This window comes from Perognathus longimembris, chromosome 12, assembly GCF_023159225.1.
Source record: "Perognathus longimembris pacificus isolate PPM17 chromosome 12, ASM2315922v1, whole genome shotgun sequence".
Classification (NCBI taxonomy): Eukaryota; Metazoa; Chordata; class Mammalia; order Rodentia; family Heteromyidae; genus Perognathus; species Perognathus longimembris.
The window spans coordinates 45742254-45886432 of record NC_063172.1 but is presented as its reverse complement, the minus strand read 5'-3'; the positions used below and the strand labels follow the sequence as shown (position 1 = coordinate 45886432).

The window sequence follows — 144179 nt, the reverse complement described above, 5'->3', positions numbered from 1 at the left end:
TATATATGTGCATGCACATACATATGTACAAACACATAAAGACACACATATGTATCAATATAAACTTATTTTATGTATGTAATATATATATATTAGTAATTGGGCTATACATAGTAAAGTCTTAGATAACTGATGATCTTGTATCTACTGTCTGAAAAGACAGAAGAGACTGTAATATCGTTCAGTTTGAGATTATAAATTTAAGAACCAAGAATCCCAAAGAGGATATCCAGAAGGTATCTGTCTATCTCGTCCTAAGAACCAATGATGCCAGTGTTCAAAAGCAGAAAGAGATAGATAAGCCAGTTCAAAAAGAGAGAACAAAATTTCCTTTCCTCCCTACATTTGTTTTGCTTGAGCCCTTGATGGATTGGCAGAGTGATATTTATCCATCCTGCCATTTCAAATGTTAGGCTCAGAAGCATTCTCAATAGCCAGGTGTGGTGGTACAAGAAATCAGGAAACTGAGACAGCAGGTTAGGTGCTCTGACTAATCTTTTGATTCACAGTAAGATTTTTTTTATCTCAAACAAGAAAAACAAGACACACAAAGCAGAGACATCCTCATAGTCACACCTAGAAGAAAATGGTCAGGTATATGGAAATCCCTGCTAATTTATGTTCACACATAAATTAACGGTTATGGAGAAGCAAGGAAGATGCCAGAGGAGCAACAGTGCCTTAGCTGAGCTCCCTCCAACAGCGCAGTTTTCCCAACCCAGAGAAACTTTTACAGCTAGATAGACAGCTCAAGTAAGTTCTAACAGTACAGGGATTTCAGCCAGGAAGAAAAAAATCAACATAGCTGGTCTGAAACACAGATTCGAGCTCTGGGTGGAGTCCCAACGCCACAGCAGTGCAGGCGCCAGCACCACGCCACGCACCCCACACAGCTCAATGGAGACCAGGGACAAATTCTCCAGATGGCAGCGAACATACAGATCGCAGGCTGAGCACGGACGGGCTGAAATTGCAGAGACAGTGTGAGTACTCCCATGAAAGACATTCTCACTGGTGCCCACAAGCAGCTCCTTCCGCAACCGCCAGAGCAAAGCACCATCTTTGACACTGGCAAAGGGTCAGACCAGACAGGAGCTAAAGCCCACCTGGGGAAAGCAAGGACAAAGCGGCCATCTTTGAGAAGGGCAAGAGGGACCAATTAGCGAAAGCCAGCTTCGCCCAGGATAACGCCCCCCCTGCCCAGGTAGGAGGCATGTCCTGGGCCTCCGCCCAGCTAGTGGTGCCCGCCCTGCCCACCGGAATTCCTAAATTAAAAAGCGAAAGCAGCGAGCAGCTATTGGTGGCACGGAACTGCCGAACGGGAGAACAAACCTCCCAAGACAGATGATCGGTCCCATTTAGAAGCCCATTTCCCAGCCTGAAACAGAGCTGAATTCCATACCCAGCTCTGGCCAGAAGGCCGCCCAAACCCAAGAGAGTGGAACTGCCCCAAGGCAAGTGACTCAGACCGGTAAGACAGGCCAGAATTGTCCTGCCCTACTGAGTCTACAACCTATTCAAAGCCAGGCGTTAAAGACAGCGGCCCCACAGCAGATGGGAGGTGCCACAGTTCCCAAGACCGCTAGGGTCCCCACCTACAGAGGATGCGAAAGACCTACCTGCAAGCTGTGGGAACCACAGGGAAGGAGAGTCAGAACAGACCCACCCCTGCAAACTGAAGGCACGTCAAACCAGCCAAGTGGCAGAATAGAATGCAGATCATCACAAGGAAACCAGAGACCGTAGAAAGCCCATCCAAACAAGGAACACTTTTTTTTTTAATTTTGTTTTGTCTCTAAAGTTTTTTAAGCTTTCATTTTTATTTTTATTTTTTTCTCATATTTTCATTTCTGAAAACATAATTGGTTTGTTTTTGTTTCCCATTTTCATCTGTTGGTGTTTTTTGTTTTTTTGTTTTTGTTTTTGTTTTTTTGTAGTCGTTGTAGTTGACCATTTTTTTTCTTTTTCCTTTCTCTGTTCTTTTTGTATTTCCTTTTTATTACTCTTTTTTAAATAACTCTTCTCGGTTATGTGCATCTGTGTTCCAGTATTCTCTCTTTAGTTGTCTCTATGTATTCTCTTTCTTTAAAAATTACTTCCTATGAATAACATCTCCACTCTTTACGGCTAACTCTCCACTGTCTATCATTTTTACCTTGTTGTTTCTACCGATTCTACTCTCCTCCACATTTCCAAATCACTGAAACTAAACCAAAATCATCACCCCCCCATACATTTTACTCTAGTTTATTACCTCTAACTTACCCTCCTGACTTACTATTAGGTCCTCCAGATCCCATTGACCCCTGTTTATTAGATAGAGGGTTTCCCCGCTTAATTCGAGTGAAACAAAGGGGTTCATAGAGAAAGCCAGTCCAAAAGGAACTTAATATAAGAACAAGAATTGCTCATAGAGTTGTGACAGTAAATAAGTAACTACTGAATACAGGGCTCAGGATTGGTTGTTATATTGAAATTGTATTCTTTAGGAACACCAAATCTAATTTTGTAGACAGGTATACAAGGTATCGGTATATAATTGTGTATTTAATTGTGAACTTCTAAGATTTACACAACAGTACTTGATAAGGGCTGCTTTGGGTCTTAAACGGTGCTCACAGGTGCTGGTAGACAGGCATCCCCAACCCAAATGGGCAGAAGGAACACAAGAAAGATGGCAAACAATGAAGTCTTATCCCCCACTCAAAACAAGCAGGAAGCAGAGCAGGCAATCAAAGACATAGAAGAGAACCCTCAAAATGCTCTACAAAGTCTACTGATAAATATGATAAATGAAAAGTTTGAGTCTCTTCGGTCAATTATTCTAGAGCGTGAGGAGGCAAAGCAAAAATTAATGGAGAATTTCATGGCATCCACAAATAGAAATATAAATGAACTTCAAGAGTCAAATGAAAAGATAGCTAACCAGCTTAAAGATTTGAGAGACAACACTCAAAACAAAATTAATGAAGTTAATGAAGTAAAGAAGTCCATACAGGACCTAAGAAATGACATGGAAATTATCAGGAAAGACCAGTCAGAAGGAAAAGAGATTTGAAATCAAGTAGCTAGCCTACAGTCCCGACTAACTGAAGCAGAGGATTGAATCTCAGGAGCTGAAGATTCCTTAGATTCTATGGAGAAAGATCAAAAATCAATACAAGTCCAGTCCAATCAACAAAACAGATCACTACCGGAGATTCAAGACACAATCAGGAAGCCCAATTTAAGAATAATAGGTATGGAGGAAAACTTGAAGAAAGAAGTTAATGGGATAGGCAACTTATTTAACAGAATATTAGCTGAGAACTTCCCAAATATCCAGAAGGAAAGGCCTATACAGATACAAGAAGCATTTAGAACCCCAAACCAACCAGACCAGAATAGGACATCCCACTGACACATTGTGATCAAACAGGATCAATAGAGTCCAAGGAAAAAATACTCAAAGCTGTTAAGGAGAAGAAAACAATCACATATAAAGGAAAAGCAATCAGAATTACCCCAGACTTCTCAGCAGAGACTATGAAAGCCAGGAGAGTTTGGAATGAGGTATACCAACCCCTAAATAAAAATAACTACCAACCAAGACTTCTGTACACAGCCAAACTCTCATTCATAGCCAAAGGTCAAATAAAAGTCTTCCATAGTAAGGAAAAACTGAAACAATATATCTCCACCAAACCAGCTTTGCAAAAAATCCTTAAAGATGTACTATACAGGGAAAATAATCAAGAGCACAATACAGACAAAGAAATGAACTCTAAATAGTAAACATCAGAACAAGAAATTGGAAGAAACAGCTTTTAACAAGATAGTGACAATGAAAGGAACAAATGATCATCTCTCAATTCTAACTCTCAACATTAATGGACTTAATTCTCCAATCAAACGACATAGGCTCATAAGTTGGATCAAAAATCAAGATCCATCTTTCTGCTGCCTCCAAGAGACACATCTATGCAGCAAAAGTAAACATCTTCTAAAAGTGAAAGGCTGGAATCAAATCTATCAAGCAAATGGCCCCCATAAGCAGGCTGGAGTTGCAATCCTAGTATCAGACAAAATTGACTTCAAATTAAAAAAAGTAAGAAGAGACAAAGAAGTTTACTACATACTAGTAAAGGGATCTCTCCTACAGGAAGATATAACCATTCTAAATATCTACACACCAAATGCAGGAGCACCCAACTTCATCAAACAAACACTACTGACTCTAAAAACATTTATAGACCCAAACACATTGATAGTTGGGGACGTTAACACTCCACTATCACCTCTGGACAGATCAACAAGCCAAAACTGAACAAAGAAACCACAGAACTAAATAATTGCATAGACCAACTAGACTTAACCGACATCTACAGAATATTCCAACAACAGAACAGAACAGCAACAACAGAATACACATTCTTCTCCACAGCACATGGAACATTCTCCAAAATAGATCACATCTTAGGACACAAAGAAAATCTGTACAAATTCAGACATATCAAAACCATTGCCTGCATTCTCTCAGACCACAATGGAATAAAATTAGAGCTCAACTCAAACAGATAACACAGAAAATCCCACAAGTCATGGAGACTAAATAACACGCTGCTGAACCATCAGTGGGTCATTGAAGAAATTAAAACAGAAATTCAAATGTTTATGGAATTCAACCAAGTTGAGGACACAAAGTACCAGCTCCTTTGGGACACAGCAAAGGCAGTACTCAGAGGAAAATTTATATCTCTGAGTGCATACACCAACAAACTGGAAAAACAGCAACTCAGTAATTTAAGGAAGCACCTTAATCTCCTTGAAAGAGAACAACAAGCCAAACCCCAAGTCAATAGACGGAAGCAAATAATTACAATCAAATCAAAATTAAATCAATTAGAGAAGAAAAACTATCGAAAGAATCAACAAAACAAAAAGTTGGTTCTTTGAAAAAATCAACAAGACAGACAGACCCCTGGCAAACCTGACCAAAAAACGAAGGCAGGGGGAAAGGGAAAGGAGGTGGGGGGAGGGGGGTATGAGCGACGAGGTAACAAACAGTACAAGTAATGTATCCAATGCCTAATATATGAAACTGTAACCTCTCTGTACATCAGATTGATAATAAAAATTTGACAAAATAAATTAACAATTACATTTACTACATAAATTAACGATTAAATTTATTAAATAGAAAAACAAATTTAGGAGGCAACTGAATATGCAGCAGTCTAAAAGAAGGGTTCACTTTTTAGCAAAATGTAATGCTAAAATATGTTATGCAAGTTATGGGAGCAAACAGTGAGGAAGCCCATAGATGAAGTCACCAGAAACCTTAAATGATGAGCCACAAGAATGAGCTAGTTTAGGAAAAGAACAGATGGTGGTCATATTTAGTACAAGGTGGAAGGAACCACATCACCACCATTCCGAAAGTACCAGAGGGAAGAGAAATTATAGGTGTCCTTTTTGTGCAAGTTCCAAACACAAAAAGGACACCTGCAATTTCTCCTCCCTTATCCCTTTGCAGCTTTCAATCTCTGGCAAATTAAGCTTTCTTTGCCAACCCACAAGAGCCCCTCAATAAAAAGACAAGATATATAGTCAACAATATGCAGTCTCTCTTCAACTATATAGTCAAAACTGAGCTGTGGAGCAGGAAGAAATTGATCTATAGACCACCTATCCCAGGACTGGCATAAAATGACAGAAAGAAGGAAAGAAGTGTTCTTGGGTATTGTGTTGTACAGAGGAGTACAATCTGAAAGTTTATAAATGACTAGAATATACCTATTCTAGTGAATATATTTCGCTTATGTGTTTGGCATTGTTGCTTGAAAATAATCAATTGTTAGTTCTTTTGAATAAAAAATCCTTAATTATCACAAAATACACTTAAATATTTTTTATTTCACTGACGTGTTGCTATTAAGAGTGTACATAACTATTTCACATTAATTTTTTATTCTAAAAGATAAAGTATCCTTAGCTCCAGCTCAAAATGGAAAGATGGTAAAAATAATTTTCACCTAAATTAGTTTTCCATTTTACTCCCTGCTGCTAGTAATAAAAACACACCTTCCAGCAGTGATGAAAGCATAATTTGTAATGGTGCACAGCAAAATGAGTTCTCACTTTTGATAACCCATGTACAATGAAGGCATAATCACAATTTTAATGCTATTTTATTTCATCTCAATGTATCTTTAAACATCATTGAAGAACTTTCCCCACTAATTATTTCATGATTTAATATTTTAATTGTGTATTTGACCAACTTTTAGAATAAACAGATCAATGTTTTGTGACTTTGTCCTATAATCTATAAACTAATTTTTACAAAAAATTGTTTTATCATTTACATTTACTGTTTTCTTTTCAGGGATGAATACTTCAATGACTGAATTATATTCCAAATATTGCAAGTTGTAATTTACTGTACACTTTATTTTGGGACTTTTTATGTGATGCCTGTAAAGTTTAAACAAGTATTCTATATTTTCAATGGTAATCTATCATAATGTATACATTTAAAAAACAGAAACCTACTTCTAGACAATAAATTAAATAGAAATGATAGCATACCATATTTCCTATTGTTTATCTAACTTGCTTCTTCAACTAAGAATAATGAAGGAAGCGTGGTATTTGTTGTTCTGATGCTAATGAGGATAGTCAGCATTTATTTTACCAAACTATATAAGAAATAAGAACCAAACTATATTTTATAATCTCAATAAATAGCAACAAGGCAACTTTTCAAGTCATTATCATTTGCTTGTTCTAAGCAGTATTTCACAGAACTCTCCCATTGTAACTTCCCAACCTCTTTATTTTTTGCCACAAATTTAGTAAAAATGTAAGCTTAAGTAAACCATGGTTCCCTATGCCCTTAGAAAATAAAGTTTAGTCTCATTAAAATGGCATGCAATGTTCCTCGTGATCTGATCCTCAGTCTCATCTCCCACTGTCCATCATTTCCCATTTTTACTGCTACATAATTAAATAACACACAGTTCTCAAAATATAATGTGCTAATTATTTTGAACATGTTGTTCAAACACAAAGAAATAAATCTAAAATAGAACCTCAAGTAAGTAAACAAGGAAAAAACTCAGTGGAAACTTAACCAAATGACTAGATAAAGTGTAAAAAAGGGATATGATTGGATATGCTTACAGGTTTATTTTCAGAGAAAACAAAGAAAAATAATAAGCAATTAAGACCACAACTCTTAAGAACTCTCTAGGCATGATAAAGAATCTATTAGATAGCAGAGGAATCTGGATAGAAAATCAAGGCATGCAAATATGTGCAATAAAATTATAATAGAATAGGGCTGGGAATATGGCCTAGTGGTAGGGTGATTGACTTATATACATGAAGCCCTGAGTTTGATTCCTCAACACCACATATATAGAAAAAAGCTAGAAGGGACACTGTGGCTCAAGTGGTAGAGTGCTAGCCTTGAGTGAAAAGTAGCCAGGGACAGTGTTCAAGCCCTGAGTTCAAGCTCCAGGACTGGCAAATAAAATAAAATAATAATAGAAATTTCTCAAATCTAGAGAAAGATAGAGACCTTCCAAATATAATTGTAAACAGTCATGGTCAGTAAATATTTTTTCATGCTCCATTATAGTTTAAATGCAGAGTACAGAAAGACAACAGAAAAGAGTAGTGAATGTTGAATACAAGAGGTAACTACTCAGAAGAAAAATTCATCACAATTACATCATACCTCTCAGCAAAGGCTTTATAAGCTAGGAATATATATAATGGTATATTTTACACATTTAGAGTAAATAATTGCCAAACAAGATTGTTATATCCAGTAATGTTATCTTTTCAAACCAGTAGTAAAATAAATTTCTCCCAAGGCAAACTATAGCAATTTATGACAACTAAAATCAGCATTATAGGAGATAATTAAAGAAATCCTACATATGTGAGAAATAAAAATTGTACAAAACGTGTAGAGATTACACGTTAATGATAACTTTCATGACAGGAATAAATAAATCAGAATTAGAAACAAATCAAATGTTCAACTCAGTAAACTCACTACTAAAGTGCATAAGAAATAATACAATGAACAGCAATAAAATCAACCACAGATAAAAGCAACAAACAGAATCAATACCACATAGTCTCAATAATAACCCTACATATAAATAGTCTTAACTCACCAATTATAAAGTATGGATTATCTGATTTCATTAAAATTCAAAATCCATCAAGAAATATAACTTAATCACAAAGACAGAAAGAGAAAATAGAAAAATACAATGTACCATGCAAATGCAATCTAAAACAAGATGCAATAATTATACTCAAACTTCACAAAGTAGACTTCAATCCAAAATTTAAAGAGACAAAAAAAAGTTCACTACATAATAATAAAACATATAACATCTGTAAGTATATATGCATTTGATAGAGCAAATATCTTATCCCTCCCTTACCCGCACCCCACCCACAAAAACTACTAGAAATAGAAGCACAGATAGATCTAGATACCAAAAAAAACTGCAATATGGAACTGGGTGATTTCAATGCCAATTATAATAAACAGACTACCTAAACAAAAAATTAACTAAAGAAACCTCAGCATTACCTACACCATAATGAATAAATACAGACCTACAGAATATTCCATCTAACAATTTCAGCAGTGCATGAACCTTCTTCCAATACTTGTCTCAAATTGTGTCATAAAAGAAAATCTTAAAATGTAAAAATATTGAAATAATTTATTGTATCTTAACAGTCCACAAGATAATAAAATTAGAAATGAAACAGCAAAAAACAAACTACAGTAAATTATGCAAACAAGAGAAATTGATCAATATACATTTGAATGATCCATGTCATTGAAAAAAAAAAACAGATGAAACAAAAAAGACCTTCTAGAATCAAATGAAAATGATTACTATGAGAATGTATAGTGTAACTATATATTTTTAATTCAGAGAGCTACTAATTATGTTGAAGATGAACCTCAAGGTAGTAGAATAATAGGAGTAAGCCAAATCCAAATTAGTAGAAGAAAAGAAAGAATAAGGCTGAGTGGTGGGATTGATGAAATGCTAAGCAAAATTCCAATGCTCAACATAGAATTAGAAAACTCAGTTTAAGAATTCATATGGAGAGCTGGGGATATAGCCTAGTGGCAAGAGTGCCTGCCTCGGATACACGAGGCCCTAGGTTCGATTCCCCAGCACCACATATACAGAAAACGGCCAGAAGCGGCGCTGTGGCTCAAGTGGCAGAGTGCTAGCCTTGAGCAAAAGGAAGCCAGGGACAGTGCTCAGGCCCTGAGTCCAAGGCGCAGGACTGGCAAAAAAAAAAAAAAAAAGAATTCATATGGAAATACGGAAAGACCCAAATATTCAAAGAAATTCTAACAAAAAATGCTGGAAATGTCATAATAACAAGTTTCAAACAATACTTTAGAACAATAGTAACAAAAATATCAATTACTAACACAGTCACACTTAAATAGATTTTTCTTGTATGGTATTATAGGTAAGTAGCATAGAATAAAAGATCCAGAAATACACAAAACACATATGTTGGAACAAACACAGCCTCCTTAACAATTGGAACTGAGAAAATTGTCTATCCACATGTGAAAGACTAGAATCAGATACCTACAACAGTTTTATCAAAATGAATCAAAGATCTTAATGTAAGACCTGGAACAATAAAACTAAGATAGGAAACATAGGAAAAATCCTTGAAATATAGGTAGATGTATTCAGTTTTAAAATAATCCTCCAATAACTCAGGAAACAAATCAAAGTGTTGATAAACTGTATTGTATTAAATTCTAGACCTTGTGTACAGAAAATATAACTATTCATAAGATAGAAAAGATAGTCTGTAGAATGACAGAAAACTGTTGCCAACTATTCATCGTAAAGAGGACACTCGAATATAAAACTCCAAAAGCTTAAGTACTTAGAAATAGTTAAATCAATAAATGAGAAAATGGACAGACACTTTCTAAATGAAGACTCAGATGTGGCCAACAATCACACAAAACAATACTTAACTCCTTGGCCATCAGTAAAATACAAATCAGAACAGTTGATCCCAACTCACCCCATTCTAAACAGCTACCATCAAAAAAACAAAAACAACAACAAATTCTAGCAAAAATACGGGCATAAAGAAATGCTCATATACTGTTGGTAGCAATTTAAATTAGCCTACACACTATGGAAATCTGTATGAAAGATCCTCAAAACTGTTACAATAGAACTATTATATAATCCAGCTATATATTATTTCTCAGTGTACAGCCACCGAAATCAAGGTCAGCTTATGGTGGACAATTGCATATCCATGTTTATTTTACATTACATTGAATAACTCATGATGGCTTTACAAGAGTGAGACAACTGTATTTGTGCCCATCAATGGATAAACAAAGAAGTATGAAATATATACACATAAAAGAGTTTTAATTAATCCATAAAGAACATGAAATTTTGTCATTTTCAGAGTAATAGATGGAACTGAAGATCATCATATTAAATGAAAAATGTGCATCTTGCAAAAACAGATGTGTTTAATTTAGGACAAGAGGAGATCAGAAATGGGAATGAAGAGAAAAGAGGGTAAATGTTATCAAAATTAATTATATACATGTAATAGAATATATTAATTAATATCATTTTCTATAATAAATGTTTGCTAATAAAATATGCATATGCACATATATAATTATTTTATTTTTCTCACAATTTAACAATTTTGTTTTTATTTTGTAAACAATATGTCAGCTTTCAATTGATCAAGGAGTATCATCCCAGCTCTTTAATACATTATTTTCATCCTGTTTGCATCTTTCTATATACTCTTTTGAGAAAATTAAAATTAAATCATATTTTGCACGATAATTACCTTTGAAGATTATACTAGATATTAAAATATATAATGTTCACTACCCAAATGATCAAAATATATAAATTTTCATATTTTAATGCATTTTGTGCATTCTATATTATGGAACTTTTAGATGCAGCCAATTTTTAATTAAGTTCATAAGAGTGGATATTTGCCTATGTACAATTTTTTTACCTATTGCTACAAAATGCCATTTTAATAAAATACCTGTAAATTCTACTATTTAAAACAATGATTATGCATTATTTCACACCTCTGATTCAGTAGATACTTTGAGTTTCATGGGCAGCTCTGCTAACAGTCTTGATAACCTGATAGCTGAACAAAGGTGGGCTTAACTGGGATTTGTTTCAAATATTTCAGAGAGCTATTCTTTAAATATTCTTCTTGTGGAAATGGCAGAGTTGTAAGGGACCTAGTTTTTCTACGTGTCTACCTTAACCTGTTCATTCATTCCTCTTTTCTTGCTTTCCCTCTCCTGCTCTGTCCATCCCTGCTGCTGGCTCTCATTTCTCCTCTTCCTCCTCTCCTCTCTACTTTTGTTTCTTTTCCTCCTCTCCTTGTTTATATTTTTCAATATTTTACCTTTATTGTCTCTAAGTGGCTGTATAAAGGAGTTACCATTAACCTAAGCAGTTTATAAATACAATGCATCTTGATCACTGTTACCCCTTTCAACATTTGCATCCCTTATGTATTCACTTTTCTTGATTTTTGTAGGATACACATTGAATTCTTGACATTTGCTCCATCGTCCCATCATTTGCCCCACTCCATATGATCTCATCCAACACCATATCTACTCTGAAGTACTGTGGCAGTATCTATATGCATATGTAGTTTTGATAACCAATAGAGGTTATCAAAGGGGACTTTTCCATCCCAAGTTCTCATTTTAGGATGAAAGGAAGTCATATATATCTAAACTGTTTATTTAAACTACCATCCATTTATTTACATGTCACATGAAATTTTATACACGTTTCCTGAATCTCAGCTTTATCTAGTCTTTTACTGATGCCATGTAATTTTATTTGGTTGCTTTGCCTTTCTTAAGACAATACACACATTTTTAAGACAATACACACACAAGTACACACACCCACTATTTTTTATATTGTTCAGATAAATATTTACCTGATAATTTGGACATGATTATATGTAGAAAAATTTGTTTATATTTAAGAAAAAATTGATATTGGTATAACTGTTCCAGAAAAGTAACGCTAATAACAATGGAAAGTAAATTAGGAAGAGGAATGAAAACTTTTAATATTTTCTTAATATTTACTAAAAATTTAACTTAATCACTTTTATAAGTTAGATTCTTAAATGCTTGTAGAAGTCAAGAGATCAAATAGTCACCTCTTTTTATTCTGGAAAAACAAGAACTAGGTCATACAGTTAATAAAGTGCAAAGATAGACTTAAATGTAGCTTCTCATCCTTATCCATACTTACTCCTTCACTTAAATGTAGCCTCTCATCCTTCTCATCCAGATCACTCTAAAAGCTTGTATTATAGTTGAGTAAAAGAAAAACCTGAAGACTATGACAGTGGTAGGGCAGTGTACAAGTATTAATAGGGAATTATAAATGTATTTGATAAATTAATAGAATATTGTCAGTGTCCAAAAGTTGGACCTGATATTAAATACTATATTAACTCTAGGATTTTTAGTTCAAAATTTGGACATCAGTCATTAAGTCATTATTGATCTCAACTGTCATTAAGTTTTGTAAGGACTTAAATAAAGAGCAGGTGTAGAAAGGTAGAGACTAATAATTTGAGCTTCATGTGGTTTATTAATATTTTGTTTCTATAGAGGCATATGGATTTAATAGCTATTTACTAAGTAACTATATGCTAGACACTATTCAAAGCACTTAACATGTATCAACTAGCAAAAGTAATAAAAATACTCAGTGCATCTATAGCTTATATTTTCTAAAAAGAAAGCATATTTGAAAATGGTGTGCACTTCTTGTTATACTCATAGTTTCCATTTCCCCTCAAAGCTCTAAAACACAGTGGCCTACCATCGTGTCTTTGTCTCCCAACTGCTGGGACCTCACCTGACAGACAGCATGTGCAGAGTGGTGTGGCACACCAGCCAGGAAACTTTTACACACAGAGAGTGTGGCAGGAAAGATGCCAGGGTGTTTAGTTCAGAATCCTATTGATGTGTGTTAAAATTTAAGATGCTATAATTTATACAATATTGGTTATTCACATAGGATACACTAGGAGATTCTTTATAGCCATTAACATGACAAGTTAATAAATATGAAACTCAAAAATATATCAATAAATAATTGAATTTGACAGAAGGTAACAACATTTTCTAAAGGGTAAAACAGAAAAGTGAGTTTCAAATTATGGGGTGCACATATAGTACATGAAATAGCATCTCCAGTACAAACAAGTGGTTGCATAAATCAGGTTAGATTCTATACTAGTGCCATTCTATAAAAATAACACCGCATAAATAATTCTACATTTACTAGTAACAAAAAATTTAATCAAATTGATTTATATACGTGTTTTATTTAAATCGGTACAATAAAAGTATTATCAACTCTTTAGGAGTCTGATATAAAAGCAAGTCTTTAAAACACAGTGAATATTTTAAAATAACTTTTCAAAGATTTCTCAATCCTTACATCATAAATGTCCCAACACTCCCAGAGTCTTTTGTCCACTTCTTCAAACTTGAATTTTAAACAAGTAGCCGCATGTTAATAAATTTTTCCTATCTACTCTTGTATCTATATTATCACCAATATCAAAGACTCCTGAGATTCTTGGTTCAACATATTCCTCTGTTCTCTATTTAGGCGTCTTGGGATTTCTTTGATGTTACAATTTATATATTGAGATTATCCAAAAATAACTTTGTGTTTGAGGCCGACTCCCAAGCCAAGGCCACCTTTAAGAGTTGGTGAGAATTTCAGGAAGTGGGGCCTAGTGTAGGAATTTGGCCACTGAGGGCATGCCCTCAGAAGGAATTGTGAGATGCCAGTTTCCTTGTGTTGCATCCCAGGTGTTGTGACATAAGCAGATTCTCTATCAGGCTCTCATGACCAAGCAACTGTGGACTGAAATCTCTGAAATATGCTTCATTTGTTGTCACTTATGTGAAATGTAGACCTAGAATAAATAAATAATGAATGAATGCATGAATAGTGATGATGATGTTGATAGTGAGACATGAATGTAAACAGGAAACTTGCCTGAGCCAAATGTTGTGGCGCACACAATCATTGCTGGTTTGAACATGGAGCAAATTCCTTCAATGGTTACTGTGAGGTTATTATGAAGTGTCAGCGACTATATGAAGGCAGGCCATATGAGAGGGCATTGGTCAATGGGGGAATGCTACCGAGGAGGATTGTGGGACTCTCACCTAACCTTTCCTTTCATTTCTCCTGATTCTTGATACAAGTGTTTTTTGTTTTTGTTTTTGTTTTTTTTCTCTACCACATGTTCCCACCATGACATACCATCCTCACCAAAGACTAAGAAAAGGGAGCCATCTCATATTCATTTACAACCTCCTGGGACCACAAACAAAATAACCTTTTCTTGTTTATAAGGAGATTGCCTTATAGTAATGCAAAGCTAACTAATGTAATCAACAATTAAACTACTTTAACAAGCAATAGTGTTCAATGTTTTTTCTGAACATCTGGGAAAGTGTCGTTTTGGATCTACTCATTTCCACCAAAAAGAAAAATTCTGTGACAGTGAGAAGAAAAACAAAATTCCAATCTAGATTATCAGCTATCTGAATGGAATCAATTTCAGACTACAGTCAATTTTAATTATGTCTGGATCATTAATACAGATAGATTACTACTCAAGTTATCATTTTTTGTTTGAAATGAAAATGGGACTTTACAGTATTACAGGTAGACTGGATTTACAAAAGCATGCTACTAAAAGTTGTTTAAATAAAATATTTCACTAGTTGAGCATATGGTTTCATTTACTGCTGCCCTTTCATCCCCAACTATTGATATTCAATATTCATTTTTAAATTGATATGAAGCCATGACAAAGAGGCCTAAGAATTTGGCAGCATAGAGCCACACAATATATCAATATTTGGTGAAGCAGAAACAGAATTGATGAAGACCAGATGGTCTTTGAGTGTCAAATTTTAAATAATAGATAGTAGTTATATATGAAATAGAGTAGGAAATGGGATTATAAACAAGTCTTTAATAGACTAGGTATGATTCTTTTGTTCTAGTCCTCAGTCATCACAAGATCCTAAGTAATCTTCAATTGCCTTTATGGAAATATCCAAAAGTGCATCATAAGTATTAACTTCAAAGGCATGGATGAGATTTTCTCAACCTCCAGTTTTACATAGTACACAGTTCAGGTTCTGAAAATATAAATCATTGACATATCCAAATGAAGTCTTGTGGACTTCAAGACATTGTGCCTCCTCTTTAGGTAGAACATTGCTGGATAGTACATTATTGGTATTCACAAAGTAGTGATAATTGATTAGGTTTGAATGAAATATGTGCCACTGTGTACAAGCTTGGCATAGAAGAAAATAAGGAAGAAAAAAGACATGGAAACAAGGAAATACAAGCCTACCATTTGAGCTGGAGAGAAGACATAAATGATGACAACAGAATCTTGCCTTTTTTTATTTAAGTCCATTACACAAGTGTGCAAATACTCTGAAAACACACAAGGCTCTTAGAAACAAATCTAATAAATTACCTGCTTAGAAGTGTCAGGGCTGAGTTTATTATTTACAATCATCTAAACTTTTAACATATGAACACAGTAAAAATACTTGGTATAATACCAATAAATATTTAAATCTTACCTGAAACCAAAATGTGAGTTTTATCTAAAACGTTGAGTCAACTTTGACAATTCTGAGAAAGAAAAAACTGAGCATAATTCATCTAAAGAATGTTGATAATCTCATTCCTAAAAAATTTATAATTTGAGCTTCAACTAGCAAAACAATTTTGATTTGAAGTCTTAAGGGGAAAACACTTTAAACTTTATGCAACATGTCTTAAAATATGACTGAATACAATGAAAGGCAAAATATACATTTAAGTCAGTAGTATCAGTGCAATGCTCAAAAGCTTATTCATTCGCATATCCAAAATCTAGTGAAGATTATCTAAATTTAAGTCTGTTAAATACAATGAAAGCAAGAATAGAAAGTTATTAGGTAAATCAGGCAAGAAAGTCTAAACATAAAGATGATATAGTTCTAGTGCCACAGATTCATAAAAAATACATGCTCATTCCCTCATTAGTAAAATGATTATTAAAATGTTGACAGTAACAAACAGTACAAGTAATGTATCCAATGCCTAACGTATGAAAATGTAACCTCTCTGTACATCAGATTGATAATAAAAATTTGAGAAAAAAAATAAAAATAAAATGTTGACAGACCTCCAACAAAAATGTCCAAGAAAAGATGTTCTTATTACCTTATCTTGTTTCAACTAAAAATAAAATAGATAACTTCCTTTTTGAATGAAACTAAAAGAAAATTGAAATCCTATACCATAGCCAAGGACAGCTCCAAAACACAGTTCATTCCAAACCTGAAAAGAAAAAAAAAAAAAAGCCAAAGAAATTCATATAGAATAATAAAAGACCCCAAATAGCAAAAAAAAATCCTAAGTAGAAAGAACAGTGCTGGAGGAATTACAATACCAAACTTCAAGCTGTATTACAAAGCTATAGTAATAAAAACAGCTTGGTATTTACACAAGAACAGGCCTGAGGACCAATGGAACAGAACTGAACACCCAGAAATGATCCCACAGAACTATGCCTACTTAATCCTTGATAAAGGAGATAAAAAAATAAGATGGAAAAAAGATAGCCTCCTTAACAAATGGTGCTGACAAAACTGGTTCAACACATGCAACAAACTAAAACTAGACCTTATATATCACCCCGAACCAAAATCAATTCCAAATGGATCAAAGACCTCGAAATTAAAACAGATACCCTGAAAACCCTACAAGAAGGAGTAGGAGAAACACTTGGGCTCCTTGTCACAGGACAGAATTTCCATAACAAAGGCCCAGAAATTCAGCAAATCAAAGAAAGGTTGGACAAATGGGACTGCATCAAACTGCAGAGCTTCTGCAGGGCAAAGGACATAGCTTGCAAGATAAACAGAAAGCCCACAGATTGGGAAAAGATCTTTACTGGCCATACAACAGACAAAGGCCTCATATCTAAAGTATACGTAGAACTCAAAAAATTAAATTTCCCCAAAACAAATCCTCAAAGAACCAACAGCCGCTGCAACAAGTGGGCTAAAGACCTAAAAAGAGACTTCTCTGAGGAGAACCTGAGAATGGCTAAGAGACACATGAAGAAGAGCTCTACATCACTCCTCTGGACATTACTTGAAAGTATGATTTGTATTTACTTTTAGCAGGGAATTCTGGTGACGTGAAAAGCCATGATTCCTAAAATGTGTTTTGCATAACCAAAAGAAGAGAAAAGAGACATTGAAGGAAAGAGAAGGAAGGAAGAGAAGGGATACAAAATAGATGCGTCATCATGACAAAAATTCTAGAGTCTTCAATAACTCAAGTCATCCATACTTCATTAATGTCTGATGGATAGAAGGAAACTATAAATCATTCGATTTCCAAGCTGTAGTGAAAATAGAATAAAAGTGAATATAAAACAAAAGACAAATTTCCCTGTAAAAGAGAGAAAGATGATAAATCTGAATGGCAATTTACCATAGCCAAGTTATATAACTTCTCCAAATATTTTCTTCATCTTCTACCAAATTAACCCAAGATCTCAGAAATGGTACAACTATATTAAAAACAAAGTAAATCAACCCTCATGAATTCTTAGGAAATTGACATCAGAACTCTGAGATAAGTATTAAGAGATTAATTGGAGAGTGTGCTCTGATTTTAAGAGAATCAAGGAAGAGTTTCAACTGGTATCTTATTTTAATACATAGGTTTGGAGGTGAAATGTTATAAATCTTCCAAATTCTTTGTTTACTAATCTGTTTTTTATATTTCTATAGTGTCTGAGAATTTGATGGTCAATTTCTAGTAAAACACATCCACTGGGATTCTGATTAGGGTTTAGTTAGGTTAGCTAGTTAATTGGGTATAATATATATAAATATACTATTTTGTTTCTTCTTGTCTATTAGCATAATATACCTATCCTTTATGTATATCAGCAATATTTTGCAGTTTTTCAATTGTCATTACATTGCCCTTATTACACACCATTTGTCAGATATATGCATAATTCTTTTACATTCATCATTCTATGCCAGGTGATATCATACATTAAAATTTTAATATCTATTTAGTCATTTTCTCCATATTAGTTTTCCATTCTGAAACTGCAAAAAATCACTGTCCAACATTTTATTTTATAACTTAAAGTCCATGTCCAAGTAGAAACTCTGAAGAGTAATAATATGCAAAATAATGATTACAATGCATGCATTCGTAGCAGCTTGTTGTGTACTGACAATATACACATTGTCAGAAAAAGAGAAATTCCAAAATCTTTCATTAACAATATACAAAGGGGGAAACGGAAAAACCCTTTCCTAAGGCTGCTGGGACTATGATGGAGTGAATCATGTGAAGATTAAGTTTGATGACAGTTTCCAAACTATGATAGCTATAACAGTTTTCAAGAAACTTAACAAAATTAACTTGTACACAGACTAGATACTATTAATGTCTGATATATAGCCAAGTCAAAATAATCTCAGGAATGATTACTTTGTTAAACCTACCCTCAACATTAATTTATTTACATTATAAGTTTCTTTTGTCCATTAAAGTTTAACTGTTGCAATTTTGGAGGAAGAGAAATGAAGAAAAGGAAAGAAAAGTTAGTGGTAGACATTATCTTACCTCTATATTTATATATCCATATTTATATAGTTTACATACGTATGCATACCTATATATTTTAAATAATTCTAAAAGAAACTTAAAATCATACAGAAAAGTGTTCACCACAGACAAGCAGAGACTTAAAATACGACAAAGTTCTACACTGATTAATTTATTTGTTTGGGTTGGGGACTTGAGCAAGCTCAAAGGGTCCAGAATATTTAACCTGAAGCACAAACTGTCCCAAAATGATATGCATAGTATTTTCCTTATTGCCTACTAACTTTGATTCAAAAGATGATCATGTTTAAGAAGAGCTTAATCTATTTCCAATCATTTCTTTAGAAGAAAACACATAAACTAATATCGAATTAGGGCTTTATTAGAAGATACATGTAAATATGTAAATAGATGTAGATATACATATAAAATATATAAGTAGATATAGATCATATAGAAAAAAACAGTGAAAAGGGGGGAAGGAACAGTAGAAAAAGAACATTACCTACCACTAAATATATAATTGGTAGAAAATAGAAGATAAATGTTCAAGTTCCTTTTGATCCTCTGCTGTGACTAGCCTAAACCTGTGCTAATTATTCTCTATGAGGGAGACCGTACAGTTCATGTTTCTTTCAGTCTGGCTCACATCACTTAGCATGATGTTTCCCAAGTTCTTCCATTTCCTTATGAATGGGGCAATGTCATTCTTTCTGATAGAGGCATAAAATTCCATTGTGTATATGTACCACATTTTCCTGATCCATTCATCTACTGAGGGATATCTGGGTTTGTTCCATATTTTAGCTATGACAAACTGTGCTGCAAAGGACATTGTTGTGCTTGTGGCTTTAGTGTGTCCTTGTTTGTGGTCTTTTGGGGAGATGCCCAAAAGTGGGGCTGCAGGATCATAGGGGAGCTCTATGTGTAGCCTTTTGAGGAATCTCCGTACCAGAGTGGCTGAACCAGTTTACATGCCCACCAACAATGAAGTAGGGTTCCCTTGTGGCCACATCCCCTCCAACATTTATTATTGTTAGTTTTCTTGATAAAGGACATTCTTACTGGGAGGAGGTGGAATCTAAATGTTGTTTCGATCTGCATTTTTTTTTATGGCCAGTGATGTAGAACACTTTTTCATATGTCCCTTGGCCATTCTCATTTCCTCATCAGAGAAGTCTCTTTTTAAGTCTTTAGCCCACTTGTTGAGGAGGCTGTTGGTTCCTTGAGGTTTTGTTCTGGAGGAATTTAATTTTTTTAGTTCTCCATATATTTTAGATATGAGGCCTTTATCCGTTGTATGGCCAGTGAAGATCTTTTCCCAATCTGTGGGATTTCTGTTTATATTTCAAGTTATGTCCTTTGCCCTGCAGAAGCTCTGCAGTTTGATGCAGTCCCATTTGCCCAACCTTTCTTTGATTTTTTAGTATTTCTGGACCTTTGTTAAGGAAGTTCTGTCCTGTGCCAAGGAGCCCAAGTGTTTCTCCTACTCCTTCTTGTAGGGTTTTCAGGGTATCTGTTCTAATTTTGAGGTCTTTGATCCATTTGGAATTGATTTTGGTTCAGGGTGATATATAAGGATCTAGTTTTAGTTTGTTGCATGTGTTGAACCAGTTTTGTCAGCACCATTTGTTAAGGAGGCTATCTTTCTTCCATACTATTTTTTAGCTCCTTTATCAAAGATTAAGTAGGCATAGTTCTGTGGGTTCATTCTGGGTCTTCAATTCTGTTCCATTGGTCTTCAGGCCTGTTCTGGCGCCAATACCAAGCTGTTTTTATTACTATAGCTTTGTAATACAGCTTGTAGTTTGGTATTGTAATTCCTCCAGCACTGTTCTTTCTGCTTAGGATTGTTTTTGCTATTTGGGGTCTTTTATTGTTCCATATGAATTTCTGGATTGCTTTCTCTATTTCATTGAAAAATGGTGTTGGGATATTACTGGGTATTGCATTGAATTTGTATGTAGCCTTTGACAATATTGCCATATTGAATATATTAATCCTCCCAATCCAGGAGCATGGGAGGTTTTTCCATTTCCTTAGTTCTGCCTTAATTTCATTTTTCATGTTTTTAAAGTTCTTATCCTACAGGTCTTTCACTTCTTTGGTTAAGGTTATTCCTATGTATTTTATGTTTTTTGAGGCAATTGCAAAAGGGGTTGCTTTCCTGATTTCAGCCTCAGTGTTCTGGTCATTAGCATATAGAAATTCTGTTGATTTTTAAGGGTTTATTTTATATCCTGCTACTTTGCCAAAGTTCTGGATCAGCTCTAGTAGCTTGGGAGTAGAGTCTATGGGGTTCTTTAGGTATAGGATTATGTCATCTGCAAAGAGAGAAAGTTTAACTTCGGGGGCTGGGGATATGGCCTATTGGCAAGAGTGCTTGCCTTGTATACATGAGGCCCTGGGTTCGATTCTCCAGCACCACATATACAGAAAACGGCCCGAAGTGGCACTGTTGCTCAAGTGGCAGAGTGCTAGCCTTGAGCAAAAAGAATCCAGGGACAGTGCTCAGGCCCTGAGTTCAAGGCCCAGGACGGCAAAAAAAAAAAAAAGAAAGAAAGAAAGAAAAGAACATTTAACTTCATCTCTTCCTATTTGGATCCCCTTTCTGCTTTCTTATTACCTAATTGCTGTGGCTAGGAATTCTAGTACTATGTTGAAGAGGAGGAGAGAGAGCAGAAATCCCTGTTTTGCTCCTGATTTTAAAGGGAATGGCTTTAGCTTTTCACCGTTTAGAATTATGCTTGCTGTTGGTTTGTCATAAACTGCCTTTATTATATTCAGGAGTCTTCCCTGGATTCTCAATTTTTCCAGGGCTTTTATCATAAATGGGTGCTGGATTTTATCGAATGCCTTTTCCGCATCCAGAGATATAACCATGTGATTCTTTACTTTGCTCCTCTTGATGTGGTGGATTACATTAATTGACTTGCATATATTGAACCAACTTTGCATCCCTGGGATGAATCCAGTTTGATCATGTTGTATGATTTTTTTGAAGTTGATTGCCCAGAATTTTGTTGAGAATTTTTGCATCAATGTTCATGAGGGAAATCGGTCTATAGTTCTCTTTCCATGATGAGTCCCTGCCTGCTTTTGGGATAAGGTTTATCCTGGTTTCATAGAATTGTAACACAACTTCTTAAAAATAATTACCAAAGAAACATTAATTTTCAATCTGATACAAAATTTTACTCAATAAATGTTTGGAGCACTTATTATTAATATTTTCATATATTTGAAAGAATTTGTCCCAGCCATCCCAGGGGACCATGTGGAGATAATCACGGACAGGAGAAGAAGGTTCATAAAAAGGTTTATTAGTGGGGCCATATCTCCCACGGGAGAAAGCCAACATAGCCTCTGCACCTTATCCAGGTGGCAGCTTCTCTCTGGGGCTAAAGGGGAAGTAGGTATGTCTTAATAGTGAGTAGGAGTGGCCCATTAGGTATGGGTGGATCTGGGGGCTAATGGGAGGAGCTGAGGACCTAAGGCAGGTGAACTGCTAACATTTCCCCATTTGTTTGTTTACTAATAACTGGGGAGGGGTACCAGGCTTGGAGTATGGGTGGAGGTTGTCTCTTCTGGAGCAACTTCCTGCTCTAAGGGGGCGAAGTAGTCAGGGGTCCCTGATACATTGTTTGGCTGGGTACCAGCCCAAGAAGTTTCATTGGTAAAGGTCCTCATCATTTCCATGAGAATGGTTATCAGAGCCAATGTGTGTCATGGTCTCCTCTGGCTATCTCCTGCAGCTTGGGCACATCAAGGAATAACTGGAGCTGGAGTTTTCTGGATCCAGATCTGCGCCTAGCAGAGCAGTGTAAGTAAAGCCTCCAGTTGCCTGTAGTAATAGGATAGCCTTGAACTGCAAGTCCCCAGGTGGCATCCTGGGGGAGGGATGTTATCCTGTTAAAAGAGACTTTTGAAAAGGTCAGGCAAAAGGCTGACAACTTCACAGGACGAGTTAACATGAACGACATGGGAGAACGCACCCTGGCCATGAGCTAGAAAAGTTCCATTTGGAACATAAACCCAATTGTGGCCCATTACAAGAAAGAAGGAATAACTGGACTGTGGGCAGAAAGGGAGTATTTCGGGAGCAACTGGGTAGTGGACTGGTTGGGAGCAACCAGCCAGAGGCTAATATATATACAAACATATATACACATACATATATATATATACACATAACAAAGGCAAGAATTCAAATTCCTGTCCAGATGGAAAGTGGACAGGTATGGATATTAGATGGGCAAGCAACTATTCCTCTTGATCTCCTGGCTATGATTAATTTTGAAAGGGCAAGTTTAAAGTGACTCCTTTTAGGATGTAACTTCATCTCCTCTTACTCCTCTCCATGCTTCCTCATTGTGAGGACTGACCTTGTCCTGAGGGTCTATGTGCTCATTGCTTGGATAGCTTGTCCCAGTTGGCATTCATGGGGTCTGAACTCAAGGCCTGGGCACTGTCCCTAAGCACTTTTACTCAAGGCTAGCACTCTACCACTTGAGCCACAGTGCAGCTTCCAGCATAACTATGAGTCTCTTGAGCCATGCTTCTAGTCTGGCTCTTTGCTGATTAGTTGGGTGATGGAAGTTTTAGAGGGAACTTTTTATCTGCCTGGGCTGGCTTTGAACTGAAATCAAAGGAGTCTTAGCCATAAAAGGCCCTTTTATTTCCAATTAAGGAAACAGGAGAACAATAGGAATAGAGCTTACCTCTAACTTGTTGAGAATTGATCAACAAATACTTGCTAGAGTTCTGCAATGACAAAACTCAGTAGATGTGTTAGGAGTATTTAAACAACAACTGATTAACACTTTAGAGTTTCTTGGGCTATTTCACCACTAGCTTTGTGCCAAGAATCCAAACTTGGCACCTTTTTGCTATTTACCAAAATGCATCTAACTGCAAAATAGCATAAAAGCCAAATCACATAATTTAACATTGCCAGCAGGTGGAAGAGAACACAAATGAATAAAAATGAAGTGGGCAAAGGGTCAGGACAATGTAAAAGTCTCAGCTTCAGTGGATCTAAAGTGGCTGTGTCTTCCATCCCGAATCAGCAGGCTTTGTTAGTCATGTGTGATGGAGGCAGGCAGGAGAGATGGGTTGGATCTGTGCAAGGCTGTAGTGGCATCTCTCAGATTCCCTTGGATAGATTGTCACACCTCCTGCTGGGTTGCCTACAAATTTCTACACAGACTAGTTAAAGACATTTGAAATCTCCCAGTATTCCCTGGTTGCTTACTCTGAGTACTATGGCTTTTGCAGGCTAGTGCCCTACTGGTTTAGGCAGGGTGACAACTTTAAAAAGATTATAGAAGGCTTGGGCCTTTAACTATTTTTCTAGTCACAAAATCCACACAGACCAAAAGCCAACCAAGTCCACTCTCTGTAGCAGCCACGACAGTTTCTGAGACATGGAGGGGGAAGACACTAATGCTATCCCAATGCAAACCTGTGGCCACCAAACACAACTCTGATTCTTTTAACCTTGGAGTAAGAGTCACAGACATGTGTCTTAACTTACTGCACAGTTGAAGTCTCAGTTGCAACTCTGTCATAATAGGCCTGCTATAAACCCAACTCTAATCTTGGGGTGGGCAGATCCAGGGCAGTAGCACTCTAGGCCTGTCAAAATCTTCACAGAGACACCACCAGTGATTCCTAGATTCCCCTCGCAGTTTCCCATGCAAAAGGGACAGAATAAGGAATCACTAGTAGTGAAACCAGGCAGTTTGAGAACAGACTGTGGAGGCACCTTCCTGTAGCCAAGGGCTGCCACAGTCTATGCAGCTAGCACACATGTCAACCTGCATCCTATAAAGCAAGGTATCAATCCTAGCACAAGAAAATCAAGGTCAGCAACCACATTTTCACACTCATTCCAAAATGACTCTGGTCCCTTGATCTTAAAGAGTTTATGAGGGCACAGGGGAGAAAAATGGAGAAACAAAATCTTAGTCTATACCAGAGAATTGTCAGGATTAGATGTACACTTCACTTTTAGCATAGATTGACATAAAGAATAACACACTGGTTTTATCTCAATGTACTTCATATTTGAACCTTTTGGAGTTTTTCTTAGACACATTTGCTTGTACCCAAACATGATCAGTTTGGGTATAAAACCTGGGACTTTTTCTTTTGGCTTGGAGTCTGGTGATAAGAGTCAGGACTGCCTCCAGGCTGTTTACTGTGACTCCACCCACAGGCTGCAAAGATCAGTTTAACACAAACTTAAAGTAAGTTGAAATAGTAGTAAAAAAAAAAAACAACAACCAAAAAAACAAGTAATTTTGAAACCAGGATGCCAGTTTTTACATATTTTACACACAGACAGACAGACAGCACTTGTGCACAAGATTTGGGGCATGCTTAGCTTTTTTTTTTTATTGGCCATGTAAGTTTTCTGGAATTCAAGGGGCAAAATGACAATATTTTGTCCATATTTTAGAACCACATGCTCAGTTAGAAAGCAAAAAAAAAAAAAATTTCCAGCGAACAAAAGTTTTCACAGATTATGTGGCAAGGAAATGTAGAAGCCACATTTTGAAAAACCAGTTCAGCTCCAATGGGGAGCTGAAGTGGGATGGTATGACAATCAAAGAATGTCCAGGAGATGGGAAACAGGACACAGATAGAACACAGACACGTGGAATGGCGTAATGGTGGCGGAGCCTATCAGAGACTTAGCAGGCTCACAGCAAGACATCTTCACCTTCGAGTATTTGAGTTGCAAGGCGGCAGTTACAGAGTTCTGGGTGGGGGCAGGGTTACCAGGAGATTGAGTCTCCACAACCCAGCCCTGCCTCTAGGAATTCGGCACAGACATTACCTGGGGGTGGGGTGGGTGGGAGTAGGACTCTACCTCCAAGAGATTTTTGTTGTTTTTTTAAAAACCTTGATGAAACCCAGATGGTGCTTGTTAAAACCAATTCTATTGTCCACCATGTGGTCAGTGCTAGAGAAAACTTAGGATTTAGCCAACAACAAGCAGAATTTAACAGAATCTCCAAGATTAACAAACATCAATAACAAGAACAGAAAACCTTCCTTTGTGTCTTTAAAGCAGATGTTAAACTGAAGAGCCAGACTAAAGCCATTTTTAAGTCAGGCCCCACTTTACCACACAAACCTAAGATAAGCAGACCCTGTGAGCAAACCCAGGACAAGCTTATTAGGGAACCAGCCGGTCAAGAACTCTAACTGCCTGGGAATGCTTAACTCTGACTGCCCCAGAATGCCTCAAGCCCTGAGCCAATCAGATTTGTAGCCATGTCCTAATCTTGCTTGCTTGAACACCTGATTGCAGTAACTTTGTTTTTTGTCTTGCTTGAATACCTGATGGCTGTAACTTTGCTTTTTGCCTTTATAAGCTCTGTGCAATCGCAGCTGGGGGCTTCCTCCTAACCCCTGCTGTGTCGGTGGGTAGGACAAGGCCCAAGTTGCAGCTCGCCTGAATAAAGCCTGCTTCTGCATTTTGGAACATCTGAGACTCAGTGGCCTTCTTGGTGGTCTTTTCACGACTTGGCATAACAGTTGGGGTTTTATCTGAGATATCCCCAGAGACCCCTGAGACCCCAGACTCCAAAGGTAAGAAAACAGCACTGTTCATTTGTCCTGTCCTGTAATTTGTCTGCTTGTCTGTTTGTCTGCTTTGCTTCCTTTTTGAGGATGGCCGTTCCGACTCATATTTCTTGAAGGGGTTGTTGAAGCGGACATGCTTACTCGGCAATCCTGGGGAGACTGGAGGATGCCCCAGACTCTCCACCCTTGAAGGAGGACCCCTGGAACCCCACCTTGAACTTGGGTCCACTCCTTCTGCACCCCTGCAGGAGGTGTGGGCCAACTTGGGAGATCTCCAACTCGTAGCTTTTTTTGTTCTCAGGCCTGTGTTTTCCTCCTTTTGTATTGTTATAATTGTTTTGTTGGGTTTTTTTTGTATCTGATCAGAGCTATGGGTAACGTTCTATCTTGGGGACCTCCATCTAGCACCCTAGATTTGACCCTAGCTCACTGGAGGGAGGTCAAGGAGATAGCTCAGAACCAAGGTGTGGCCCTTAAGAGGAAAAATGGATCACCCTGTGCAAGTCAGAATGGCCCACCCTTGAGGGAGCTAATTGGCCACCTGAGGGGAGCTTTGACATAGTTAAGATCAGGACTTTACAATGCCTAATTGACGTACCTCTCGGGGCTATCCAGACCAGGTTCCTTATATAGACACCTGGAGGGAACTCGTTGACAGGGCCACTCCAGCTTGGGTATGGCCTTTCTTACCGACTCCCTCCTCCACTCCTTCCCCTACCCCAATATTCACCCAAAAGACAAGAGAGGGGTGACAAGAGAGAAACCAAGAGGGAAGAGAAGAAATTGTACCCACCTGTCCTCCAGGGAGGAAGCATGGAGGAGGAAATGTTTTCCCCTCCATACTCCCCACCCCAGTTAAATCTACAAGAGGAGGACTCTGAGGAAGATGTTTCAGTTGTGCCCTCCGCTCTGGAGGGTCCCACCCAGTCAACTCACCGGCGCCAAAGAATTACATCTCTTCATAATTCTGTTGCCCTTCCCCTTCACCCTATAGGTCCTGTGGATGCAGATGGCAGACAACAAAATTCCAATACTGGCCGTTTGCTACTAGTGATCTTTACAATTGGCATGCTCAAAATGCCCCCTTTTCTGAGAAACCCCAGGATTAAATTTGCTTGCTTGAAATTATACTTTTCACTCACCAGCCCACTTGGCATGATTGTAGACAGCTTTTACAGGTCCTTTTCACCACTGAGGAAAGAGATTGTATCCAAGAAGCAGCCCGGAGACTTATCCCCAGCCCCACTGGAGTGCCCATCATGACTCCTGCCTTAATTGATACCTATTTTCTCAAGACCCGACCAGCATGGGACTACAATACGGCTGAAGGTAGGGAGCGATTCCTTGTCTATCGCCAGGCTCTGTTGGCAGGCCTCAAGGCAGCAGCTCGCCAACCTACCAATATGGCCAAAGTTTATGATATTAGACAGGGAGAAAGTGAAAGTCCAGCAGCATACCTTGAGCAGCTCATGGAAGCCTTTAGTCAATACACCCCATATGATCTTGAGACCCAGGAATCTTCTCAGATGATTATGTTTGCCTACATAAATCAAGCCAAATAAAGCAAAAGTTGCAGGCTCTAGACAGGCTTGGTGAAAAATCTGTTAGGGATCTAGTAGCAGTGGCAGAAAAGGTTTCTAATAACAGAGAAACAGAATAACAAAGACAGGAAAGGAAGGACAAAGAACGTGGAATCGAGCAAGAAAAGAGGAACAGAGTTAAGGAAAGGAGTTTGGCTAGAATTTTGGAGCAAAAACAGACACAACACAAGAAGGACCTCAGGAAAATCCTGACTTCTGAGCAGGCAGGAAACTTTAGACAGTCCTCCTCTCCAAGTAAGGAGCAGAATCCCAAACCCCAATCAAGAGTGGGGAAGAATCAGTGTGCCTATTGCAAGGAGGAGGGGCACTGGATAAAAAACTGCCCAGAGCTAGCCAAGAAAAAGGAGCAAAAACAGAAAGTAGGATCAAGAGTGTTGCCAGCCTTAGAGTTGGCTGAGGACAGTAACTGAGGGAGTCGAGGCTCAGACCCCCTCCCTGAGCCCAGGATAATATTGAAAGTGGAGGGGAATCCAGTCATGTTCATGGTAGATACGGGAGCAGAAAATTCAGTATTACTAGCCCCGAGAGGGCCAATGTCCACTAAAACAACATGGGTCCAAGGTGCGACGGGTACTAAACCCTATAAATGGACTACCTGAAGAACGGTGGACTTGGGAGCAGGCCAGGTAACCCACTCGTTTAGTCATCCATGACTGCCCCTATCCATTGCTTGGATGTGACCTCTTAACAAAAATGAAAGCTCAGATACAGTTCACAGGCAGTGGGGCTTCTGTGACAAACTCAAGAGAAAAGCCTGTTAGTATACTGATAACTAGCAAGTTAGAAGAGGAGTATAGGCTATACCAGCATCCCAAGCCTGAGTCTCCGGAAAATGAGTGGCTACGGGCGTTTCCCCAAGCATGGGCAAAAACTGGGGGAATGGGACTGACAAAACATCATCCTCCAATCTTTGTGGAACTCAAAGCCGGGGCCGACCCAGTAAGAGCCAGTACCCTATGTTACTAGAAGCAAAGAAGGGGATCACTCCTCACATCAGAAAATTTTTAGATTTAGGAGTCCTGAAGCTCATCCAGTCAGCCTGGAATACTCCACTGTTGCCTGTAAAAAAAAAGCCTAATTCTAATGATTACAGACCAGTGCAAGACTAGAGAGGAGTTGACAAGAGAGTAATGGACATTCACCCAACAGTTCCAAACCCATATACCCTGCTGAGCTCCCTGTCACCGAGCCATGTGTGGTATACTGTGTTGGATCTAAAGGATGCCTTCTGTAGCCTGCCCTTATCTCCATAGAGCCAAAGCTACTTTGCAGTTACTTGGCCCAATCCTGAGATTGGGATAAGCTGTCAATTGACCTGGACCAGGCTGCCTCAAGGATTCAAGAATTCACCTACCATCTTTGATGAGGCATTACTTGAAGACCTGAGTGAGTACCACTCCAAAAATACTGGAATAAGTCTATTGCAATATGTAGATGGTTTGTTAATAGCCGCTCCAGACCAAAATAGCGGTCTAAAGGGAACAGTTAGGCTCTTAAAGACTCTTGGCAACTTGGGCTATAGGGCCTCCACTAAAAAGGCACAAATTTGTAAACTTGAAGTCACCTATCTGGGCTTCATATTAAAAGAGGACAAGCATTGGCTGTCAGATGCATGTAAAGAGACTGTGCTGAAAATCCCTGTGCCTAAGTCAGCCAGACAAGTCAGAGAGTTCCTGGGAACAGCAGGCTTTTGCCGGCTGTGGATACCTGAGTTCGCTGAGATGGCCAAGCCTCTATATGAAGCCACCAAAAACCTCCCAGAATTTCATTGGACTGACCAGATGCAAAAAGCCTTTGAGGCAATCAAGAAAAGCCTTCTGGAAGCCCCTGCCTTAGGCCTACCAGACGTGAATAAACCATTCACATTGTTCATGGCTGCAAGTAAAGGAATAGCAAAAGGGGTGCTCACCCAAGCAATTGGACCTTGGAGATGGCCAGTCACCTACTTGTCAAAGAAATTGGATCCTGTCGCCGTTGGGTGGCCTCTGTGCTTAAGAATAATAGCTGCAGTAGACCTCTTGGTAAAAGATGCAGATAAGTTGACTCTGGTACAGAACCTGACTGTGGCCACTCCACATGCTCTAGAGGGGGTGCTAAAACAACCACCCAACCGGTGGCTGAGCAATGCCTGCATGGTCCATTACCAGACCTTGTTACTTAACCCAACACGTACCACCTTCTGTGTACCTACAGCATTAAACCCAGCAACTCTGCTGCCAGATCCGGATCTGGAAGCGCCCCTGCATGATTGTGAGCAGATCCTGGCCCAAGCACATAGCCTCCAGCCAGACTTGCTGGATTCGCCACTATCACATGCCGAGCACGCCTGGTTCACCGATGACAGCAGCTTCATTCCAGATGGAAAAAGGTATGCGGGTGCGGCGGTTACCATGGACACTGAGATAGTGTGGGTGGAGGCACTCCCCCAGGGAACTTCTGCACAAAGAACAGAACTAGTGGCACTAACAAAAGCCTTACAGATGGGAAAAGGAAAGAGACTAAATATCTATACAGACAGCCGGTATGCTTTTGCCACCGTACACGTCCATGGAGCCATCTTCCAAAAGAGGGGGCTACTGACAGCTGAAGGAAAGGCCATTAGAAACAAACAGGAGATTTTAAGCCTCATCTGGGCCCTATGGGAACCAGCAAAGATTGCCATTATGCACTGTCCGGGTCATCAAAAGGGAGTTGATTCGGTGACTAGAGGGAATAATCTGGCCAACCAGGCAGCCAAGGAAGCAGCCCTACAGGCCAGAGCAGAAGTATTGACTCTAGTAGACCCAGGGACACAAACTTTGCCTCCTGTGCCCCAGTGCTCCCAAGAAGACTTGGAGCAGATAAAGAAAATTCCCATGGCCCACAAAACCTCGGACAGAGAAGGAAACAATGACTGGTGGAAAACTTGTGAAGGGAAACTTATCTTGCCACAAGGGCTGGGTAAGGGGATCCTTAAAAGAATCCACCGAGCTTCTCACATGGGAACCTGAAGAATGCAGGACTTGCTCCAACACTCCAAAGTGAAAATTAGACAAGGAGATCAACTTATTGAAGTTATTGTTAAAAATTGCAAGGCTTGTCAACTCACCAATGCCCCCAATCAACAAGTTACTAAAGGAGCTCGCCTCCGTGGGGATAGGCCAGGCGTGTATTGGGAAGTAGATTTCACAGAAATTAAACCTGGAAAATTTGGATACAAATATTTGCTAGTTTTTGTAGACATCTTTTCAGGATAGGTTGAAGTTTATCCAACAAAGCATGAGACCATGAATGTAGTGGCTAAGAAGATCCTGGAAGAAGTCCTACCCAGGCTTCCCATCCACCATTGGGTCAGACAACGGACTGACCTTCATCTCAAAAGTAAGTCAGGGAATAGCCACTGCACTGGGGATGGATTGGAAATTGCATTGTGCTTATAGACCCCAGAGTTCAGGACAGGTAGAGAGAATGAATCGGACTATAAAAGAGACCTTAACTAAATTGGCCTTAGACACTGGCGCAGACTGGGTGTCACTCCTTCTTTTGCTCTGTTTAGAGTAAGAAATTCTCCCTATCAGCTTGGCTTTAATCCACCCATTATCCCTAGCCTTCAGACTGAATTGCTTGCTGATTTGGATGATACTGAATTTTTGTGTAAACTTGATTATTTGCAGCTCTTGCACAAGAGTAGGTGGCCCCAACTTAATGCATTATTTGATTCCACTTCTGTCCCTACCCCCCATTTATTCAGGCCAGGGGACTGGGTGTTCGTCCGGAGGCATAACCCCAAATCCTTAGAACCACGGTCGAAGGGACCCTATGTGGTGCTACTGACTACTCCCACTGCCCTCAAGGTAGACTGCATTGCCACTTGGGTCCATTACTCCCACGCCAGGCCAGCTAACCCCTTTGCCCTGGACAAAGACTGCCGTGGTGAAATATGGGAGGTCTCCAAGCACCCGACTCTGCCACTTCGCCTTCGCCTCAAGAAAAGAAAGTTAGACTGAATATTGTTATAATTTTCTTTTTGCCTTCTTTCCTTGCTACCCTGGCTAATGTTGATGCTAATTTGGCATCTTACTCCAAAGTGGGGTGACCCCCTTATTTTAGCAACTAGCAGGAGTCCTGTAAAGTCCCATGCAAGCAAAAAGGCATTGGTAGTTTTGGGCTTGCTCAGGAATACAGGTATAGCCAGCCAATCCTTAGAGCACAACTGAGAAATTTACAATTCTATGTATTATTTTGTTGCTGACATTTGGATTCTAAACACTATACAGCTAATGATAAGTCTGTATAACTGAAAGTTAATTTCCAGTTTGAAGTAATTCTGTAGTCCCTTGGTAAAATAAACTAAGGTTATAAGTTCCTGGCTAGGTAAGGTCAACGGCCCTGAGTCAGCCTGAAGAAACTACAGAAGATGAATGATCTTCACCCATTAGCCCCCCCTTTGAAACCAAGGGACCAGAGTTGCTTTTGGTTACTACTTTGGGCCCTATTGGCCCATGCCTTATCTCTATATCATCCCCTAGACATGCAAGCCATTGAAATGGACAGAAGGGAGCCATGATTAGCTCCCAAGGAACCAAAGAGAAAAGGGGGAAAATGAAGAGCCAGACTAAAGCCATTTTGAAGTCAGGCCCCACTTTACCACGCAAACCTGAGATAAGCAGGCCCTGTGAGCAAACCCAGGACAAGCTTATTAGGACCCAGCCAGTCAAGAACTCTAACCACCTGGGAATGCTTAACTCTAACCGCCCCCAGAATGCCTTGAGCCCTGAGCCAATCAGATTTGTACCCATGTCCTAATCTTGCTTGCTTGAACACCTGATTGCTGTAACTTTGTTTTTTGTCTTGCTTGAACACCTGATTGCTGCAACTTTGTTTTTTGTCTTGCTTGAATACCTGATGGCTGTAACTTTGTTTTTTGCCTTTATAAGCTCTGTGCAATCGCAGCTCGGGGCTTCCTCCTAACCTCTGCTGTGTTGGTGGGTAGGATGAGGCCCGAGTTGCAGCTCGCCTGAATAAAGCCTTGCTTTTGCATTTTGTAATGTCTGAGTCTCGGTGGCCTTCTTGGTGGTCTTCTCGCGACTTGGCATAACAAAACGAGCACTGATACCTTTGGAAGCTGGTACTAGCCATCATATGTCACAGGCAGGCAGGCAGGCAGGCAGGCAGAGTTTAGAGAGAGGCAGAGGTAGACAGAGAGAGAGAGAGAGAGAGAATTCCATCTGCCCAAGCGCTCATAGAAGTTATCTAATTTAGAACTAGGAAATTGAAAGGGAATACCAAAATCGAGAGACACAGGGTAAAAAATGACAAACAACTACAAAAGCAATACTTGCAAAACTGTTTGGTGTAAGTGAACTGAACACCTCATGGGGGAAAAGGGAAAGGGTGAGGAGAGAGTGGGGAATAAGGGACAAGGTAACAAACAGTACAAGGAATGTATCCAATGCCTAATGTATGAAACTGTAACCTCTCTGTACATCAGTTTGATAATAAAAATTTCCTTTCCTCAAGGCTTTCTTTACTAACTTTCCTCTTTACATTTCCTGGAGTTTCTTTGCTGCTAGAGTTTAAAACTGTATACATTTTTTCCCCTCTGGCTGTGGAATCAGATTTATCTCAACTACATCAAGGCAATTTACCTTGACTCCACCTACAGACTGTTGGGGAAAGCAAAGATGAGGCAAGGGTCAGTACAATGGGACTGCTGCTCCTAAGAAACAGGTTACTACTAGACCAGAGCCAACTATCATGAGGATGTGACTAGTTTAGAGTGGATTTCTCCAGTTTCCTGTGCCTCTAAACGCCTAAGGTTGGCCAGTGGCATCTGTAAGGTCCACCCCCAGGAGGACTCCATGCAGATGTCTCCATCAGTTTAAATCTCTGTCCAGTTTCCTAGGTGACTGGCACACCTGGGGGCAGTTACCTCCCTCTTTTTTCTGAGGTCACACCCTGATGCATTTGGACACACTGGACACACTGTAATACACTTGGACACCCACCACCCCAGGCATTGCCTGAGAGTGACTCTCTAGCCTGTCATACATGCTTTGGACTTAGCATCAGTTCCATGGAATTGATTACTTGAAAATCTCTTACAAAATCCAATTTTCTTAATAGAGCTAGTTAACTCCAGTCAACTCAAGAATGTCCACCCAAAATCTGAGTTTCAGCAGATCCAAAGCACTTTCCAGCAGGAATCAGCTGTGTGTAATAGAGTCCCATCTGCTTTTACCATGGTAGGGGTACTCAGGGTGAAGATGTAGATCCTTCCACATGACTGTCAGGCCGTCCTTGATCCTCACTCAAATGGAATGGGCAGGGGACATGGTGGTGTCAGGTAGCACTGTCTCCCAGTGGATCCAGTAGAATGTCACACCTTCTGCTGTGTCGCCTGCAACTTTCTGCATAGACTGGTTAAAGAAGCTTAACCTAAGTTAACCCAAAGCCTGACTTTACTGAAATCCCTTAATATTTTCCTGGTTGCTTTTTAAGCACACTGGCTTTTGTAGGCTGGCAGATGACTGGATTTCAAGACAGCTTTAGGCAATGATCCTTGGCCATAATTTCTAGGGCAATAACTTTCAGTAATCAGATATTTCCAATAAGGCTAGGAATTTTTTTAAATGACTCTGGTTCCTTGATCTTGAAGGGGGAGCTGATAGGCAGAAATCATCCATCTTCTGTAACTTCTTCAGGCTGACTCAGGGGCTTTGGCCTTACCTAGCCAGGAACCTATAGAACCTTAGCTTACTTTACCAAGGGGTTGTCAGGACTAGTTACAAGGAACTTTACTCCAAACGGGAGTAAATAGCTAACCTTTTAACAACTGCATAGGCCTCTTCTTGGGATATAACATGATAGTCTTTTAGCACTCTGGTTTGTAAAAGCATTTTCCTGTCTGGCTGGGGAAACTGATGACGTAACAATGCCTAAACTACCTTTGCAGGCCTTGGATCTCAATAAGGACAAGATCTCAGATCCACAAACTTTCTTTTCTGAACAGATGTAACAGCTTAAAATTCTCACTGCCAGTCAGGGCTTTGAGTAGATGCAGGGGGTTGGTATTTTAAACAATTCCCCATTTAGCATACTTAGCTTTACTACCCACTACCACAGATGACTGGTACGTTCCTGTCCAGTTACAAAGTAGATAGACATGGGCAATAAAAAGCATGCTTATGAACTTTTCTTCTAGACCCGCTGGCTCTGATTCAATTTTGAACGGCCAGACAGAAGTGACTCTAGGATCTGACACCATTTCTGCCATCCAAGCAGTGGATTACTGCCTCTGGATGCTCCATCACTTTTGTCCCAGGAGTGACTTTTCCATGTGGGTATAAATGCACCTTCGGCATTTTTCTTGGTTCATTGCTGGACTTGGACTCAGGGCCTGAGTGCTGTCCCTCAGCTCTCTAGCTCAAGGCTAGCATGCTGCCACTTTGAGCTCCACACAACTCTGTTCCCAACACTCTGCTTGCTGATAAGAGACAAGACTCTCACAGGGACCTTTCTCTGCCTGGGCTGGCTTCAAACCTCAGATTTCAGATCAATGAGTCTTACAAAAGGTCACTTTACTGCAATTAAAAACAACAAGGTGGTCAACACAGAAGTAATTTTTAAGCATGATCTTACCTGGAACATATTAAGGGCCAACATTACATCTGAAAAAATTGTAGGAATCCTCTGTCCTTTTCTTTGGGCCTGTTGAAAACTGTTACAAAAAAAACTACAAACTGGAATAGCAATTAAACAATAATTTTGGCAGCCTTCATTGTTTCTTTTGTCCATCTAAAACAAACATTTAGGGCCACTTTATTTTCAAATCCCATATCTAGAAATCCATTTTTGATCGCTAAAGTCTTTCACCAATCTCAACTTTAACATTTACTCTTTAGCTTTCTCATTGGCACTTGTAGAACTCTGAAGCCCAGGGGCACATTGCCTCTTGGCTGCTGGTTTGAAAAGAGCCTTTTTTTTTTTTTCTTCAGTCCCAGTTACTGCATGAAGACCTTTAAACTCAAATGACAATTTTTCCTTAATGCAAGAATTACAATTACAAACTTAGAAATACTTATCCATTCAGCTTTCCAATAAATTAGTGAGAAACGTTAGCCCATTTTGCCAGTTCTTCCTACATACAGAGAGTTAATGAGAGTTTACTTCTATCCTCAGTTTAACATATATACTTTAAAATACTTGCCTGATTATACGTAACATAAGATAGTTAAAGAGTCTTACTATTACATCACAGTATACACATAAAATTCAGTACCTGAATCATTAAACTGGTACCCAAAACATTTGTGACAAAAGTACATTCAACAGTGTACACCAGGTCGATGCCCATGCGGGCTGCTGAGGACGTGCTGCTGGGCATGCATGCCACCACGGGCCTCCCCTGGTGGGGCATCATCCTGCTCACCACCGCGGCCCTGCGCGGCGCCAACACGCTGCCCCTGGCCACCTACCAGCAGCCTGTCCTGGTCCAGGAAAGTTCAGCGAAGCCTTGGTTTGAATCCCATCATCCTGGGAAGCAGTTGCATCTTAACACAGGAAGGAACAGGTTCTAGGATGTTAAGTACAAGCTGGAATTTGGACTTGATTGTGACTGAAAGGCACTAGTGATTAGGTGGAAAATTTGCAACCAGAAATAAAGAACATTGCCAGGCACCTTAACCAAGAAGTCGCAGTTCATGCAAGGCAGTTGGGATGGTCCAAAAGAGTGAGCCGGTTCACTTATCTAAAGAACATGAGGAGGCTTGTTTCAGAGCTGTATGTTCGGGACATCTGCCACGCTTTTAAAGCCATGGTGCTGGTCTGGATTCAGCTACCAATGTGGATCTTCATGTCAGTAGCCCTCCGGAATTTTACCACAGGAGCAGCACATTCAGAAAGCCACTCCATTCAGGAGCAGTTGGCATCAGGTGGCGCGCTGTTCTTCCCTCACCTCACAGCACTGGATTCCACTTGGATCCTGCCTGTCTCTCTTGGTGTCATCAATTTGTTAATCGTGGAGATCTTTGCTCTGCAAAAAAGCGGAATGTCCCGTTTCCAGGTGTATGTAACACACTTTGTCCGTGCTGTATCGGTATTGATGTTTCCGATTGCTGCCACAGTACCTTCATTACTTGTTCTCTACTGGTTCTGCTCCAGCCTTATGGGCCTCTCACAGAACTTGCTGCTGCGCTCTCCTGGATTTTGCCAACTCTGCGGAATACCACCAACCAACTCAGATTCAGACACTCCTTACAAAGACTTCTTGGCTGCCTTTTATGCCAAGTTCATTTCAAGAAAATGATGTGTTTTCAATCATTTTGAATTAATTGCAAGTATCACTATTACTATAGTGTATTCAGATTTGGGTAGTATTTACTTTGCCTTTAAAAAAATCATGAACTACACAAAGTACTCTTGCTTTAGCTATAATCCATGTACTCTGACAATATCTTTGTCTTTTAGTGCTATAAGTATATGTGTTTAATTGTAAAAATATGTGTTTCTGTTTATAAAATCACAGCTCATTAAAGGTGCCAGTACTTGGGGAAGACAGAATTAGATACTGAATGTTAAATTGTGCTTAGTACAGCACATCAGATTTTTGTAAAGTAGTAGGATCCGATGAAGTAATTTCTAATATTTGGATTGGAGGATGGTTATGGTCTTGTTTGAGCATTTCATAAAAGGCCATGTGTGGCTTTGTCTTCATCAAAATTCTGAGTCCTACAATCTGAGGACCTTCATTGACCCCCATTTGTCCTTTGGCAACCCCTAGTTAAGAAATTCAGTGAATGTTGAATTAATGTGTAGATAGAAAAAAAAAAAAAAAGACTAGAAATACATGCAGTAAGCTGGGTGTGGTAATGACAGCCCGTAATCCCAGCTACTTCGAGACTGTAGTAGGGTGACTACTTGAGCCTAGAAGTTTTTGACCAGCCTTGGCAACATAGTAAGACCCTGTCTTAAAAGAAAGGGTATGAATAAAAAAAAAAAGATGAGCAATAGGGTAATTAATGCATACACATACCTACTGCAGTGTTTTCTACCAATTTTTGTTCTGAAAAACATATAAAATGATATGTTCCTTTTCTGTGCTTTTAAGAATTCTAGAATACAGAGTGTAATGTCCTATACTGCTAGAGCCCAAAGTAGATTTTTTTCATGCAGGAGAGAGAACTTTATTCAGACAAACTGCTGGCCTGCTGCTGAATCCAAGGCATTTGTGGCAGGCCCCAAAGTGAAAAAAAAATTTTTTTTTTGGCCAGTCCTGGGGCTTGGACTCAGGGCCTGAGCACTGTCCATGGCTTCTTTTTTTTGCTCAAGGCTAGCACTCTGCCACTTGAGCCACAGCGCCACTTCTGGCCATTTTCTGTATATGTGGTGCTGGGGAATTGAACCCAGGGCCTCATGTATAAGAGGCAAGCACTCTTGCCAGTAGGCCATATCCCCAGCTCCAAAGTGAAAATTTATAAGCATTTTATTTAGTCAAACAGGAAAAACCCAAGGCCAGCTTCCTATAATGCAGGTGGTGTTTATTTTCTGGTGTGTATGTCAGTTCTGGGGATTGAACTCAAGACCACATATTTCTTGGTTTCTTTACATGTTGGCCCTCTATGTCTTTAACTATACCTCCACTTCTGATTTTTTGCTAGTTAATTGGAGATAAGAGTCTGCATTTGCCTGCTCAGGCTAGCTTAAAACCAGGATCCTAGATCTCAGCCTCCTAAGTAGATAAAATTACAGGTTTGAGACACTGGTGCCTCCATGTGGAGATGATTTGAAGTGTTTATTTGTTAAGTTTTCTAGAAGGCTTTTAGGAAAAATTGATAGGTAATATATTCATAACTTCTGCAGTTTGCTTATTTAATTTGGAGAGATGCAAAAATCAATTGTAGTTACAATTCCATTCTTACTTATGTTTGAAGCTGGATGCTGTTGTGCATAACTGTAATCCCACCCCCTGAGAATGAGACATGGAAGATTGAAGTTCAAAGCCAGCTCAGGGAGCTGAGACTTATTCTCTTATTAACTAGCAAAAAGATGGGTTGGAAATGTTGTTAAAGTGGTAGAGCACCAGCCAAGTGAGAATGTGTGGCTGAATTCAAGCCCTAATATTATTTAAAAAAAAAAAAGCAAAAGAAGAAATAATAAATTTGATAGGCGTTGGAAAAAAATTTTAGGTTTTTATTGAGAAAATTGTAACTTTTTATTGGTAGAATGGACCTAATTCTGAAAAACCCTGTTATCTGTCTTACCATTTATGATAAAATAAAAACTAAAGTATATGTAAAAAAATAAATAAAAACAGTGTACACCAGAATTACAAACACAAGAATCCAGACTTAGCATCTTTGTTTTTTTCCAATACATCCAAATTGTAAAACACAAATAAACTTTTTAATCCTCCTTTAAGGTTTTCCAATATCAATAATCCATCCTAAGGGGGCAGTTTTAGAAATTCCAGTCAAATCATTCATTTTTACCACCAGGTTTCCAATGTTCACCTGAAAACAAAAGAGACAAAAGAAAGGCCTCCATTGGCCTGCCCTACAGAACAGCCTATCTCCATCATACTCATCAGAGCTTGATGAACTGTCTTGGTGACAGCTTGCCCCCTTCCACCATGAATGGACACCCCCTTATGGCTGTCCTACCACGTGGACTCCCTCCAGGACCTGTGGGCTGGCTAAGCTGCACCTTTGCCAGATCACCCCTCACTCCTGAGGAAAGGCACACAAGCCTGTCCTAGGTTATTCCTGTCCTTTTCTATTGGTCTCTGACTGAGAAACCCAAGCAGTTGTTTGTTTGTTTTTTAACACTGATAAGCCTTTACATCCAAATTTCTGACACTTAGCCCCGTTTTTATAAACAAAGGGAATCAAATTTCAAGATCCTAATGCCATTTTTTTTTTGTTTTTGCTAAACCAGATAACTTGATTACAGTGCAAACAGTCTTATGCATTAAGATAACTCAATTTTTCAACTGTAAATTAAGGAATCCTTGGAAATCTTTTTAACTCTAGTTCCTCTTTAAAACAATGTAATAATCCTTTAAAACACTTGGAAATGCCCAAACTTGATGACCATTTGAATTTAAACATAAACTCACTCAATTTTACATCATACTAACAGTCTTGAACATGTTCACACTCACACATGCAAACACACATACATATTCAAAAGGTCTTAAAGCATACAAAATAAACATCAGCCTATGTTTTGCAGTGGCAAGAGGTATTTTTGCCAATCTTACTCCTGCAACACCAAAATTTTAAGACAAAACTTTTAACAAATGATTTTAGCATTCTCCAGTCTCATTTTCCAGGACTTGATAATTTTAGCAAAACATTTTTGCACACCAAATACTTTGCTGCTGAAGAAGGCTAGGTGGGGCTCCTCCAGAGTTAAATTCAGCCCACCCAGTACTTGACTCTAGTCTCTAGCCCAGTTTTAGCTAGGAGCATTTTCCAATTTTCTAAGATTAGCCAGCTGTTTGAACCAGATCTGCTCAAATTCTGTGCACTTGTGCCAGGATGTCGGTGCAGTCATGAAGTAGAGCCTCCAAGTCATTTTGCCCTGCTTTAGTTCCATTTCCTTCTGCCCTAGCTGGAAAGTCTCAGACAATCAGGATCTTATGTGGTGCCTGTTCCTGATGTTGATGAGGCAAGAAGGGTTTTAACCAATAAGGGGAAGTGTCAACTAAATCTTCCCAAACGAGAATGTATGGGAGTTGGTCTAGGTGGCCATTTATTCCTGGAGTGCAAACTACATTCTTTACTGCATAGATAGTGGCGAGAACAAAGATTCCCTCTGCCGGCCACCCGAACTCAAAGACTGGCCATTCTGTACTACAGAATTTGATTCGTTTATGCTCCTTAATTTCTTTTACACTTAAAGTCTGTTGTCTTTCAAACCTTTAAAGATGTCAGTCAAAAGAGAGAAAAAGATAGTCTGAGTCTGTCCCATTTCTCGATAAAACAGTCCACCAACAAAGCTAGTTACAAACAGAAATACACAAGCATAAAAGATATCACGAGATAAACAGCGCAGATATGAGTTGTAAATGCAGCTGCAGAAAAAACACCTGTAAACATTCTCGAGAGGAGAAACAGAAACTACTGGCCTGTCTGCAATTAAGACAGGATTCATAAAAAGATAGATGGAACTTCTCTGGAGGCAAGGTAAAACTAAAGAAAAAAAAAAAGGGGGGGGGGGGAACGCCAGCCTCTCACACCAGATCTGCAGGAGCGACCTGCTGCGTTCCAATTACAAACGTGGGAGACTTTAACCCCAAGAAAAAATACAGGGGGGACTTTAACCTCAAGAAAAATACAGAGAGGTAAGTGGAACGTTGTCCAGGACCCCATTTGACTACCCACCTGTGCATCCGCTTAGGCCAATGCCAACTTTTACAGATAAAGGGGGGACTTTAACCCCAAGAAAAATACAGATCAAGCTAGACACATAAACACACATTAACATGACTCACGAATTGGTGTTGGACTCTCCGGTTTGGGGATCCTGGGGCCTGGGAGACATCCCAGATGAGCCCCCAACTGTTATGCCCAGATTTCGGGGTGCCCAAAGACTACCTAGGAACCAAAAGCCGATGTAATCACATGAGCGTCTTTATTGCAAGCTGGAGCCTGGGCTCATGATTGTTACTGACATAGCGGATCTGAATCAAGAGCCCTGACCCTCCATTCAGCAGGGTTTTTATAGGACTTCCACAGTAGCATACAGCGAATCACATTTTATAGCGTCACAATCATAGCAACGACATAGTGACTAAAGATGATTGGCTAACTTGTGGGCTTTATAATGATTGGTTTTAAAAAAATTACCTAAGTCTTAAGGGTTTTTGTTGAAGTCATTTTTTTTTCCCTTTATAAGAGTAAGTTTTATTGTTAATTATTTACCTTAATAGCTTCAGAAAGAGGAACAGATTAGCTCAGTCCAACATGCTTGGCAGTTGGCAGAATCTAGTGAAGCCAAGTGTTCTGATTGCTAAGGATTTAATTTGGACGCCTTTAATACTTAGCCATCTAACACTTCAAACATAATCCAAAATTAATGCATCATCGCCTTCCTTCTCACTTAAAGACGGCACCTACCTCACTTCATTGTGGAAATGTTTTCATTAAATATGATTCCCAGAGGATCAAGTTCCCTGGAGAATACAGCCATGAGGACAGTGCACAGAAAGTAAAATTCAAAATAAAGCTGTATAATTTACTAATCTAAGGAAAAAAAAAACCTTCCAATATATTAAGAAATCCAGTTACAAATGCACTAAAAGGTTCATGTGAAGAAGTTCTGTTATAACTGAAAGCGGCTGGCTATTTACAAGATACACAATCAGGAGCCGTGCACCTAGCCCAGCGCTGGCCCTCAGAAGCCGAAAGTGTTCTCTCCGTAGGCCACATACAAGAATCCATCTTCATCCTTTTCCTTCTCATGAAGCTGTCCCACAATTAGGCTGGACTGTGGAACTGTCTTATCCACAAACAGGAAGATCGCCTTCTCAGAAGGAAGCTGGATCCTTTTCCTGATGATCCACATGAACTGAGCCACAGTGATATCAGATGGAACCAAGTACTTCCGATTGTCAATGTCAACAATCTGAGAGCCTGAGACTTTTTCCACAATCACCGAAACGCGGTCGGGGTACTTCGCTCGGATCTTCGCGGATTCCAGCATCTGTGTTCCAGAGAGTGGTCCTCCTTGAACATCCACTTCATGGCGGCGACAAGAAGGGGGCAGAGCCGGCTCTTGGAGCCGCGGAATCCGGCGAATCGACCGGCGGCTACAGCCACTCTTGAAGTCATTCTTGACTTGAGGGGACATCTGGAATTTCCTGCTATTTTGATTACTGGTCATTATGAGAGTTTCACTGCCCAAAGGAGTTATTGACACATTTCCTGGAATCTCTGCACTTCTGTATTTTGTCACAGGGTCAGGTTATAGACTTAAGTCACACACCTGCTGGGAGTGGGCCTTATTTCTCAGAAGTGGCTACTCTCATTTATGAGGGACACATTAACCATGTTTTAGGAACACAAAACACACTGGCCGCACCTCAATACATTTCCTTTGTGTCACAATGGCTAAAGCATTCTAACTTTAACTGACCTTTGGTCAAATGAAGCCTCTCTGGCTACCTTGATTATTTTAGACTTCATTTTGCTCAGGCTCTTTACATTGACATGTTCTGCAGTTATTCCAGGAAGCCTCAGGGCCCAGTCAGGCCCAAGCTACAATATGGAGGTGCAACCTCTGCTCAGGTTTTTCAATTAGAATAAGGGAAACAAGACTGCTACTGTACAAGTCACCTGTACTTAAAGCACTTTGAAAATTAAGGCTTCAAGATGGTGAATTTGAGGCTAGACTGTGTTAGTTAGGTACAGTCACTCTATTGTGGGGAGGGGTGGCAGGTGTTTGACACTTTTGTATTGTTGTTGTTCTGTTTTCTCAAACCTGAGCTATTGCAAGTCTTCCACATAACTGGAATAAGGATGAATTCATTGTTCCACATATATTTTGTCTGATGCAGTCTCCAGCCCCCAGCTTCTAAACACCAACTATTTGGAAAAATTTTGTTCACAGACAAAGCTTCATTGGTTTACTCAATGAACTGCATAAGAAATGAAATGGAACAAGGAAGTACATCATGGATGCTACTTTGGGTTAGAAGGGGACAAGAATGATAAAAGTAGCAAACTTGATTGGAGTACAATAATGTAAGTGTTTTTGGAGTTGTAACCATAGAATCTCCTCCCCCCATAAACTAATGTAATAATTTATTTAAAGAAATGAAATGAAAAGGTAGTTTGGAATACTGCAGTTTTTGTTTATTTGGACCACTGGTAGAAAATACAATTGACTGGGTAGCTTATATAATGTAAGTGCATTTTCTAGTACCTAGAGACTGGAACTATAAGGTCTTGTGGCACATAAGCATTAGCTTTTTTAGTTATTGTTAGTGTTAATTGCATTACTTATTAGTATTAGTATTGTCATGTAACTAGCATAAACAAAGACTTCAATTTAATGGATCCTAAGTTTCCAATTCTGAAGATATTGTTTCAGAGACCTCTGAGTTGAGAGATTTGCATTTATTGATTTATCAACAACTACCCCCTAAATACTAAATTGTCTTTAGACTTAAATTGTACGCATGCACTCATTGTGCAACCTGATAAAACAGCAGTAAGAGAGAATGTTTTCTGTCATTTCATATGATTTAAACTTCAAACTTCAAAACGTCAGTCCTTTTGACATTCTTTATCCATTAGAATTTTATTTAATGGTACTTACCTACAGATATATTTGGTTTCAATATTAAAATAATCATACATATGTTTAAATTTCCTATTATTGTTCGGAAACCAAGCATCCTGTGACTTCCAGTAATTGCTTGCCTCAAATTCTTTCCTTTATCTTTACAAAATTTCCCTATATATTCAGGTATGCATTTTTATTTTTATTAATTTATTTGTTTATTGTCAAAGTAATGTACAGAGAGCTTACAGTTTCATACATAAGGCAGTAAGTATATTTCGTATCAAACTTGTTATCTCTTCCTCATTTTTCTCCCACGCCCCGCCCCTAATTCCAGGTATGCTTCTTAAATGTGTTAGTAGGCTGTCAACTCCAAGTTGAATGAGAAATACTTGATCATATTTGGGCACTTGAATTTCCATAGAGCTTTCAAGACTTACCATATTAAGACTTGCTCTAAATAATGTGTCTGAGATGGAAACTGCATATAAGAATTTTGAAAAATCTTTCGGATGATTTTTAACATGCAATGGTATTTAGAATCAACAACACACATGCATTGACATTCATGAGAAAGTTTTTCTTGGAGTATACATACCCTTTATTTAGCTTAAGGAATAGGTACCAAAAAATGTAGCTTCAACTGATTATAGCTTCAGGATCTTAATAGGAAAGTAGAACTCGCACACCTAATATGGTAAAGACTAGGTAAGCTTGCCTAAGAATCTTGAGCCTTAAATTCCCTTTAAATTCCTAGAATACTTTCCCACTTGCTAAAGGAAAACAGCCTCCTTTTCTGAAAACAACATGTCATGCCTTACCGAGTTGTTTGTGTAAAAGCTTAAGTAAAAGCTAGCTTCCTTCATTTCTTCCAGACAGTACTAAGGATTGTAGCATAACCTCAGCTCAGTTATGCAAACACACTCAACAAGAAGCTTCACAATTGACTTGTGTATATTTGTATATAGTGTGTGTGTGTTTGATGGTAGTATATAGTGTGTGAATTAATATGAATCTTTGCACAGAGAACTGAAAGACTAAAGATAATGAGTATTGTTCCAATGTGTATTCCCTTCCCTAAGATCAAAGAGGCAGGGAAGGAGGCAGAGGGCCACTAAAAATCCAAATCCAGATTTGGTTTCTGTGCTACAGTTGACTGCATAGGATGCTATCATATTAATGGGTTCTTCACATCAATAAGGATCACATATTTTAGTTTAGAGACACTATAGTAACAGTTAATTATGAAAGGCAATATGAATATCACAAAAAGCAAAGACAAAGGCCAAATGTTTGGTCCAAGTTTTGTCCAAAAATATTTTTCCCTAAAATATTCTTTAATCAATTCTTTAATCAACTATCATGTTAGTACAAACTAATCTGCTATGATTTACATAAAAACTCAAATTAAGAATTGGTAAGTATAAAAGGTGAACCAATGCAACAGCAATACTCACAATACAATATGTTGGAAAGTAACTGTACACTCAGAAGGAGTGGGAGCTTGGGGAGAGGGGAAAATGGGAGAAAAATGAAGGAGGAGGTAGCAAGTTTGACAAGAAATGTACTCACTACCTTACGTGTGTAACTGTAACCCCTCTGTACATCACCTTGACAATAAATTAAATTCTTAAAAAAAGAATTGGTAAGTAAAAGATTGATGCTTTCCAAACAAAAAATTAAAATCCCTCATCTAGCTTTTCACATTTGAGTTAATTTTCATGTTCAGTGACTACCAATTAAAGAAGAGACTAGATCCTCTGAAGAAAGGATTCAGTGTTGTCACTGTATTTGACTTTGGTACCCTGGGTATTGTATATATATTCACCTGAATTAAGGAAGGGAAAAGGAACATCAGACTGGTGAGACAAAAGAAAAAAGGCAAACCAATGCAACAGCAATACTCACAAGACAATATGTTGGAAATTAACTGTACAACTAAGGAGTAGGGATAAGGGGGAGGGAAGATAGGAGAAAAATGAGAGAAGTGGTAACAAGTTTGACAAGAAATGCACTTACTATGTTACATATGTAACTGTAACCTCTCTGTACACCACCTTGACAATTAAATTAAATTTTAAAAATGGAAAGGATTCACTGGGACTTGGGGGTCATGGTTATATTGCATTCTCGGCTGTTGTTCACCTCTGAGTGGTGGAAAGAATTTCAGGAGAGGCTTAGGTAGCCGCAGGTGGAAACAAGAGCACCAAGTATTCAGAGTTGATTTCAAAGAAAAGAAGGTAGCAAAATAGTTCAGGGACAATGCCCAAAGCCTGAGTTCAAGCCCCACCAATGACTTAAAGAAGACTATGCTCTAGAAAGAGAATATAATCATTGCAAGTGGTTATAATTAACTGAGCCTCATTCCTAGGGCCAAAGAAAGTTTTCAAAGTAGGCTCATGACCTACTGTCAGCTAAACAAAAAGAATTTGTTAGCAGTCAACACTCCTTTCCTTCCTGTCATTTAGTGAAGAACCCTTACAACCTATCATGCTATACTACTTTGGTTAATGGCTATTTAGCTGTCTACTTTCCTTTGAGAGAGGAAACCAATTTCCATTCACAAGAATGACCTTCTGTAGGGTTAACATAATGATGGTATTTAAATGTCCCACACTTTTAAATAGGGTACTTTCTAAAACCTAGGACACAGTCTATTTTCTGCTACATAACCATTTATCTTTGTTTCCAACTATGTAAAAGTATTGTCTTTAGGAAATATAAATGTTTCCCAAAGAGCAGATAAAATGTCCTTATTTGGAGACTGTTTGTACCTATTTGATGTAAAAGTACTAGTTATTCAGTTTCCTTCTACTGTTTGCTGGCTATCCTACTGATTCTATGTCCCACTCTGAAACATCTCATACTCTCTCTTTATTCCTTAGTTTTACCTTCTTTTTGAATGTATCCTAGACTCTAATTTTGAGTATTCTCAGAATATGAAATATGAACTTAAATTTCTATGAACTTGAATTTCTACCATCAAAGCTGAAGCAAAAAAGAATTGAAAAAGAGAAAATTCTCTGCAATCGTGTCTTATTCATTACATTGGTGGTTTGTATGGACTCTGTAAACGATTAGATCCACAAATATACTATAAATAATAACGACTTTTAAGGTCACTTAACCACCATGGTGGACCCTCGATAAATTGAACCACAGGTGAACTTTGTATGTATTGAGTCTGCCCACATTCTGTTTTCAGTATCACTTGCGACCAAATACAGTTTTATCTTTCTTCTCTACCTTTGAAAGGGCCCTTCTATTTTCAAAATAGAAAAGTTCTAAGCCTTTTGTTTTGCTTTGTGTGCATCTTCTTACCATTCGCCAATATACATGTAAGATAAAAAAATTACTGGATATGCCTAATTTGAGTCCTCGTATATGAATAAGACAAATTTAACAAATTATATCTTTTAAATCAAGGTTATTTAAGAGTTAGTGTGATGGGTTTCCAGATTATACTTAATTCCTTTAAAATATTAATCATTAATTAATATAAAAATATTAAGCCCTTTAAAATATGGCTGTGATCGATGTAGAATTTGTGGTCAATAAAGTTTACAGTAGATATTAAGTGAAGGGGCTGTCTCAGTTACTAGAAACTAAATTCAAGTCTCACAATATTGCCTATTCCTATGAGTTCTAAAATGGTATAACTATCACTATACCCAAAGGTGAACACATAACCTGGTGAACTTTGCTCCTAACATTGTATTATAGTAACATTATATGAAAGAAAAGGACATTCAATAAGGCAAATATTTGTTTACATTTCAAGTAAAAGATTTTACATTGGAATCACAGTATGTCATTTAAAAAAATAAAGGCAAAATATATGTGAAAGACATATGATATCAAATTGATGTAAAGAATACCACTAGTGCTTAAAGGATAAGTAATCATGGAAAGGTCCCTCATACTACTTTATAAAAATTTTATTGATCTGTACTTTACAATTTGTATGTGCAAGTATGAATGTGTACATATAGAAGTTTTTAATATGATGACAATTTTTAATTAAGCATGTAATTACTCATTATAATGTATATATTTTTAAATCTCTGTTTTAAATTGAGAGGATTGTTTTTGAGGGAGGAACTTTTTTTTTTCCTTTTTAACCAGTTCTCAGGGTAAAAAGTAACCTAACTTGGCTGGTTTGCCATATTTATAAAAATCAATAAAATACATAGTAGCAAATCTTCCCAGAAAGGATAAGTTCATAGGCCATCACAATTTCTCTGTCCCCTGAGGCAGCTCCAATGTAGACCAGAGATAAAAACCACTTAAATCTGAGGTCAGTATAAATTTATTTTTAATGGACCTAAGTAGTGGTATCTTCTTCTATTATAAAGGAGGGCAAAACCAAGAGAAAGACAATTCATAAACTTGAGAATTTCAACTCTTGTTAGAATTGATTCATTCTAAGATTTTCATTTCACAAATAAGAAAAGCTAAACAATTGTTTAAGGACACTAGAGATACAAACAGAAATAGAGATCGAGTTTCCAAATTCCAAACTCAGTTTACTTTCATTCTCTGAGTTTCCTCTTCCTTCCCTACCTCCCCCCAAAGAAAAAGAAAACTCTTGTCTGTGCCGACAAGTACATTTTTAATGCTTTTAAACCAGACTCTTTGGTGATGAAAAGCCTTACTTCTCATAGAATTTCCCTAATGATGACCTTTATTATTCAAATATATATATATTCAGCTATTAATTTTTTCTTTATTTATTTGACATTATTGAGGTTGTACTCTTCTTAGCTAGTCCTAGTATTCCTAGGGAAATCCTATCCTTTTAGTAACTCATATCAACTGTGAGAAAATGCAGGCATTAAAATACTTATCTTTGAAATAAATATGTACAGTGAAAAAATGTGACTCTACTTTTGAAGTTAGACACCAACCATATCTTCTTTTTGCCTTATATCTTGACAGACAAACAAAAAAAGCCCCATTTTTCTCTGTCAATCACGTCCACTGTTCTAAGACATAAACACACACAAATCATTACCAAAAACAAATTAATAGTAATAATAATAATAGACCTCTTTTTCATCAGCCAATCAACTATTCCAAAATATTTATTAATGTGTTCCTATATGATAGAAAGAGTCCCTGATACTGGTAAAAATAAAGACATGGACCCACCCTCACCAAATTTATTTTTTAAAGTATTAAACAAATTATTTCAGAGGAAGGGATAAGTGTTATAACAGTGTGTACAGAGAAATATAGAACTTTATATTTAGAGAAATAGGCAGGCTAAGTTGAAAAGTTCATGACTAAAGAAATTAATAACTATTTCTTACAGCAAAAAGAGAATTTCCAGTTCATAGGAAAAGTGTTCATAAAAGTATAAAAAAAATCTTCATTGGAGACTCATAATTGGCCATTTTATGAAAAGCAGTTGCTCTGTGACTGTCTATGATGCTTCTGAACATTTTTGGAAACATGAGCAATATAATTATCATTGCCTCTGAAGCTTCTGTATATAAAGTAGTAAAACACAAAACAAAATGAAAATCAAAACAGATAAACTAGGTTACTTAAATTCCTAGCTGAAAGACTGCAGAAAAGGAACTTCTATGTATAGCTACAAGGGCAGCTGTACCTTCTGTAGCCATGGGGTTAATCTTGCTGAAAATCAAATGCAGAACCTCATCTTGGCTGTTGGCTGGATTACAACAGTCAGGCTTGTGGCTTTATGGAATATATACTGCTGAAATGAATGGAAAATAATGTGACCTTGTAAATTGGATGGGAAGTTGTGAGAAGGTTCTTACTAGGGCAGAGACACTGTACAACCTGTTGACTTTAATTAATGATGATGTATGGCATTATTGAAAAATGCTAGGGTTAGTTTTAAATGATTTCACCTCAATTGATAAGTGTGAGGTGATGCATTTCTTGGTTACAATTAATTGTTCCTTGATGTACATATACTTCAAAATATTGTGTTCTACATGATAAATACCCACAAATGCATACTTCAACTTAGAAAAAAATGGAGGAAAAGAAAGTCTCTAGACATTTTTTTTCCTCAGAGAATATCCATCAATCCCATGGGAACTTTTTGAAGTTTCTGTGAACTAGAGGTTGAGGATTTAGCTCAATGGAAGAGCACTTGCCTGAAAAGTGCAAGGCTCTGAGTTCAGTCCTCAGCTCTAGAAAAATTGTGTGTGTGTGTGAGAGAGAGAGAGAGAGAGACTGACAGTGACAGAGAGAGAAAATGAGAGAGAGAGAGAGAGAGAGAGAGAGAGAGAGAGAGAGAGAGAGAGAGAGAGAGAGAGAGAGAGAGAAGCTGGGCTCTGGTGGCTCCAGCCTATAATCCTAGCTACTCTGGAGATTGAGATATAAGGATACCAGTTTATAGCCATCCCAAGCAGGAAAGTATGTGAAATTCTTACTCTAATTAACTACCAAAATGGGCAAAAGTGGAGCTGTGGCTAAAGAGGTAGAAAGCATTTGTGCAAAAGCACCATTAGCAAAAGAAGTTCAGAGAAACTCAGGCCCTGAATTCAAGCCCTAGGGCTGCCATAAAACAAACAAACAATAAAATGAGCTTTTGCTTTTCAACATAATACAGGCATCTTGGAACAAAAATATTATCAACATGATTAGTTAAAAATAGTTGTTTTCTAATCTATTAGCATTATTTACTCAAATTTTAATTTTGGAAGTTCCATCTATTTAAAATCAACCTATTTTTTTCTAACCCATTTGTTGAAAATTATTAGAGAATAATGGAGAACATCAATTTCTAATTTTTACAATTATTAAATCATTGGTATAATCTAGTAAAATTTCATGGAATTCAATTAATATTTAGATAACAAATTTTAATAATAAATAATACCTTTATGAAGTAAGTCAATGAACACTCATGATCCTGAATTCTGATTTACTAATATAACTGTAAGTAGCTCAAGAATGACACTGTATTCCTATCAGTCTTTTTAAATCACTTCAAAAATAATTACCAACACAACCATGTTCAGTGCAGCATTATTTATCATAGTTAAGCTATGGAATCTGCCCAGATACCTCTCAATAGATGAATGGATCTAGAAAATGTGGTATAGATATGCAATGGAATTCTATGCGTCCATCAAAAAGAATGATATTGTACCATTTGTAAGGAAATGGAAACACTTGGTTGGTCACTTTATTCATATTTATTTTATTAATATTTACAGGAAGTTTGTTTGCCTTTAAATTCTACTTTAAACATATCCATTTCATAAATAAGGAATTGATACTAAGATAAGTGAAGGGCTTGCCTGATATCAAAATGCTTATGTGAAGCAAGGTAAGAATCAACTTACATCTTTCTCATTTCCATATTTAAGTTGATATGTCATATTTCAGATGCTTATGGATAGACATTGAATTTAAATACATAGATCTCAACATCCAGTGCCATCTCTATACCTTCATGTCCAAGGAAAAAACACCTGGTCTATACTGTTATTAACAATAATGTTGATTTTAAGAAAATGTTCTAGAGGGAAGGGATAATATTCACATTATTTTAAGATGAGTATTTTAATTTGAGTGTACCTGCTAACTTTCTAATGCTTGGATGGGAAGGCAAATAGAAAATGAAAAACTACAGCCCAGGAAAAGACATTTGCCAAGATGCAATCTCAATTAAAAAAGAAAGGAAAAGGCCAGGAGGTACGCCCCTGTCAGCCAAGTATGCAAAGTATGAAATAGAATTTTCAATGCCCACGTTGACTTAGTCAAAAAGTGACTCTGTGTTTAAATGTCCAGAAAATAAAGGTCTACAGGCATGGTTCTCATCTAGCAAGCATTATGTACTGAGTTCAAATTATAGAACAATCAACTTTCTAAGAAAGGTTTTTATTCTCAGAACCTAAAGACCGTGCCAAACACATAGTAAGTGCTCAATAGACTTAATGAAGCAATGAATAAAAGAATGAATTGTTGTTATAATATTCCTTGACCCAATGAAGTACTAAATGAATAACTAAATACAATAAATTTATTTTAATGGAATACAAAATGAAATGAAAGGTCAATGATGCGTGTATTCTTAGGAATATACTTTCTCAAGAATTTTATAATGCTACATGTAACCCTCAGAAGTGAAAACTGATCAATAGCAGATTTCTCTTTATTTATGCTAGATAATCTAAATCTAATTTAAAAAAAACAACACTGAATCCTTCTCAAACAAATTGCAAACATTAGAAGGTTCCTAATGTATGTAATGGTGAAACTAGCACCCTTTGAAATTCTGCTCTGTCGAATATCACAGGGCTGATGATATCAGTCTGTGTTAGAGAGTTTACCAAGCATTTGTGAAGCCCAGCAACACTCACTGTGCAAGACAAATAAAGACAATTTAAAAAAATCAAAATAACCATTTTGGGTTATCTTCTCCCAAATTTAGTTACTGTAGATAACATAGTCTCAAATCCAGAAACTAAGGAAGGAGGGTACATTATCAAATAATGTAAAGTTTTCTTGTCAGTTTCAAAATGTCTTGAAATCTAATTTTATTGACCAAAAAGTCACACTTCCAACCTTTTCCTTTACTTCCTAAAAACAAGAATAGTTACTATTGACACTTACAGAAAGAACCACAAGGGGGCAAACATGTCATTTGCACATTAGAGCAAAGATTAGCAAAAATAAACTAAAGCAGTTGGAAAAAAAATGAAAGTGGAATCAGTTATAGTAAGCCCATATAAGAAAAAAATAATGCCAGTGTGTATCCTCAATGAGAAGATATCTGTTTAATTTTTACTTTTTTATATCTATTTTTAGTGCTGGAAGAAAAACATTTAAAAGCTAGAGTCAAATGTAATAAAGTCATATATACCTATTTCTATTATAAATGCAGAAGTAGCTTCACATGTTATACAAAATTAGGAAGTACAGTATAATATTGCAATACAGATCTACAATGAACAATTATCAAACCAGTATATCTATCGTTAACAGAAGCTTTATAAATGTACCCTGAAAGACTTTACAAGGAGTAGTGATATACACCTCTAACCCCTGCACTTGAGAGGCTAAGACAGGAAGATCAGGAGTCTGATGCCAGCCTTAGCTACAGACTTAGGCTTTGTTTCAACAACCACCAAAAAAAAGTGTTGCTTATCTAAAATGATGGTGAAAAAATGATGTGAATTCCTGTACAGCACATTGCTGTCTTTTAGTTTATTGTTAGGTGTGAGTTTCCAGGCCTTGTGAACCAACATAAAGTTAAAATCAAATGTAAGAAAAATGTTCATCATTTGGCTTACTTAAATCAGAGTTCCCCATCTACTTTAGAAATTCTATGATAAAAAAAAAAAACACCCTAGATTTCCTTGGTCTCCACCCTCAGCTTACTGAATCTTCAAAAATTCAAAGGGGATGAAAGAGATTTCTATGCTATCACATTACCTGTATCAAACAGCTAAACAGGACTGCTGAAAACCCAGAAACCTGGCTAACTAGTCTCATTTAAGTTCACAAGCCTTAACTCTAAATCAACTCTTAGTATTTAATAGAAAATTGAGTTCTACTCAGTTCTTTCCCTCTGTCCTACACAAGGACTTAAGAAAACCCTTGTGTTCATGTCTCACATCTTCCTAGCTCCAAGTTCCCAGCTGCTATTTTTTCCCATTGGGAATGTATATAGGACCAGAAAAAAATTCCAAGCATGTCAAATATCAGTTCCACTATTTTATATGGAACTTCAAGATGCCCTTGCTACATATTCCTTCCATCTTTAAGGAAGAAGAAATGTTTGTCATCTTATCTAAGGGCAAATTTTCTATGCTACATTGGATTCTTTTGTCCACTTTATCTTCTCTCACACTATCTCTGCTGGCTGGCATCTTTAGTTATTTACTTTCCATTAGATGTATCCATTCAGATGGAAAATGACTATCCCAAAGACAAAAAGCAAATCTATTTCCATATCCTACTTTAAGTATTACTCCATTTTTTCTCTCCATTCCAGACCAAAATTACTCAGATGCTTTCTTCCATATTCTCTTGGTTTGGGGGACAATTCTACCTATTCCTAGACATAGTCTTTTGTTTGATCCTCTCTGTTTCTGGAATGTCCCACAACTCAGTCCTCTAGCCTACACCTACTTTCACAGTGATTGCAGGTGGTCTAAAGGCCTTTAAAAATCTACAATCATGGGCTGGGGATATAGCCTAGTGGCAAGAGTGCCTGCCTCGGATACACGAGGCCCTAGGTCCGATTCCCCAGCACCACATATACAGAAAACGGCCAGAAGTGGCGCTGTGGCTCAAGTGGCAGAGTGCTAGCCTTGAGCGGGAAGAAGCCAGGGACAGTGCTCAGGCCCTGAGTCCAAGGCCCAGGACTGGCCAAAAAAAAAAAAAAAAAAAAAAAAAAAAATCTACAATCATAACATCTCCCCTCTGATTTTATACTAGTATATCCATCTGTCTGTTTAACTAAAATCTCATCTGGATCATAAATTTCACAAGTCAAACAACTAATCTTGCCCAAATTCATAACCTAAACATCCCTAAATGTTGTTTCACTTACCTGAGTCCAATCTTACCTCTGAAAGATTCATTCCTCTGAGAATTGCATTATAAATTAATCCAGCACTTTGGGAACACATGAAGTATGTGTTGACCGTCTTGTAGATGTTTAACCTTCAAATTGCTTAATATACATTGCTCTCATGTTTTTCAATTTTCTGCTCAAATGTCTTCAACTATCTTATATAAATGTTCCCATGCCTACTCCCTTACCCTTGTTTATCATGACCCATTCCCACCAACTTATGCCTTCTTTACCAGTCATCCCTTTCTCTAGAATACCAGAGCATGAAGAAGAATTCATTTATTCACTTAAGTATCTCCAGTAAACAAAGCAGTAGTATGCTTGTGAAGTACTGCATAAGTATCTGCTGAATGAATCAATAGCAACCCATCTCATGGTCAAACATGGTTCAATAATTCTTAATTTTAGTCAAGCTTAATTTACTTTTTATTACCCTAAATTTGATTTAATGAAAAGTATTTTTATTTATTCATGAAGGAATGTGAAATTATGGAAATAAATTCCTTTGTACACATTATTTCATATTCTGTTTAGTGTATTGGGTAAGTTTTATTAAGATGTGCTTTTTTAGAAAGGAAGCTTTTGGTGATTTTTTAAAAAATATCATATTCTTAAAGAGAACATAAAAATATAAGGATTATTGTTTTATCTCATGACTTTATAAACAGGAGAACATTTTAAAAAGATTGAGATTTACCTGTACCATTCTACAGAATCATTTCTAAATATTTCATTTAAACAAACATATAAATTAAATAATCATTTCCAATTATAAAATGGTAGCTATATCATACATATCTAATATTACAACTCAATTCTGGACTGATAAAACAAGCCAAGTTCTTAGTAATGTCCATAAAATCATCTTTATTACATTTATAGTTATTTTTCTTTTTAAAAATTTATTTATTTTTATTATAAAGGTGATGTACAGAGGGCTGCAGTTACATAATTGAGGTAATGAGTACATTTCTTTTCGAACAGTGTCTTCCCGTATTATTTTAATTTTTCCTTTCTGACCCCTTTTCCTCATAAGATGTATAATTCATTTTCAACACAGTATATGGTGAATATCACTGCTGCATTTTTTTCACCCTTTGTCCCACCCTTTCTGTATTCCTCCTTACATTTCCCAAAACAGATAAACTTACATACAAGACGAACGGTACAAAAATCAAAAACAGTAACAAAGGAGAAGAAGAACAAAGCAAAATAACAAAAACAATCCTCTTGTTTTCATTTCTTGGAGTTCGTTTTAATAATCATCATTTTAAATAATCATGTACACATAGCTACTGAGCCTTTGGCATCCTCTCCTGAGAATATCCTCCTTTGGTATCACTATGTGAATGCTTAGAGAGCTGTTTATCACATCCAGTAACTTTCCTTTTGATTGAACTCTCTTATATCTGCCAGAACTTTTCAATAGTTAATACCAATTTTCATATAATGAGTTTTCCTGTTACCCAGTATCACTGCTTTTACATTGCTACAAAAAATACTTAACAGTTTCTATAATGATGTGAATATAACTATTTTTATCACGAATCCTTCATATCTTTTATATGATATTCATTAACTTTAGTAAAAATGTGGATGCTTGTTTATGAGTACTTAACTCAAGTTTAATAGCCAGCTACCTCATATATATATACATAGCAGCACTACTGTTACAAAAACTCTCCACTTACTTTGCTTTTAATGCAAAATTTTACTATTGATTGTCATAAGCAGAATGCTCAATGGTTTTCAAATAAACCCTAGGGAGTAATGAGAGCAGGAGACCTGGCTGTCAATGGGGTGGCAGATGTTGGGGCCAAATCACTTTGACAACTCCTCTCAATAATAAATCTGAGAAGCTAATCTCTGCTAAATTGTTAATGGCTGCTAATGAGATACTCAGTTACCCTTTCTGATAGCATATTTGCATATAAATGAGCAACTTCTGGAGGACACCCTTAACCCAAACAAGAAGTTCTAAATGTTGACTGGGTTTCTGGCTTTGGTTTCACAGTGTCCCTTACTGAAACTCATGACATCGGTAAACCATTTGATCTCTAATTTGAGAACACCAGAAAGGATGCATCACAAGACTCAAAATCAAGATCTGAAGTTAATTTTTAAAAAAGATTATGCAATGAAAAGGAGGAATAGGAAGAAGAGGAGGAGGAGGCGGAGGAGAAAATAATTTCTACCCTAACCTACACATTAAATTAAATCATCTGTATTCTGCAATGAATATCATGTTCTAAGATGATAGAGTTTAATCCTACATGTTGACATCAAATATTTCCTATTTATGTTTCATTTTCCTGGTGCCTCTTACTATGCAATCTTAGAAGCAGTTACAACTTTCCATTTAATGTCTAACTTCTGTCTTTTCCCTAGTATCATCAACACACTGATTTCCTTCTAGTTCATAGAGGAAAGCATCTATGAAAGCATCATGAGAAACTGCTTAAGCCTCCAATTACTCTGCTTCACACAATGAACCTATACCAGAAAACAAGAGGAAAACATATAAGGCTGTTCCAAATTATTACTCTTCAATGCCCATTTCCTTGGATAAAATGAACAAAACAAAAAAAAATTACTCATTCTTTGGGAAACCCTATGCAACATCATTTTATTTCTTACTTTCAAATAGAGACAAAATCAGGCTATGTGTGTAGAATCCACGGCCAAGGCTGTTTAACTATAAGAGATCTAAAGTTCAGAATTACCTGTCTCCTTAGTTCCCCCTGCCTAATTCTTGTCGGACTTATTAGGTCTTTAATATCCATCATTTCATAACTATTTAAACCTTCATACGTATTATTAATTGTTAGCTGAACATTTTCTGTTTCCTAATGAGTTTAGAAGTGTAGTGATGGACCTGTCCAAGAGGGTAAAACTATACTTATTTTGTGTGAGCGCCCTTTAAATTCTGTAGCAAAGAAATTTTCTAACACTTAATCCTTGTGTCCTTCAAATAATCCTGTTTTACTCATCTATTGTGTTTGCTTTTTTTTTGAGCCCATTTACAATACAAGACATCAAGATAATGCATGCAAGTAAATAAAATATAGCATGTAATACTGCTGAGAAAACATAATCCAAATTTTAAAATGCAGTAATCTAAGTATTTACAAAACAAACTCATATTGTAAAAATAAAGAACTTTAAACTCATTAAGATATAGCAGAGGCTCTGTTTACCAATATATTTTTAAATTGAGACACCTAGGGCCAGATGCTGGTAGTTGATACCTGTAAAACTATCTACAAGGGAGGCTGAAATCCTGGTTCAAAGTCACCCAGGGCAGAATGGTCCATGAGACTTTTACTACTCAAATGCCGGAAGTAGAGCTGTGATTCATATGAGAGTACTGGCCTTGAGCAAAAACAGCTAGAATGCCTAGACTATGAGTTCAAGGACCAGCAGAAATGTAACATTGAAGGAATGATGAATAAGATTGAATCATTATGCTGCTATAGCCATAGACTACAATTAAATGATAAAGTAAATTAAGAATAGATAGTAGGAATTATATTTCTCAGTGAAGGACTGGGGATTTACAGAAAAACAAACCTAGAAAACGTGAATGTATTTGTTGGAGGCATCACTGTGCACTCATAATTAGTTACAGATTAAGATACAGATGGATATATGAAGAAACATTTGTAGATATGTGTGTAGACACAGTTAAGATTTGTTTTATTGGACTAGAAAACCTATTCCAAAGCAACACCCTATTACCAATAAATGAACACATATGGACCCAGGTCATGGGTTCTGGTATCATTTGCTAATGAATAAAGCCAGAGGTCCTTTTAGGATGGAGCAGGAAATACACAAGATGAACCTGGAGAACCTTGTAGTATCAAGGATAGAAAACTACAAAAACCTTGTAATATGAAGGCACACAGGCATACATACACAACATCAAGGAATTCTTAACTATACACACACGTATCAAAGAGGCAGTTCAAGGGAACATAGACAGTAACTAAAAGAGCTTCCAATGGCCAAAGCTAGAATAATTTGAGCAACAAAAACATTGAATTATTACCTAAAGTATAAAATGCAGATCCATGAAGTCCATACTCATAAAAACAATTGAATAAAATGATATTTGAAGAATACACATAGAAGAAATCCACATATTTTTTACACACTCTTTCTCTTTAGAGTTTGAGAATAAGTCCTTAATACTTAGATTTTGGCTTCACACATTGATTTGTAATAGTAGAGGACAGCCTTTACCTTTATTTTGGCGAACTCTTGCAAACACTGTCTCAGCAAATGAAAAAGACCAACATCGATTGTCATAAATCATACTCATAGTATATTGTTTTTCTGGATGAAAGAACACTTTACTTCTGTGGACATCTTCTCAATATCACACACCCCTGGTCTTTCACAAGAATAACATGAGACACAGGGCAATAATAGCATGACATCCTGTAAAATATTTGACGGTTACTCATCAAAGCTGTCAATGTAAGGGAAGAATGTTGGATGGAGGAGAGAGAGAGAGATAGAGAGAAGAAACTATCAGCCAAGAGGAGTCCAAGGGCTTATGACAAATAATATAGTATCCTGAAATATATCCTAATTATTGTATATGTACAATAATTTTATATAATGTTATTATTTACATTATATTATATAATACAATAATATATAACTATACATATACTATACAATGTATAATATATTATACTATACATTATATATAATTATATATACACTATATACTATATATTATAGTATATATACCATATATTTTATTATAGTATATGTGTGTATATATGTATATTTATTATATATACACACATATACTATATGTATATGTATTTATACATGTATACATATAATATATGCTACAATTAATGATAATATATAAACAAATTACCATTACCATATGATGTTAAATGATAGAGGAATTGTTAGTAGAAGGTATGAAACTCTACTATTAGTTAATGTTTCTATACATCAAAATCATTCTAAAAATATACAAAATAACAAGTATAGATGATATTTTGAGATACCTGTACGAACTGTAGTAAGGAATTAAATGTTATTTCTATTGGTAACAAAGGTCACAAGTGTATTTATGTTTTGTGTTTTGTTGTCTGTACGTATATTTAAAGAGCAGTCTTAATGTCAAATTTCAATTCCAAATCTGTGAAAATAAAGATTCAATTGTCTCATCCATAGTCTGAAATACCAAAGTATATGCATATTTATTAATTATTGATATAGATTAAGAATCCCAAGGTCTGTGATAATACTTATGGTTAAATTTTTATAAAACTGGGTCACAGAGAGATGAGCTAAGTGTTCTAGGTTTCAAAGAATACACAAATTCTGAGTTTTGGTAAACTCTGTTGTTTATTTCTTAATTTGGGAAATGATAAAGACTGATGGAGAATTTAGGTTCTTCCTTGACCTTCTGCAATTTCACTCTACCCTGCTGGACAAATTTTTCTGGGCCTAGTGTTGACCAAGACAAATCAAATGAGGAAAGTCTACCTTCATACTACCCTAGTGTCAAGGACACTCCTTGCTTGGAAATGACTCCCTCTTGGGAAGGATGTGTGGATTAACTGCAGGGACTAAACCCTTGGGCTTTTCCCCCTAAAAATACCCGAATTCCAAACTGTTGATAGGATCAATAATTTGGGGGGGGAAAGCAAAGAGTGAGCGAAAGAACAGCTTTGCTGATAGCTGGTACCAATTTAAAGATAGATGGAAGGGGATTATATGAAAACATTACATGCCCAGGCAAATTCTGCTACATCCACTTGGAAAGCAAGTCACTGCAATCTGGAGGTGTGGCTTCTGTATCTTGGTTTCTAAATGTTACGCCTGTGGGCAGCGCAATCTGCTAAAGTAGGTAGGGAGGAGGAGGAGAAGGGGTGGTGGGGGTGAAATGACGGAGGACTAAGAGGAGGGTGAGGATGAGGGAAAGGAGGAATAGACAGGGTAGAGAAGGGTGGTCAGGGGAATATCTGTGTACCACTAACCAGCAAAAATCAAACATTTTTTAAAATTCTGATGCTTCTTGATTTCTTGCTTTGGTCATCTCTATTTCTCCATTCCTTTAGGAGATTCCCACTCTATAGCCTAGAGAGGAGAGATGCCAGCTTTCACAATTGTTAGTAGCTTAGTGCTCTCTCTGTGTGTGTCTCCCTCTCTGTCTCTGTCTCTGTCTCTGTGTCTCCCTCTCTGTCTCTGTCTCTATGTCTGTCCTCTCTGTCTGTCTCTGTGTGTGTGTGTGTGTGTGTGTGTGAGAGAGAGAGAGAGAGAGAGAGATGGAGCTTGTTCAAAAGGGGTTTAAAGATCCTTAATTCAGAATATTTTCAGAGTGTTTGTATGCATCTATCTCAAAAGACAATCTTAGTTCTCAGATTCCGCGAAATGAACAATACTGATAAGATGAAGAATAGGGGAAACCCACAGTCAGATGGAGCTGTCCACGGAGCCAGACTGATGGGGGAGCGCTGTGAGGAAGAACGGTCTGCAGATCGAGTGTCCCCGCCACTTCGCCTTTAGAACACAATCTATCCATGCTTCATTTGCAAAAACAATAATAAAAAACAAATCTACAGGGTGCCGGGGGAGCGGGGGTCGGGTTCAGTTTCTGGCCTTTCTTCCCAGGGACCCGCAGCAGTGCGTCTCCCCCCGCGGCTCACGTGCAATGTGGTGATCCGACAGGGATGACTTCATAGGGCCGGAGCTGGGCGGCGGGAGCGGCAGCTGCAGCTGGCAGGTGGAGTGGGGGCCCGCTGGATCTGAGATCTGACTGTGCAAGCGGTGCAGGGCAGTGCGGCCGGGGGCGGCGGGACTGCATCCTGGGGCAGCTGGCGCCCGGGACACGCGCTGACTCGATCCGGGGAAGGTAAGCAACCTGGCGATAATTAGCACTGGACGAGGTGCACGGTGCTTTCCGCCCTGGGAATATTGGGGTTTTGCAGTAGAGAGGGAACAAGGAGGGATACCCCTGCTGCATTCTCTACTGTGAACCCGAGTAATAACTGGGATTGAAATGTTACTCAGACAAGTGCTGGAGACGGGAGGAGCTGTGTTACTGAGCAAACAAAGGCGCCTTTCAGCCAGTCTACTCTTCTTAAAGATGATAACCATTTCGATGCTGGATTTGCTTAGACTCTGAAGAGGATTGGAAATGTGAACATAATTTGAGGGCTTCTTTTATCTTTCTGCATTCACTCGGTTATTTGCTGGGTTTGGGGCAGTAAGTCGTTGGCTACGGGCTGGGGACGTAATCAGAAATCTTGGTTCTCCTTTTACCATCCTGGGTCCTCTCTCTTCTCATTTTCAGACTGAGTCTGTGCTCATGTCAATGTCGCAGCATCTGCTTCAATTCGGAGCCTTTCCAAAGAGTCTCTTGGTAGGGGGGAAACGTCCCTCCTACTGTGGAGTTCAGCTTGGGTAGGGCAGCATTTGGAAGCTCCTTTCTTTCATTTCCAGTCGATTCTGAGACTCAGTGCTATGACTGACTGTCAAGAACCCAGAAAGGGCATTGCCTCACACAGAATTTCCTGTTGGGCATTCTTTCTCTCCCCTTATCTGCCAGTGTCTTTCCTGCAAATACATAGGAAGCAGCAGCCTGTTTTTCCCCATAACTGTGGTTGGCTACTGGAAGGTTTGAGAGAACAAACAGAATGTTATAGGCTTCATGCACTCCTTTCTAGATATAGATCTAAGTGGAAATAAAATGTGAAAACTAATTTACCCAGTTTTCTCTTGAACTGTTGTTAGTCCAGCTGGGTTTCAAGACAACAAGCTAATAGGGTTTAGGGCAAATCAGAGTACTGAATTTGCCATTGCTTTCCTAGATAACCAAGAAAGAGTTTCCAAAGGGCATTTCCCCATAGGCAATGGGAAAGCTGTGTAGCTGTCCAGTATAAGCCTCAGTTGACTTGAGTATTCTTAGATTTCTTGTCCATTTACGGTTCTTCCCACTTGTCCTAGGATGTCCCTTATAGCTACTGAGCTCAATTCCTTATGCTTATTGCCACCTAGGGATGCATATTTGAATAATTTGTTGTGAAATGGCTAAGATGGCTGTGAGATGTGCTACTTCATCGATAGAACAGTTGCAATAAGACAGACTGTGAGGTGTTTATGTGTCAATATTCTATTTAAAAGATCTGTTATCTTTACACTTGAAGTTAGAGAGTCCATTTGGCTCAACATCAATTTAAGCTTATGTTAATAAATTTACATAGATTACTGAAGAGAGTTTCTAGCTAAAATTGTACCTTTACTTACCTTCTTTTTTCAATATTGCTTTCTAGACAAAAAAAATCTGTTCTAAAAAATATCATGGTAATTCTAGTATATATTGGTATACATTTTCTAATAAATCATTAGAAAGTGTATATACATGTATGTATATCCTTTTAGAAAGATTTGAACTTGTTTCTTTGTTCCCGGGTTCAGTGTATGGGCCCAACAGAAATTAGTCTACCTCATGAACTGTCCTGCAGGATCTAAAAGATTTCAGGGCTACTTTTTTGTTTGTTATCATTATCACATATTGAACGTTTTGTTTTGATTTGAAAAATTATGCGTTTGAGAATTTTGGACCAGGTACACCAACTAGAAGAGGTAACAAAGAAAAAGATCAAAATCAAAACCTACTATTTTTTATCACTATTCCAATTTCTAAAACACTTAACTATTTAAATAATTGTTCTCAAGAATAATTAATGGTAAGTGATAATAATATAATAATTATTTTTAATAATTAGCTCAAAATATACTCAGCATAAATGATACTGTGATCTGTAGTGCTAAGATTCTATATTTCTTCAGTGAAGATCAGTACTGAAGAATATCTTAATAATGGTTAGAAGTTGAAAGTGTCTATGATGGGGTTTCTGAATAAATTGAAATCTCCAGGTTGAAATACAGTGAGTACCAAGGATGTGGTGCATCTTGAACTGGCAAAATCCCTGCCAATGCATTGCCAGGTGAGATTTATAGATCAGATTACTCCACTAAAGTAGTAGAAACCTTGTTGAAAAAAAGTAAATAAAGTTATTAAATTTAATTGTCAGTTTGGTGAAACTGAAAAAGGTAATTAAATGTAAGGGATTAATGAATTTATAGCAAGGTGTGTTTAAGTAATCCGAGGAAAGTTTCAAATTTTAAGTCTTTATGCAAAAACATCTGTATGGTTTTGTAATTAGAAATGAATGGTGACATTATTTCCTGATCTTTATCTCTCTGAGGAATGAAAGATTAACTGGGTAGTATTCAGAAAGGAAGGAACAATGGAAAATGGAATTATATGTATTATTAGATGCTAAATGGACTACAGACATTTTAGTGAATTTGACAAGATACAATCAAAATTTATTAATTGCTTTCCAATAGTATTTAGAAGCAGCACACTTAGTCTGGAAGACATTCTTATAACAAAAAAAGCATTTTCCATACTATGATGGGTCTATAGTACTGTCTTACTGACATTAGCTACAATTGAAATAGGCTTATCTTGAGATTCTGAAGAATGTAAAAGAATAAAGGTAGGAAGAGGACTGATCAGAAATGTCATTCTATTTCCTCAATGCCTCCACTGAGAATGGATACAAAATAGTGCTATTCTGAATGAGGCCAATGAACATTTCATTGACAGGTATCTGTAATATTTCTTTTGTTCAGTATGACTGGAAATAATATGTACCAGACTCTGTGTATCTGCTTGATCGAGTTTCTCAATAATCCTCTTAAGTACCTCTTGTCCAGCTTAAACCATGTAGTCTCTATTTCCCACGTGAAACTCCTGGTATCGTGGCTCTGAACCTCTACTTCTTTTAGCCCATTCTTCTAGGCAAGAAAGGTTTTCATATCTGATACTGCACTTTCATTAATCCTTCCCACTACCCATCTTCCTTCCCCCAGTCTGCTATGATTTCTTTTCCCTTGTCTAAATTCCTGTCAAATTGCTGTAGGAAATATTGGGGTTTTCTTCCAGGTGAACATGCTTTTTCTGTTTTTTCTAACATATCCTTGGTAAACAGGGACAAGAACTGAACATGTCTTATTACCTAAAAATACTCATGCTACATGTAGTGCCTAGTTATGAATATGGTAGGTGTTCAACAATATGAGTTTAGTAAAAAAAAACAAAACATATGTTGTTCAACTAAAGTTAAATATCTATCCATGTATTCTTCTTCACTGAGCTCTCAGTATTGTGGAACTACTTAGTTCCTTTAAAAAACAAAATCTTTATATAATAGCAAAGATACTGAAAGCACATCCATTGCCTATATTCAAGAAAAGTTCTTGTGAGACTACATGATCTTAATGTATATTATTTCATATGTTTTAAGACTATGGTAAACATAACAATATAGAACTTCAGGGAAACATTAAATAGCTCAATACACACCTTGCAATCTGAAAATTTGGAAGGCTGAAGCAAGGGAATTAATAGTTTAAGGCCAGCCTGGGCTAATGATCCTGATGCCGGCTTGGCTTACTTGGAGAAAGTTCCTCAAAAAGATATCTTTAAGGAAGATATTGTGTGATCTTAGTGTGCTTGCCCTGAGAAGGGCAAGGTGCCTTATACTATATAAGCACTTACGTTGTTTCAAGGCATTTTCCTATGTACTGTCATTTTCATGTGTACTATATGCTAATTTCATATTGAGAAAAATGATGCTCAGAAATGTCACCTAAATGGCACAAATTATTTCTGCATTGCCATGCTGCTCTTTCAAGTGTAATGCAGTGAATGGAAAGCATCTCAAAATCCTAATATCAGAGCCCTCAGAGAAGTTTTCAATTGTTTCCTGATTCATCTTTCTAGTGCTCTTTAAACATGTGGGTGTTAACATTCCTTTAACAATTCAATGACTAGAATGCATCTTTGCCACAGTAAACACACACACACACACACACACACACACACACACACACACATTCCCCTCCTCCCCACAGGCTTTTGATTTCACATACAGTTACAGGCTTTTATGGGTCCACTAAAGCCTTCTGTGAAGGGGTAAAGACTGTCTACTTTGAGCTCTGTGACAATATGTGCTTCTTTTGTTAGCTCAGACATTTCCCACACTTACTGTGATTTCTCCTTCCTCTGTTTTTCTGCCTTAGGACCTGGAATGAGAGTCCTCACACTAGTATTGCCATAGGCAGCTGAGATGTCTAGGAAGTAAGTGCCAGAGACAAGAGTGATTCAGAGTATCTTGATTCATCCTAGAAGGAACTCTGCATAGTGCACATTGCATATGATTTTTTAAGGTTTTCCAATCAAAACCATTTTTATATGAAAGAGTGAGTTTTCTCAAATTTAGAGTACTATGCTGCCAAATATGTAGAAGAACATTGCCTGCAGTTGACTGGTGTAGTCTGCTTTGAAATATATTCATTTCACTTCAGATGGATTTATATCAGCTGCACAAACAATTTATTCCTAGTAATACTGTCTCAAGTAATATATTTGCCTTTTGCAAATTAAGGAAAGAACAAGTTATGTTCAGCTCTCCCAGGTCCTAAAACAAGTGTCAGCCTAAAGAGCTGCAGTCACCTTAGGTAAATAAAACTGCAAACATGCTTAGCTAATATTTAAGGAGACTAGCAGGTTTCCAGCTGATTATAGCACACAAAAAGTTAGAGAAAGTACAACCTTAATCTAGGAGAAAAAGAAGATGGACAGATGAAAACATTCAAGATGACAACCCAAGTTCTTGCATATTTTATATTTTCTCAAAATGCCCTTTCTGAATTGAAAATAAAATAGTAATTGTATAAATGATATCAAAATATCACTTATATAACATGCCAAGCATGTTAACTTTATGCCTTAATTTTATAGATTTTACATGTTAAATTTTTATTATGGTAAAAAATACATTTATTAGAGGAATTAAAATGTGTGTGGATGGGCACCAATGGTTCATACCTGTAATCCTAGCTACTCAGGAGGCTGAGATCTGAGAATAGTAGCTCAAAGCCAGTCCAGGCAGGAAAGGCCATGAGACTCCTACCTCTAATAAGCCACCAAAAAGCTAGATATATCTTTTATCTATCTATCTATCTATCTATCTATCTATCTATCTATCTATCTATCTATCTATTGATATAAAAATCTCAGGGACAGCCCCCAGACCCTGAGTTCAAGCCCCAATTCAGACTCAAGCACACACACAGACACACTCACGCACACAAATATAATCAAATGTTTGTAATTTAAATATGGATTCCATATGGTATATTTTATGTCACTAAAATTAATGTCAATCCCATTAAAGTTAATATATAAAAATCTTACCAGGAAGTTTATTTAAATATTGAACAATCACGACACTATCTAAGTTCAGAAGTTTGTCAGCATTCCAAACTGAACGTGTTAAATAATAACCCATTACTTGGCCCCTAAGCAAACTTTAGTCCGTAAGTGTCCTTTAGTCCCTAAGCAACCCTGTCTGTGCTTATGACTTTACCTGTTTTAGGTATTACATAAAAATGGATCCAACCAAATTTGTCTTATTGTATCTGCTTCTTACCCTTAGTGTATTTTGAAAGTTCATCTATATTGTATTTTAAATAAGAATTTACTCCACTTTTAAGATTGAATACTATTTCGTTTTATGTATATAACAGATTTTGTAATTTGTAAGTCCATAGTCTTTATATTGCCTTAAAGATGCCTAACATATACCATTCTATTTCATCTTTAACTGGTGCCTAGAATTGTGTGCTATCAGACTGCCATAATAAAAACATATTGATAAATATTTATTAAATTCTAAATTATTTTGTGATTTCAACATATGTGGTATTGGGGAAAGTGGTATGTTTCTTTGTATGTTGATGCTGATACCTGGAGTGCTACACAACTGTGTCATTATTGTGTTACATTATGCCAACATTTATAGTTGGATAAATACTTTAGCTATAAAATCATATTTTCAACAAAAAGTATTTTATATGTTCTAGAGTGACGTCAAACTATCCTCTTAAAATTTATCTTGAAACAGAATAAAACCCCAGAGAGGAGAATGTCTTATTTAAGCTGTATGTCCTAGTATTTGGAATCTGTGAAGTATCAACAAAATTAGCCACTAGAGAATAACCAATTTTCAAGAAGGATTTATTCTGAAAACATAATCTGTTACCACTACTCTGGAAAATAAATAGTGGCAAGCCATTGTCATCCAGGTTAACATCTCATCTTGGCTAATTATGTTAAGGGAAGAGAAGTAGATGAAGGAATAGTAGTGTGTGGGGAGAAATGCAGTCAGGAATTCAGTGTATAAAATAAATTAATAAAAGTGAGAAGTGGTGGGTAGGGAAAGATGGATGGGAAATTGTTGAAAGGGGTGACTTTTTTTTTTTACAAATATGTAGAGATAATTTTAAGAAATGAGAAAAAAGAATGATAGGAAAAAACAGATGCCAGTAGCTCATGCCTATAATCCTAGCTACTCAGGAGGCTGAGATATGAGCATCATGGTTCTAAACCAGTCAATGAGACTCTTATCTCTAATAAATTACTCAGTCACACTGTGGTTCAAGTGGTACAATGTTAAACTTGAATACAAAAAGGATCAGGGACAGTTCAAGCCACAGGACTAGAAAAAAAAAAAGTGATAGGAAAGGGGAACAGGCTCTATTGGGGGACAAGTGGGAAAAGCTTAATAGGAAGGGGAGGGATGATTGAGGGAGGGTAATGACACTGAATATTTAAATATCTTGCTAATGCTTTATGTGCATATGTAAAAATAGAAAAATAAAACTTGTTGGAATTGTTTTAGGAGAAGGAGTGATACACATGGTATGTTTGACAAAGGTACCTTTTAAGAAAATACAGAAGTGCCCAAATGACACATACCTTCTTTTTGTGCAACTAATATGTGTTAATTTAAAGTCTTCATTAAAAATGTGTTTTTCTAGCTGAAATATACAGTGAACTAATGGTCTTAACTTTTTAAATCATGTAAGTATATCTATTAGAATTGCCTAATAAGCAGTACAGAAAGGTGATGGGAAATTACATTTACACATTGAGAACCTCCATTAATAAAAGTTAGATAAGACATAGGTGGCGGGCTGGGGATATGGCCTAGTGGCAAGAGAGCTTGCCTCGTATACATGAGGCCCTGGGTTCAATTCCCCAGCACCACATAGACAGAAAATGGCCAGAAGTGGCACTGTGGCTTCAGTGGCAGAGTGCTAGCCTTGAGCAAAGAGAAGCCAGGGACAGTGCTCAGCCCTGAGTCCAAGGCCCAGGACTGGCAAAAAAAAAAAAAAAAAAAAAGACATAGGTGGCAATCCTATAAAAGAGAAGTGTAAATGGAATTTCTTTCCTTTCTCCAGATTAGACAGCAAAAGGATTGCAAAGCAAAGCATGAAATAGAAGCGTTTGATATATTTTATAAATGTTAAACTTCCTAGGAAGTTTACAGTATAACATATTATAGTAAGGACCATATAAAAATAACTAATCATTTTATAATCAGAAACTTTCAAGAACATATAGAATTTATTTAGCTCCATTTGTCATTTTGGCTTTTGTAAAGACATTCTAAAATATTGGTGGAACTGAGTGAATAACATTTAATTTTTAAATGTTTTTTGAAACAAATAATTTGTGTTCCACATAAGACCATCATAATTTCTGTGAGGTCATCAATTATGGATAATAATACCCTCCCTATTGTTTCTTTTCAAATCGGCCCTTCTTCTCTAAGTTTCTTAAGATGAGAATTAAAGATATCATACTAATATTTGGGCAGTTCAAAATCATAGAAAACCTGGGAAAGAGAACAAAAGACATTCGTTCCTCCTCTTTCTTCAAGGAAAACAGATGTAGAGTCAGAAAATTGCAAGTTGAATGTGTACTTTTCAATGATAAAATATTTGTAATTCACTTACTTTGTGTGTCTTTCAATTTCATCTTGAAGTTTAAAATCATAGAGGAAGTGAATCACGCTCAGTTGAAAACGTATCCCCCTTGCAGGAAAGCGACCTAGTGAAGCTGTAAACTCTTCATGGGCATTGTGAGGTACTATTTCAGACAGAAATTAAATCTGATACTAGATGACCTGTTTGGTTATTTTTAAGATCCATCAAGAAGTGTCAACAGTGTCTCTAAAGTACAGTGATTGCTCACTGGGACCTCTCCTTCCCTTCCTGTGTTTCTTCTCTCTCTCTCTCTCTCTCTCTCTCTCTCTCTCTCTCTCTCTCTCTCTCTCTCTTTCTCTCTCTCTCTCTCCCTCCCTCCCTTTCTCCCTCCCCCTCTCTCTTTCTTCCCTGTGTTTTTTTTTCATTTAAATTTTATTATAGAGATGATGTACAGAAGGGTCTCAGTTACATAAATAAGGTAATGACTACATTTATTTTTCAAATGTTACCCTCATTTTCTCCTCTTTCCCCCTCCTGGCCCCTTCCTCCCCAATTTGTTCATTTCTAACATAGTGTCTAGAGAGTATCGTTGTTGAATTGGTTCACCCTTTGTCCCATCATTTCTGTGATTCTCTTTCCCTTCCCAAAACAGATAAACTTATATACAAGACAAAAGGTACAGAAATCAAAAACTGTAACAACAGGAATAAATCAAGAGAGAAAAAAAAGAAAGAACTGCAAACAGTACAATAAAAAACCTCTTTGCAATATCTTGCAGTTCATTTCAATAAGCATTATTTTATATGGTCATATGCACATAGCTATTGAGACATTGTGATCCTACCCTAAGAATATTCTCCTTTGTTTTCAACTGTGCTATTTAAATAATCATGTTCAAGTGTAATTATTTGTCATTTACTATCCATTGGATTAAGCAAGTAGTTGATTGGGTGATCTGTGAAAAGTCACTTAGCTAGTAAATTTGAATGTTATTTTCCTTCTGAGTCATTCCATATGTCTACTCCCTCTTTTCACTGACTCATTAAGAGAAATGACAGTCAGGAGACTAAATAAGAGTGTAGGCTTCAGAATCAATGTGCCACAGAAAATGGAAGTGACTCCTTAACTGAAAAGCAGCAGTTGGTATTTTCTTTTCAGTGTCAAAGAGGCTAGGAGATGACAATCTGATTTATGGAACACTGTCAACATTCACCTCTTCCTCTAGAAAGAAAGCCTTCAGAAAAGCTACTGATTGAGTAATAGACACATAGTTTTTAAAAAATGTGTATACATTAGTGAAACTTTATAGTTAATCTATATAGTGTAAAATTGCCAAAACCTGAAAACTGACACATAGCTTTATAGCGTATCATATAGAGAAAGCTCTTTAGCCAGTGACATATTTCTATTATTTGAAACACCCACCAAATATAGAGGGAACAGGAAGAGGATGAGTATTTAGTTTAGTGCTATTTGATTAATTAAATTAAACTGAAAAAATAGAGCCTAACAACATAAAAACTTTACTACCAGACACATTCTCCTATAAAAGCTTCACATTTTGCACACACAAAACCATTCTTGGGATGGAGAGAGGTTTTGAAAGCATATGTTTTATAGTGTTTTTCTTTTTTTCTTAAATGGATTTCCATTATTGATAGAGATCATTTGAGCTTAAGAGAATGCGAAGAAAATTTGCTTATAACCTTAAGATTGTTACGTAAATCACACTTGTGCACAAGTGAGAACTATGTGTTGATAAACAGCTAGACCTATATTAGCAATCACTGATTGTGATTAGCAGCCTCTTTGTGTTTTCTGAGAATAACTTCAGATTTCCAAGTAAAAAACATAAATAGCTAGCATAAGTATGTTTTGCTTAATTTCCAAGACAACATTATTAGTACAGTTTATTCATTCAATATTCATGGAAGATTTGAAGGGTAGGTAGTAGGCATAGTCTCATTCTGAAATGAGGTCATAAACAAAAAAACTCCTGTTTAAAACACATATATGCATATGTATGCTTATACATAAATATCAATTTTATAAATAGACATGTATTTTTTGTATTTTAAGGTATTTTTATTTATATGTCTAAATGCATATTTATGATTATGTATATAGTCATTACTCTTCTTTTGATTTCTAATATTTGATTACTTCAACATTGGGGTACATTTATATTTAGACATTCAAGTTCTTGGAGAAATATTTGAAAAAATATTTATTTTCACAGTCAGATTTTACAAAGAAAACATTTTCACCAGCAGTTTTTCATACTTCTAAGATTTCATAGTCATTGTTTAATGCATGAGTATTTATGTTTGCATATGCATTTGTCTATTAAATTAGATCCTGTTTTTACAAATACTATCCAAATATATGAGAATGATGAATGGAATATTGGACTTTCAGATTGAAAATGTACTTGTTTCCTTTGGTTAATTTTTTTTCATCCATTATACTTAATGGAGAAAACATTCGGCCTCTCATTGGGCTTTCTACTTTGAGTAATATTTTGCCTAATGCATAAGACATCCTATTGGAATCTGAGATTCATACCATAATTTTCCAGTGTTTCTCAAGATCCTAATTTAGAAGCTTTTCATTTGAATGAAGTACTATGGAATATAGGCTTGTCCATTATGAATCTGTTTCACAGGTATTCCCCAGCACACACACACATACACACCCCACATTTATATTGGAGACTGTCTAAAGAAAGGGAGGAAGAAAGCTGTTTGCATCATGGACATTTCCAGTTATTTCTCTATACTCAACAACATGCAGTCATAGAAGATCTTGAACTTAAGAATGGAAATTCTATAGCTCTAAGCTATGCCCAAAGCTAAGGCACAGAACAAATGTATTATTAGTTTTCAAGTCAGCGAACCAAAGCCTGTCTCAAATTTATTTCCATCATTCTCACCATCCACCCCAACTCAAATAATTTACTGTTACATATTAGCTATGTTTTTTTTTGTTTTTTTTTGTTGTTTTTTTTTGGCCAGTCCTGGGCCTTGGACTCAGGGCCTGAGCACTGTCCCTGGCTTCTTCCCGCTCAAGGCTAGCACTCTGCCACTTGAGCCACAGCTCCGCTTCTGGCCGTTTTCTGTATATGTGGTGCTGGGGAATCGAACCTAGGGCCTCGTGTATCCGAGGCAGGCACTCTTGCCACTAGGCTATATCCCCAGCCCCCAGAAATAGCTATGTTATTTTAATGAGCTTATTATGGCTTCTATTTTATTGAAATGTTCCCAGTACACTTATGTAGAGGCTATTTGGCAAAAACCATGAGTTAGATTCCTTGGCTTCCTTTTGCTTTATATCCAACTGTCTTTACAATTTAAAAGCAGATATGTCAATTGGAAGTTATGCAAGCACAATAAAAATGTTTAAAAAATTAACTCTGAATACATTTCTAACTATAAACATATGTAATCTTATAGATATGTGTATTTGAATACTTTATAAAGAAATCACAGTTATGTACCTATAAGAATATTTTTTAATGAAAAGAAACTTCACATGAGACAGTGATCTCATAATTACCTCAGATACTCAGAATTTTATTACAACATAGGCTTGAAATGATTTTGTCCACCTACAGACATAGAATCCTGAGTTTAAACCCCAGTACACACACACACACACACACACACACACACAGACACGTGCACGCCAAAATATAGAGCATTTGTGCGATCTCATTCTATGTTACCAAATTCATTTAATATGCATACAATACTTTTAGAAATAAGTTTATATTTGGATATGGTTTTTTTTACTATCCAAACATTATTAAAGATATGATTAGACTGCCAAAACATGAATGTTTGAATAGATTTCTGGGAAATGTAGGCTGCGTCTTGAAAATACTGACAATATTAAAAGTAGTCAAGATTTTCCTTAACCTGGAATAATAACCATCAATTATATATTAAAAGCATTATATAATTGGCAAGGAAATGTTACATCCATCCATTCTCTTAATTAGAACACAGTGACTCTAAACCTGATGGCACAATAATTATCCTTATTTCAGACCACACTAAGGCCACCAGCACAACAATGTTCATCACAGCACAATTTGTCATTACTAAACTATGGAACTAACCCAGATGTTCCTCAGTAGATGAGTGGATCAGAAAAATGTGGTACATATACACGATGGAATTCTATGCCTCTATCAGAACAAATGATATTGCCCCATTCTTAAGAAAATGAAAGGACATGGAAAAAAAATTATACTAAGTGAAGTGAGCCAGACCCAAAGAAACATGGACTCTATGGTTTCCCTCACAGGGAATAATTAGTACATGTTTAGGCTAGTCATAGAAGAAGATCACAAGAGCCCAATAGCTATGCCCTTATGAGCACTTAAGATGATGCTAAGTGAAATGAACTCACATTACAGAAACAAATCTTATATCGTTTTTGTAATTATTTTCAACATGCCATGTGAAACTGTACTTTTTGTTTGTTTCTCTCATATTCCCTCCCTGTGGTTGTACCCCCACTATCAGTGGATCTATTTGAGTACCCTGGATATTGTATATATGTGTATTTGAACTAGGAAAGGGAAAGGGAATATCAAAATTGAGAGACAAAGGATAAAAAGACAAACGATTCCAAAAGCAATACTTACAAAACCACTTGGAGTAAACCAACTGTACAACTCAAGGAGGAGGGGGGAAAGATGGAGGGTGGAGGCAGGGGAAAACTGAGGGAGGAGGTAACAAGTGGAACAAGAAATGTGCTCACTGCCTTACATATGAAACAGTAACCTCTCTGGTACTTCACTTTGACAATGAAGGAAATAAAGAAAAGAATTATCCTCATTTCAAGGAAAGATAGGGAAAGAGAAGCCCATGAAGGTTAGTAATTTGCCTACTTAGTGTATAGTTTTACTAAGCAGCAAGGACAGATTCAACCCCCTAATGCTATGGGCAATTGAGTGCCTTCATTTCAGTAATAGAAACTGGATATGTTTAAAAGTTAAGTGTAAGAAATGGAAATAGGCCTCATCATGGTACTGGTTACATATTCCCCTACATACTTCACTGAAGTCAACACCAGCAAAACTCTGTATGACTTATTTTCATCTACTCATAAATATGTGCAACTCTTTACTTTTATTAAACTTTCTGCCCTTTTTGCTATATACCACTTTATTTGCCTTTGTTTCTATTATGTGCTTCTCAAGAATGTGCTATGCCTCCTACTTACAGGTTGTGTTGCTTAATAAATAAACTGATAATTCTCATGATGCACTTAGTTAAATAAGTTGTCAATATAATTTACATTTACATAATGCCAACATTCAGGAGATTACATCATTTGGTTGATGCACACAGATTTATTAAATTTAAGTTGCAAAATTTTCCATTATAGAGCATAAATTTATATAACTTGCAAGCCAATTGTGGCATACAACTGTATAGTCTACCATTTTAAAAACTGTATTACCTATACTGTTTTAAAAATGTATAAATCTATCATTTTAAATGTAATCTCTCATTACATTACATAGCTATATAATCTATAATTTTAAAGGTACTGAAAATTCACAGAAATTCTCCCCTGTAAGCAACACTGGACAATTTTAATGCCTTTCTATTTACTTCTGTTAAGAACAAAATTGTTTTAAAGAACTCATTTATAAAATCTGGGATGTTTTATGCTGTTGAAATGCCACAACTATAACCTGCTTTTTATAATAGTCTGACACCTACTGCATACTTTTACCTCCTACAAGAAAGCAAGAAAAGAAAGCATTTATGTTTTTAATGTTAGTGAAGTGTTCTTTTTTTGTGAAGTGTTCTTGACTTAAGAATTAGTCATTTGCTGTTTTTGAATTTCAGATATGCTCCAAGTACATAAAGGTATTTTTCTCTATGAATTTTCTACAGTTTTCACAAATATCAGTATTCTATTCATTGTGAAATTATCAGAGGCAAAAATTGGTTTCTACTATTTTTAATGCCCTTCATTACAGTGTAGAACCTTCTGTAAATTACTGTTATAATTTTAGAATATTTGTTAATAATGTCATCAATTGCTGATCCTAACTTTGTTAATGGAATATTTATACTGTTTTACATATTCATAAAAGTTTTAAAAAGAATATTGCATATGGTTGTTTTATGCTAAACGTTGTTCCCAAACCAAATATATTTCCCCTTAAACAATCCTAAGTAGTAAGCATTATCATACCCATTTCACAGATGAGCCAAAGAAAGTAGAAAGAAACAGTTAATTATCCATGGTCACAGAGTAAAGAAAGTACAGAGATAGAATTTAAAATCAAGTAATCTTTTAATGCTAGAGCCAACATTCCCAATCCCTATAGTTAATACTACATAAAACTTTGTGATACTATTATTTGCTTTATTCACTTGCCTTGTGGAAAGAAATGTAGGGAGGCAGAGTTGTCAAAATCTAGCTGCTTTGTTAAAACTGTGTATTATAATGAAGTTCAACTTCAGTTTAAGGGGTGTGGAGAAATTTTCATACTTACACACTTTTTAAATCTTTTTCATTAATTTTTGTCAGTATTACAAATTGGACACAGAGGTTGCACCCTAGGCTGGTGCTCTCTTACTTCAGCCATGCCCTCCTTTGTTTTACATTTAGCTTTTTCTTTCTTCTTTCCTCTTATTTTTTTAACAGTCATTCCTCTGGCTGTGATCCTAGTTTTGCCTCCTGAATAGCTGGGATTATTGGCATGTAACATTGTGCCCATTATTTTAAAACATTCATTATAAATTGTTTCAGGGGACTAGATTGTGATGTTTACAACATACATATAATATACTTTAATCAAATTACCACCATGCATATTATTAGCCTTTCATAATACCTTCTCTCTCCTGTTTAACAGGTTTTGGTGGATTTCATGCATTATTTTTATACATAGTTATGGCATAGTTGCTTTTTTTTTGGTTGGTTTTTCTTTTCTTTTCTTTCATCTTTTATTTTATTTAAGCCATTGCATCCTCCAATTCCTTTGTTCCATTCCCTGGTGTTCCCAGAAAACATTCCTTATTTTACTATTGTGAAGTATTAATATGAAATCTCTGGTAATACTATGAGTTGGAGACATCAAAGGAATTTCATTTAATAATAACCACAATTGAAATACAAGAGAAGTCTGATATTTGGAACAAAAAAAATGTAGTACATTTCACAACAATAATTCTACCTTTAATTATAACATAACTTTTCACCTTCAACTCTATTTACTTTTTGTTTACCTATCTTGTAAAAAGTTCATAAACTGTCTCATGCTTGTAATTGTAACTACACAGGAATCTGAGATCTGAGGATCTCGGTTTCTGAGTCAGTCCAGGCAGGAAAGTCCATGAGATTCTTATCTCCAATTAAGTACCAAAAATGCTGCATGTGGAGCTGTGGCTGAAGCAGTAGAGCACTAACGTTGAGGAACAATGCTCGGGAACAGCTCCCAGGCCATGAGATCAAGCCCAAGAAGAAGCACAAAAAAACAAAACAAAAACCACATGCATTGTATTAAACTTACTGATGTTGTTGTTTGAGATAGAGTCTGCCTAACCAGCTCAAACTAGCCTCAAGCTTTTTATATAGGCAGGTGGACTCAAATTCTCAAGGGATGGCAGGCATGCATCACCATATCCAGCTGTTTTGTAAGATACGAAATTAGACTTATACCATGGGAAAATTAAAGTTAAGAGTTTTTTAGTACGAGGGAGGCAGTCTTGACCTCCAAGCCTATCTTTCTATTTCTCTCAAGACTACTTCACCGAGAATTATTTTGATAGAACATTCACTGAGCTGTGTTTCACTACTCCATAAAGTCGCTGTGAGTTTAAAGATATATGTCAATGGTTTCCACATTGTTGGTTGCTATCTGGTGCTACAGGAGCAAGTTCAAGTAGTATCTGTGAAACCTGGACCTTAGTCTTTTCTTTCTGGTATCCCATGTACCTGGGTGGATTAACCCAGCAAAAAAATGAAATCTTTCCTGTCTTTCACCTGCTGGTTCTATATAGATGTGTCAAGGTATAGTTGGAGTACAGTAGGCCTTCCATTTACTGTCTTCAATATCTCCCTTTAGACTTTACTCAGAAAACCATAACATGCCCTAAGTAAGTCTTTACCACAGTTCTAAACTCAAGGTTATAAAATGGAATTCCTAATTTCAGATATTTTTTCATTTATTTGTCAAGAGATAATTGTACTTATGTGAACATTTACACTGGATTGGTTACATGTTCTTTCACTTTGAAACTATTTTTCTTCATATGCTTCAAATTAGGACAGGTATGGATTTTAATCAAGATAATTTAGGACTTATTACATGGTTATTATGTACCATACATCCATTCACTACTATGAAGGCCCAGTAGAAGGTTAAACATAGCTCACATTCTAATTTTCAAATAAAATTAAGAGAATATACTTACCATTAAAAGTCAAACAGGAAAAGGGTGCAGGAGTCATATGCAAACGAAAACTCAGTTTAATATGAATGCTTGGGATTTTTGAGGCAGAAGAAAAATCTAACACAGGAAGTGAACATTAATGATCATTTCAGTTGAACTTTATTTTATTTTAAACAAACAACTTTTCATTAAAAAATACTAAACTCAAAAACCCTCTGACAGTTATTATCCAAGTTTATATTCCTTTACTAAATAAATAAGGATTTTTTAACCTTTCAAGGTGGTAATATTAATAATTTGACAAATCAGAAATTCAGAAGTTGGAATTTCTCACTAATATTAATTCTAATAAACTTTCTATCATATTTATTTTATGATAGTCAAGTTAGATGAAAATTTTCTAATATTAATTGAAAATTTGGAGTATTGCTTACTGATGCTAGAGTTCCAAGTTTTATTTTAAGGAAAAGTGGCTAAGAAGAATCCTTAGGGCAAAAACATACCCAAATCTTAATTTTTATTCTGAAACCATTTTTCTGTTGGCTGAAGCATATAATTTGCATTAACAGAAAACTGTCAAGTTCTTATCAACATTGTTCAGTCCCAGGAAGGTTTTCATAACTATTTTTTTTGAACCTACCTTTTCTCCTCTGGCTCCATGAGATATTGCCTGTGGCTCTAGAAGTGATGCATCATGCTGTCAAGTAATAGTAAGATATTATTCCAGGTAGGAATCAATGTGAGTAATGAAGGATTCAAAGATGACTAAATCATTGACTTGACTTTCAGAGAAATTTTAATATAGTGAGCCTTTGCCCTGATATCAATCCTGTACAACTAGAAACAATAGGGAATTAAGCAGTAGCAGACAAACATAAATAAATATACATGGGGCCATATGATTTTTTTCAAAAAAACATTTTATTAAAGAATGTAGTCATTGGGATTTTCCTTGATGAACATCATCAACTATCTGTGAGATGCAGTAATAAAAGTCAGTGAGTAGTTAAATATAGTCCTTTGGGAACCAATATAAATGATATTTTTCTTCCTCAGTCATTAACTTTCTACAAACATAGCAGTTAAATTTTCTCTGCCAAGATATTACCAGTAAATAGTGCATGATATATGTGAGCTATTTGCTGCCATAGGTTGAAAAAAAAAAAAAAACTAGTGGTGATTGACTGACAAGCATTTTGACATTTGGGGACAGAAAGCCTATTTCAATGTAGAGAACATTTTGCTTTGATTTGTTATATTAGTAATCCTCATGAGAAAATGAATTATTATGTAATAGAAATACAGACATAATTCATTCCAATCCTGATATTTCATCTAAACATGAAATCTGAATGGTTATTTCAAATAATAATTCAGGGCATCTAATTTTAGTTTCTTCTGTGATACATTGTGTAGACATATCAGTAGAGTTTTAATAGACAGATCTTGAAAGAATTCAGAATCTTGAAAATCAGCCATGCAGAATCTGGAAGACTACTTCCTTTTTTAGAGTAATTCTGGGCAAAATCTTCCCTCCCACAAATTTCACAGAATAGGCAGGTTAAGTTTCTAAATCATAGCCTCTGCATTTAATGGCATACACCAATGGCATTTTTCTCTAGGTAGGAAATTTTTCAGGCTAATATATTTATTACTCCAGTGTAGTAATGAAAGAGCTAAAATTTTAGCAAAATTTTTCTATGAAGCTTTTAGACTTTGAAGTTCCACTATTTGGTTAGTGTTATCCAGTATGTATTCTCTACTGCTGGGAGGCTAAAACATTCCTTAGCCCTAAGAGTCAGGCAATCCCAAGGGAGTAAATAATTCCTTTTAAAGAATGTTCAGAAAGTCCTATCTTTTCTCTGTCTCCTCCATAACCCACTAGCATTCTGATGTTATCCACTATCTACTGCTATGCTCCCATATTGAGAACACCAGCTCCATTACTGTTCTTTCAACACAGGGTTGTTTCTCTTCCGACAACCCTTACAATTGCAATCACTTCTGTTGAGAATGTTCAAGAAAAGAAATTCACATGTACACAAATAAATAGAACATTAAATAGTATCGACAGCATTTTAAGAGAGGATAATATTTGTTTTTGTTTTTTGGTTGATTGTGGGGCTTGAACTCTGGGCCTGAGTGCTGTCCCTGAGCTCTTCAGCTCCAGGCTAATGCTCTACCACTTTAGCCACAGCACCATTTCAACCGTGTTTTAATAATTAGAAAAACACTGCCTTTAGAACTCCAGTCAAATGTCACTTTATCAGTAAGCCCTGATCAGCCTGAAAAAAAAATAGTAACTTCATTATATGCGCTATCCCTTCCCCCCACCCTCAATATACCATTCACCATACATTTACCTCCATCTGACAAAAAATATAGTTTCATGTTCACTCCTATTTCCCCCGTAAACAATGTACATTTTTTGAGGGCAGAAGCTTAGTTTCTTGTTGATTTTTTATTGCAAGGCCACCTCCACAAGAAACATTAGCAAAAAGGAGTCACTGAATAAATACTTCTAGAATGAAAGAAAGTAAAGAGATATCCTTTATAGATTAGACAGTGTAGATTTTTGTTGGTACCTAGTATGCCGCTTTTGTGTTCTCACAGGAAGATCTCAGGTTCCCTGGATTTTTTTTTTTATCATAGACACACTTCCATATTACCAGTTCTTTCAGGCTTCAATTGCTTTTTCAAGACTTCTTTTGCTTTAAATCATGCTGGTGCTTCTGCCCAGGAAAGTTCACTTCTGAAGCTTTTTGATGTCTTTCACACTCCTAAGTTTTCTTCAAAACATGAATCAGATGCCCCATTCTTCTCCAGTATTTCAATGCAAACCTACTTTTTAGTGTTCCCTTCCTGCTCCAGTCAGTGCCTTGTGCTTCCACTTAACCCATTCTTTATACAATTTTATATAGTTGGTTTATATCCCCAGTTTTACTGTGAACCACTTGAAAGGAATATTGTTATTTGTCTTATCAAAGCTTAATGCCTAAGTATGTTACACATGACAAGTATTCGTAAGATACTAAGTAAATGAACACCAATTCACCACAATGAGCTATTTTCCATTACTTTGAACTTCTAAAATTACTTAGGAGCTAAAGTAATAAGTGTTACTGTAAGTATGAACACTATGACATCCATAATAAAGAATAGGCAAATTTGAAGTTTCAAAACTAATTGGGATAATTCTCAGACAGAGAGTAGGGAAATACTTAGGTTTATTTTATGGTACTAATGGTGATTCTCACGTCCATGCTGCCATAAAGAAAAACATTGTTACATTAAACTTCTCATCCCAATGAAATGTCAGATTTTCTCAGGAGTATGTTAGTAGATCATTATACAACTTTGTACGGATCTTATTTCTGCACACCACCTCCTCTGGCATCACTGATGTAATGTTAACATAATACGTTTCTCCTCTGGAGGAGGAAGATTATTAAGAGTCCAAGCTTCCTCTAAGCAGGATTGAGAGACAGAATTTGTAGATTTTGTATAGCATGTATGGCTTATTTTTGCATGTGTTCAGGTGACAAAGATTCATCTTATCATAGAGATCCAACATACAACTGAGCATTGTGATTTAGAGTGGTTGAGTGGAAGAAAGTCATTAGGTCTGTGTCTTCCATATCTCTGAGTGAATTGTGCATGCTCTTCTAGGATGACACTTAAGTATGAACCTCAAGCAAAATTTTCCCAAATATTAATGATTTTTATGAAATCAAAATCTTTAAATATTGAATGACAACTCAGTAATTAAAAGTGCTATAGTATGGTATGTATAAAATGGCAAGATACTGCTTTTGCCCATTATCTCTTTTGTATCTTCATTTTACTTTTTATTGTTTTGGTTTGGTTTTGGCCAGTACTTGGGTTTAAACTCAGGGTCTCATTCATGTTCAGCCTGCTTTCTCACTTGGATTTGTTACTAGGTTGTCTCTCTACCATGTGAGCCATGCCTCCAACCTAGCTTTCATCTCAGCTTTCACGATCATGAGCTGTTCCCTCCTTATCTTCTACCTGTATGCTAAAATCTTAATGATGATGCAATCTTGGGCTATTCAGTCAGGGATAATCATATGCTGCCTGCCTCAGATATCAGTAAGCTTCCAGCCTCAGAGATAGGGACCTCTAATAAAGAAATTGCATGAAGGCATGCCCTAGAATTAAAATTAGACAAAGTTATAAATGGTGATTTTCGTTCTTGGAAAAACATCTACAAATACATACCAATATGATTTCAGAGGAATCCTCGAAAACCATATGAACCTTGAACAGTGTGATCAAGACTGTTATTCCAGATTTTCTAAGATTTACCCTTGAAAAATACAACCCAAGGAACTGTACACTTTTCTCATTCAGAAAATTTATAATGTTACTACTACTGCATTGCAACATCTTGTGCCTTTGATTCACATTAAGAGAGAATTGGAAGAGTTTATATTAGAAGAAATCGTTAGCCTTTGTAAATAATACATCCTTGAATCACGGCATATACAAGTGCAAATGTGTCCTACTTAATATTTCATGGGATGAACAGACACCTAACAGTCCTACCTAGTGATCTAGAAACTCCTGGCTAGCAATTATCTACAAATAACAAACTAGTCTTTATAAACATGATCATATGTAAAGTTACTGCATACTCTGCATTTTCTAGTCTTCCTTATTTTATAAATTATTTGGGTGTTTCACTTATTGTTTTTCTGAAGTGAAAAATATTCAAGACATATTTGTTTTGTCCACAACTAGACTCAGATCTTAGAGAACATGCCTGCAGGATGAAATGGTAGTGAGTGAGATAATCAAAAGGAGAGCATGCCCTAAAAGACTGTGTTTCCCCCTTTTATCTAATTGGAAGTGTTTGCAAGTACTTAAGCTAATATACACTGGATATTGTTATTTTTAATGTAATTGATGTTGTCTTGCATTATGTCTTTGTTTCTGCTAAAATTACTGTTACAGCCTATTGATAGTATAGTCATTTCTCCTGCTGAGATTGCTGCATTACCTCCTCTTTTCCTACCATAGGCCTGTGTTGGCATCAAATAATAGCCCTTGGCAAGATTTCGATGCTATTGACTTCCAGGAACTGCATTTTCTCAGCTAGAATGAGAATTAGACCACTCTGCTATTATATACGCTTACAGCTAACAAATTAGATAAAACATACGTATGTTTTTGTAAAGCACATACATAAGGACTATATTCTATTTTACTGGGAGAAGACTCTGAATCTTCATAATAGTCAAGTTTTCTTGAATGAACTTGTACCTAAGCTTTCAAGGCCACTGCATATGGTGCTCTCTGTAGTTTTCTCCTTCTTACATACTCCAGAAAAAGGAGTCTGCCACTTCTTACACGTATAAGGTTGGAGATGGCTGGTTTATATACTTATCATTGGTCCTTTAGCACTTCTGAGTTCTACTACTGTACCAGATAGATAGATAGATAGATAGATAGATAGATAGATAGATAGATAGACAGATAGATAGAGATAGATGACTAGTCATCTAGTCATTGTATAATACATAACATATATAAAGCACTCAAATGAAGAATGTTGATGCAATTACTTTGAAAGATTTACATGGTAATATTTATTGGAATTTTAAGAGTAACTTGCACTCACTAATCCTGGAGTCAAAAGCCAAATGTTTGCAGGGGACAGACAGGAAAGTGTAGCATGAGAAAAGTTGAGAGGACGAACTATTACACCTGTATCACCTAAACAATTTTACATCTTTGCCTAAGCCAAACAAACTATAAACCATATTTCATCCTTACTAAAACATTCTGACAAAAAATTCACTAAAAGCAAAGATGCTTTCAATTTTTTACTTGTGAATTTATCCTCAATGCTTTCACTATTTGAAACAGTAGGAGAAAAAAAAACTCGTTTGTTACAATTGCAGTGATGTAAAAACATGCATCCTCATCTTAAAAAGGATAAGATTATAGCTAGGCGCTGATGGCTCACAATTGTCATCTGAGCTATCCAGAAGGCTGAAAACTGAGGATCTCAGTTCAAAGCCAAACTGTGAGTCTGTGAGAAAAATCCTTGAGACTGCTATCTCCAATGAAGCACCAACACAAAAACAACAACAACAACAACAACAACAACAAAAAGCTGGGAGGGCAACTGTGGCTCAAATGGTAGAGGAATAGTCCTGAGTGAAAAGAGCTCAGGGACAACCCTCATACCTGAGTACCTGAGTTCAAGCCCTGGACCAACACACACACACACACACACACACACACACACACACACTCTCACTCTCTCTCTCTCTCTCTCACTCTCTCACACACATACACATACAAGATTCTGTAAGATGAAAATAGCCATATTAGGATACTCACAACAAAAATGGATTTTTCTCATTCAGTATTTAGTTATGAATGGTATTGTTGTTGTAATCTCAATTTCCAGAGAAAATGCTAGAAAAATCTTTTGTGATCTTAGAAAATGACACATACTAAGCAGAGTGAGGTTACTCTGGGTAAGAGCTTAGGAATATGAATTGTGCGCTGATACAGAAATATCATTGTCATAGCAACCACCAAAGATTTCATAGAAAAGCAATAGCCTGGGTTTTTTTTTTAATGGAGATGACTAACAAGATCCCTTTTGTAATATCTGATACAGCGTAGGACAATATACAGTATGTTTGATAAATGATTAATGTCTAGCACATTTAATTAACTGTTAACTAGAGAATTGAGGAAGGGAGAAAAAAACCTTTCATAACATATAGATTAGAAGTAAGAATTCAGAGTGTGTCACATGCTAAGCTTTATTGACATAATACTGATGTGATACCAGGCTGTTTTCTCTGTACATACAATTATTTATTTAAAATTAATTTTCTAATTCTATAATGAGAGTTGTTATTCTCAATGAACAGTCAAGCTTACAAAGATAGATTTCATACTGTTTCTCTTTTTTTCTGAGGAATCAATTTTTAATATTACATATAAACTACGGGAAACAAACGCTGTGGAAATTCTAATAACAACCATGGAAAAAATTACTTTCTCATTAATTAAGCTGAAATACTATCATAAGTGGCAAATATTTTCAGTGCCCAAGTTTCCCACAAAGATTTATGTATTTAATTCCAATATACTTGATTTTAAATAAGAAATATAGACTATTTGATGAGCCTAGATTTTCTTTTTCGTCTTCTGTTTGTTTATTTTTTATTTTATTTTATTTTATTTTTTTCGTCCAGTCCTGGGCCTTCGACTCAGGGCCTGAGCACTGTCCCTGGCTTCCTTTTTTGCTCAAGGCTAGCACTCTGCCACTTGAGCCACAGCGCCACTTCTGGCCATTTTCTGTATATGCAGTGCTGGGGAATCAAACCCAGGGCCTCATGTATACGAGGCAAGCTCTCTTGCCACTAGGCCATATCTCCAGCCCTGTTTTTTATTTTTATTTTTTTCCAATTTTTTATTATCAAACTGATGTACAGAGAGGTTACAGTTTCATATGTTAGGTATTGGATACATTACTTGTACTGTTTGTTACTCGTCCCTCATAACCCCCCTCCCTCCTCCCCCTTTCCCTTCCCCCCAATGCGGTGTTCAGTTCACTTACACCAAACAGTTTTGCAAGTATTGCTTTTGTAGTTGTTTTTCTTCTTTTACCCTGTGTCTCTCAATTTTGGTATTCCCTTTCAATTTTCTAGTTCTAATACCAGTATACATGGTTTCCAATATACTAAGATAAGATTACAGAGATAGTGTAGGTACAACCACAGGAAGGTGATACAAGAACATCATCAGTAATAGAAGCTACAGATACACATGGGAAGTTGAATAGAGCCTAGATTTTCTGTAGTTTACAAAATCTGGCCCAGCCCACAAACTTTTCTTTATACAATGAAGGTGAGCAAAAATCCAATCATTTGTCAGACTCAGCAACTAATATACCAACACTGTAAATTTTGTTGTTGTACTGAAACCATGCTGTTTTCTTTGAAAACTACCTGTGAAATTTCTCATTTCCTGGAAGATCTGCTTCTTTGACATTGTGCTTTAATAGTGACATTGGTGTATCTTGTGCAAATTAGCTGCTTAGAGAAAAGACCAAATATTTAACAGAAAATGTAGCATTTTTGAGTTTGAGATAAACATATAAACCTAGACTTACCAAAAATAAATTCAACAAAATATTAGAATTTTCATACTATGTATAAAATTTCAATGTAGTAAAAGAGAAACAAAAGTAAAGACATGACCACCAAATAAGAGGTGATATACCAATGTCTGGAAGAGCAGGTATAAAGTGTATGAGAATTAAACGAGCTTCATTCTCTAATCAAGCTTGAAATCCAGGCAATGTAGTTCTAATCACTTGCTTGTAATTTTTACAAGTAATTCCTTCACTCATTTCAAAAGGTGATTAAACACACACTACATATATACAAATACCTCTTTATCTATTGTATAAGGTTCAGAAGACAGTCATGTTTTAAATTTAATGGAAGAATTAATTCCTATTCCCAGTTTTTAAGCATTTGATCACCAAATTAACTTAAGATTTTTAAAGAATTTGAGAGTTGTGATAGATAAATTGGATTTGTCCTTTCCTTCATTCAGCACTTAAATGCTATGTTTCTATTTCATAAAAAAGACTATTCTCATGGGTAGAAAAAAATATTTGAGGCGTCACCTTTAGTTAGATATACAAGTAATCATCACTCATACTGATATTGGAATCAGAAAAGAAAAAAATTAACTGATATTTTCTAACTTTTGTATACAAATAGCCATAAGCAACACAAGAAGGGAAGATACTTTCCATTGAAAAACAGGATTTTTTCTATAATACAAATATCTTGTCTACAAATGTTTCAACTGCTGAAAAGATTACTGTACCAAAATCATGCTGTAAAAATCTCTTCTGCTTTAAGTCATCTGAAAACTTGTTGCTAATTCGGGGCTTTCTAATTTTAACGTTCTAACTTAAGCAATTAATAACCTTGAAATTAGGAAAGTAACTGAGGGGAACTAGCCAGGACAATGTTTGCACTAATTTGATTTATATAACACTGTTTCTTCACTCTTTTACAACCAGCCAGACAGTACAAATTTTATAGCTAGCCCTTTTGATGATATTTTTCCTGATTAATTTGAATACAACTAAAATTAAAATGTGATAAAAGACTCCAGGTCTTTTTAATTCCTTTACCTTTGTAAACAATTTACTCCTTGTAAATTGATTTAACTTCAGATTTTCTTGTGTGCATCATTTGAATCAGGAAGAGAGTACTGATATAGGCCCATTATTTTCCAAAATTCTTAGACTATATATCAGTATATGTCTTCATACCTATCTCGTAAAACTATTATTTCCAAAAATATTTCAAAGAAGGAATTGAACTACTCATGTATAATGTTTATGTTATTTCCCAGAAAATAAAATTTTACTACCAGAAATATGTAAAACATTAATAACCAAGACATGGAGTTGAGATTCTCTTTTGAGCTGAAACAATTAGGAATTTGTTAACTGGGTTTGTTTTTTGAATGATTATACTCTGTTGGTATTTATCATACTGTAATTAGATTTAAAGCATGCTATTATATGTTTATAAAACAAAGCAATGTAAGGACCCAATCTGAATTTATTAAATAATATAAACTTAATAAAAGCTTATTAAAATTTAGAATGTTACAGATCTTTTGTGTCCCTAGATTTGTATTATTTTTCTACATTCTGGAAAAATACCTCATCCCTTGGTTAAATGAAATTGTGAAGAAATTAATATGTGTGTGTGTGTGTGTGTGTGTGTGTATACACACACACACATACCTTATAAGGAGCTAATAGCTATACATTCACCTAGTATTTTGTGGGAACAAAGTATTAAGGAGTTAGGCAAGTTGAATTTCTTAAGTTGTATTATAATATGTATGTAAAAATTGGGCAATTACTGGAGAAAAAGAAGCTTGCTAATAAAAGCCCAATCTGTGCAACTTCTTTTATTATGAAAATCTATTTCAGTGACTTCATATTAATTTTATATAGTGAAAAATACTGTACCTCCCAATAATGACATCATTATAGTATAAAGGATATATTTCTGACTAAAGGGTGCATCTAAAATAAATGATTAAAGCCAAAGTACATATCCTGAAGCTCATTTACTGGATGGTATGAAGTGTAACGTATTTATTTATATGAGACTCAATCATATTTGTTTATTTTGATACTTAAGCCACATTTTTGCTATATCTTAGAATATAAATACATAAAATCAGCACATTGCCTTCAGTTACCATTTATGCATATTAATATAAGCTTATTGGTCTAAAATAAAATTGAGTGCATTTGAGTATGTATATGTATAGGGGTGAAGTTTATATGGTATATAAATAAACTGTTCAAGGAGTACTGGATATGTGGCTCAAGTGTTAGAGCACCAGCTCTGACAAAAAAGGCCAAGCAAAGTCACAAGACACTGAGATTAACACCCAGAACTGGCACACAAAAAATTAAAATCTGTCCATGGAATTGCACTATTCTAACAATGTTGATCTTACATTAGGACAGTTATTTTCCATATTTCCTTAAATTTAAGTTATTATTTGTTTTATCATATGACATGTATGACATAAATTAATAAAACTTTTTTGGGGGGGAAAACAGTCAAGCTATTGTGCACCCTATAAGGCAAAAAAAATCTAGCTTTGTACTTTTTATAATGAATGTAAAGGGTGTCAAAATTAAGGAAATATTTTTATTTAATTTTGCAGTAAATTCAAATTAAAGCTTAACTTCTAGGTAATGTGCCCAAGTCTGATGCTTATTAGGCAGCTGCTCAATCAGTTAAGCCATTGCACAGTTTTTTCTTTTTGTTGTTTTTTTTTTAAGAAAAGGTTTTCATTACTTTGCCTGTGCTGTGTTCAGACTTGTGGTGTTCCTTGTCATCCTTCTAGGATTGCAGGTACATGTCGTATGTCTGGTATTATAGTCACTAATTAGAAAGTTTTACTGTACATTTTTTCTTAGATATCATTTATGATATTTTATGAATGACTTAAAAATTCCCATCAAAATTTAATGTTCAACATTTTGGAAGAGATCATCAGTTAATTCACTCTCAATCTAAGCAATCTAAACTGACATAAACAAATGGAAAGTTCAGCAGGCAGAGTCTTCATTGAGTAATTTTTTTCTTTATTGTCAAAGTCTGGTACAGAAGGGTTACAGATTCCTATGTAAGGCAGTGAGTACATTTATTGTTCTACGTGTTACATCCTCCCTCATTTTCCCCCACCTCCCTTCTCCCCTTCCCCTCTCCCCCCAAGAGTTGTGCAGTTGGTTTACACCAAATGGTTTTGTATGTGTGGCTTTTTGAATGGTTTGTCTTTTTGTTCTTTGTCTCTAGGTTTTGGTATTCATTCCCTTTCCCTTCCCCGGTTCTACTATCCATAGAAACAGTATCCAGGGTACTCAGATGAGATACAGTGGGAGCAGGCGTACAACCACAGGAAGGGAATACAAGAGAAACAAAACTAAACAAACTAATCGAACAAAAAAACAAACAAGAAAAAAGAAAAACAGTACGAGTTCACATGGCATGTTGAAAATAATTAGAACAGTGGTATAACTCTTGTGTCCATAATGTGGACTTCATTTAACTTGGCATCATCTTATGTGATCATATGGGCATATCTATTGGTGTATTTTGAACTTCTACCATGACTAGCCTAGTCATGTGCTAGGTATTCCCTATGAGGGACACCATAGGGCTTATGTTTCTTTGGGTCTGAGTCACTTCATGCAATATGATTTTTTTCCAGGTGCTTCCATTTCTTTACGAATGGGGCAGTGTCATTCTTTCTGATGAAGGCATAGAATTCCATTGTGCATATGTTCCATGTTTTCCTGATCCATTTGCCTACTGAGGAGCATCTAAGTTGGTTCCATGATTTAACAATGATGAATTGTGCTGAATGAACGTAATTGTGCTGGTGGCTTAATGTGGTCTTGCTTGTAGTCTTTTAGGTAGATGCCCAAAAGTGGGACTGCTGGGTCATAGGGGAGCTCTATATTTAGCCTTCTTAGGAACTTCCACACTGATTTCCAGAGGGGTTGAACAAGTTTGCATTCCCACCAACAATGTAGTAGGGTTCTTCATTGGGTAATTTTTAATTGGTGGATCTGAACAATTACTCCCATGATTGCTCACACTTCTGAAACCTTGAAATCATTGACATATCCAAAGAATAAGCATAAATTTCTGAAGAAAACGGATTAGCCTCTTCATAGTCACACTGAAATTAAAGCACAATATAAGTGTAAAGAAAAGTATTTTTTGAAAAATAATTCAAGTTAAAATCAAAGATGATGAATTTATTGTAGAAGTAAATTATTTGAACTAGACCTTGATATTATGGGCTTCTTTAGTAAGCAAGTAGGAAAGTTGATGTAAACCATCAGTGAGTAGAATATTAGGCAAAAAATCAATTTCTCCTTGTACAAAACCTGGATACAGCCTGACAGGAAAAAACTGAACAAGCTATACGTGACTTTTTAAGACTACATCCATAAGGAGCAAGCAAATTCAATTCTGCTATTGAGTGAAGAGTTTTGCAGGAGGACATCATTGGGGAGATCACCAACTGTAATTCGGTCCTCTTTCTTTATTAACTGTACTTACTCAAGTTAGGTTCTTTTGCCTTAAAAGAATGCTAGCTTCTACATCACTGGCCATAAAAGAAATGCAAATCAAAACAACATTGAGATTTCACCTCACCCCAGTAAGAATGTCCTTTATCCAGAAAACTAACAATAATAAATGTTGGAGGGGATAGAGCCAAAAGGGAACCCTACTTCATTGTTGGTGGGAATATAAACTGGTCCAGCTACTCTGGAAAGTGGTATGGAGATTCATCAGAAGGCTAAACATAGAGCTCCCTTATGACCCAGCAGCCTCACTTTTGGGCATCTACCCAAAAGACCACAAACAAGAACACACTAAAGCCACAAGCACAACAATGTTCATCACAGCACAATTTGTCATAGCTAAAATATGGAACAAACCCAGATGCCCCTCAGTAGATGAATGGATCAGGAAAATGTGGTACATATACACAATAGAATTTTATGCCTCTATCAGAACGAATGACATTGCTCCATTCATAAGGAAATGGAAGGACTTGGAAAAAAAATTATACTAAGTGAAGTGAGCCAGACCCAAAGAAACATGGACTCTATGGTCTCCCTCATAGGCAATAATTAGCACAGGTTTAGGCTAGTCACAGCAGAGGATCACAAGGGCCTAATAGCTATGCCCCTATGATCACATAAGATGATGCTAAGTGAAATGAACTCCATGTTATGGAAAGAACTGTTATATCACTGTTATAATCATTTTCAACATTCCATGTGAAACTGTAGCTTCTACTGTTGATGATTCTCTTGTATCCCCTCCCTGTGGTTGTACCCGCACTATCACTGTATCTCATCTGTGTACCCTGGATACTGTATATACTGGTATTAGAACTAGGGAAGTGAAAGGGAATATCAAAATCGAGAGACAAAGGATAAAAAGACAAATGACTCCAAAACTATTTGGTGTAAACGAACTGAACAACTCATGGGGAAGAGAGGGAGGGGGAGGGGGGAATGAGGGAGAAGGTAACAAACAGTACAAGAAATGTACCCAAGGACTAATGTATGAAACTGTAACCTCTCTGTACATCACTTTGACAATTTTTTTAAAAAAAGAATGCTAGCTTCTTTATTCATTACATCTCAAAAAGGACTCTCTAATAAGTGAAAAATACACCAAGGCTGTGGAAGATTTGTGTCTCCATAACCAAGGAAGGACTTTGAAATTACAAGTTTTCCAAAGTAAACGCTCTAAAATGTGAAAGTGAAAAGGCAGTAGACTAGAAAGGAAGAAACTTGCCTAAAAATAAGGGAACCCTATATCCTTCTGACATTGATCAAGGTATACTGTATTCATAGACTGCTTTGCTAATAATAATAATTAATTTTAAAAAGGTCCCTGTGGCTATCTAACTCTGGAACTCAGTATTAATAAGATTGCTGAGTCTTGTGAAAAGGCTAAGAAGACTCAATACATATCCTCTCTAGTTTTATTGATCTATTTCATTCATGTGATCCTGAGGATTGTCAACCAATATCACAGAATTTACCAAGTTGAATTATAATTTTTAAATGTGTTTATGACTCTTGCCATTTAACTATCAAATTCATGAGGGTAGGAATCCAGTTTACATTTGTTAACTCAGGACTTATTGTAAATGTCCCTTACCTAATAGCTATTCTAATATTTCATAAAAGAAAGTGAACTCTGAGAAAAATCAGATAATGAAGTGGGAACTATGAATGTGGGAATAAGAGTATGGGGGTTACAAAATTACAAGGGAAATTTTAAGGGAATATGTTTAGATACTGTGAATTCCCAGAAGATAAGAACTTTTCAGATAAATCCTAGAAAACGTAAAGTTGATATCATTCAGTAATGGTAAGAAGGAGGGCTCATATAAATTTATACTATATGACAAAAAATGTTAGCATATCAAGTATGTCGGTGAGAAAAGAATTATAAATTTCACCTTTTAATGTGAAGAAATTGATACTTAGAGTAGCCACATAACAATGTTCTCCCGAACCTATATAGTTCAAGTCAAAAAACATTAAATTTGGCATCCTTATGTCTGAACTATAATAATTAAGTTTTTTAAAGAATGGGAAAAATAACTCTTAGCTTTGCATATTAGGTAATGCCTCAAAGAAGGAGTCAGCTCTGAAGGAGTCAACTCCAAAATATAAATAGAATATATATGGTATTAGACACACACGTATATAAAATGTATACACACATACACACGCACACACATATCTTTAAATACCAAAGACGAGGAGGGATATAAAAAGTAAATAATGCTCTGGGGCACTATCTTTCAGTCCCAAAGGTGATATCTACACAAGGAAAACATGTCTCTTGGACAAGCCGTCATCAATAGAAGGCTGGCTTGGATGAACACTGAGATGCAAATTAGTGAAGTTCTTGTACTTCCAGCATTGTCTATGATTTCCCAAAAATACCATATACAGGATGCTTTGATATTATCAGTACTAAGATTGTTTAAGGGGAAAACAAACCTATGTTTTTCCATATATGCATTAAAATGCTAAAGGGCACTGGTGGCTCCCCCCTGTAATCCTAGCTACTCAGGAGGCTGATATCTGAAGATTGATGTTCAAAATCTGCCCTAGCAGGAAAGTCTATGAGACTCTGTTCTCCAATAATCTACTCATAAAAAGCTGGACTTGGTGCTGTGGATCAAGTGGAGGGTGCTAACCTTGAGCAAAAGCAGCTTGGGGATAGCTCCCAGGTCCTGAGTTTAAGCCAAAGGTCAGGAACAAAAAAAGAAAATAAAATGCTATTTGCTTATTCCCTTTAGTGCTGATGTTTGTCATCCCCACGTGTATCTCTATACATGATTCCACAAAGTGCTAAGGATTCAGATGTCTACCTCAAAGAGTTAAGCTGTTTAAAGGACAATATTTTGGAACTGGTATAAATGGCTGGGACAAGAACCAGCAGAGTAGTTTGAAAGCCCATCAAATTCATCATTATGTCCTTTGCCCTGCAGAAACTCTGCAGTTTGATGCAGTCTCATTTGTCCATCTTTTCTTTGATTTGCAGCATTTCTGGGTCTTTGTTAAGGAAGTGCCATCCTGTACCAAGGAGCCCAAGTGTTTCTCCTACTCCTTCTTGTAGGGTTTTCAGGGTATCTGCTCTAATTTCGAGGTCTTTGATGCATTTGGAATTGATTTTGGTGCAGGGTGATATATAAGGATCTACTTTTAGTTTGTTGCATGTGATGAACCAGTTTTGCCAGCACCATTTGTTAAAGAGGCTATCTTTCTTCCATCTTATTTTTGTAGCTCCTTTATCAAAAATTAAGTAGGCATAGTTCTGTGGGTTCATTCTGGGTCTTCAGTTCTGTTCCATTGGTCTTCACGCCTATTCCGGCGCCAATACCAAGCTGTTTTTATTACTATAGCTTTATAATACAGCATGAAGTTTGGTATTGTAATTCCTCCAGCACTGTTCTTTCTGCTTAAGATTGTTTTTGCTATTCTGGATCTTTTGTTGTTCCATATGAATTTCTGGATTGCTTCCTCTATTTCATTAAAACATGGTGTTGGGATATTAATGGGTATTGCACTGGATTTGTAGAAAGCCATTGGCAATATTGCCATTTTGATTATATTAATCCTCCCAATCCAGGAGCATGAGAGGTTTTTCCATTTCCTTAGTTCTGCCTTAATTTTGTTTTTCATGTTCATAAAGTTCTCATCATAGAGGTCTTTCACTTCTTTGGTTAAGGTTTTTCCCAGGTATTTTATGTTTTTTGAGGCAATTGCAAAAGGAATTGCTTTCCTGATTTCAGCCTGGGCGTTTGGGTCATTAGCATATAGAAAGACCATTGATTTTTGAGGGTTTATTTTATATCATTCAACTTTGCCAAAGTTTAGGATCAAACTGCAGAGCTTCTGCAGGGCAAAGGACATAGCTCTCAAGATAAACAGAAAGCCCACAGAAAAGATTTTTACCAGCCATACAATGGACAAAGGCCTCATATCTATAATATATGCAGAGCTAAAATATTTACATTCCTCCAAAACAAAACCGCAAAGAACCTATAACCCCCTCAACAAATGGGCTAAATATTTAAAAAGAGACTTTTTTGATGAGGAAATGAGAATGACCAAGAGACATTTGAAAAAGTGCTCTACATCACTGGCCATAAAAGAAATGCAAATCAAAACAACATTGAGATTCCATCTCACCCCAGTAAGAATGTCCTTTATCAAGAAAACTAGCAATAATAAATGTTGGAAGGGATGTGTCCAAAAGGGAACCCTACTTCATTGTTGGTGGAATGTAAACTGGTCCAGCCACTCTGGAAAGTGGTATGGAGATTCATCAGAAGGCTAAACATAGAGCTCTCCTATGACCTAGCAGCCCCACTTTTGGGCATCTACCCAAAAGACCACAAACAAGAACACACTAAAGCCACCAGCACAACAATATCCATCACAGCACAATTTGTCATAGCTAAAATATGGAACCAACCAAGATGCCTTTGAGTAGATGAATAGATCAGGAAAATGTAGTACATATACACAATGGAATTTTATGCCTCTATCAGAATGAATGACAGTGCCCCATTCGTAAGGAAATGGAAGGACTTGGAAAAATTATACTAAGTGAAGTAAGCCAGACCCAAAGAAACATGGACTCTATGGTCTCCCTCATAGGGAATAATTAGCACAGGTTTAGGCTAGTCACAACAGAGCCCAATATCTATGCCCTTATGAACACATAAGATGATGTTACGTGAAATGAACTCCATGTTATGGAACCGAGTAATATATCACTGTTGTAATTACTTTCAACATGCCATGTGAAACCATAGCTTCTATTGTTGATGATCCTCTTGTATCCCCTTCCTGTGGTTGTACCCGCACTATCACTGGATCTTATCTGAGTACATTGGAAACAATGTATACTTGTATTCGAACTTGGAAAGTGAAAGGGAATATCAAAATCGAGAGACACAGGATAAAAAGACAAACGACTCCAAAAGCAATACTTGCAAAACTGTTTGGTGTAAAGCAACTGAAGAACTCATAGGAGAATAGGGAAAGAAGGAGGGGGAAGGGGGAAATGAGGGAGGAGGTTACAAACAGTACAAGATATATATCCAATGCCTAACATATGAAACTGTAAACTCTCTGTACATCAGTTTGACAATAAAAAAATTAAAAAAGTAAAAAAAATTATACTAATGTCGAACTGATAAAGGCTTTGTTTAATCATTTTTTTAGATTATTTACTTTTCAAACTATATTTAAGGAGCTGTACAGAGGTACCATATAACAAAGTAGTTTTTTAATACAATGCATCTTGAACAGTGTTGCCCCTTTAACATTCTCACCCACCCTTCGACTTACCCCTTCCCTTACTTTTCTTAGTTTTTTGGTATATACAATGAACTCTTGACTGTATTCTCTCCCCTTCTCCCTTTCATCCATCTTCCCTGCTCACCTTGACCCTAACCCCTTCTTGGAAGATTTTTTTTTTTTTTAATAATGAGAAATGACTATTTTTCTAACAAATTTTGGGTGAAAAGAAAAAGTGTTTGAATAAATGAATACAAAAATAAATGAATAAATAGCATGTGAATAATAAAAAATCTGAACTTGAACTTCTGGACTGGTCATGTGATTGGTTTTAGCTCTTTACAGAATAAAAAAACTAAATAAAGGCATGTGAGGGGGACCTAAGTCTTAGAGCTTTTCTAATGCACTGTTCACATTCTTGCAATTCTTCTGGAAAACAGCATCCTACCATTTATAACTCTACAGAACTTCTGAGTTGAAATGAAAAATTTTTCACAATTCCTTAGGAAAAAATATCAAGATATTTTTAAAGGCCAATATCTAGTAGACATATTTTTTAAAAAATTATTTGTTCATCATTATGTTCCACAAAAGACTGCAAGGTTGTTGCTTAGCAATAGAATCAGGCACTTTCACAAGTGAATGCATGGGAAAATGGTGAAAAACAATTGATACCTTGAAAAGGCCAAATCTTTTAACTAAATCCAAGTGAAAGGAAAATATGCTATGGGAAATTATTACAAAATAGCTATAACAATGGTACTTTTAGTCCTTATATAATTTAGAGAAGTTACGAAAGCTTATTTACCAGTATTAGCTAACAAGTATCTTATACATCGACTCTTTTCTAATTATCATTAAAATCACAGAGATATATGAATATAAGATTCTTAAAAATAAATACTACAAAATATTTGATTAACTACGAAGGCTTTAGTTTCAAGTCACCACACATAACTAGATGATGAAAAACTCAAATATGGTTCTATATTTTCAATGTAAATGATATCTAGTTATTTTCATACAAGCACATGTTCAAACATGTATCTTTTAACTCACATTTCCAAAAATATAAAAGAAAATAAGGCTACTGTATTCATGGAAATTTTAGAAGTAGCAAGTACACTTTACAATATCTTAGAATCAGGCAAAATTTTTTTCATTATTGCCTCCTTTTTTGGCTTACATTATGTGTGATTATATGTTACAGAGATAAATTTTAGTTCTGAAAGCTAAAAACATTCAATGGCAGATGTGATATGTTGGAGCTCTTTACACAGAAACATTGTGCTTTTAAAATAACTGTATTTTTTTTAATGTTTAAAGGGATAAATGAACATACCTGCTTTATTTTTCTTGAGAAATTTTACAGCATCACCAGAAGGTCATCTTGAAATAGGTAGACAAGATAAACAACCAAATCTCAGAAGATGTCCAATAAGCCAACAAAGAGATCTAGAGACTTATTTATAAATATTTAAAATGTCATTATAACTCAAGATGGGAGGGAAGGAAGAGAAATAGTTTACAGACATAGTGAAGACTTATCTTTGGGAGATGCCTACTAACTCTAAACCACTTGGATCCTTCAGCAGAAGAATCAAGAATGTGACATTTGGTAAAAAGCTGTCTTAATAAAGATGTTGGATGAAACAACTCTAATATCATGAATCAGAGAAGCAGAGTCATAAGTCACCCCCACTCAAGCTTCTAAATTCTATTCTTACAAAAAGAAAACCTGGTAAAAATATTTTAGTGCAAGAAAGTGAAAAAGTAATTTTTAACTCTACGAATTAATGCCACGCTAGGTTATAATCCAGGATGTAGCCCTGGAACCTTGCCAGTTAAATTTGGGCAAAACACTCTTCCTCCTCCCCCAAATGCCCCTTGTCCTACTAAGAATTCTAAACCAAAAGAAGACCTTTAAAAGATTACAGATTAGAGGAATAGCACAGATGTTTAAATCTAGGAACTCAAATAAGCAAATCTTTAGAAGCAAGTGGGCTTATGAAAAAGTTTAGCTTAAAAAATAATTGGGCTTTCCACTTTCCAGGGAAATTTTTAAATTTATAAATAATAATAGAGAATTTTCTGTAATTTGTTTTCTGTCTATGATTTAGGGAAGTGGCCTATTAAAACTTAACCAGGATGGAAAGTAGCCTGCAGGAGAATGTAGAGGTTACTAACACCAAAACTATTATGTAAATCAGACTTATTTTTCATAGAAAAATATTTCATAATGTTTTTAAGAGAGACTTGTATGGTTGTCATCAGAATCAGACTGCAGCTAAACCTAATACAAATAATCACTTATGGAAATACATAATGATATATTAGAAGAAACAAGTTACATATAATTTACCTACAATAGTACATAATATATTCTTTTCAATGAACAATTTTATACTCTTACAGTCTTTAAGAGCCTAGTTTCAAAGAAATGTTCCAAATGTAAGAAATGAGAAGTTTGAAAAAGATAAACAAGATCCTGACTGTCAAATTTCTGATCTTCAAAGGGAGCAAGTTACAAAATGGTACTTGACTGAGACCTAAAAGAATTGAAATCCATACACAATTTGAATCATATTGAATTCTTTATTATCAGGCAAATTTTTACACAGGAATAATAGTCACCTTTAAAATCTTGTCTAATAAAAAAAAAGACCTTAGTCAAAACTGTGATATTTTGCTTAAGTTTCATGAAGTTCCACTTTCTAAGTTTCTTTCTACTTTGAGTTCTGTCTGTTACTTAATATTCACTGCAGAAAGCAATGCCCTAAAGTTCTCTTTCCTCCTCCACATCATCAAAGCTTGCTTTTGGATCAATTAGCCTGAGATAAAAATGACTAAAGTCTGAAAGTAAAGACATTTGAATTTCAATGAGAAGGAAAGATTTAAGCTAAAAGAATGAAGTTCTTAGGTAAACTATGAGATGGTACAAAGCATCAGTTAATATGTTAATATCAGTTAATAAGAGAACTGGTGGCTCACGCCTTTAATCCTAGTTACTCAGGAAGCTGAGATCTGAAGATTTCAATTCAAAGCCAGCCCAAGAAGGAAAGTCTGTTATCTTCATTTAACCACCATAAAACTGGACGTGGTGCTGTGGCTCAAGTGGTAGAGCACTAGCCTTGAGCTGAAGAACTCAGGGATAATGCCCAGGCCCAAAGTCCAAGTCCTACTTCATTTACTTTTGCCTGTAAAGTTTCTTTATCATACTTTCCACATGGATTTCAAATAAAGATTTTGATTTTTGAATTATTGTACTAATATGAAAATGTAGACCATCTGATTCAGCATTCTGCCTTTAAGTAAATCATACAAATCTTTCTGAAGATATAACAAATGCACAAAAGCCAGTTATAATTCTTTATGTCAGATGTTCACACAGATTTGACATTATTATCAAATTCACTGCTCACTTATTTTGTTTCAACCTTTTTGCTTGTGCAACTGGTACACAAATCCTTTCCTAATTTCTGCATCTGGAACTATGATTTGCATTTTAAGTTGTATGCAATTAAAGGACATCAATGTCTGGGAGCTTGCAGACAATAGTCTTTTTTTTTTCCCTTAGTGTAATTCCTTTTATTTTTCTTTATTGTCAAAGTGAAGTTCAGAGGGATTACAGTTTCATATGTGAGGCAGTGAGTACATTTCTTATCCAACTTGTTACCTCCTCCCTTATTTCACCCATCTACCTCTTCCCCTTTCTCTTCCCCTCCCCCCCATGAGTTGTACAGTTGTCTACACCAAATGGTTTTGTAAGTATTGCTTTTGGTATTGTTTGTCTTTTTATCCTTTGTCTCTCAATTTTGGTATTCCCTTTCTTTTCCCTAGTTCTAATGCAAGTATATACAGTTATCGAGGGTACTAAGATCAGATACAGTGATAGCAGGGGTAAAATCATGGGAAGGGAATATGAGAGAACAGAAAAAGAAAAGGGTACAGTCTCATATGCATGTTGAAAATAATTGCAACAATGATATACCACTTGTTTCCATAATGTGGAGTTCATTTCACTTAGCATCATCTTATGTGTTCATAAGGGTATAGCTATTGGGCTATTGTGATCTTCTGCTATGACTAACCTAAATATGTACTAATTATTCCCTATGATGGAAACCATAGACAATAGTCTTTCTACTGTCATTGTCATTTAGAAAAAAATTGCATATCAGAATTACTGTTTAAGGAAAACTGATATGTTTATTATTATAAATGTATGTGACTTTTAAACTAACTGTAAATATAAATTAGACAATTATGAGCTATCTTTTTCCCACCATAACAGTGGCATTAACATTCTGTATAAAAGGAAAAAGTTTTCTTAGTCACATCTCAAAGCCATTGCCCTCCTCTCTGAAATCCAATGAAGATGTGTTGAAATCTGTGATAAAGCTACCTTAGCTTTGCATCTCCCTTGCAATTCCTTTAGTATTGGTTTATCTCACACTGAAATATCTTAATCATATGAACAGTAACAGCTTAAGTAATGAACTTTACTAATATAGAGATTTGATTCGTGAAAGAGAATATATTGGGAAACCAGATGAACCATAAAAGAATTAGAAAAGCTTTTAAGTGTCTGCCCTTGCTATTTGGTGAAGACAAATATGGAAAAAAGGAGAACAACTTTCAATCATTTCAAGAGAGCATACTGTTTGCACATAAATTTACATTTACTAGATGTACTCTATCAATCTAGAAAGGTAAATAGGATTTTATATATAATTTAAGCACGTTCATTTTTGACAGTGCTATTTCTATTTATAGAAAGAAAATGCATGTAAAAAGTTTGTGACTGTTATCTTACTAGAGTAAACAGCAAAAGCTAAGTTCGTCTAATTCTAGAACATGGTTCTAAATTATGATTGAGAATTGATAGGACTTTTGAGCCGCCTTTCAGAAATATGCAAACATAAAGGAAAGATAGAATAGTATGCCAAAAATAAAACTCACTAAATTTTGGTAATCTTTGGACTTGCTTCAACTGGAAGATCATTTGTGAAATCACTTTCTTATTTGTACATTTAAAATATTTTCTCTGAAATAATCCAGATGTACATGTGTCTAAACTAGTTTACTTTCAAATTGAAAGAAACAAATTAGAAGCATACTTAACTATGTCTAAGTTAGAGTGTTATAGTATACATACTGCAGGTGCTAGGACTCAATCTAAGTTGTGACCAGACACTGTCCGCTCCTAAGGACAATCTACCTCCCTGATTAGCTTTGTAACCCTGAAAAAATCTCATCCTATTTCTCATCAAGAAAATGAAGTACCCAATGCCCCACATAAGGTTATTATGTAAATTAATGTAGAATGAGATAGTGCATTGCTGGCATTAGCATAGTTCCTAGCTCTTATGAGTAAGAGCTGCTCTCATTATCAGTTATTTCCTTGTGTCCTATTCTTGCTCAGTGTAGTATTTAGTTCATTCTAGTGCATTGAGTTCATTCTAAAATTTAAGCAAAGTACCTCCATTATGGTAGTTATTCCTTTACTCATTACTTCTTTTGGTGTACAACAGAAGTCATGTACCAGATCCTCTTTTCTTGGACTAAATTATGCATCACTCAGTTATAAAATAATGTTACTGAATCCCAGACAGGCTTTGTATCACAATAACTTGCCAAAAGTTGGCTTCCTTAATTGATTCTAACCCTAGAATCCCAGAAACACTAACCTTATATTGGTAGAGTTAATGTAGAATACTAGTGATATTTAGTGAATCCATTACTTTCAGCTTAGTGAGATTTTTAAATCAATTATCATTCAACTACAATTCATATAGACATGGCTATCTTGTTTTTCTGAAGAAGACTAGAGTCAAAATAACTCCAAAAATTTAAAATCTCAAAAAAAAAAAAAAAGACTTTACACATTTATCAAGAGTTAGCAATCACCATCTGCCATGGTCACAAGTGTCATTCTCAGATTTTCATCTGGTTCAAGACACATGCATTTTGTTTTGTTTTAATCAACATAGACAGCAATCACATAACTGAGATTTTACTTCTTATCTCAGTCAGCAAGGCTGTTTGCTACTCTGGTACTACATTAGCCAGAGAGACTGATCTCCTCAAGTCCATTTTTGTTACCCATTTTTGTTTCTTTCATTAAATGAAAATTTGTTTTCATGTTTACCATATCTCTCCCCTTCACTCCTGGCTCCTCACATCTCTCTGAGACAACTATTTTAAGATCAAAGACATTGTTTGCTACTGAATCCTCCAACAAAACATGATGGGCATTCAGGAACATGAGTGGAATAAATGAGTGAATTTAGGAAAAGGGAAAAAAACTAATACCAGTACAACAGGAATATTTCTTGTTGAAGGAACAGAGTAATAAAAATATGTTTACCCAATAACAATCAGTCAAAAAGCATTGCTATCATTTGACTTAGTGCCTCATATTCATTACAAACTTTTTCATTGCTTTCCAGTGTTTTACAGTAAGTAATTAAAGTTTACTCACTTTAAGGCCAACCTGTTAGACTTTATTTAACCTGCCTTCTCTGAAATCACAGTATTAACTTAGCCAGGGGCATCACCCATTGCTGGTCATGTGAATTTAGATAAATTGTATATAATCCTAGTTTCGTCATTTGTAGTATGGAAATTTAAAAATCGTATATTCATAACAAAAATAAAACACATTAATGTACATGAATCTCCTAGAATAGTGTTTGGTAAATAGAGAGCATTAAGAAATGCTCCTTACTAATGCTCATAGCACTATTATGAGAAGAAAATGTTGAGAATAATCTTTCATACAATTCTATATTCTATCAAAGGTAAATGAAACTAGTAGAATATTTAGAAATCAGGTAAAGGAGAGCCAGTAATATTTAGATTATGAGGGCTATGAAGGCATAAAGGCATAGAAGCATGAAACTTTCCTGTTTTTTCTGTCTTATTATGTTTTTAAAGAAGAAAAGGACTTGGCAATGTGAGGAAAAGATCTTTGTAAATTGCCTAGGACAGCGTGGAAATCAATAGGAACCTGTATCAGTGACGTTTCAGAGTAGTGAGCAAAAGGGTTGGAATGAGAAAGCCAGATGAAGTACTGTACAGAATAAATAAGATGTGAAGCAAAACCAATATATGAGAAACAATTTTAGCTATGAGCTGAGCACTGGTGTTTCACACCTATAATCTTAGCTACTCAGGAGGCTAAGATCTGAGAATCCTACTTCAAAATCAGTTCTGGAAGTAAAGTCCATGAGACTTATCTCTAATTAACCACCAGAAAACCAGAAGTGGATATGTGGCCCAATGTGGTAAAAGCCTAGACCTGAGCAAAGGAGCTCAATGACAGCCCCCAGAACCCAAATTCAAGCACTGTGATCGACGAAAACAAAAAAATTAGTTCAGCTCTGAAATGAATAAATAAGATAGATGAAGATGAAGAGAAGGTGTCATGTTTTGTGCATACTTTACAGTATTTTAAAAGAGTTGTTAGTCTAGAATAAATGTGAATGGGAATAGTTCATAAGGAGTAGGATTTCTGGAGAAGAGGCAGAACTGTGAAGTCCTTGGTTAGAGAAAATAGAAAATATGTTAAGGACGGTGCAAAAAGCCTTGAAATTTGACTCTTATAATAAAAAAAACTTAAAGATAAGTACAGATACTGATAAATTAATGGATTTGACAGGAGTTTTTTTTTTTTACTGGTTTCTGTTTTTGTAATGAAATCTGAGAAATGCATTATCTGAGACAGGAAACCAGAGAAGGCACAGGAAAATTTGAGGAGAATGAGTAAGGTTTGCTCATTAATTTTAATTTCCTAATAAATAATATAAATTCACAGTTATTTTATGGACAGTAATTCCATTGTCATTTATAATAACAAAATATGTGAAATATTAACTGTCAATGGTAGAAAAATGATTTAATAAATTGTATCTACTTAGCAAGAAATTATCCAGTTGTTACAATTATAATTACAAGACTGAAGCAATAATGCTTAGTGAAGATAGTTGACTTCAAATTGTCTAACTTGGAACAACAATGCAAACATGAGTATTAATTTTAAGATAAACTAAATTAAAATATCAACACTCTAACAGTATTGGGAATTCTTTTCTAAGTATTATTTAATATGAGCTCTTTTATAGTTTTACTTCTTTTTTTTCAAATTTTTATTATCAAACTGATGTACAGAGAGGTTACAGTTTCATACGTTAGGCATTGGATACATTTCTTGTACTGTTTGTTACCTTGTCCCTCATACCCCCTAGTTTTACTTCTTAAGAGGAGTGTTGTAATTTTTCTGCCTCTTGTTACAAACTTTCTGGTTAGTATATCATATGATATTTGATACTTTTAAATGTCAATAATTATGGTATCAGATACAATAATTATTTCAGACTATTCATTAAAAAACACCATATGTTCTTCTAAGTGTTAAAATATAGTTCCAAGATACATATGCATATATAATTTATATGTATGTGTGTGTATATATATATACATATACATATATATATTAGAGAAACAAGAGGACAACATAAAATGGCTTACTCTACTTTTCTGCTTTTCTCATTTTTAACTTATCTTTCCTTTCCCAGAAAATGGTAACAAATAATTCTGTAAGTACATCTGCCAATTTCTTAAGCTCTGTTATCCACATTATGGAACTTAGCATGGAGAAATCCAGTATTTTATGAACTCTTCAGTTATTGAATTATACTTTGGCTTTTTATTCTAATGATTTTATATAATTCCAAAACTTTGACTTTACTTTGGGAAAGTAGCTTTTTGATTTCTGAATCTGAAAGTGAGGAATCCTCATCATTCAGTCATATACAATGAACAATTATTTGCCTCATTAGGAGTTGCCAATGTTTGATTAATGAACACCTGTCAATAAATGCAAGTTGTCTATAAAAGTTTCTCTCTATTTACACACACACACACACATTCATGCATGCATGCAACATTTACTTTCTTAAGACAACAGACTTCACTACTTTAAAGTCTATGGGTCTAAGCTGGTAGTTCTTCGGTTGAGTAGAAATTGAATAACATGAAGCCTTTCAAGACCAATCGAAAACATAAAATGTAGTCAAACTTATTACAGGATCTTGCATTAGAATTTCACCATCATCTTTTAAACATGTTGTATAATCAGTGTTTCTGGTAATCACTGCTTTCCAAATTGGAATCATGTCTGTGCTACACATTAATCATTTAGAAGATGAAACAGTGAACAAAAATTCAACATTTAGAGATAGGTTATTTGGATTTATTCAAAGATCCTTAAAAATAATTAAACCAGATGGGTGTCATTGGCTCATACATGTAATCCTAGCTACTGATGAAGCTAAAATCCATATAAAAATCCATATTTAAAAAGTTTGTAACTAAAATAACCAGCAAAAAACAGGTCTGGAGACATAAATGGTAGAGTGTCAGCTGATTAAGCAAGCCAAACACACAAAAGGCCCTGAGTTCAAGCTGCAAAAAAAAATGCCAAATATTATTTTTATTGAGTTATGAAGTATTGTTTTACTATTCTTTTGGTATTAGTGAGTTAAAAATAAAGTGATTATAGAAATAACTACAAAACAAACCATTAAAAAAAAAACACTTCGAGCTATTTTGTTTGTTTGTTTTGGTTTTGGTTGTTTTTGCTGGTCTTGCAGCTTAAATTCAGGGCCTGGGCATTGTTCCAGAGCCTCGTTGTGCTAAAAGCCAGCACTCTACCATCTGAACCACAGTACCACTGCCAGCTTTTTCTGTGTAGTTTATTAAGGATAAGAGTCTCATAGACTTCCCTGACTTCCAATTGTGATTCTCAGAAGAAAGCAGGTTATAAATACAATGTGTTTTGATCAGTGTTCTCACCCACCTTTCTTGACCCAACCTTTCTCTTACTTTTCTTAATTTTGTAATATACACATTGAATCCTTGGCTGTATTTCTTCCATTTTCTCCATTCATCCACCCCTCTTTCCTAGATTGGATCCTCACTCTCTTCCACACCTGTCTCCTGATAATTATTTTGTTGGGCTTTGATGTTGCCTTTCTAAGGGATCACACTATTTGAGCTCATCATTGAATCTACCATATTTCAGTTAGTATATTTGTATCTGCTTGTATACCACTGAAGGTCTTAACTTGTAGTTTTATAGGCTAACTATATCTACCACATATAAGAGAAACCATGCAACCTTTGTCTCTTTTGGTCTGACTGGCTTCACTTAATGTAATTTTTCCAAGTCTTTCCATTTGTTTACAAATGGTACCATATCATTGCTTCTAATATATGAGTAAAGTTCCACTGTGTATTTATACCACATTTTCTTAAACAAATAGTGACAATTTTTAAGTTTTTAATTATCAGTAAGAAGCTATAAAAAGAGCTTCCAAAACAATATGTAAGTTTGTGAGTATAGTGCATTTCTATCAATGTTATCCTTTTCACTATCCTCCCTGACAAACTTCTTAGTCTTTAGAAAGTCACATAATCTACAGAATAATTCCTAATGATGTAATGTACATTATGAAACTTTACTCTGTGGAAAATACCATCTTTTTTTTTTTTCTTTGCCAATCCTGGTGCTTGGACTCAGGGCCTGAGCACTGTCCCTGGCTTCTTTTTTTTGCTCAAGGCTAGCACTCTGCCACTTGAGCCACAGCGCCACTTCTGGCCATTTTCTGTATATGTGGTGCTGGGGAGTCGAACCCAGGGCCTCATGTATATGAGGCAGGCACTCTTGCCACTAGGCCATATCCCCAGCCCCCATCTTTTTTAACATCAACTGACCTCCAGGTTTCTAGCCCTGGCAAGATAAGATAGGCTAGTTTTTCCTCAGGTTTTTCAGTTAATCCTGAACTTAGGAAATAAGCACAAGAAGTCAGGTGTCAGTGTCTTATGCCTAATCCTAGCTAGGAGGCTGAGATATGAAGATTGCAGTTCAAAGCCAGTCAAGATAGGAAAGTCCATGAGATTCTTATCTCCAATTAACCACAGAAAAAGCCAGAAATGGAGATGTGTTTCAAGTGGTAGAGTGCTAGCTTTGAGCAAAAAGAGCTCAGGGACAACATCCAAGTCCAGATTTGAAACCCTGAGACCAAAAAGAAATGATTTTTTAAAAGAAGAAAGAGAAAGCAGGGGAGAGAGGGGGAGGGGGGAGGAAGAGGAGGGGGAAGGCAAGAAGGAAGGCAGGAAGGAAGGCAGGAAGGAAGAATATTCTGCGGGAGGGGGGCATGAGGGACAAGGTAACAAACAGTACAAGAAATGTATCCAATGCCTAACGTATGAAACTGTAACCTCTCTGTACATCAGTTTGATAACAAAAATTTGAAAAAAAAAAAAAGAATATTCTGCAAGATTTCACTTACTAAGGGCCTTGGAACTTGAGAAATGACAAGACAATGAATTCTTTTCCTTCCTTTTTTATATCCCAGAAAGAGCAAGAGTTGATCCACCAGTTCATAGCAACCAACATATACAGACAAAGGAAGTGTCAAAAAATAAAATAAAATCCTTGCCCATCCTAGTCAAAATATTAGGAAAGACAGTGCTCACAAATGAAACAATATTTGGCAATGCACACTACTCCACCCTAACACAGATGCGACAAGTTTACCATTCACTGTCTGATTTATGTGACATCAAGTAGAGAATTGTTTTTTCTACAGTATATACTTCCTTCCTTTGAAAACATTAAAGACTCTCAGTATGCCAGGAAGGTTATTTTAGTATGCAAGATTGGTGAGCTAAGCCTCTACCTCTTTAAGAATACTTAGTACCAGACATAATTAGTTAACACTGGATCCCCTACACACAGTCATGTCATTCAATGAAAACTCAGCCCCAACAAGATATTCTAAGTTGAATATAGTGGCTATTATACTTCTACCTTACACCTGGTGTCAGTGGGGCCATTGATAGACTTGAGTCTTCATCCATAGGTACCATCAACAAGATGGAGTGAGGTGATGTGAAAAAAGAGAGCTGATGTGTTTCCTTTCTCCCTTCTCTTGTAGAGTATGAGGGATCTTCGGACCAGTATTGCTTCCTACAGGAAGACCTGTTAATATTCCCTACATAACTAGCAGCTTTTAGTAAACTGATGAATTACAGTTCTATGCTGCCTTTTCATAGCACTCAGTAATACACAGTAATTATGAATTTACTTATCTGCATGCCTGCAACAGACTGAATTAAAATACTAATTTTAATAGTGGTATCTAGCCTAATCCCTGGCACATATTAGAGGTTCAGCAAATGTATATTAATGTATGAATGAATTAATGATCACCTTGAAATATTGATTCTGTTTAATCACAAGGACTGTATCTGACATACTGACAATTTCCCAGATTAGGTAATTAAGATTTTACACTTGATTTAATACAGTAAATTCTTATTGATATATCAATCCTGAAATATCTCAAAACAAAAACCTAAACAAAGAAATTTAAGTTTTCCCATGTGGATTTATACATCACTCATTAATACTCCAGTACCACTGTATTAGTGTAAAAAATTCTCAACCCACATTTTCGAGCCCTTATCATTCCAGTAGGTATAGGTAAGGTCATAATAATATCTGCAGTTATCTTCTTTGGGGCAAGTGCTAAGTAATTAAAGTATCTGAGTGTAGCATGCAACCAATTACAAAAGTGGTTTGGATCCTATCACTTTCTCATCCAATGCGGGAATAACTGTGGGGCACGTTCTACAGCCACAGAACTTCTCTGAAGGATGAACAGTTACTCGCAGGAGTAACTTGTTCAGTAACATGGATCAGCTGACTTCCTTCCATGCCTCCATTCTCAATTTCTCATTCTACCCATGAATTTCCTGTGACTATCTCCTACTTAACCATGTATATTCTATTTCTTAACTCAGAATCTACTTCTAGTGAAACTCAACCTAATATAATATCAAGACAAATCAGTACTTTCTATCAATCTTACTGGTAACCAGGAAGAACTCAGTATTTCTTGCTGCTCCTATATGCTAATGATATGTAACATATAAAAAGTGCATGAATTAAAAAAGAGAAATAATTTTTATGAGACTAGCCTATGTGTGGCTAAAAGGAAGACAGTGCCACTTGTTTTTCATTAATGACAGTGTTGAATTTATGAACAGATGGTCAGTAACAGGTGTGATGATAATTTGAGAAGCTACCCCATTAGTCATTCATGAGACTACTATTATTATTTTGGAATCATGACCTCGACTTATTGGCTTTTTAAAGTCTAATATCTGTCTTTCTAAGTTACTAAAAAGTCAATAGATTTATTCTCTCTCCACAACCCATCACAAAAAAGCCATACACATCAGCTTTTGTGCATGAAAATGTGTCACAAGACATTAAAAATGTCTTTAACAAGTTCCTATGTTTATTTTTTATAACTAATTAAGTTTAGGTAAATTAATCTCCTAGAGATCTAACTCAAGACAAATGAGAGAAGGTTTAAAAGGGAAATGAATTTTGAGAACATTTTTAAAGAAAACTTGATTCTTTTGCCTACATCTTATTGCCCTAAAACGAATAATCTGCCTTTTAAAAAGTCTTTATTTGGCTTGAAGGCCCAACATGCAACCTATACTCATATCATAAGGTTTTTGTTTTCTGAGTATTCAAAATTAAATGTTGTGAATTAGTTTTAACTTATGTACCATTCCATTTAAATGATGTATGCTTGGATAGTTACCTAAAACTATAAAAGAAGAATCTAAAAGTGAAATCTATGTATTGACATACTTTCCCTTTCATGTGCTATCTCCATTTCAGTATCCTAAATTTCTTTTTTTTTTTTTTGCTATTACAGAAATCTTTTTTTTTCTTATTTATTGTCAAAGTGATGCACAGAGAGGTTACTGTTTCATACGTTAGGCATTGGGTACATTACTTGTACTGTTTGTTACCTCCTCCCTCATTCCCCCCTCCTCCTCCCCCTATCCCTCTCCTCCCATGAGTTGTTCAGTTGGTTTACACCAAATAGTTTTTCAAGTATTGCTTTTGGAGTTGTTTGTCTTTTTATCCTTTGTCTCTTGATTTTGTTTTTCACTTCCCTAGTTCTAATACCAGAGTATCCAGGGTACTCAGATGAGATACAGTGATAGTGCAGGAAGGGGATACAAGAGGATCATCAACAATAGAAGCTACTGTTTCACATGGCATGTTGAAAGTGATTACAACAGTGATATAACAGTCGTTTCCATAACATGGAGTTCATTTCACTTATCATCATCTTATGCGTTCATAGGGGCATAACTATTAGGCTCTTGCAGAGGATCATAAGTATTCTAAATTTCTGAGGAGACTTATTTTTCTCAAAGAAGCAAATTTCTGGTTGAAGTCTTGAAGGATAGCTGTTCGAAAAAGGAGAGAGATACAGAGAGACAGAGTCAAAAAGACAGAGAGAGACAACAGAAAAGAAAAATGAGAAGGAAGGAAGGAAGGAAGGAAGGAAGGAAGGAAGGAAGGAAGGAAGGAAGGGGAGGCACAGAAACAGTGGGACTAAGGCTAAACCAATTCAGCAGTGAAACCCACTAGACACTATGCTGGAAATGAACTATATAATTTTGGGGAGATGGGAGACAGGAGAGGAAAAAGTTGGAGAGAGTGAGGGAAGGGGATAACACCCTTCAAAAAGAGTATGAACATGCATGTGCACATGTGTTTGTGTGTACACACTTGCTTGTAAATTTTACCAAGTAGTGTAATTGATACCTTTCCAAACAGTGAAATATAAGTCTCAACCAAAAATTTGTTACCATATGGACAAAAGGCAGATTTGATAGACTTAATAGGAGAGTCAACCATTGGTAAGTTTTAAAGTCACATGTATCATTTATACATGTAAACCATGCTGGACACAGCTTCTTTCAGCTCTTACATGACAGTATAACATTGTAAAAATCTGAGTCATTTGGCAAGCCTTTATTCTATGTGTTATAGAGTCTTTGGTGGTGTTACTAAAGTATTAAAAGTTTGTGTGAATTGGAAAATAGCCGTGATTTCATACACAGCAATGAAAACCTAGAAGGTACAGTATGCTTGAGGCCCTGTGCTTGACAAGAAGCATTATGACGATTAGAGACAGTCATTGCTAATTCATGACATTGAAATGAAAACCTTCTAGTTAATGTAAGTATCAAAGAAATTCTCATTTCAAAGCAAGGTGAATTAATTAAAGAACTTCTTATTTTTAACTATTTAGTGTATACCTTGCTCAGTTCACCTATTTTCAGATCTTTTGTCATTTCAACTAGTAACTTCCTGAAAAATTTCAAATTATTTGTTAACATTCAGTGTTTAAAATTTAAAACAGTTTCTTTTGGGTGGGAGGCAATATTGGGGCTTGAACTCGGGGCCTGGGGCTTGTCTCTGAGCTTTTGTACACAGGGCTAGTACTGCACCTCTTTTTTTTTTTTTTTCAAATTTTTATTATCAAACTGATGTACAGAGAGGTTACAGTTTCATACATTAGGCATTGGATACATTTCTTGTACTGTTTGTTACCTTGTCCCTCATACCCCCCTCCCTCCCCCCTTTTCCCTTCCTCCCCCCCCCCCCGGAGGTGTTCAGTTCACTTACACCAAACAGTTTTGCAAGTATTGCTTTTGTAGTTGTTTCTCTTTTTTTACCCCATGTCTCTCAATTTTGGTATTCCCTTTGAATTTCCTACTTCCAATACCAGTAAACATGGTTTCCAATATACTCAGATAAGATTACTAAGATAGTGTAGGTACAACCACAGGAATGTGATACAAGAACATCATCAATAATAGAAGCTACAGATACACATAGGACGTTGAAAGTAGTTACAACTGTGATATAACAATTGTTTCCATAACATGGAGTTCATTTCACTTAGCATCATCTTATGTGTTCATAAGGGGCATAGCTATTGGGCCTTGTGATGCTCTGCTATGACTTGCCTAAACCTGTACTAATTATTCCCAATAAGGGAGGCCATAGAGTCCAGGTTTCTTTGGGTCTGGCTCACTTCACTTAGTATAACTTTTTCCAAGTCCTTCCATTTCCTTACAAATGGAACAATGTCATTCTTTCTGATAGAGGCATAAAATTCCATTGTGTATATGTACCACATTTTCCTGATCCATTCGTCTACTGAGGGGCATCTGGTTTGGTTCCAGATTCTTGCTATGACAAATTGTGCTGCGATGAACATTGTTGTGCTGGTGGCATTACTGTGATTTTGTTTGTGGTCTTTTGGATAGATACCCAAAAGTGGGGCTGCTGGGTCATAGGGGAGTTCTATATTTAGCCTTCTGAGGAATCTCCATACTGCTTGCCAGAGTGGCTGAACCAGTTTACATTCCCACCAACAATGAAGTAGGGTTCCCTTTTGGCCACATCCCCTCCAACAATTATTATTAGTTTTCTTGATATATGACATTCTTGCTGGGGTGAGATGGAATCTCAATGTTGTTTTGATTTGCATTTCCTTTATGGCCAGTGATGTAGAGCATTTTTTCATATGTCTCTTGGCCATTCTCATTTCCTCATCAGAGAAGTTTCTTTGTAAGTCTTTAGCCCACTTGATGAGGGGGCTTTTGGTTCTTTGCGGTTTTGTTTTGGAAGAAGGTAATTTTAATATCCCAACACCATTCTTTAATGAAATAGAGGAAGCAATCCAGAAATTCATATGGAACAATAAAAGACCTAGAATAGCAAAAACACTCCTAAGCAGGAAGAACAGTGCTGGAGGAATTACAATACCCAACTTCAAGCTATATTATAAAGCTATAGTAGTAAAAACAGCTTGGTATTGGCACCGGAACAGGCCTGAAGACCAATGGAACAGAATTGAAGACCCAGAATTGAAACCACAGAACTACGCTGTTGAACCTGGGTAACTGCAGTCGAAATCAGGACACGGGGGATGCAAGGCGAGTGAACCAATGCACACTTTATTCCAAGAGGGCCAGGGTTTATATAGGGATAGAAACCGATTTTACAATTACAGGGTAAAAGATCAATACAGCATGACATTTGTCTCAAATACAAAAGTGGAGGACATTTCCTATTGTGAGGGCAGGAACTTGATACAATGCTTTTCTATTTACAGGAGGTAGTGACTACAAAGATTATTGATAACAAAGCAAGGAATTGTATACAACCTAGGTAAAACTATAATTATCTACTAGCTACTATCTCAATCTTGACTTCTCAAGTACTTGTGAATAGAACAATGAGGAGACTTTTCTGTTTATTGTGATAATCTAACATTAAAGGCAGCTGGTCAAGCAAGTCTCCAGGCAAGTCTCCTCTAGGAGACTTGCTAAGTAGGGGGGAAAAAGGAGATTCTCACAACAACTGGTGGCTACCTTTGGCCCACAAACACCAGAAACTCCTTACTGGGAATGTTTTCCCAAGGGCCTATTAGTGTGCTAATGAGGCATCGGAGTAACCGTGCCGGGGCCAAATTTTTCCACTGGTTGGAGACTTTAATTCTCCAACAATTCCCCCTTTTTTATTAATTTTCCACAGCCGCTTCTCTAGAAAGTTTAAGGGCAGTTAGTAAAACATCAGAGGAATTATTCCTAGTGAAACGCTTCATTATAGCTATGATGGAACAATATCCTAAGAAAAAGACACTTAACATAAGTATCAAGGCAATAGAGGCACTTCCAACACTATGGGTAATACTTTGCCACCACCCCCTAGGGTCTAGTCCTTCTAAGGTCTGAGCTAGTCCTTGGGCTATATCATCAATAGAGGAGGCATCTGGCAATTCCTTTTGAAAAGCTTCAAAAACCTCCCTGTACAAGCTTTGTTCACTTAACGTACCATTTAGTAGGGCTCCATCTATAAGCATTTGTATATCATTCCATTCACATTCAGAGGCATTATATTTATAAGGTGTTACACAGACATGACTAGAATTCCAATCGCAAGTCAAAAACAATCGTTGCTGTAAAGCCAGATATTTCTGTCCAAGCCAAAACACTCCTCCTTTGACAGCTTCTATCTCATCTTGAAGGTGGGCATTTACTTCCAGCTGGTGTTGCCACAAATTGTGGGAGTCCTGGTGCCACTGCACCATAAAGTCATGAGTTTGTACAGATTGTCGCAATGCGGCTCCGGATACTGCTGCAGTTGTAGCAATGGCAATCAGTCCAACAAGTCCTGCAATAATCAGTCCAATGGCACGACGACTCCTCTTCAGAAGCCGCTTGAAAAACTGCATTACCAATCCTTGTACAGGTCCTCCAGCCCAGGGACGATGCATGCGAACAGGAACCCAAAGGGAGTTGCGCTGGGTTAAAATCATGATCCTATCTTGACTAAAATTAAAGGTGACATTGTTATTCAAGCAAGTATACAATTTACAATTTATGCAGGTAATGGCATTCTTAGTTATGTTTATGGGGCCGACCATCAGTACTTGTGGAAAATGAACACAAGCAGAGATATTATAGGTCTTTACAACTGTGAAGTTGTAGGAGGCCGAGGATCCTTTAGTTCCTGAGTAAGTTCCATTGGCCAGCAATACAGGAGCCAGAGAAGCTGCTAATTTCCAGAGATGACGTTGTGGAGGAAATAGCCTGTCTCCATGGGCGAGAGCAGGCCGGGGGTCACCAAAGCCTGCTCCAAACCACCCTAAAAGCTGTTTAGCAGACATGGCATTGGACATGTTCATAGTTAAAGTAGGGTCACAAGATGAGTTATATTCAGTGCAGTTTTGCAACCACACACCAAAAGGTCCCCAATCATACCAAGTATGTCGGGATGTATTCCAAATAGTTGGAAAAATTCCTAGACAATTTTCCCAACGTCTTTCAGTAAAGTTCAGGTTCAGATAAGTAAAATTGTCACATTTAGGCAGGCCAGCAGGGCTAGGATAATTATCTAATTTATAGGTATGAGATCCCACAGACCAGGAAGACAGTCTAATCAGCCGAGATCTACTGGAGTTATATGAACCTCCATGCTGAATCCAATATTGATATCTAAAAGGGTAACATGGGGAACGGCCTTGACAGATAGCTTTAGAGAACTGAGAATAAGAGAAGTTAAATGATCTTTCCTCTTCCATAGGAAAGACTGGAATGCCAGACCCATAGAGGGAGAGAGTAAATTAGGAATAGATGTAAAAACAGAGACGGGGGCTTTTGTCCATAAATATGGACGTAATAAAGGAGGGTTAGAAATATAGGCCCAATACATTACCTCTGATGTAGCCCCTACAGGTTACCAGTGCACACCTGTCCATTTGAATGGCCTTATCACTTGAATGAGAATGTCTCACCCCCTTGATGGACAGAGGGGTGTTTGTTGCTGGATCCACTGGTGCAGGTGCTAGAAAGATGGGCTGTCTTCTGTAGAAACATAAGCATACCCTCGCCCCTGGGTTAACTCCCCGGGACCCAATCTAGCCCAACCCCCAATCTAATCCAAACCGGCTGCGGCGGGTTTGTTTTGCATAGGCGGAGCTAGGAAGTGTCGCTTAGCTCTTGCTAAAACATCTCCTTGAGACAAATTTAAAAAGTTAAGGACAAATAATGCTTCTGCAATAACAGCTCGGGCTGTTTTATAAATACTTTTCATAGAAGTTGCATATCCCTCAGTACTATCCATACTCCCCCTCTTTAGTTTTTTAATTTGTGTTTTTAATGTATAATGAGCTCTTTCTACTATACCTTGACCTTGAGGATTGTATTCAATTCCTGTAACATGAAAAATGTTATGAAATTCTAAAAATTTTTGTACTTGTTTACTGGAATAATCTGGTGCATTGTCAGTTTTTATTTGAGAAGGAATCCCCATGACTGCGAATGTTTCTAGTAAATGTTGAATGACATGAGTCCCTTTTTCCCCTGGTAGAGGTGTTGCCCAAATAAAAGAAGAATGTGTATCAATGGATACATGCACATATTGTAAGCGGCCAAGTTCAGGGATGTGTGTTACATCCATTTGCCAAATTTTATTAGGAGCAGTTCCTGACGTGTCAATTAATTTTTGAGGGCTACATAAATCCGAATCTCCTTGAAGAATGGAAAATAGGTTAGGAATTCTGGGAATTACCAGAATTCCTAAGGAAGGGCAAAGCCAATTGATGTCCCTAGTAACTTTTGAAAATTATTAAGAGTTTTAAACTCTTCAATATGAATTTTTATTAATTGGGGGGTAATTACTTGTCTTTTAACTAAATATCCCAGATACTTAAATGGTTTTTTGTTTAAATGAATTTTATCAGGGGCAATTATTAAATTATACTGTTGAAAGTCTAAAGGCAAAATTTGTAACAATTTTGATACAATATTTTTATCAGGTGCAGCAAATAATAAATCATTTTATTGAAAACCTGTAAAACAAACTGGAGTAGTAATTAAACAATCATCTTGATAACCATCGTTTTCCTATATCCAACTTAAAACAAACATTTTAAATTTTATATCTCAGAATACATTTTTGATCTCAAGTCTTTTACCAAGCCTGGTTGTATTAAAAGAAATCTGGAGGCTAGGTATCACCCATTGCTTCATGCTGCTTGTTTTTCACTTCCAAATTTCTTATCTAGAAAGGCATTCTAAAACCTTTTAAAGTAGAGGCTTTCACACCTTTACCTCAGCCTGTATTTGCATAGAAAAACTGAAGCCCAGGGGGCACATTGCCTCCTGGTTGTCTGCTTTAAAAGAGCCATTTTCCTATATACAGAGAGTTAATGAAAGTTGTGTACTTCTATCCCCCATAAGTTTATATACTTTAAAATATTTACCTGATTATATGTGACTTAAGATAGTTAATCTTACTGTTACAGTACAGTTTACACTTAAAAAATTTAGTACCTGATTCATTAGTGATACCCAAAACAATTGTAACAAGAGTACACTTAGCAGTGTGCCCCAGAATTATAACCATGAGATTTCAGAGTTAGCATATTTGCCTTTTTGATACATCCAAATTGCAAACCTGTACAGAAATCGAGTTATATCAGGTAAATAAACTTTTAACTCTCCTTTAAGATATTCCAATTTTAATCCATCCTAAGGGGCAGATTTAGAAGTATCAGTCAAATCATACATTTTACCCTGAGGTTTCCAATGTTTATACCTGAAAACAAAAGAAATAAAAGAAAGGCCTCCATTGGCCTGTCCTATAGAATGGGCCTATCTCCATCCTACTCCTTAGAGCTTGATGAACTGCCGTGGGGCCAGCTTGCCCTCTCCCACTATGAATGGACGCCACCCTACGGCTGTCCCATCACGTGGATTGGCTAAACAGCACTTTTGTCAGTTTACCCCTCACTACTGAGGATAGATTCAAGGGCCCATGCTAAGTTCTTATTTATTTATTTATTTATTTATTTATTTATTTTTAACCATGAATTAAAGAATTTTTTAACTATAGTTCCTTTTAAAATAAAGTAATAATCCTTTAAAGCTTTTGGTAAAGCCCAAACTCGATGATCTTTTGAAGTTTAAAGTTAAACTAACCTATTTTTATATCATACATTTTTAATCTTGAACACATTCACACCCACATACATTTGTGCGCGCGCACACACACATACATACATTCACATATGTAGGTATTAATGTAAACAGAACTTAAAAACAGTCCAAACAACTATCAGCCGTATATTTTTTAGTGGCAAAAGGTATATTTTCCAATCTTATTCTTGTAATGACCAAAACTTAAAACAAAACCTTTAATGAATGATTTTAGCATCGTTTAGTCTTATTTGCTAGGGCCTATTAGTTTTAGCAAAGTATCTTAGCATGCTAAACACTGAAGATAACTGGGTTGGGGTCCCCTGGAGTATTACTGAGTCCACCTAGCACTTGACTCTTAGTGTTTACTCTCAGGCTAAGATTAGCCTAGCCAGCTGTTTGAACTCAGCTCTTAGCAGCCTGTACTTTTTCTGCCTTCTTGCAGAAGGAGACACAGTACCTAGTAAATGTTTTGCCCATAGACATGTAAATGGACAACAGAAATAAGGGAAACAAAAGTTTATGTTTAAAACTGGTACCAATCTCAAAGACAAAACTAGTCAAGACAAAACAGAACATAGAAACAGAGGCTTTTACGCCTTGGATGGCATGTCCAGCGTCCACAAGCTGCCAGCCAGAGTGATGGAAAGTCCATAGGGCCCTGAAAATTCTCAGGGGGATCCTCCCCAGTGGAGATTTCCATCCCCTGGCAATCAACCTGCCGAGGCCGCCCACCAGAGGACTTTTTTCCCAATTTAGCACTCCACACGAAACACAACTAATCAAACAAGGACAAAGACACATGAAACATGTAGCGCAGGCGCAAATTAAAAGTGCAATTGCAGTAAAAATTCTCTTGAAAAGTAAAAGAAAAATCACTAGTCCTTCCCCAATTCCAGGCTGATGGACTAAAACAGGGAGTGTCAGCTCCCCTGCTAGTGCCTGGTTGTAAAGAAAAGATGATGGGGAAGCCTCCTTCACTGGAAGGGAGCCATGAGACGGCCCTGTATTACAGCTGTCCTAAATTGAGTGAATCTGGTCAATATCTTGATAATGACGGGGCTGTGCCACACCTCTGGTTGGAGGGGGTTCAATGACAGGAAAAGTTTGATAGCAAGAGAGAGAAGCAGAACCATAGGACTTAGATTAATTAAAGTAAAAGTGGGCTCCGCGGCCGCAATTATTTGTTCTTTACTTTCACCTTCCTGACTGCCCCTGGCAGATCGAAAGAGCATCTGTAGCACTTTGACTGCACTGCTGAGCTGCCTAAATTAGCATCATTCTCTGAAGGAGCATAGGTAGAGGCTGAAGGCTTATTTGATGTTAATTTTTCTTTAACAAAACTGACAGGAGATAGTTCAGGTGTTGCCATGTCTTTTAGCTCCTGCCCAATTTGAGTTTTTACCTCCCCGGACAAATTATAAGCCTTCATAGCTTTTTCCACATCAGCCTCTGGCTCAGCAGCTGATGTTATGATAGCATCAGGAGACATCATGCTCACGGCTGTATGTATTAATGCCCAAACAGACCAAAATGTAACTGGAACCTTGTCTCCACACCGATATTCATTTTCCATATTATTCTCTACTCGTTCCCAGACTTTTAAATCTAAAGTATCTCCCTCTGGGAACCATAGATTATACTCCACTACCTGTACACACTCATCTCTTTGTGAACACGAGACCATAGCTCCGTCCCGTTTCAATACATGGTGGATAAAATTAGAAAATGGAGTTGGTTTAGCTTGTCCCATAACCCCGTAATTTTTTAAGAATAGGAGCTCACCACACAGATCCCTTGTCTCCTGTGAATTACACACAGATCCCTTGTCTCCTGTGAATTAAAAATATCTCTCACCTCACTCGAGAGCTCGGCAGTTCCGCAATCTCCTGTGGATCAATTGTCAGGTCCCTGTTCGGGCGCCAGATGTTGAACCTGGGTAACTGCAGTCGAAATCAGGACACGGGGGATGCAAGGCGAGTGAACCAATGCACACTTTATTCCAAGAGGGCCAGGGTTTATATAGGGATAGAAACCGATTTTACAATTACAGGGTAAAAGATCAATACAGCATGACATTTGTCTCAAATACAAAAGTGGAGGACATTTCCTATTGTGAGGGCAGGAACTTGATACAATGCTTTTCTATTTACAGGAGGTAGTGACTACAAAGATTATTGATAACAAAGCAAGGAATTGTATACAACCTAGGTAAAACTATAATTATCTACTAGCTACTATCTCAATCTTGACTTCTCAAGTACTTGTGAATAGAACAATGAGGAGACTTTTCTGTTTATTGTGATAATCTAACATTAAAGGCAGCTGGTCAAGCAAGTCTCCAGGCAAGTCTCCTCTAGGAGACTTGCTAAGTAGGGGGGAAAAAGGAGATTCTCACAACAACTGGTGGCTACCTTTGGCCCACAAACACCAGAAACTCCTTACTGGGAATGTTTTCCCAAGGGCCTATTAGTGTGCTAATGAGGCATCGGAGTAACCGTGCCGGGGCCAAATTTTTCCACTGGTTGGAGACTTTAATTCTCCAACACTACGCCTACTTAATCTTTGATAAAGGAGCTAAAACAATAGTATGGAAGAAAGATAGCCTCTTTAACAGTGGTGCTGGCAAAACTGGCTCAACACGTGCAACACACTAAAACTAGATCCTTATATATCACCCTGCACCAAAATCAATTCCAAATGGATTAAAGACCTTGAAATCAAAACAGGCACCCTGAAGACACTAAAGGAAGGAGTAGGAGAAACACTTGGGCTCCTTGGAGCAGGACGGAACTTCCTTAACAAAGACCCAGAAAGGCTACAAATCAAAGAAAGGTTGGACAAATGGGACTGCATCAAACTGCAGAGCTTCTGCACGGCAAAGGACATAGCTCGCAAGATAAACAGAAAGCCCAAAGACTGGGAGAAGATCTTTACCGGACATTCAACAGACAAAGGCCTCATCTCTAAAATATATGCAGTACTGCATCTCTTAAGCTACAGCTCTACTTCTTTTGATGGTTGGTTGGAGATGAGACTCTCACAGACTTTCCTGCTCAGCTGGTTTTGAATCTTGACCCTAAGATTTCAGCCTTCTGAGTAGCTGATTATAGGTGTGAGTCACCAGGACCCAGCTAAAATTTACAATAGTTTCTCTAACATCCATAGTAATGTATAGAATTATAACAATTTCTCATCTCAGATACATGTATAAAAATATTCAGTATAGTTAAGTGATTTTGATAATCCATAAAGTATCAAGATTTTTGAGATAAAAATCCATGAAGCAACATATCACTATGGCAAAGTCAGAGAAGAGTACCAAACATTTACAAGCATTCAATAAATGACAGGTTAACAACATTCTAATATTCAAATATATAGTAAAATTTAGACGTTTTCATTGCAATAGTGAGAAATGAAATTTTCTGAAGTGGAAGATGATAAACACTATTATAAATCTAGCATGTGAAAAGCAAATCATTTGGTGAAAAATATACAGATTTTAAAAATATATTGGAACACAGTCATAGAATCTTTCTTGGCTAAAGAGAGTAATACTGGAGAAGACAGTGACATTTTAATTATAATAAATATCTAGATATCATGCACAAAATGCTTGCAAATATTAGCATGTGTGTGAAATGTTTTTAATACTTTTTCACTCATTCAGAGAAGAAAAGAAGGTTGGATTAAATTTAAAATTAGCATTGTGATGTCTTACAGTGCTGTTCTTTTGCATTCACAGAAAACACAAATCTCTCATTTATCCAAGTTGAAAATCTGGATGCAATTTATAATTGTCATCTTAAAGTCCTCTATGTTCATTTATCCTGATTAAGTTATTAATTCTTAGGTCTTTTATACAAGAAGGCTCTTTGCAATGTACATTGGTTGATCATTTTTAGGCCTAGTATCTGTTCCTCAATCTCCCAATCAAAGTCACTTCTAAATTACTGTGAACAGGACTGGTTTTTAAGACTCTTCACAGTAGTAGACAACCATGTTTGGAAGTCACACACTATATCTTTATTAAAATGTACACAAATTGCATATTTAATATAAATTATAGGCAACTCCATGAGAGCTGACTGTCATTTAATCTGATGAGTATTAATGCTAATGCTAAAAGTACTAATTAAACAACTTTTGGTCTCCATTTGCAGGGTTTTTTTTTTTCTTATTTTCTTAAATGTTAAATTTTCTTTGGTGTTAAATAGTTTTATAAATACTTCTCAAATTCATAGACACTCTAGGAAGTACATTGCTATTATCTTAAAGTTGAATAACCTTTACAAAAGAGGTGTGAATGTAAAGAACATCAAAGATGATTAGACCAGATGTGTGAAAATCGAATAAAAAATGAAGGAAAGAGGAGATGATAATGGTAATATCTGTGTAGCAGATAATAATAATAAAAATCCAGGTTCAACAAACTATCACTTTATGGGTAACATTTCAAAGCAGTATAAAGAATTTCTTGCTTATATTTAAAACAAATATTCATAGCAAATCATCAGTCAAACTGAAGTAAATTCAAATTGCCCTAAAATGAATGTTAGAAAAGGTAACTCATGTAAATGATTATGTTACTAGTGACATAACTTACAATGTCGAGCCTAATGTTATTTTGTCTTTAAAATTGAAATAATGAATGAGAATATATCAAGAGAAATGTTAACAGATTTATAATGTACCAACCTCATATACTTTTGAAGGTAGAGACACTTTTTTGCCCTTAGTGTTTAGCATTTTTTAAATTTATTTTTGCATTTTTTTCTTTATTATCAAAGTGAAGTACAGAGGGGTTACAATTTCATATGTGAGGGAGTGAGTACATTTCTTATCCAACTTGTTACCCCCTCTCCCATTACCCCCTTCCCCCTCCTCCTTCCCTTCTCCCCGCCCCCCCCCCATGAGTTGTACAGTTGGTTTACACCAAATGGTTTTGTAAGTATTGCTTTTGGAATAATTTGTCCTTTTATCCTTTGTCTCTTGATTTAGTTATTCCCTTTCCCTTCCCTAGTTCTAATATATGTATATACAGTATCCAGGGTACTCAGGAAGGGAATACAGGAGATTAAAAAAAAAAAGCTATGGGTTCACATGGCATGTTGAAAATAATTACAATGATATAACACTTTGTTTCCATAAAGTGGAGTTCATTTCACTTAGCATCATCTTATGTGTTCATAAGGGCATAGCTACTGGACTACTGTGATCTTCTGCCTAAACGTGTACTAATTATTCCCTATGAAGGAAACCATAGAGAACATTTTTCTTTGGGTCTGGCTCACTTCACTTAGTATAACTTTTTCCCCAGTCCTTCTATTTCCTTATGAATGGGGCAATGTCATTCTTTCTGATAGAGGCATAGAATTCCATTGTGGGTAGGGGTGCTTTATTATTCATAAAATACTTATAAACAGTAACTGTTTCATTATTCCTATGGACATTGGTATATTTTACAATACTATAGCAAATATGAGCTTGATTAGATCCTTTATGATGAATTTAAAGATGGAAAAATTAATGGTGAGTTAGATTTTGTGGAAGAAAGATAACTGCTGGCCTCAGGCTGTTAATGCTTTTATGAATTTGATATGGATAACCCCAATCCTCCTTCTGATGTTAGTGCTGTCACTGACTGTGTAAGACATGGTCCAGTCAATTAATTCTTTTCTGCTTTAGTTACTTCATTTAAAATGTACAAGTAATATTACTCATCATTCACCAACCAGCAGTGCTTTGACAGCTAATTGAATGAGTCAGCAGGGATACTGAAAAGATTAACTAAATGATTTATAAACTCTTTGAAATATTAAATAAGTGATGTAAAAAGACTTCACATGCGAATAGAACAAATTATTCCCTGTGCTAATTAGTAACCTTAGATGTGATTTTATTTCAGAAAACTAAGACACAAGCTTGGTGCTGGTAGGTCACACCTGTAATCTTAATTACTCAGGAGACTGATATTTGAAGACTGTTCAAAGCCAGTCTTTGCAAAAAAAAAGTCCATGAGATTCTTATCTCCAAATAAGTTATCAAAATTAGCCAGAAGTGGAGCTGTGGCTCAAATAGTAGAGTCCTAGCCTTGCAACAAAAGAAGCTTGGAGACAGTGACCATGTCCTAAGTTCAAGCCTCAAGTATGGCCTAAATAAATAACAAAAAACTTAGAGACAGTTCTGAATAAATTACAATTAGAGTAGACTTATTAAGAATTTCAACATGATTTATACTTCTAGGGTTATTTCTTTCTTCTATTATAAGATTTCCACCATACTCTGAGAAAAATAGTATAAGGTAAACTATGAGGAGTATATTTCTTGAAGAAAGATAATGCTTCTGGTATTAGGGTGAGAAAAAAAGCCTAGAATGGTTCTTGAAAAACATTAAGTAATTACACATTTAAACAACTTCTAAGTTTCCAAAAATAATATAAAAATGTGTTCATGTAAGAAAAAAAGGAATGGCTAACATTTACACTGTTAGTAAAAAGCTGCAATGGAGTTAAAAAAAAAAACTAGTGGTACATTTGCACTAATCAGGCTGGTGGTACTGTACTTTATTAACAGCCTAGGCACTATGCACCATCACACAAATACAGTTAATACCTTTTAAATGCCATTTATCGAAGAAGATAATTGACAATACAGTGTCAATTGCTAGTCTCCCTTTTCAAGTGAACATCTATTTAATGTCCCGTGTGATGAAGTGTGAAGCCTCATGGAGCCCTTCTACATGTACCAAATGCACAGCTGCTTCTAGTGAATCCCTAGGATGACAGGGGAGAGAGATAAACCAGTCTCTTTAAAAGTGGGTTGCCACTTGGGCTCTTTGGCACAGGACGGAACTTCCTTAACAAAGACCCAGAAAGGCTACAAATCAAAGAAAGGTTGGACAAATGGGACTGCATCAAACTGCAGAGCTTCTGCACCGCAAAGGACATAGCTCGCAAGGTAAACAGAATGCCCACAGACTGGGAGAAGATCTTTACCGGGCTTTCAACGGACAAAGGCCTCATCTCTAAAATATATGCAGAACTAAAAAAATTACCTTCTTCCAAAACAAAACTGCAAAGAACCAATAGCCCCCTCATCAAGTGGGCTAAAGACTTGCAAAGAGACTTCTCTAATGAGGAAATGAGGATGGCCAAGAGACATATGAAAAAGTGCTTTACATCACTGGCCATAAAAGAAATGCAAATCAAAACAACATTGAGATTGCATCTCACCCCAGTAAGAATGTCATATATCAAGAAAACTAACAATAACAATTGTTGGAGGGGATGTGGCCAAAAGGGAACACTACTTCATTGTTGGTGGGAATGTAAACTGGTTCAGCCACTCTGGCAAGCAGTATGGAGATTCCTCAGAAGGCTAAATATAGAACTCCCCTATGACCAAGCAGCCCCACTTTTGGGTATTTATCCAAAAGACCACAAACAAAATCACAGTAATGCCACCAGCACAACAATGTTCATCGCAGCACAATTTGTCATAGCGAGAATCTGGAACCAACCCAGATGCCCCTCAGTAGACAAATGGATCAGGAAAATGTGGTACATATACACAATGGAATTTTATGCCTCTATCAGAAAGAATGACATTGCCCCATTTGTAAGGAAATGGAAGGACTTAGAAAAAATTATACTAAGTGAAGTGAGCCAGACCCAAAGAGACATGGACTCTATGGGCTCCCTTACTGGGAATAATTAGTACAGGTTTAGGCAAGTCATAGCAGAGGATCACAAGAGCCCAATAGCTATGCCCCTTATGAACACATAAGATGATGCTAAGTGAAATGAACTCCATTTTATGGAAACGATTGTTATATCACAGTTGTAACTACTTTCAACGTCCCATCTGAATCTGTAGCTTCTATTATTGATGATGTTCTTGTATCACCTTCCAGTGGTTGTACCTACACTATCTCTGTAATCTTATCTGAGTATTTTGGAAACCGTGTATACTGGTATTAGAAGTAGGAAATTGAAAGGGAATACCAAAATTGAGAGACACAGGGTAAAAAAAGACAAACAACTACAAAAGCAATACTTGCAAAACTGTTTGGTGAAAGTGAACTGAACACCTCAGGGGGGGAAAGGGAATGGGGGAGGGGGAGGGGGTATGAGGGACAGGGTAACAAACAGTACAAGAAATGTATCCAATGCCTAATGTATGAAACTGTAACCTCTCTGTATATCAGTTTGATAATAAAAATTTTAAAAAATAAATAAATAAATAAATAAATAAAAGTGGGTTGCCATTTCCCCTACAAAAAACAACTGTCACACAAATCATTATTCAAAGTTGGACATTTGTCCAAGTTCCCTTAAAAATAATGAAAGAAGCTTGTCTCTGTCAGGACAACAAAATTGAACAGTGTCTGTTGCCAAAATCTGAGCTTAAAAAAAATACAATTGTGGATATTTTACAATCTAGATCTGTGAACTTTTCAGAAACTTTTCAGTTTCTCAACTCTTGAAGACTTTTCAGGTAAATCAATTGACATTACTAACAAATGAGTTATTGTGTAACTTGGTGCCACATACACAATACACCAATATTTTCTAAAATATTGATACCTGATGTCATATCTGTGTATACACACTTACATACAGACGTAGGCATACATAACACCAAAAGAGTTGTTCAAAATACAAGATAAAGAATGATGATTTCAATAAAAAATTAAAATATGGAAAGTATACTGCTGTGGTTTTAGATTCCATATTAAAAAAAATAACAATTATCTGCAATGACTATTGAAATTCTCCTCATTTTTCCCACAGGGAAAAAAAATCTTTATAAGGCCAGATTTTCTTCTGATACTTCAACTAAAACAACATATTGAGACAGATTGAATGCAGACTCAGATTTAAGAAACCAAATGTCTCTTATTAAGCCAGACATTTTAAAATGTAGTTTTACAAATGTAAATGTAGTTTTACAAATGTAAAACTATACAGAATTTTTTTCATTATTTTTAGGTTTGGAAAATATATTCCACTGTCATTAAAAATACTTACATAATATGTAATGGGTTTAATAGTTTCTTTAGCTGAATTAATAATCATTAAATTGTTTTCATTTTTTCATATAGTGTATGTTAGCTTATTTATTGACAAAGATGAAAGCTTACTATGTTTCTCTCTAATCTTTTGAATTGTGGATATCTAAACACAAATCAACTTTGAAACACTAAAGTTGATTTTTTTAAAAGGAGGCATATGGTTAACTATTCAAAAGCTTTTAACACACTTCCTATGGTTTCTTAAAGTGACAGAAGTTAACCACATTTATAATTGTAGAATATGAAGAATTTTCTTTTTCTTTTGTTCTTTTCAAACTTTTAAAGAAATCATTCTGTTCATATTAGAGAGAAATCTTCAGTGCATGCTGATGACATTCTCTCCATTCTTTTTTGCAAGTTTGTGAGTCTCATTTCATGTGTCCCATTTACAGGAGTAAAATTAGCATGTTCTCCAGTCACTATTTGGCTCATGACTCAATGTCACTATAAAAATCATCTTAGCCGCTTCATAGGCCCAGCTTCTTCTAGGATACATCGATGTGGAACATTTCAACTTGTCTAATGCAGGAGACGTAAGTACACACTTTCATAGGCTCTTGAACTCTATCTAAATCTGTAAGTTCAACTTGAGGAGGGCCTTCTGTTTATTTGTTCAAATAATTTACAAATGTGATATCAGCTAAAAGCATAAACAAAGAATCATATATCTCTGTTCAGAAATGACTCACACAAAGGAAGGATTTTCAAAGCTGCATTGTATTGTTTCTGTTGTTAGAGTGAGAAATTGTGGCTTTTAAACAAGGACAAAAAAAAGCTGATTTCTTATTCATAACTTTTGATTAAAGTTTTAGGTATTCATATTTTAACTTTTAATCAAAGTTGAAAAGTTCAATATTCAAATATTAAAATGTAATTTTGCACCCCCATAAAACTTTAAATATATATAATTGGTTATTTATATAATTGATTATTTTATAAAACTAGCACCCTAAAACCCAGCTATATTTCCTTGTCAATATGCAATTCTATTATTTATGTGTAGAAAATCCAAAATAAACAACATAAGGAGGAAACTCTAGTAAAGAATCAAAGTGTAGACTGTGTAACAATTCCAAGGCCTGTGATTATTTTAAGCTGTTGACATGTCTGACATTAAAAAATATTTGGGGGCTTTCTTTCTTTCTTGTTTTTTTCTTTCTTTCTCTCCTTTCTTTTTTTTCTCTCTCTCTACCTACTAATCATAATTTTTGGTGAAAATTCTTCAGAATTTCAAAACAAAAGTCGAGGTCATCTGTATAGATACACTTAATGTAAAATATATCTATGTATCTTTAATAGTGATACTAGTAAACATAACTGTGTCTAAATGCTTAAGAGACAGAGAAGTAACTATATTGAGCACTTAGAAGGAATTCACTAAAAGAACAGTGATAATGGAGAGAAAATATGGTTTGCTGCATCTTCATATTTTGTTGAAAAAAGCTATTGTTATTATACTCACTCATTAACATATACAGTTTGTTTTGTTAGCTGTTGTTCTTTTATCATAAAAAAATCTAAAGACTAAAGAATGAAAACATAATAAAAATACTATTTTTATATCAGCTATTATTATAATAATTATACTGGCTCTAAATAAGTGATTAGCACTTGGTTTCTATGTCACTGTAAAGGAGACTTGGGTGAACATCTAGCTAACAAGTATATTTAAGAAATGCTTCAGGGGAGAAGTATATAGGAATAAGATATCACCATTGTGTATATTTTCTTTCATTCAGTCCAAATGAAATCACTATCAACATTTTCAAAGGTAAATATAACACATTTATATTTCTCTCCGCATATATTTATCACTTAAGAATGCACTAACAGAAAATTCAATGAAAGTTATTTGTTCTCCTCAAAAAAATAAAACATTGACAAGTTATTAACATCCCCAAATATTCAGATCTGACCTTTTTCTAACTTCATATATTCTCAATGTTACCATTTTTTCTGCTTCATTCTTAATATTTCAAATGTCCTTAAAAATCATAACATTAGACATAAGTCACATTTCTGTATATAACTTAGTAGTCACTTAAATTCTCTGAGACTTTTCATCTTTTTTTTTTCTTTTTTTGCCAGTCCTGGAGCTTGAATTCAGGGCCTGAGCCCTGTCCCTGGCTTCTTTTTTGCTCAAAGCTAGCACTTAACCTTTGAGGCACAGCACAACTTCTGGCTTTTTCTGTTTATGTGGTGCTGAGGCATCTAACCCAGGCTTCATGTATGATAGGCAAGAACTCTACTGCTAAGCCACATTTCCAGCCAAGACTTTTTATGTTAAAAATGAGTATTTAAAAAGTTTTGTAGCATTAGTATCAGATAAACAAAAGCAGTTGTACTTTTTTGTCTATGTTTTGGAAAAAAACATAAAATGAGACAGTTAATATTCTAGATTGAAGTAGTTAACTTTTAGGGTTTGGTAACTTTGTATAATCAGAAGCAGGGTAATTCTGTTCCTAATGAAAGGTAATTAGTACATTTCTTTCTTAATTGCCATTGCTGTTCAACATACTTCCATTTAGCATTGACTATGTACAAAGAACTCGACTAGAAGTTGATGTGACTAAAGTATTTTTTAAATGCAGTTCCTATCTTACCAGAGCCTCTAATCCACCTGAATAAAAGAAGTAACTGCATTCCTTGCTGGCTAGACCGTAAATGGCCTATTCAGGAAAACATGGGCCCATTAAGTGTTAAGAAGTCACAGGAAGAGTGGTAAATGAGAATATGTCTTGCTAGGTGAATATCAATGGGTAGATTTCAACAGGCAACTTTATTGGGAAAGGGCATTTTAGATGGATTAATAAATATGAGCACACACTTCCACAAAAAAGTATGTATTAGTCCATAGTATACCAAGGATACTAGCAAGTTAAAAATAGCAAAAATAGGTCCTATCTAGATCATTAAAGACCTCAAAAGAGATTATAGAGATTTCATAAATATGTTCTGTAGGCTATGAGTTAAGCTGTGGAGGTATTTTTTGAGAAAAGTACAAAAATGACTAGCAACCACACTTTGAATTAAATGGTGCAAGAAGAAATTTAGGAAATGCAGGAAGTCAGTAATCATCCTACAGTGTGAGTTTACTATGTTTGACAGTGGATAAATATGAATGACATCCAATCAAAAGCAACAAGATCAAGAAGTGATTAGAGAAGGAAGACACATATATAAAAATCTGCTCCAGAATGATGTGTCTTTAATGGAAAGTCACCAATGGTATTAGGAATGGAAGGAAAATCAGTGGCATATCTTTAAAAGAAAGAGGCTAAGGGCTGGGAATGTGGCTTAGTGGTAGAGTGCTTGCCTTGCATGCATGAAGCTTTGAGTTTGATTCCTTAGCACCACATAAAAAGAAAAAGCCAAAAGTGGCTCTGTGACTCAAGTGGTAGAATGATAGTCACTGTCCTTGTCAGGATCTTGTTTCTTCTTCACAGTTCACACAGGTCTACTCTACTACACCATCCCTGTCTTTTCTAAATACATTTATAGTATAAAGTTGTAGTCAAAAGCTTAGCTCCGCATTAAAATTGTGATGTTTCTTTGTTAAAAAAAAAAAGAATGATAGCCTTGAGCAAAAAGAAGCCAGGGAACAGTGCTAAAGCTCCGGCCCTGAGTCCAAGCCCCAGGACTGGCAAAAAGAAAAAGGCAGGGGAGGGGAGGTGCTAAGAGAAGAATAAAAAAGGAAATTAAAATTACGAAGAAATGTTTGGGAAGGAAATTAATTAAAAGAACTTACAGCAGATGTCCCATGTCCTCTAATCAGGAAGATTCCGTATAATTTCAAGGAAGGGACTTTGTAGTGTGTGGATTGGAAAGATTTATCTGGATGTGGGGTAGTCTGTCCTTTCAGTTGTAGGGACATAGGATCTGAAAATGTTACCAACAGGAAAAATGTTTAAGGAAAAATCAACTGGAGGTGAATAAAGAATGTCTGTGACACTTAGAGGTAACACTAATAATAGATAGATATATTAAATTTAGCAAACTGTGACAATTTTTGTGACTTTTTTCTGGTAGCATTCATCCACTTAGTAGTAGGATTAAAGAAAAGTATACTATAGGGTGTTTCCCAATGATAATGTATCAGAGAGGAAAGAAATTATAAAAAAAGATCAAAGGAGCTTTTTAATGCAGCATAAAAGCTACATGATTCATATAGCAGTGGACCTAGGAGAGCCTGAGAATAAGAGGGTTAATGGAATAAAGACAGCATCAGTCTGAAGAATCGATGCTAAGAAGGGAAAAATAATGAATAAAGTGGTAATGGCCAGAAAAAGAATTTCCAAATTGACAGTATGAGAAATAAAGTCATTTTGAGTGTTTTATACCTTAACTTTAAATGAAACTAATGATCACATTATCCAACTCCTTTACTAATTAATAATGTAAAATGAAGGAGGTATTTCACTCAGCCAATTATCTCTATAACATATTGACAGAATAGGCAACAGAGACTTAGTTCTAGTCATTTCATAGTGACAAAATTCCTAAGGAAATAAACTTATAAAGAGAAAAGCTTTATTTTAGCTCATGGTTTCAGAAATTTCAGCCTACGCTTAGTTGGGGCTGTGAAGAGGCAGTACATCATCATGGAAATACATGACAAAATGGACTTATTTAATGACAGTGAGGAGGCAAAATGAGAAGAAGAGGAACCAGTATTCCAATATCTCTTCCTTATACTAGGCCCCACCTCCTAAATTTTCAACTACCTTCCAATAGTGCCAAGGGCTAAAGACCAAGCTATTAATAAACAGACCTGAAAGGCATTCAATACGTAACTATACAGTTTTGTCTGGGAAACTTCACTTTTATTTACTTAGATTTAAAGACTTTCTTTCAGATTCAGTTAACACAATTTACTATTCTTTTCAAACAATGAACCAAGGGAATTTTGATCACTGCTAGTATTTGGAATTGTTGGCAATAATAAAAAGTAAACGGGATTTCGACCCAACTTCTTTAATGTCCTTACAATACCTATAATGTACTTGCTTACTATTTACTCCTAGTATGTACTATTTACACTTTCTAACCCCTCTTGAATTCAAGTTTGTTGCTACAATGGTTTTTAGAAAGAGGATTTTATTATCTAAACCAAGTGTCAACAAACTAAGGGGTACAGACTCTGATCCACCTATATTTGTAAATAAAGTTTGTTCACCATATCTGTTCAATTTGTTTTCAATGGTTGCTTTTATACTTGGACAGTCAGATAGCAGGTCACATGACCCACAAAATCTAGATATTTTCTATTTGACTCTGCATGGAAAAGGTTCCCTCATTTTTTTATATAAATACTTAGGTAAGAAAAGAATCAAAGTAACTCCTTCTAAAGTAGATAATGGTTTCTTATTCATATTGAAAAGTTTAGTTTCTGTTAAATGTTTAACACTGACTAACATGATATTTACTTTTCATTCTTTTCTCTCTATTTTAGTCCCTGCTATGTGGATATTTGTTAGCAATGACTGATGTGGAAACTACATATGCAGACTTTATTGCTTCTGGAAGAACAGGTAGAAGAAATGCAATACATGATATCCTGGTTTCCTCTGCAAGTGGCAACAGCAATGAATTAGCCTTGAAATTAGCAGGTCTTGACATCAACAAGACAGGTAAGTCATTTGATATATATCTAACTGTAAATGTGGGCTGAAATGTAGCACTCATCTACTAGAATTAAAATGCTACTTATGAAACTATCTTAAGAGAGTTAAAAAGTCTAGGCAACATGAAAGTCTACAACTAGTCTCTCACATTGTTTTTTGTTGTTGTTGTTTTGTGTTTTTTTTTTGCCAGTCCTGGGCCTTGGACTCAGACTGTCCCTGGCTTCCTTTTGCTCAAGGCTAGCACTCTGCCACTTGAGCCACAGCGCCACTTCTGGCCGTTTTCTGTATATGTGGTGCTGGGGAATCGAACCCAGGGCCTCATGTATACGAGGCAAGCTCTCTTGCCACTAGGCCATATCCCCAGCCCCTATATATTGTATTTTATATATCTTTTATTGTTGTTGTTTTAACAAAAAGGAAGGGAGACGAGTGACAGCAATGGAATGGAGTGGGCGATTCTTACCAGGGAACATTGTAGGAAAATATGGTTATGCCTATAGCGCAAGCTGCTCAGGAGATTAAGATCTGAGGATTGAGGATCAAAGCCAGTGAAAGCAAACAAATCCTGGAGATTTTTATTTTCAGTTAACTAGGACAAAGCTGGAAGTGAAGATGCAGCTCAAGTGTTGGAGCATAGGCCTTCAGTGGAAAAGCCACATGAAAGCACAAGGCACAACGTTCTCAAATCCAATTCCAAAACACATACACACAAAGAAAATATGGATGTGTCAAAATAAAACTATCTTATATAACTAGTAGATGCCAGTAAACTACTTTAAGCCACAGAAAATTACATTACTGCTTTTACTTGAATATTTTATTTCAAATCATCTGCAGTAATTTTCAACCAACTTAAATATTAGCTCATTTTTGCACATTATTTAATTTCTTCTTTTTCTGTTTGCCCTAACATTGGTAATTTTTAGCCAAAGGCCTTTTACATACAAAGAAAACATTAACTTAATACACATAATTTAAAATTTTTTCATATTAATAAATATAATGTGAAAAATTAATATTTTATATTTAATATTAACAATCATATAATTTGAATTATTCAAACCTTTTCATGCTACCAACTATCTTCTTTTCTAGTATTTTTGTCTGTCAGTTATAATTCTCTAGGCCCTTGCAAGACTTTTCTGTTTCCCTTCTAATCATAACACATAGTAAACTATATGCAACACTGACTTTATTATTCTGATTACAAAGAACTACAAATAATAATTAATGAGTAAATATAAAACATGATTAATAATGGTAAATTCAGCATTACTGAATTTTGAGCAACTTCCTTGGTAATACCTGTGTCTACTTTATTAGTTTGTATATGACAATATTGCTGCTTCATAATTTTTTAAAACTATCTACTTACCCACAGCTCTGTTTGTAGCATAATGCTAATCTTGGAGAAATGTCTCTAGACAACAGAAAATCCAAAGCTCCATCAGACTCAAATTCATTATTTTGAATTTATACAGTCAATTTCACCCTTAATTATTCTATTACCTTACCTCTGTTGCATTTGGCTTCATTCTTTTGGTTACCAACAGCTTCTTCTCTTTACATAGTTCTTGTTGCATGCTAATCTCTATGTCCCAAATTCAGACCATCTGCCTATCCCTAGATGCAAACAATAAGATCAATAGGTTAAAATGAAACATGAATTTGATATATGATAAATGATATAAAATGCCAAGGTTCTACCATAGATAGTGCTTTACAATAAGGTGTTTCTTATGTCAACAAACTGCTTTTAGTTTCTATAAAGACTTAAATCATTGGAGTATGGAAATACAGTATGTATGTTTTTATCTTTTACAAGTGAAACACTAGAGTTGAAAGAATGATCAAGTACACTTATCTTCAACCTATTGAATTATGGTAACAAACTTAGAAAATATTATTACAAATTTGTATGATTGCGTTACTCTCCGAACTTTAAAATATTTAGTGTCCAGTAAACTACATGACATACAAATATTGAAAGGATTGCCAGCAGCTTGGAATTATAAAAGGGAAATATGGAACTAAAGTATTGTTTGGTTTCAGGAGTGTCTTTGTCACTAGCTACAATTGCTGCTGTGGATGTAGTTATGAGGGTGGTTTTATTGAACTGGCTTATGTTCTGTAAGGACAGGCAGGAGTCCAGCGTAACTCTTAAACAATAGATTGACCAAGTACCATAAATGTCTTTTCGGTTTTTTTGCTATGATTATCAGTTTAAGCTAAGAGAACTTCTGAGACATCAGAAGAAGTAGAAATTAGCTGGGTTATTCTCAATTGCTACTGGCCTTAAAAAATATTTTGTTCAGGGGCTGGGGATATGGCCTAGTGGCAAGAGTGCTTGTCTTGTATACATGAAGCCCTGGGTTCAATTCCCCAGAACCACATAAGAAAATGGCCAGAAGTAGCACTGTGGCTCAAGTGGCAGAGTGCTAGCCTTGAGCAAAAGAAGCTAGGGACAGTGCTCAGGCCCTGAGTTCAAGCCCCAGGACTGGTAAAAATAAATAAATAAATAAAATATATTTAAATGAATAAATAATATATAAATAATAAATAATATATATATTGTTCAAATGAGAGACTGAACATAGACTCCCACCTCTGATTTTCACTTTAAAAGATACAACTGATTTCTTCAGCAAATAAAACTATACTTAAATACTTGACCTGGCCCTGAGATTTCTTAGCTTTGTCTCGAACACAAAACTACTCTTTAGCCACTCTTAAAATTAAAATGTATTTTGTTTTTTAGTTAGGTTGTCCTAACTTCAAAGAAGCCAGACTTTGAAATTTTGCTAAATTCTGATGGTGAACTAATTCCCAAGAAAATAAACTTATCTCCATGAGGATTTCAAATATCATGAGTATGTCTGTAGTTTCCATCCAATATTGGAAATTACATATCACAATATGTCGGGGTGCCCCTCTAGAGGGGGCTGGACTTGGGAACTGAAATGTAGAAAATCAGGACACGGAGGATGCAAAGGCGAATGAACCAATGCACACTTTATTTTAGGAAGGCCAAGACTTATATACTGTTTTAGGAAAAAGGCCATAAGACATCAGATTACAACTTCTAGAGTAAAGTTCAAACAGAAAGATATACATCATAAGATAAGACTTATCTAAAAATGGCTACATCTGTCAATACATTATAGGATTAGACAGGTCAGGGCAAGGCTACATTGATCCCCTAACTACTTGTTTGCACTGAGTTAACTATCTTAGCCATAAACTCCCCACACACAGTAAAAACCCCTCCCCTAGTAACTGTGTAAATAAATCTTCCAAGAAACTCTCTTATCAGAGGAGGAATGTCTCAAGATCAAAAGGTTTCTTTTGGCCATCAAAAACAGGAAATTCCTTAATGGAGGTGTGCCCCCATTGGCCTGTTAGTTTGCTAATAGGGTTTCAGAAAGTTAGTGTTGAGGCTGAGTCCACCACAGGTCAGAGAATCATTCTCCCACAACAATATGTGATATACTTTGTCAGTAAATGATCGCTTTTATCTTCCCTTTATCCCCCTTTCATTCTCTCTTACAGAAGGTGAAGATGATGAACAGAGAAATTCAACAGAGCAAAGTGGGGAAGCCCAGGGAGAAGCAGCAAAATCTGAAAGCTAACACCCAGCTTTGACCTTCAACACCTGACAATGTTGCAAATCTCCAGGCATTGCTGGAATGCATTTGTTTCCATGCTTGGAAAGGGGAAAAAGAAAATGGCTGTGCTGCAATGCAGAGAGCTTCCCATTATCATGTCAATAATGGGAGCCGAGGCTGTGGTTGCAGACAGACCTTTCTCTACCTCTGCCATGAGCAATGGTTGAAATCGTGCGGCTTGTGTTTGGATCTCATTTTTGTGTGGATCCTTTCATTTGACCATATGATGAAATGCTTGTAGAGAGTAGCACTGATCTAGATGGTGATTCCTGTAGCATTTGGCCCCTCACACTGTCAGAGGATTTAATTGTGTCTATTTGCAAAGGGTTGGTTGAACCCCAGAGTTTAAATATCTCTGGCTGAAGTATTCACCTAGTAAAATAACCCTCCAGAAAACACCGTTTTTAGCACTTTTAGCATTATGTATGTGTGTGTTACTGCTGTGTATTTACACACTGTTTTGTATTGTACAATAGAGCTACTCAGCACTGCCCCCTTCTTTGATTGCTTATCAAAAACAAAATGATATACATTAACTGTGAATTTTTATACCACTCATTTTTTAAAGGGCTGCCTTTCGTTTTTGTTTTTGTTTTTTAAGTTTCCATAGTGTGGTGGTGTGCACAGAACACACTTTTTAAAAGCATAATCTTTCCTCTTGGTAATTATATGTCCATGAACTGATAAAGTCTACAGATTCATTGAAGCTTATTATGCAGGCATTTAAAAATATTAATTTATGTGAGTATTACTTGGATTCAATCTGTTTAGTGTCTGCTCAGACCAGAATTCAATCTATCAATTTGTTTTATTCTTAAAATACGAAACCTCTTCCAAATAAAGAGTCGATTTTCTCACAATTCTGTATGCTACTATTTAAATCTATAGCACAATATTTCCACCAGGCTGAAAGGGATAGAGACTATGATTTCCTTACAAACATGTGGATGCCAATCACAAAATTTAAGATCTCATTTTATGTTTTTCATGTCTTTTTTTATCAGCCCTATCAGATCCAAATGCTATTATGCACTTTTTAATGTTTGTAAACTTTTACAACTTTTATGTGAATTGCATTCTGATATAATAATTATCACCATTAGAAGCTAGCAGATTTTCACTGATACTGTTGATGGCCTATGCTGTATTTTAACACCATGGTTCTTTAAAAGAGTATCTGTGAACTGTGTAAACCTTCTGGCAGTATTATGCAATCATTCAACAGTGGTAATAAATAAGGAACCAGAATATGTAAATGGTTCATGAGTTACTGAACAGACAACAAGAAGTCTCCTTATGGGCTGGGGATATGGCCTAGTGGCAAGAGTGCCTGCCTCGGATACACGAGGCCCTAGGTTCGATTCCCCAGCACCACATATACAGAAAACCCCCAGAAGCGGTGCTGTGGCTCAAGCGGCAGAGTGCTAGCCTTGAGCTGGAAGAAGCCAGGGACAGTGCTCAGGCCCTGAGTCCAAAGCCCAGGACTGGCAAAAAAAAAAAAAAAAAAAAAAAAAAAGTCTCCTTATAATAAAGAATTCACTTAGCTGTCCTTGGGGTCAGGTACATATAGTTCCAGATGAAATAGACATAGCAGCATTTGACAGTTAATCTATGTGGTAATGCCAGGAATTCAGCCATTCTTTCTGTATTCACTGAGAGAATGAAAGGTAAGTCTTCTTGCATCTCCCTTTTCACTGGCTGGACTGAGGGCATGAGTCCAATTTGTCTTCAATCAGATGATTGAAAATCAGAAAATTAACATTAGCAATGTGAGTCCTTCTGCAGACAAAAAGATTACAGATTACAATTTAGGGTACTTTCTTCTATGTAGTCCATCAGGAATCAAAATAGACAGTTAAAATTTAAACAAATCCACCCACTGTTAAACTGACAAGTGTGAACAGAAGTTCTTGGGCCTATTTTAGACAATCTCTGGTAATCTGTTTAAAACACCCTACTCATTTAATCAGTTTTCAATGTTGTCATTTACTATCCTAATAGCTTTCTTGTGAATCTAAAATTCTTTTTTTCTTAAAATTGTAGAATTTCAAACTGATTTTATGTGATTTTGTAAACTTAAAACTAGTGCTGAGTATATGTGGAAGATTTGTTATCCCATGTGATGTACTATTATTAATGCATGTGATGTCATGCTTGATTTTAAATATATAGTGTTAAATTGCAAAGTCTTATGGAGCTTTTGATTTAGTTTGTCCTATTACAGCTACTTGGTCCACTATATTCAAACCTAGAGGAATTATCAAGCTGGGAAGATTAAAAACTGGGTTTATAAAACATCTACATCCTATTAATCTTTCTGGGGAAAAGTCTACAATATTTTCTAAAATTTCTCTAATGTTTTATATTTGGATCTGAATTCTTAAAGACAAATGGAAAGGTAGGAAACCAAGGAATTGATTTGATATCAGGCATTGTAAGACTACTACCCAACTATTCCTATGCTAATCACTTCACAGTAAATATTCTCCTGTTTACTGTTCAAACAATTTCTTTACAGGAGTGTTTTTATCCCAAATCACATATTTGGAAATTAGCACTCAAAAAGGTATAATTTATTTTAAGCTTAGAAAGACAAAGGTAAAACAAACAAACTAATAAGTGATCTTAAGATATTAAGATTTGAACCCATGTTTATCTGTCTCCAAGGCACTTTGTATTCCAAATACTATAAAATTAAATATAATGACAGAACATGCTTATCTATAATGAAAAATTTTTAAGTAAACATGCTTCTCTTCTCATTTCAGGAAAGAAAAATGAATCCCAGACATAGAACTTACCTTTCTTAGGGTTACCTACATGAGTAATAAAGTGCTTTTTTAAAAAACAATTCAATTATTGCTTATTTTGAGGGTATACTTCCCAGAGATTTTTTTTCTTGGATGAAGACTATAAATGGCATAACTCATATTTTCATGTTCAGTACCATTCATTGTTTAATGTTTTACAAACATCAAGATTTTAAGAATTTTTTTATTCATTTGCAACAAGAGTGAACTTGTCAAATTTACCTTTTATTACCTGCATGTATCTTATACTAGTCTGTGTCCTTCTCAAATACACAGAAGTGGGTTTTCAGTTGATAACAGAAAATGCAGCCTCTAGTTTTTAAGCACTACTCTCATGGTAGCCTCTTAGAAATGCCGTACACCTGAGTCTTATTCCAATATCATAGGAATGCATCAGATTATAAAATGAATGGTATTCTTTCTGCTCAAAGGAGTAATGAGTGTAAAGATATGTAACTGCTAGACAGCAAGGATTCTAAGTGAAACCTATAACAGGATTAGGAATAAAATGTATAGTCCTCAAGTGAAAACAGGAAAGGATCCATAATTTATGATGTTTTATGGCCTAAAATGTTCTTAATTAAAAGAGTGCAGTCTCTGAAGTAATCTGCGAGCTTATATGATTTTTGTATTTAGTAATGTTGCATGCTCACATGATTGATATTAAAAGTGGCACATTTTTTCTGAAATGCACACAGTCTACTAAGAGTATTTATTGACAGCACACTTATACATGGTGCTATAAATGTTCAGCACAGTATAAAAAAGAAACCAAAGTTTCAGCATCGTGTGTGAGATGTATGCAGTCTTCCAGCTTTATGTTACTGGCCTTTCTTCCAAATAGTGTCAACTCCATTCTATTCTAATAGCCTATGTCATGGACTTTGTCATCTACCAGGACCATCACACCGCCTGGATCTTAAACCTACACTGGGCTTCTACACTACAACTGGGCTTCTTAGCTGCTACCTACAGGGAAATGATCAATAATCGGGGTAGAGACAGATACTTATCAGAATTCCTTGATAATCTTTATAACAGCCACCTTTATCATTACACACATATACGTGTATTCATATACAAATACTCCCTTTCCTTTAGGATAACTCTGTACATGACTTTAACGACTTTTCTCTGACAAACTCTACTACCACTTGAACACCTCTACTCTGTAAGACCACATATTCCTCTCACTCAACAGTAGCTCTTTCAAATGAGTTACTCACAAAACGTAGTCCTAAGATATCCTTGGTTTTTCAGTAGGTTGAGACTGATCTTTTGAGATTGAGGAACAGAGAGTATGACTATTTTTATCCTGATGTTGTACTCTTTTTATAATTTTATTTTTATTTTTTGATTATTTTAAAATTTTATTGTTAATGTGTGTTACAGTTTCATATGTAAGGCAGTGAGAACATTTCTAATCAAACTTGTTACCTCCTCCTTCATTTTTCTCCCACCTTCCCTTCTCCCCATCTCTCTCCCCCACTCCCCTGAGTTGTACAGTTATTTCAGTAACTTGGAGTTCATTTAGCTTAGCATTATCTTATGTGTTCATATGTACATAGCTATTGAGCTATTGTGATCTCCTGCTAGGACTATCCTAGACATATACTAATTGTTACCAATGAGGGAAACCATAGAGTCTGTGTTTCTTTGGGTCTGGCTCACTTCAGTTAGTATGGTTTTTTTCCAAGTATCTCCATTTCATTATGAATGGGGCAATGCCATTCTTTCTGATAGAAACATACAATTCCATTGTGTACATGTATCAAATTTTCTTGATCCATTCATTAACTGATGCAACCTTTCTTTGATTTGTTGTGTTTCTGGATCTTTATTAAGAAAGTTTCTACCTGTGCCAATGAACCCAAGTGTTTCTCCTATTCCTTCCTGTAATGTTTTCAGGGTATCTGCTTTTACCTCAAGGTCTTGGACCCATTTGGAATTGATTCTGGTGGAGGGTGATATCATCATTTTATCTTTATCATTTACTTACAATAAATAGCAAAGACTTAACAGGAAACATGGAAGAAAGTAGGTATTAAACAACATTCAGCCTGAGTCCTGGCAAGGGTTTTAAACCAGAGGAAAAAATGATGTGCATATTTAAACTCATTCTACGCAGTTCACAAGGATAATTCACTACTTGGAAACTTGGAACAGTTAAAATGCAAGCCAATGAAATGAACTATTGATTCTCTGGTGTCTCTGATGTCTGTATATCTTGCACTTGTTTTGCTTAGCATGTGAGTATTTAAGGTCTTGACTGTTTTTGATTGAAAAGTCAAATGAAACATTCTGACTAAGATTTATTACTTAATCTGATATTCTAAGAAATTTTTCTTCTTCTGCATTTCTCTTGTTACTGTAAAGGTGATGTACAAAGGGGTTAGAGTTACATAAGTCAGATAAAGAATACACTTCCCTGAACAATGTCACCCCTTCTTTCATGCTCTCCTAGCTTTTCCCCCTGTCCCCAGCACAAGTTGTCTAATTCATTTTCAATATAGTGTCTAGTGAGTAAACACTGATGCAATTTTTTCACTCTTTGTCCCTCCATTTGTTCACTCCTCCTTATTCACCTAAAGACAGATAAATGAATGAACAAAGAAAACAAAAACAGCAACAAAGAAAAAATGTTTGCTTCCATTTCCTTGATATATTTCAATAAGTCTTATTATTTCTATTTAATATATATTTTTTATTATCAAACTGAATTACAGAGAGGTTACAGTTTCATACATTAGACATTGGATACATTTCTTGAACTGTTTGTTACCTCATTCCTCATTCCCCCCTTCCCCTCTCCCTTTTATATTATCATATGCACATAGGTATTATACTTTTGTGCTCCTCTCATAAGAATGTGCTCCTGTGGTCTCATTGTGAATAAATGCCTAGAGACCTCTAGAAAACAGAATGGAGTTTCCTCAAAAAAAAAAAAAAAATACAGAGAGCTTCCTTATGACTCAGCAATTCCATTCCTGGGCATTTATCTAATAGAACACAAACAAGGCCACAGTAACACTACCAGCACAACCATGTTCATTGCAGTGTTGTTTACCATACCAAGATTGTGTTTCAGTTCATCAAATCTAATTACTTCCTACTTTTTAAAAATACCTTCTTCTTCTGTCTACACTTCAATCTTTTAAATAATCCCTTATGGAACACAAAATGGCTAGCTCATTAGGACCAGTGTCATCCAGAATTCTCTCCATTCATCTTTTAAAAGGCATATGTTTCTAATATGTAAGTGATAATTTCATTCTCCTAATTTAAAATGTTCTTTAGGTTAGCCTGTGAAACTTCTTGGTAGAAGAACCATATTTTATTTTTACACAATATATTAGTCTATTAACTTTACTCTTACTCGTAAAAAAATCTTCCATTCCTAATACCTGCTCAGAAATTAGTGTTCCTTACTCCATGTTTCCAACATTTTATCTACATATGGATCTTCGTAGATCATAAATATTTTTACACGTGTTCCTACAACTTTTGAGGTCATTGAATACAGCAGCCCTCTTTATTTATCTTTCTGTCCTCATTACGTATTAGAAACCCAATATATGTTGGTAAATGAATAATGTCTGCCTTCCTGAAGCTTACAGAATTTATATATAGATAAACTAGTAGGAGGTGCAATTCAGAAACAAAGTTGATAGGCAAAAATAGTGAGGACTATAAAAGGTTCCTTTTGCAGAACACTAACACTTGATTCCTATCATCTTTTTATAGTGTGCAATAAGTTAGCTATTTTTAAATTTGCACCTCTAATTTTGTGTTGCACATATATTCACAGATTTAATATGACATACAAAGATGATGGTGAAAGCAAATAAAATTATCTAATTCAAGGAAGTCATCAGCTAACTAATAATCCTGGTAATGACAGTTCTTGGAATTCAAGTTTGTTGGTCATAAGATAGGCCAAAACAAAGAGACTGTGTCATACTCCCTTGGCCTAGAAAGAAAAATCTATCAGAGAGGTCCAAGAAATGTTTTGCAAACCTTGGCTAAGCAAACAGTTTTAGTTTCTCAGAATATGCTGTACTAAAATGCTCTCTAGTAGCCTAAAGAAATGAGTAACTTTGATTAAAAAAAAAAATATGAGGAATAGAAAATTTAAAAATAAATAGAAAACGACTAATAAGCACATATGCTCCAAAATAAAGATAGACAAGACAGAGATAGAAAATAGATGGTATGTTGACAATAAATAAATACATACATAGAAATTGAAAGTCTTTTTTCCTAAATATTGTAATCTATTGGAAAATACTGAAAATTGAATTACCGTTGAAAATCTAACACAGCCGAAGAATTAATGTATACCTTTCTGATGCTGAAATAAGGATAGACCTCATAATGATGTAGACAACTTCTAACAGAACATAATTCCACATCTTGATTGACATGAGTAGGATGCTGAATGTATTATGACTATCCTACTGAATTTCTCAATTTCCTCTTTTCACACATTCATTTTGTAATTCCCAAGACCATACAAAATTATGTTTTAAGAATTAATATTATGCAAAAATAGCTACCATGTGGGACAAAGGGTCAATCAATTAACAGTGACATTCACTAGGCACTATGGTAGAAATGAACTATGGGGAAAGGAGGTTGGGATGGGAAAAACTGGGAGAAAATGAGGGAGGGGTGACACTCTTCAAAAAGAAATGTACTCATTATCTGACTTATGTAAATGTAAGCCCTCTGTACATAACCTTTACAATAAATTTTTTAAAAATAGCTACCAATAAGGAGTTAGAAATTAAATACAACCTGCATTCTCAAATGTTCCTAAGAAAATTCCAGTAATAATAATCAAGCAAGCAAGGGAAAAAATAATTGAGGATTTACTCAGTTGTAAATGAAGTAACAAATAAAGTTAGGAAGTAACCATAAAGACTCATCACTGCTCCATGTAGTGACTTTTCTTCTAATTCCATTCTCTTTGGAATTTGTTTTTTGCTCAGCTGATGCTTAGGCCTCTGACGCACAGAAGCACAGAAACAAGAGAATAAATACTCAAGATAGAATGATAGGAAAATGAAGATGATAGATAGATAATCAATGCAGAGTCTTAAGTTATTTAAGTTTCCATACCTAATTGAGAGCTAAGAATTAGAGGAAGGATTTCAAAATAAATGAAACTGGTTTCTAAAAAATCTGGGGACAAGAGGATTTAATAAAGAATAAGAATACATAAAACTGGTAAAATAGAGAAAGGAAAATTTCATAAGGCTCTAAACCAAAATTATATTAGTCATGAAGAGGTATAAATATAAGGAGTTCTTTTAATTTTTTCTGTATTTTAGATGAGATTCTTTTATTATTCTGCATACCAAAGCAATGCCACATGAGAACCAAAGTTTTATAAAAATATATTAAATTAAAATATACTCATTTAATAGAAATGATCACAAAATATA

General features: G+C 36.0%; 2 protein-coding genes and 1 pseudogene across 4 annotated transcripts; 2 read left to right on the top strand and 1 right to left on the bottom strand.

The window, feature by feature from the left end:
• The first annotated feature begins 36615 nt into the window (after positions 1-36615).
• LOC125360787 (cytochrome c oxidase assembly protein COX18, mitochondrial-like) lies at positions 36616-37540 on the top strand. The gene has a single exon (XM_048358895.1). It carries the CDS (start codon positions 36732-36734, stop codon positions 37278-37280), a length of 549 nt encoding a protein of 182 aa, XP_048214852.1. The 5' UTR covers positions 36616-36731; the 3' UTR covers positions 37281-37540.
• Positions 37541-42370: 4830 nt separating this feature from the next.
• LOC125360785 lies at positions 42371-42753 on the bottom strand (annotated as a pseudogene).
• Positions 42754-61605: 18852 nt separating this feature from the next.
• Pkia (cAMP-dependent protein kinase inhibitor alpha) lies at positions 61606-137266 on the top strand. 3 transcript variants are annotated; one of them, XM_048358892.1, is made up of 5 exons: positions 61606-61716; positions 127026-127166; positions 128373-128404; positions 132086-132263; positions 135807-137266. In XM_048358892.1, exons 3-5 carry the CDS (start codon positions 128378-128380, stop codon positions 135884-135886), a joined length of 285 nt encoding a protein of 94 aa, XP_048214849.1. In that variant the 5' UTR covers positions 61606-61716; positions 127026-127166; positions 128373-128377; the 3' UTR covers positions 135887-137266. The 3 variants fall into 3 exon arrangements, with proteins under 3 accessions (XP_048214849.1, XP_048214851.1, XP_048214850.1); XM_048358893.1 differs by lacking the exon at positions 128373-128404 and having other exon boundaries at positions 61608-61716; XM_048358894.1 differs by lacking the exons at positions 127026-127166; positions 128373-128404.
• The last annotated feature ends 6913 nt before the right edge of the window (positions 137267-144179 follow it).

Coding starts and splice junctions, on each gene's coding strand:
- LOC125360787 (XM_048358895.1), top strand. CDS start 36,732: ATGAGGAGGCTTGTTTCAGAGCTGTATGTTCGGGACATCTGCCACGCT.
- Pkia (XM_048358892.1), top strand. CDS start 128,378: ATGAAATCACTATCAACATTTTCAAAG. Junction 128,405..132,085: donor CACTATCAACATTTTCAAAG/GTAAATATAACA, acceptor TCTCTATTTTAG/TCCCTGCTATGTGGATATTT. Junction 132,264..135,806: donor TCTTGACATCAACAAGACAG/GTAAGTCATTTG, acceptor TCTCTCTTACAG/AAGGTGAAGATGATGAACAG.